We start from the raw sequence: 109,162 nt of genomic DNA on the forward strand, positions 1-109,162 counted from the left end.
TGAGTGCCTCCAGAGTGCATGGAAATAAAATGAGGCCTGGCTCTCTGGTTCTGGGGCTCTCTCCAGCTCTCTCTTCTTCCTGAGGATGCTTGGACAATTGTGCTGCAGCTGCCTGCATTTCCCAATGGACAGTATTTTAGGTGGGAAGGAACTCCCTGTGCAGCCTAGGATTGCGCTGACCTGGCAGAGAGTGGCAGGTTTATTTTTCTTTGGGTGTTCTATGGGGATGAGCTGTGAAACAGAAGCCTGCTATTCTTCCAAAATGTGTAGCTTCTGTATCTTACGTTGTTTTAGTCTGTGAACTAATCCTATAGAATAAGTAAAAACTAGCGTGAAATGCTAGAACTCAGGTGTTAGAGTTTAGCCTTAACTGATAGACCTAAGTGGCTAATTCATGTAGAAAACTGTTATTACAAAATTGTGAAGCTTTTGAATAAAGACTCCTTTCCTTTATCACCACAGCTTTGCCTCTGGAATTTTGCCTAGAGGGTGGCAGCAGACAGCAGGACTCAATTGCTGTCGGGTAACATTACCCCTCTGCTCCAACCTCAGGAATGTTTGTGTGGGGCTGACCTGGGCTTGGCAAGAAACAGAACAGTTTATCTCCATAGAAACCACAACTTCAAGCAGCCACTTCAGAGGGACAGGAAAAGATGTGGGGGCGTAGCCTCAACGCTCTGGTATTGCGGAAGACAAACTGCAACTCCTGGGATAGCGCGAGATCAGACCAGAGCGAAAAGACTCGTTGACGCAGGTGGGGCCGGCTGGGAACCACCCTGTTAGCCTCTGGAAGGGGCGTGGCCTTGCAGGCGGCAGGAAGAAGTTACCTGTTGGATGGTTCTATCCATTCTCTTCCCAGCTCTTGCAGTTACCCCTAAACGGGAAGCCGCAGACCGTAAGCCTTTTCCGAAAAAGTGGTAAGGGGAGGTAGACAAGGGACGGGCGGAGGAGACTGGCTATTGCATTCCGTAGGAGGGGCCCAACAGCTACTTTCCACCTGCTGAGTCAGGTGAACCGGTCCATGGGGGCGGAGACCAGAATATGAGAAAGGGCAAGGACGAAGATAGAGGAGGTATTTATTTGTTCGTTTTCAAGACTAAACTTACAGCCCTCTATCTGCAGACCCGTTGGCGTACTTGTCAAGGGCACTCTCTTGGCCTCGGGAAAAGAGAACGGAGGCGACCTTTCAGCAGCAAACGAAAGGCCGGTTTAGGCTCATCCTTGTTTTCCCTAGCTCAAAACGATAGAGCCGTATGGCTTCCGCGGTCTGGGGGAGTGCCCCCTGGTGGGGCCCGCCGCCCCCAGCCCCGGCCCGCCCGCTCACGGACATCGACTTCTGCTCTGGAGCGCAGCTGCAGGAACTAACCCAGCTTATCCAGGAGCTGGGTGTGCAGGAGAGCTGGAGTGACGGGCCCAAGACCGGACGAGACCTTCTCCAAGCCAAAGACTTTGTTTTCTCTTTACTCGGTAAGTAACCCTCCCAGCCTTCAGAAATTTCCAGCACTCAGCCCCGCCCCGCGGTCGCCTCACGCTCTCACAATGCCTTTTCTTCCCTCAGGTCTTGTTCACCGCCGCGATCCCCGCCTTCCTCCCCAAGCGGAGCTCTTGTTGCTTCGTGGTGGGATTCGCGAGGGCTCTGTGGATCTAGGGCCTTCACCACTAGGTCCCTACGCTCGGGGACCTCACTACGACGCCGGCTTCACACTTCTGGTGCCCGTGTTTTCTCTAGATGGCACTGGGCAGGAGCTGCAACTGGACATGGAATCCTGTTACGCCTGGCTCTGCCTCCCAGCACTGATGCACGGAACCTCAGTCCGAAAGGCATGGCAGGGTTGCCTAGGACCCCCAGTCCCAGGCAGACGTGATTTGACCTACCAAACCGACAGCGAAGAAAATCCCAAGGACCAGCAAACCTCCGTGGACCAACCTCACGGTTACGTCACTGAGATTGAGCTATGTGTGTCTTCGGAAAAATCACCTAGTAACGACTCGGGGCCTGAGTCGCCTCAGCAAGAGGTAATCGATCTTGGCTTTCCTGCACCACTGAATGGTGACGTCACCAAAGCAGCCTCGGAGAGTTCCGTCCCGCCGCCGTCGGAGGCTCCGGAGGCGTGGCCTACATTGTGCCCTGCCAAGGTGGCTGCGTGGTTCTTCGCTGTGCTGGCTGAGGTCGCCCAGTCCCTGATCCCGGTCCCGGGTGCCCCGCGCTTGGTTCACGCAGCGCGCCACGCGGGGTTCACAACCATCCTCTTGGCTACACCGGGGCCCCCACGCCGCCTCCTGCTTTTCGACCTGATCCCTGTGGTGTCTGTGGCTGGCTGGCCCGAGGGGGCTCGGAGCCATTCGTGGGCCGGGCCGCTGGCCTCTGAGTCGTCCTCTTTCTATCTGGTGCCGAGCGGCGACAAAGAGCGGCCGGGCGCTTCCGGCTGGCAGCTGTGCTTCGCCCGCCAGGAGCTGGCGCTCAAGGCACTCATACCTGCCCCGCTGCTGCAAGCGCACGCGGCTGCCCAGGCGCTGCTGCGCCCACTGGTGGCCGGGACCCGGGCCGCGGCGCCCTACCTTCTGCGGACGCTGGTCTACTGGGCTTGCGAGCGACTGCCCGCACTCTATTTGGCGCGGCCGGAGAACGCAGGTGCCTGCTGCCTAGGGCTGCTGGATGAGCTGGGCCGTGTGCTCGAGGCCGGGCTGCTACCCCACTATTTTCTGAGCGGTCGAAAGCTCCGGGCAGGAGACAGTGCTACTGCGCTGCTCGCAGCATTGGCCCGGCTTCGTGGGGACCCTGTCCGGGCCCTGTCTGCCACGGTGGAGGAGGCCAAGGCTGCGCGCAAGGGGGGTGGTTTAGCTGGCGTGGGAGGCGGGGCCCATTAAAGACTACACCTACCAATAAAGAAAGTGCTTCTGTTAACTAGAGGGATGTGGAGGGCACTACTGGGCCCTCACTTGGGGGACAGACTGAGCACCCTGGAGCCCAAATATCCCGTTCTAGAAGACGTCCTTGTGGGTTCCTCCCCATCATTCCACTCATCTGCCGCTCCATCCCTGGTACAGGTCGTCCTAGCCTGCCATCTCTGTGGCCAGCCAGCATCGTTTGTGTCCTGTTACAGCCTCTGGCAACCGCCTTCCCCCAATTCTCGTGGCCTTTTCCCTCAGGATAGAGATGGGGGGGCGACAAATTTGCTGACAAAACGTGGGAAGGAGGCATGGAGACCAGAGCAGATCCATTTGGCTCACACAAAATCAGACTTATTAAGGAAGTCGCATTTCTTCCCAGGCTAGATTTCAACCCCCACCTCAATCCCTTCGGTTATTACCCCTACTTTCCTCATTCAGCTCTGTCCCCCCATACAGGGCAGTAGGGTCTCTTTCTCCACCTTCGGGGTATCTGCTGTTCCATTTATCTGAAGCCCAACCTCTACCCAGTCAGTGGAAACACCTCCTGGTCCCTCCTCCAAACTGCGAGACATCCGGCCTTGCCTCGGCTCCGCCAGCCGCTAAGACCGTCCCCACTCCCTGCCTCCAAGGAACCCCGGGGTTCCGCCCGCCCAGCTTCTTCCCCATTTTCCGGCGTCTCCGCCCCCTGCCCCGCCCCCGGGCCGGCTTGGAGAAGGGGGAGCTGCGGTTGCCGCTGCCGCCTCAGCTTCCCACTGGCGCTGCTGCTGCTGCTTTCGCCACCGCCGCTGCTATCGCTGCTGCACTTGGTCCAGCCGCCAGGCCCAGTGCTCTGACTTTACCGGACCAGGGCGTTCTGCGGAGGCACCCTTACTCTTTTGGGGGCCCGGGCGCCTAGCCAGGCGAGGAGGGGGAGCTCCGTTTGCGGGAGACAGGGAGGGAGGAGCCTGGAACCTGGGCCAGCACCCGTCGCGGGATCAAGAAGAGGACAGGTTGAGGGGCGTCGGGGAAGGGGGGTTGCTATAGGTAGTCCTCGGGAGGAGGAGGACGCCCTGTCGCAGAAAGCTCCGATGCACTGACTTCTAGAGGGCCTGTTCACATTTGGGAACTGGTGACAGCATGGGTGCACTCCTCCTGGGGGGCTGGTTGGAACAGAGGACGTAGGATCTAAATAGCAGCAGCAGTCCCCAAAGGAAATTAAGGGGCAGCCAGAAGGAAAAAAACAAACAAACCCAGATGGTTCTTATTTTGAGGTGACAGCCCTTCAGACAATCACCTGGTGTAGCCAACAGGAACGGTGGATTTGGAGGTGACTTCAGAGTGGAGGGTAATAAGGTGAGGAAAGGGGCTCAGCAACTAGAACCCTGTGCCACTAGAAATGGGGGTGACTTGGTGAAAAAAGGCATTGTCCAGAGACAGAGTCTGGGAAACCGTTCTCACTGAACAGGGACAGCCTGGATATTCAGAGACACAGTTTGGGGGATTTCGGTGAAAAAAGTAGGGGATCGTCCTCACTTAGAGGATGGCAAAGAGAGCAAGGTGGGGCTCTTCTCTGACATTGGCAGTGCCCCAGTAGGGGTGGGATGAGCTAATATCCTCAAAGCTAAGGATCCACAATCTATATTTTACAAGAGTGGATTTGGCAGGAGTACAGAGGCCACCAAAATAGGGTGAAAATTGGAACCACATACTGGACATTTTAAGGGTTTTGACTTTGGGATAGGGGAAGTGGGACTGGGTACGAAGAGCAGGGGAGGGGTAGTTCAGTAGGGGTCAAAAGTTGAGGGTGGGATTAACTGAGAGGTACATAGGTTGCTGGGTTCAGTGGAGCTAGCCCCAGGGTTCAAGGTGGGAGCTAAAGGTTGGAGGGGGTTGCTGAGGCTTATCCTAAGGTCCTGTGGGTGGGGCAGAGAGTCTGGGAAGAGAGTCGAGAGCATGCCGTGGTGGTGAGCGGCTTCTCTGGGGAGTCCAGCACGCTCCCAGTGCCTGCTGGTTTGGGGGTGTCTCCTCCCGGGGCGCCATGGCGGCGCTGGCCAGTAGCCTGATCCGGCAGAAGCGGGAGGTCCGAGAGCCCGGGGGCAGCCGGCCGGTGTCGGCGCAGCGACGCGTGTGTCCCCGCGGCACCAAGTCCCTTTGCCAGAAACAGCTCCTCATCCTGCTGTCCAAGGTGCGACTGTGCGGGGGGCGGCCCGGACGGCCAGACCACGGCCCGGGTGAGTGGCTGAAGCGGGGTCTCCGGAATTGGGGTCTCTCTGCCTGGGAGGTTGAGATGAGGGGCTCCGAAGAATGGGGCCCGACTGAGGGAGGCCCCCGGAGAGTGAAAGGGATGGGCTAAGACAACAAAGTCTCTGCCAGTCCATGTCTCAGTTTCCCTTCTCTTTTGCCCGTAACCCCGAGCCCACCTGCTTTCGAGAACAAGGGAAAGATTTGAGAGGTTAAATCGGGCTCCCCAAGCCTCGCAGCTCCCACTTGCTCCCATCCCCACCCCAGAGTCCCCATCCCCACCGCCCTTCGCCTACGTGCTGCCTCTCGCGCTTCTTTTCATCCAGAGCCGAGGGGCCTGGGGGTTTCGGACGCCTGGGTCACCCCGAGGGTTTCTGCGGTTCCAGCAGCCCCGCCCCCGCCCCGGCTCTCCCTATCCTCCACGCCTTGGCTAGGTTCCTCCTGGCCGAGCTTGCCTGGCTTGGTGCCAATCTCCCCAGCTCTCCCCTGGGTGTCCTTGCAGCTACCTCGCCAGTTCGCCCCCCTTGTGCGCCCTCCTTCCGTGACCTGAGCTTCAAGAGAGAAACTGGGTACCCCCACCCCCGCCCCAACCCAGCACCACTACCCTCCACGCCACTCCGAAATCGGGTACCACGAGCTCAGGGGACTTTTTGCGGAGGAACTCATAGTACAAGGCTAATGGGAAACCAGCAACGAGATTGGGGGTCGTACCACCTACAACGGGGTACACTGAAGTCCGCTGAGAGCAAACAACCAGCAAGGAGAGTTTTGAGGGTTAGCGTGTGGTCCCCGTCCAGCTACCACAGGCAGAGAGTCCCTCTGGCTCCCTCCTGCCTGTTCCCAGCCGCCCTAGCGTTAGCCCCCTCGAGCCCTGCTCCTCCAGCCCCGCCGCCGCAGGTCCGCCGCATTGGTACGGTCCGCAACCCACCATTTGAGTAGTGGGTCCCGGCTCCCACGTGACTCAGCCTGCCTGGTCGCCTCCCCTGCCCTTCCTCTTTGGTTTGGTACTGAACGTCCCCCACCCTAAGCAGGTTACCTGGCTGAAGGGGAAAGGCTGAGCCTCTAAAAGGCTTGGGCCCCCGGGCCAGCGGACTGACAGATACAGACAGATGGGTCAGTGTCAGACTGGCCGGCGCTGGGCCAAGGCGAGGCCCGCGCCAAGCAAGCGACAGCTGCAGCAGCAGGTGCTGAGTCAGCGTCAGGCCCAGTCCCACCCCCATTCTGGAGGGGGCGCCCCTACCCTGTGGTCCCTTGCTGCCCCCGACAGTCACAAACACACTGCCCCTTTAGCAGCCCTGCCTGTCTCCCTCTGTCTTTGGATGTATCTCTTCCCTTCCTCTTCCGCGCCTCCCCCCCACCCACCCCGCTCTTTGTGGTTAAGCTGTAGAGTACAAATTAAACCATTTAAATAAATTTCAATAAATTAAACCGAAAGCTGGTGATTAGAAGAAGCAAAAGGGACCCACATCCCAGCGTCCTCAGGAATGGAGAGGAGGGAGAGAGCTTTCTTGGAGGGTGAGAAAGTTCAGGCCATAGGACCCTATTCCTTCCCTCCACTCTCCTTTTTTCCCTCTGATCCCAAGTGTAGGAATGTTTCTGGGAACAGAGATGTCATTTTCAAAGATTAATGTCTCTCTCTCTAGAGCCTCAGCTCAAAGGCATCGTCACCAAACTGTTCTGCCGCCAGGGTTTCTACCTCCAGGCAAATCCCGACGGGAGCATCCAGGGCACCCCAGAGGACACCAGCTCTTTCAGTGAGAGGGGGAAGCTGGCCCCTGGGTGGGAAGGGGGATAGTGGGGCTAGGAGACTAGGACAGTCCTATTCCTGCTTTAGGTTCTGTTGTTTCCAGTCTACCTCTTTGACTCCCAAGGGAGGAAATGAAGCTGGGGTGGAGGGAGCCCAGATGGGTGGCCTGGGGTACTGATGCCCCCTCTGTCCATCCTCAGCACACTTCAATCTGATCCCTGTGGGGCTCCGTGTGGTCACCATCCAGAGTGCCAAGCTGGGTCACTACATGGCCATGAATGCAGAGGGACTGCTCTACAGCTCGGTGAGAAAATGAGGCTGAGTGGCTTGGGGTTTGGAGATTCCCCAACTGTGACTTTTTCAACTACAGAGTATTTTACAGTTCAGGACTCCCTCTCACTCCAGCTCTTGCTGATATTCAGTCATTACTGCCCACTCCAGAGCACCTCCTCCAGGGTCCCTCTAATCCTACTATTACACAGCCCTCCAGATCCCCCCAGGCTTTTTGAATATCCAACTCTTTCTGTCTTTTAGGGCCCATGTTTCTCATCCTACCTCCTCCAGACTTCATCATTACTCATTTCCCCAGAGTCACTCAGGATAGGGGATGGTGAGAGTTTGGGAATAGAGTGGAGAGAAGGTTTTGTTTTTGTTTTTGTTTTAAGATTTTATTTATTTATTTTCAGAGAGAGGGAAGGGAGGGAGAAAGAGAGGGAGAGAAACATCCATGTGTGGTTGCCTCTCACATACCCCCAGTTGGAGACCTGGCCTGGAATCGAACCAGTGACCTTTCTGTTTGCAGTATGATGCCCAACCCACTGAGCTACACTAGTCAGGTTGAGACAATGTCTTCTTATTCCAAGCCCCCAAAGTCTAGTTCATCACCCTCAGCAGACTACCAGACTCTCCCTTGTCCTCCTTTTTCCCATTTCCCACTTGGACGTAGAATTTGGCCTCCCAGCCTAAAATATGTGGATTATGTCCTGGCTTGTTCTTCTCAGGGCTCCCTTCTGTCCAGTGATGTGTCTATTTGTCTCTTTGTGTGTGCCTTCCTGGGTCTTTGTCTCCTCAGCAACATTTCACAGCTGAGTGTCGCTTTAAGGAGTGTGTCTTTGAGAATTACTATGTGCTGTACGCCTCTGCTCTCTACCGTCAGCGCCGTTCTGGCCGGGCCTGGTATCTAGGCTTAGACAAGGAGGGCCGAGTCATGAAGGGAAATCGAGTCAAGAAGACCAAGGCAGCTGCTCACTTTGTGCCCAAGCTCCTGGAGGGTGAGTATGGGCTGAAGGAAATGGGGGCCACATGGGAGGGTATTGACCTTGACATGGACATTTAAGTGATACACAGCTTAGGGGCAACAAGTGTGAAGAGCACACCTGTTATGACAGGTCAAGCCAGGAAGGCTTTGGCCTTTGGGGGTTTGGAGAGTTCTCCTGTGGGTTGGGGTTCCCAGAGGATGAGTGTAGGGGAGGGGAGCCCTGTCAGAGCTCCAGTTCTCCTAGGTCTCTCTGTGCCTAACTCTCCTTTCTGCTCCTCTCTCTCCCCTTCACAGTGGCCATGTACCGGGAGCCTTCTCTCCACAGTGTCCCTGAGACCTCCCCTTCCAGTCCACCTGCCCTCTGAAATGTAGACCTTGGACTGGAGGCTCCTGCACTTGCACTGATCTAGCCACCGCCACAGCCTGTCTCCCAGCCCTGCTGCTGGCCCTACTCCCACCCCAGCTGCCATACTCATGCCCTGAGCAGCCAGGTCCCACCAGGTGCTCTACCCTGAGGGGGCCTAGGAATTGCTGAAACCCTTCAATTCTTGGACCCAGGAGGGGGTCATAGAGGTGGATGTTTGAAAATGGTCCTGGTTGATTGCTCCTTCTCTTTCACACTTGCATACCCCCGAGGCCTTTTCCCGAGATGGCACTGGGGGGTTCCAAACTGATGGAACCAGGACACAAATACTCCCCACCCCAGGCTCAGCCATTTCCTGGAGCCCTTTTCATTGCCACTGAGCCATAGATTTATATGTCTACTGGAGCTCAGGATTAGTTTTTTTTCCCTACTCCACCTTCTGCCTTGTTCTGGACAGATTCTGGAACACCATGAATCCCAGCCAGGGCCATTTCTGTACTAAGGCTCTATGCTGGAATGCAGGCATGCTGCCAGGCTCTGTTCTGGATCCATCAGGCTTCCTTGACCCAGATAGACCCCTGGTTTCCAAGTAGAGAGAGGCTGGATTTGAGCCCGTTCTTGGCTTTGGCCTGAACTGGGGCCAGTCTCAGATCACCCTAGGTTTAACCTTTTTTATCCCAGTGACGCCCAATTCTAGAGCATGGTGTTCTAGACACATATGGAGCCATACTTCCTTCTGAATCTCAGCTCTAGGATATAGACCATGGCTTTCCACCCTTCCCTTCGGGATGGAACTGGGGCCTAGATAGCCATATTATTGCTCTAGAGTAAGTTCTAGACTCATTCTTCCACCTTCTGTAGTGATATCTATTAAGGATGCACTCTGGAAAGGACCCAGCTATGATTCATAAAGAACTGAGTCCTGGATGAATTAAGAACTACTTCTTGTTTTTCCTAGATAATTTTTTTAAAATCTTATTCTTCCTATAGAATGCTAACCTTATTTTTACATACAGTTTCTAATTCCTGCAACTCAGCTGTGGTCCAGGGAAATAAAGTCTGAAGAAGAGCAGAGGAGTTTTGGAAGGAACCCTTGGCTCATAGTGTGGAAGCTAGGATGGAAAAGGGGCCAAAACCATGACATAATTGGACCTGCACCTGGGTTGGGGGCACATGAACACTTAGCTACCTCAGCAGGAATTTCTTCCAGATCCCCTTTAAAGCTGAGGTCTTTAGGGTAATGGGTCCAGAATAAAAAGGACAAATACAACATAGCCTTTGACTCCCCCAGTGAGGAGACTCCAACTCAGCAATAAGTCCCAACACTCTCCTCTAGGTCAGGCCACGGAGGGTGAGGGCCTCTTGGATTCCAGACCTCATGTACCCCCAGAGCTTCTAACTGAACAGAACTTGCTTTACTTTACAGCTTATAGCCTCAGCTGTGTTTTAGGTACCCAAAAAGGGCCTGACTAGATTTTCTTGAAAAACGTGGAGAGTTAAGTGCAGGCTTGGAAAAAGAACAGGAACCCATTAGTGAACTAGGAGGTAGACTGAGTAGCGCCAGACCCGGACAGGGTAGACTGAGGATGCCCTAAAGGAAGGGGCTAGGACTCCGGAGGCAGGTCACTTTCCCTCAGGCTCTTTCTACTTCTAGCTTATTGCAAGAGGGGTTGATATTTCTCTCATCCACGTAGACCCTACCCAGGCTCCATCACTCCCCTGACTTGACTCCCAGGGGACCTGGTTTCCACTCCATGCATTCTCAATTAAAGAAGGTTTATACAGCTGATGCTTTGTCTGTCATCTGTGGGTGGCGGGCCTTGGCAGTTGTTCGGGGCGGGACCAAGTCCCAGGGGCGGGGCGGGTGGGCTGGCGGCTGCCCCCCAACAACAGGTGCACATTCTTGGGCGCCTCGTCACTTCCCCTGCCCTCGCTGTCCCGGCGGTTCACCGAGCTAACTCACTGGATGCGGCCGGACTATGACCCCAGGGGCGCTGCTGCTGCTGTTGCTGGGGGCACTGGGGGCGTCGCTCGCCCCAGGTAAGTCTGGGCCTCGAAGGGGAAGTGACAGGACCAGGGGTCGTGGCCCGGCACCATGGCTTCACTTAGTGCTCTCCTCCAGGCGCCCGCGGCTCGGAGGCGGAAAGCCGGCTTCGCGAGAAACTTTTCTCGGGCTACGATAGCTCGGTGCGGCCTGCGCGGGAGGTGGGAGACCGCGTCAGGGTCAGCATTGGTCTCAGACTGGCGCAACTCATCAGCCTGGTGAGGGCGCACACGGGCGGTTGAGGTCAGGCTCACTGGCGGGTTGGGGGGGCGTGGCTTTGGGTGAGGCAGCACAGAGGGACGGCTGGGGCGGGTCGAGGCTAAGGGACAGACCAGCCCGCTGCTGGACAGGCCAGGGGTAGAGCGGGGTACAGAGGTGAACTTGCCTGTGGACGGATCATGAAGTGTAACTGGGGCTGATGGACTGACTGGAAGGCGGGACTTGAGGCGGGGTCACAGGCTGGGGCGGAGCTCGGTGCTGGGCAGCGTCAATCAAGAACAACAGGCGGAGATTCAGGGTTGGGTGAATTATGAGCTGTGGGTGGAGCCCGCCTGGGGCGGGACTTGTGGAGGAATTGGCTGACACACTAGACCGCAGGAAGTTTCGGAGGTAAAGGCGGGGCTTGGGCCCAAGAGGGTGGGACTCAGAAAAAGCCGGGAGTTTCCATGTAGAACCTGACCCGTTGAACCCCTTCATTTATTTCCACTTACATAACCTCTACCTTTTAAACCTCTACCTTTTCCCTTTTAGAACGAGAAGGATGAGGAGATGAGCACAAAGGTGTACTTAGACCTGGTACGGAGACCCCACGGGCTGGGAAAGGGCATCCTGCTGCTTTTACTGTTTCCTCGAATGTACGGCCCAGTCAAAAATATGTTTGCATCACAAACTCAAACAACACGGTTATAGCTACATCAGAATCTTCAGGAAACATTACCTATCTTTACTACGGGAGTTGCACTTCATGCATTTTTAATTCTGATTTTTTAAAAATATTTCTTTATAGAGAGGGGAAGGGAAAGAGAAAGAGGGAGAGAAACATCAATGTGTGGTTGCCTCTTGTGCGCCCCCTACTGGGGACCTGGCCCACAATCAAGGCAGGTACCCTGACTGGGAATCAACCCAGCAATCCTTTGTTTCGCAGGCCCGCATTCAATCCACTGAGCCACACCAGCCAGGGCTCACTCTAATTTTTTTAAATGTTATTTCACTTTTATTATATGTATATTACAATCCCATTGTTAAATTTTTTAATTTTAATCATTGTTCAAGTACAGTTTTCTCCCTTTTACTCCCAATCCAGCCCACCCACCCCATTCTAATTTTTTGAAACACTGATTGTGGCCCCTAATTTGGTTCTTGAGCCACTAAAGGGTCCCGGAACTGCAGTTTGAAAACCACTGTTTTGGAGGATAGCGAGTGCAACGTCTTCGTTGTTATAAACCAAAAATTAGGGCCTGTTGCGCGGGAAGGGGAAATTAGCTTGATGGAGGCTGAGCGAGTACAAGTGAAACCGGGCTCAGAACCCCGGGCCTCCAGAATTACAGCCCATTCCTGCGCTGTTCCCCACCCTTGCACTTGCTGCTCTCTTCCTTCAGACATTACAAGTATCCTTCCCGCCTCCAGCCCCTAACAGTCCCCTTTAGCCTCTGCTTCTCTAGGAGTGGACTGACTACAGGCTGAGCTGGGACCCCGCAGAGTATGAGGGCATCGATTTGCTCCGAGTCAAGGATCAATCCGTGTGGCTACCAGACGTGGTGCTACTGAACAAGTAGGATCTTTCCAAAACTGGGGGTGGGAGAGGCCTCTGCAAGGGCGGGGCATGTGGAGGGTGGGGCCTGATTCCAGATGAGAAGATTCTTTCCCTGCAGCAATGACGGAAACTTTGGAGTTGCTCTGGGTATTAATGTCGTGGTAGCCTCCGACGGCTCTGTGCGCTGGCAGCCCCCGGGCATCTATCGCAGCAGCTGCAGCATCCAGGTCTCTGGGCTCCACTTGGGAAACTCAAGGCGCTCTTAGAAACCCTCCTTCTCCTCAGATGTCCTGACTCCCATCCCTCCTCCATTATCTCCCAAGCTGACCTTCTTTCTAACAAGCTGACCTTCACATCTCTCTTGCCCTCCTGATTTTCCATTGTTTCCATCTTCTCTGCTCACTTGCATTCAATTCCAGTCTTCCTCAGTAACTCCCCTTCATTGCCCATGGCCTCACCTAATAACCTTCCAATTCCTTTGTGACCCCCACTTCCCTGTGACCTCTCCTGGTGTCCCCTGTATCCTCTGACCCCTATCTGCCCTGTGACCTCCCTAACACCCCCCAACAAGTTCTCTGTTAACTCTAGTGACTCCTCCTTCCATCCAGGTCACCTACTTTCCCTTTGACTGGCAGAACTGCACCATGGTGTTCAGTTCCTATAGCTATGACAGCTCAGAGGTCAGCCTGCACACTGGCTTGGGTCCAGATGGGCAGGAGCGGCAGGAAGTGCACATTCATGAAGGGACCTTCATTGGTGAGTGGGCATGGCTCCCACATCCATGGGTTTTATGACTTCCAGTTTCTAACAAGCTGATAAATATACTCCATTAGTGATGCCCAAAACAACCTTTTGGTGTCAAGATAGGTATGACTCTCTATATTTGGCAAATATAGAAATTGAGACTTATTTAAGTTTATTAGAGGTGAGCTGTCCAGCCTAGTGTCCACAGCTAGCCCCTTAACACATCAGCTTCCTCTGCTGTAGAATGTGGCTGAGCAAGCCATATCCGGCACCAAGGATCAGGTCCCAAATCTGTGTACCCTTCTTCTGTTTTCCCTCCTGCCCCCAAGAAAATGGCCAGTGGGAGATTATCCACAAGCCTTCTCGACTAATCCAGCCTTCGGTGGATCCTAGAAAAGGGGGAGAAGGACAACGTGAAGAAGTCACCTTCTACCTTATCATTCGTCGGAAGCCACTCTTCTACCTAGTCAACGTCATTGCCCCATGCGTCCTCATCACTGTCCTGGCCATCTTTGTCTTCTACCTACCACCAGATGCAGGTAGGTGGGGGAAAGGCCCCAGCCCTTCTTCATACCAATAGCTCAGCTTCTTTCTCTCCACCCTTAATCCAGGCAAGGTTTTTCTGCTAAATCAAGCCATCATAGATTATGTTTCATCAATCTCACTCAAGTTTTCTCTTTAACCAGAGCTTTTTCATCTGGATCCAGATTTTCCTTCCAACCTCAGGCCCTGCCTCTCCTCTGATGCCCACTTATTTCTATCTAGTAATTTCTGAACTCTTTCCTTCAGAATTCTAGTATCTCATCCTTGAAACCACCACTCCTCTGACCAACAAATTTCAGGGTTTATACTATACTCCTTTTACCTGTCCTCATTCCTGACATCCTAGTCTCTTACCCCTCCACCTGCCTTAGAAATAACAGCCAATATTTCTCTAGGAGGCAGCATAATGTAGTAAGCGTAACCTTTGGCAAAATCCTTAATCTCTATGTGTCTCAGTTTCCTAATCTGGAAATGAGGATAATTACTGTTCCCACGGAATAGTATTATTTTGAGGATCAACTGAGTTCATAGAACTATGCCTGGTACCCAATAAATTCCATGTAAGTGGTGATGTTGTCTTTGCTACTTTTGAGCACTTGATGTAAGGTAATACAATTAACATGTCACACAGATTAACTCAATTATAACCTTTACAACAACTCTGTGAGTTAAATACTGATTTATCTTCCCATTTTACAGAGCAGGATAAAGAAACTGAAAGAGTTTGTCATTTGCCTGCCATTACACAGTTAGAGAGAGGCAGTGTTGCTTTTCCAACCCTGGTTAGTGCCAGTCTGATTCAAAAACTGGTATCTTTAACTCTGGTATTCAACACATACTTTCCTTCCCTTTGAAATCAAGTCCTCTTTCTACCTAGGGAAGGAGAGTATTGCAGCTCTAGAACATGCTTCCAAATGTAACTTTTACTTCCTCCTAGAGCAAGGCAAATCTTGGAACCCAATATTACAGGACTAAAGTAGAGCAGACCATACAAGTTATTTATTCCAATCTCTTCCATGAAGTTTGCAGTGCCTGTTGAATGCCAGAGGAATAATCTACCACCTGGCAGACATATCCTTATATGTTTTGTTTCACTTTTAGTGATAAGATCTGATTTACACTTTAACAGGATCAATTTTGTTGCTCGGTTGAGAACAGAGGTGGGTAAGGGCAAGCAGGAGGCCTTTATAATAACTCAGATCTGAGGAAATGGTGGTTTATATCAGGGTGGTAGGGGTAGATGTGATAAGTCATCAGTTTCAGGATATATTTTGAAGGTAGAGCTGTTAGGGTTTGCTATGAATTGGATATTGGATATGAGAGAGAGAGAGAGAGAGGAGAGCTAAGAATGATTCAAAGGCTTTTGCCCTGTGCCCACAGGAAAGATGTTGTTTATGAAATGAGGAAGACAATGGGAGGAGTTGGTGATGAAGGAATTAAGTTTTAGACATGTTAAGTTTGAGATGTCTCTAGGACACGCAAGTGGAGAGGTTAAGTTGGCAGGTGAATATGGGTCTGGAGTTTAAGGGAATAAGTCCAAGTTGGAGATATAAATGTAGGAGTCACTTGCATGCCCTTGGGCCTTCCAAAAACCTGTCCTTGAGTGGGCTGATTGCCAGTTATGCCATGTAGATTGTCTTCTGACAAAACCTAATCATTCTGCCTTCCCCTCTGCCCCCCAAGGAGAGAAAATGGGGCTCTCAATCTTCGCCCTGCTGACTCTTACTGTGTTCCTGCTGCTGTTGGCAGGCAAAGTGCCTGAGACCTCTCTGTCTGTCCCCATCATTGTCAAGTATCTCATGTTTACCATGGTCCTCGTCACCGTCTCAGTCATCCTTAGCGTCGTTGTTCTCAACCTGCACCATCGTTCACCTCACACCCACCAAATGCCCCTTTGGGTTCGTCAGGTAAGAAAAATCTCCTGTAGCTTCTGTTGACTCTTAATCTTAGTATTTGGCTTTTTGTCCAGGTATTTGGCTTAGTTTTTGGCTTACTATTTGGCTTTTTCTCCTCCCTCCTACCACTTGAACCTTCCTTTCACAGACCTGAGGGAGAACTACAACTTTCTGTGGAGTGTTGAAGTACCAAGTCCTATTGGGTGTCCAAACGATGCACAATTAAATTTACCCTCTCATCACTGCCATTTTGTAGGTCCTACACTCTTTTAATCATACTGTCTATCCAGATCCCAGGGAAACATTCTCAGGATTAGGTACTATCAGGGTAGAAGCCCTCAGAATTTTCCTTTCCAGTCAGGATGCCTCCCAACCCAAATATGAGCTCTGAGGGCTGTGTGGTTGCATTTTCTTGTCTGTGTAGCTCAGTGGGACATATGCACACAGGCTCAGCAGAGGGTATGTGGCGTGGGGGTGGTTGGCTACTTCCCTTCAGGTCTAAAAACATGAGAGCACTCTCTGACACACCTCTTTTTCTACTCTGCAGATCTTCATCCACAAACTCTCACTGTACCTGGGTCTGAAGAGACCCAAACCTGAGAGGGACCAGATGCCAGAGCCACCTTCTGTAGCCCTCAGGGATTCTCCAGGAAGTGGCTGGGGTCGGGGAACAGATGAATATTTCATCCGGAAGCCACCGAGTGATTTTCTCTTTCCCAAACCCAAGAGGTAGTACCTAGTCAGGAATTGCAGAACTACAATTCCCAGAAGACTGTGCGGAGGCAGGCGGCCTACGCTCCAGAAGATGCTGTGATTGAGCATCAGGGGAGTTGTAGTATCCTTTCTGCTGCCCACTTTGCTGAAAGGTGGTAACTAAACCACAGTGGGAATGCTAGGGAGGCCACCACTATTGGCGGGCAGAGCCTTAAAAGTTTTGAAAAGGGGCAAGATGTTGGGGCGGGGTCTGCAGCCCAAGCACAGGCTGTGTCTTTGCACCCTAGGTGTGACCAAACGATCCCGCCCTTTCCAGGTTCCAGCCTGAAATGTCTGCCCTGGATCTACGGCGATTTATCGATGGTCCAAACCGGGTTGTTAGCCTGGCCCCCGAGCTACGGGAGGTCGTTTCCTCCATCAGTTACATCGCTGGACACCTGCAGGAACAGGAGGACCACGACGCGGTAAGTCCATTGAGAGTGGAGCAGGGCAGAGCCTTGGTAGCCTTGGCTCCACCCTCAAACTCAGGCTCCGCCCCTAGCACTCTTTGTTTCTGTTTTGAGTTTTTTTGTTTGTTTTTGTTTCTGTTTCTGTTTTGTTTTCATTGGAAGTTTGCCTCATTTGGTCCTGCCCCCTGCTTTCCAGCTGGTTCTTACTCTCACCAGTCACCCGTAGTTTCAGGCTCCGCTTTTCGCAGCCTTCTTGGTCTGAGTTCAAAGCGGTGGTAGGATGGTCCTCCTACCACCCTAGTCCGGGCAGGGTACCTGGGCTTGCGGGTAGCCTTCCCTGATGTCTGGAGCTCAGAAACAGTTTCCTCTGCCTATCCCCAGTTGAAGGAAGACTGGCAATTTGTGGCCATGGTAGTGGACCGCCTCTTCCTGTGGACCTTCATCATCTTCACGAGTGTTGGGACCCTCGTCATCTTCTTGGATGCTACATACCACTTGCCCCCTGCCGACCCCTTTCCTTAGGACCTAGGGCCAGCACCCAAGTCCTCTGCCTGCTGAACTGATAGTTGGGCAGCACTTTAGAGCCCTATTCCTTTCTGCATATTAACTCTGGCACAAGGGATCCAGTTATCTCCTTTGTTTCTAGGAAGAGAGCCCAAGTGGGACTGGGAATACTTGGGCCCACCAGAAATGCTGTCAGCTTATTTACTCTTTGGCTTCTTAAAGAAGCTTCTAACACCAAGTTTCCCAGTAAAATGGAGCAAAGAACTAGACTGTAAGCCTTATGGAGGATGGGAACTGTGCCTTATTCACTGTAATGTCCCCAGCACCTAACACATCCTGCTTAACATTAGTTGAATAAATAGGGACATTTTTGCTGGAAGGAAAAAAAATTAGCACTTATGTTTTGCATGTTGGTAATAGTGGTCATTTTTCCTTTGTTTATATGTTTCTGTAACTTACTATGTTTTGAAATAAGTATTATGTTTAGAATTAAAAAAAGGTTATTTATAAAAGGATGTATTTGCAATGAGTAGAAAAAATAGCACTTTAATATACCCAAGTCCCAGCTTCGGAGTTAATGATGCAGCTGCCCCCTACTCTGAGGATCATACGAGAAGATGGGAACAAGAGCATTATGCAACATGTATCAGAGGCTGTAAACTTGTGTGTGTTGTTTGGCCCATGACATCAGCCTGCATAATTTTAAAGTTGAATCAGTTTACTACTTTTAAGTTTTGGGTATTTCATAGGGAAATTTGGTTTCTGGCTTGTCTGGAAAATTACTTTAAAACTACACTAACAGGACTGATTCCCCTGTTGGCAGTGACCTGCCAGAGCTGATGAGTGGCTGCCCACTCTGGTCAGTTCCACAAAGTCTCCATCCACCTGACAAGCCTCCCTCATTTTACTTACCCATTTCTACATAGCACTAGACAAAATACAGGGGAGGGCGGGGGGCGGGGGGGATAAAGAGTTGAAGCCAGTGGGAAGCTAGTAGAAAAAGAAAGGTTGTCTCTCTTAAACAGCTATCACATATTTTTTCTTTTGCCTTACCTTTCCTTTCAATTTGGAGAAAGGGTTGTATCTAGTCTACAGCAAGGCCTTTCTGGGACATGGAGATCTTGTGCCCAGCAGGCTGTGTGAACTGAACTGAGTTTAATGTTTCTGCCTAGAGGTCAGACCAAAGTCAGCTTGAACCTAGTAGCTAAAGTGATTACAATGAAGTACCTAGGGTCAGCGAGGCCCCAGACCTACTCAATTACTGGAAGTTGTTGTCCTAAAAGGGAGAATAGGGCTACAACTCCCCAGGATCCCTGTGGGACAAGGTCAGCATGTCCTTGTCCAGCCAGACCCACCAGACACGCAAATAATTTGCACCTGGCATCCCACTGCGGAGCACAGTTCATTCATTTGTCTCGTTGGTTTATTGGCCTAGAGAGTTGGACACACACACAAATGCGGAGATAAATATTGGTCAGTTTCTCTAAATCTGGGTCCTCACTACATATAGAGCTAGAGTCTGCAGAATTCTAAATCTTGCGTGCTGTGGCACAGAACCAGTGGCCTTCCCCTCCACCATCACCATTCTTCCCAGGGAACATGGGGAAAGAGGGCGCAAACTGACAAGAGTTGGTAGTTTTCAAAAGATGAAATTGCAAAACCCCAAATTTCCAACATCTGAAATTCACAATATTCAAGTTCCCCATATCTTTTAATGTCCATTTCATCACAATCTCATGTGTTGCACAGAACTACCAAATTCTGGAAACTTACTTTTCCTAAATGATATTTTCAAAAAAATAAATGTCTACAATCTGTTCTCCCAAAATAGTTTTAGAACTTCGACCTGTCCTGAAATTCAAATTCCCTGGTCCATCCTCATCCCCTTCCATTTCCTGTGCCTTTTTGCCTCAGAGGAGTTCAGGTTAAGGATATAAGGGGACTATCATCCCATCTGCCCCCTGCCTCCAAGGCCTTCCTCAGTCTCTCTTGTGGTTCCGCTGTGTGTATATATATACTTTGTGTGTAGATATATATATATATGTATCCTTTATTATGTACTTTTTCCGCAGTTTTTCTAAAGTGCCAGGAACAAGATTTGTGGGAACATTTTAGTGATTTTTTTTTTGCATTTTTCCCTGTTTAAAATTGTTTTTTTCCTCCCATAAAAATTGGAACTTGGTACATTCAGTAGGAAAACTCTCCACTCGGATTGTGGCCAAGACCAAGAAAAGTGCAAAGAGACAGAGGAGTAGCGAAGGAGTGACACTCCTCCATGGTTAACATTCAGGGAGCCTGTCAAAAACCTCCCCTTTTGTATAGTCTGGGAGGCTAAGAGGAGGCAGGAGGATGCTCCTGTCCCTCCCCACAAGTTCACCTCCCTCTAACAGCCATGATCTTGCCCTTTCAACATCTGTTGAGAGGGCAGCCATCTTGGCCCCAGAAAACAGTAGCTGGGAAAAAGGCTGACATTTTGATGACAGCTACTTTTCCCTTTTTGAACTGCACTCCTCTAATTCCCATTTATCAAATTCGCTCCCCAAAACTGGCTCTCCCCTTGTGAGCTGGGTGTTTTTTTGTGGGGAAGGGAGGTGGGTGGGATGGGAAATGTTTCATCCGATCACAGAGTGGGGAGGCCCAGTTACCAGAGAATTAGAAGCAAACATTTCTTCAACTCCCCCCTGGAAGGAAACATAGGGACCCTGACCAGGGTTAACTAGTGCAAATTAGGGATTAGAGACTATTTAAGGTCCCTGCACCCCATTCCTAGGCTGGGATCTTTGGGTATGGGGAACTGAATCAAAGATGGGGTATAAGGTGCTATTCTGGAGGGAAAGTTGGTGGGGGATACCCCAGAGCCCACCAAGGGAATAGTATGGTTTCCCCAAAACCATCTGGGGTGATTGGTGAGGGAAGTGACACTGGGGAAGAAGGGGGTAAAGGTAAGGATGGGAGGTCATGTGCAAATCTTGGGCTTACCCACCCATCCAACCCCCATTATTTTTCTGGCTATTTGGTCTAATCTGGGAGAAACCATCAGGAGAAAACAGGGAGAAAGTAGATTCCCTTCCCCATCCCAAAAGGAGCTCCTACCTCCTAGCCCCCAAACCTGATTTAGCCCAGAAGAGGCCATATATAGAGGCAAAAAGAGGTATGATATACTCACCTCTTTTGCCTTGGAAGAATCTAGGGCTCACTGGATTTGGGGGTCAAGATAGAGCCAAGATTGGTGCTGCCCTGGGCTGGGGAAGAAACAAATGGGTAGCCCTCCTCCCCAACACCTCCTTGACCTGGACTGGGAGAGGCCATCTCCAGAGTGTAGGAGTGTGAGGAGGAATATGGAAGATCCAAAGGCATGGAAGCCAAGGAAGGCATGGCATCTTAACTTGAAGGAAAGGGACACAGAAATCCACCATCGGAAGAATAGAATCCAAAGCCAAGCTCCAAGGTGGCTCCAAGGTGGGTGTCAGGTATCACAATGGTCTGGTCCAGGCCCTGGGCCATGAAGAATGGAATGTGCTAGGAAGCATCTGGGCTAGGTCTTAGAGAAAGCTTCAGAATGAGGGGGGATCATTAGGTGAGAGAGATGGTTTCCCCCTAGGTATACAAATCAGGGGAGTGGATTAGACATTCAGAGCTGGTGGGGGCCATGAGTAGAGATTCATATAAGTATATTGCTCAGTTGCCCCAAGGGCTGGAGAAGGGGATGGGAGCTGGCCCTGCCCCTCATGGAGGCCATTCCCTGGAGGAGAACTGAGAGGGGAACCACCAAAGATCCCTTCCCAAGAGATAGGAAAACTACAATCTCACACAAAGCAGCCTGACTCCTGAGCTCCAAGGGCCCCAAAGTTCCTGCACAAGAGTGTGAAGGAGTTCCCAAGGGGTAGGGAGGCCAGGGAGCTGGTAGTGGCAGGGGGTTCAGGGAGGGTGGCATCTGGTGAAAGGGGAGATCCAGGCACAGAGCTCACCCAACATCTCCCTTCTGGGTTCCCTCAACCCCTGCCCATTCACCTTCTCCCTTAGGGGGGACTGGTGGAGGAAGAGTTTGGGGGGGGTGGAGTTGGGGGGAGTAGGGGGGTACTGCTTGAGGATTAACTGCGTAGCCAAAGACCCCTGGTAGGAAAGGAAGGGCCCCCCCACCCTTCTCATCAGGTAGGACCATGTTAAGAGCAACAGGGAGAGCAGCCAAGTTGCTGAAGTTATAAGGGTAGGCAGCAAGGAGCTGGGGGCCATAGACAAGTGGGTAGGGCTCGGGGTAGAATGTGACTTTGGCAGCTCCTATCCCTTCCCTCCGGTCCCCCTCCCCAGCCCCCACTTGCCCCTCACTCCCAGGTTTTCCCCTACCACCACCAGGTTCCCGGCCACTTCCAATCAGAGCCAGTGGAAATTCCTGCACAGGGGGGTATGCATAGGTGGCCCCTCCTGCCACCACTGGGGGCTCCTCACCCCCTGAGATGACAGGGTCCTGAAGTGATGCAGTCTCAGAAGCTTCCTCAGCAGCAGCACTCCCACCACCTGCCTCCCCGCTGGATGAAGAGACTTGCATCTCTTGGGGGGCCTCCTCCTTGACATCCCCAGGTCTGGTACTAGTGCTGCCTTTGGAGTAGGCAATGACAGGTGTGGGGGTGCCCCCAGGCCTCTCAGCAGCATGCCTCTGTCCATGGCGGCTCAGAGCAGCTGCCGTCTTGCACACCTTGGCACAATGAGGGCAGGTGAAGCGGGTGGAAGGTCTCCGTCCAGCCCGGGAGGTGTGGGAGCCCCCACTGTGGGCCTCCTGGTGCTTTCGCAGCTTCCTCAGGGTGGCAAACGTTTGGGCACAGTCCCCACAGTGGTGCCTCCGCTCACCACAGGCACGCCCTGCAGGGCCATCAGCTGTTGGGGTCTCCTCCCAGCTCCTCTGTTCCAGCTTCTGTCTCCAGCGTGGTGGCCTGCGGCCTCTGGGCATCCCACTGCCCCCACTGCTGCCTGAGCCTGTAGCTCCAACCTTGCGCTTGGGCTTGTATGAGTAGTAGGGCCTCCAGAGTTGGTCCTCTCCGCCAGCCTTCGATTCCTCCTCCTCCTCCTCTTCATCCTCCTCCTCACTGTCCTCCATATCCTCTCCACTCAGCTCCCCAGGACGCAGGTCAGTCTCTGAGATGCGGCGCTTCACAATGGCCTCCTCGCCTATTCGCACAGTTATCTGACACAGTGGAGGTGGCACCTGTAGCTGAGGACCCCGGCCAGGCCCTGCAGGAGGACCTCCATCCCCACCAATCCCACCAGCTGGCTTGGCCACGTAGGTCAGAGTCCTTCCGGCCCGCAGGCTGCGGCCTTTGGCCTCCTCCGTGGCCATGGCGGGCCCTGCAGCTGTTGCTGGGCTGCCTGCTGTGGCTGGGCTGGTTGGTGTGGGTGCAGGCACTGGGGGAGGAGGTGGGTACTCACGTTTCTTGGGGGGTCTTGGTGGAGCAGTGTAAGTGATGACCGAGGCGGCTTGGGCACCCCCTGTGCTGGCCAGCCCAGCCCCTGCTGCACCACCACTACTGCCCCCGTGAACAATGACAGACGGACCTGGGTGGGCAAAAGTGATGACAGAGGGCGGGGGCCCAGGCTCTGGGGCAGGTGGGGGTCCAGGGGGTGAGCTGGCTGGCATTGCTTTAGGGGCCGGTGTGTTGAGGCTTGGAGAAAGAGGGGCCTCAGGGGCTCCTTGGCTATAGGTCTTGTAGGGTCGCTTGGCTGCCCGCATGGGGAGCAGACGGTACAGCTTGAGGGTATTGAGCTTGGGCTTATAGCCTCCATTGGGTGTCTTCTCACTGGCTAGGAGGCCTGGGCTAATGCCATGAAAGGCTCGCTGGTGGGTCTTCAGGTTATAGTAAGTGACAAAGGTCTCCCAGCAGAAGATGCACTGATACCTGGGCCAGGACAGAGGGAACAGGGCAAGGACAGAGCCAGTTGAGTCAGGGGCCCTAAAGCCAGAGTCACAGCTTCCCACACCCTCTACTGCCCTCCACTCAGACCTAGAACTCCCTCAGCCACTTGCTCACCCTCCTTTCACACTGCTTAACCCACCCTGCCAGCCTCAGGAGAAACACCAGTCCTAGCTCAGTGGCCCCCAAACCAGCTATGAGACGCTGGGCCTCAGCTGTTCCTCTGTGAATTGGGAATAATTACACATCTTGCCTAACTCACAAAACCTTCTTTTGAAGCTCAAATGACAATGCAGGAATGTCTTATGAATAGGGACACATTATAGGAATACGTATTATAACTACTCGTGGGCATGCCTGCATTCCCCATAGTTTTTTCCTGTGAAGGCAACATTCTACTTCCTCCTCTGTCTTCTCCATAGCACCTAGAGGTGCTAATGAGCATCAGCAGAAGGAGCTGGTGCTGAAGGGAGACAGTGGGTAAGTGAGGAGGGGCAGGTGAGCAGGACCAGTGGTGAGCAGGGGTCTCAGGATGACTGCCCAGGCTCCACACTCTGCCCGCTCCCTCCTTGTCCATGTGGTGCCCAAGTGCTGATTGTTGATTCCACTGCCCTCACCCACCCCCCAGGACACTTACCTGCGCTCCCCGGTGTGCCACACCTCATGCTTGGTGCGGTACTCAGCCAGGGCGAACACCTTCTCACAGTAGCGGCAGGGGTACTTCCTCCGCCAGGAGTGTACATTGCTGTGCCGCTTCAGGCTGGACAGGGTCACGTAGGAACGCTCACAGGCCGCGCACACATACAGCACATGGCCGCCCACCACCTTCACCAGGTGCTCTGGGCCACCTCTGAAGCCCACTGTGGGGGGCAGGGCTGAGGCATCCACTCCTGTGGGGCCACTAGGGCCAGAGCTCCCGGCTCCCAGCCCTGCAGAACCCCTAGTGCTGCTGCCCCTACGACACTGTGCTTCATGGGTCTGCAGCCTCTTGGGATGGATGAAGCTTTTTCCACATCGGGGACAGGGGAGAGGCCGTCGTGGCAGGGAGGGCTGCAAGTCAGGGGCCTGGGCCTCAGCCCTGTCCCTCTCCCACTCCCCGGCTGGCTTAGGCCCAGACCCAAAGCTGTCCTCTTCAGGCTGTGAGGTGGCCATGGGGGCTGGGGCAGGAGGTACCCAGGCATCACCTCCCTCCCCAAGGCCCTGTAGGCGAGAGATGCCCAGACGCCGCCCCAGAGCTCCGATCTCTGCCACAGCTGCCCCATCCCCTCCACCGTCAGGTAGTGCAAGCCGGGCACTATAGATGAAGTTGAGGACATCAGAGAAGGCAGCTGCTGGGACCCCTGGCAGCTCTAGGACCCGGGGTGGGGATGAAGCCACGGGTGAGGCTGGAGGGGGAGAAGAGGAGGAGGAGGAGGAGGAGGAAGAGGAAGAGGAAGAAGAGGAGGCAGCTGTGGTGGCAGCAGGGTTTGGGGCTGAGCCCCCAATAACTGGTGGGAGGGGCAGTGGAGCTGAAGCAAGCAGGGCCTCTCTGAAGAAGGGACTAGAAGCAGCCAGGACGCTGCGGTGAGCAGGGAACTTGGTATCTCCGGCTATGAGGGTGACGTCACAGAAGAGGCCACGGAGCCGCTGCTCATTGAGCTGGCGCAGGACAGCGGGGGCATGGGATGGGTCCGTCACCTCTGCTGGGGGGGGCATGGCGCCAGCCTAGACAGAGGAGAAGAGGCCAGGGGAGGATCTCAGAGGCTGGGCAGAGGGCAGGGCCCTCTAAAATCAGGGAGGTGTTGGTCAGAATCCAGTGGAAGGCTAACATCTGATCACAGAAGTCAGGGGTTCACCTTAGCCACCCACGTCTGGCCAGCATCCAACACCAGTACGTCAAACATTTGGGGCTGGAAGATGCCAGGGATACCTCAGGTCTTGATGAAGGTCCAAGGTTAAAATGTCCAAAGTCACAGACTAAGAAGAGGGTAATGGACACTGTCTCCCACTGGGAGAAGGAAGCACCATTACTGATGGCCTTTTCACAAGACTCTCCAGGCTGGACAAACTGGCTGCCCTTGCTGGCCTGCTGCCTCAGGTCCAGTTTTACCTAGCTAAAGACCTCTCACCATCTCACCTGAGAGCACAGCCAACATGGAGCAGAAGGGGGGTGGCTCAGCAAGTCCCTTCTGCCGGGCCTCTTCCCTCTGTAAAGAAACAGAAACCATGTCCTCAGTAAGGGAGCTGGGGTGGAAGGGACCCTGGGGGCTATGGTGTGATATGGAGCTCAAGGTCAAAGAGCGCACTTGGGCTGCCCTGCAGACCCTGGTCTTCCCAGGAGCCTCTGCCAGGTTATTTGCTTAGCCACATCCACTTGGACCTAGGAGGTCACACACATTATTATTATTGCATTATTGCAGCCTTGTCCTGCTGGCCCCCAGAAGCAGAGGAACAAGATAATTTGTGTATTCCCAATTCACCTCAAAACATACAGCAGGTTAGTTCAGTCCTATAGGTCCAGGGAAGTCCCTCGGATCACTCTTAAGTCCCTTTGGCCCAGTCTTGGAGCTCAAAGGAAATCAAACATTTGTGTATTGTCTTTTTTATAATGGTCTCATTTACATATCAAAATAGATTTGCTTGAGATTTTTTATTGCACTGAGCTGCTAGATATTCAAATTAGGAGAGGACTTCCTCTCACAGGTGCTAGGGGATAAATCTTTCAGGGTGTTTCTGGCCCAGGTACCAGGAGACCACCAAAGACCACAATTCATACACAAGGCCACCAGACCCCAGGGTGAAGAAACTTGGGTGTCACTCCTTACTCTGAGATCTGGGGGCTTTCGGGTTTAAAAATGGGGGTGAAACACAACCCCATCTCACCTCTTCCTGGGAGGCTCTTCCAAAAGGAACAGGAGGCAACCCAAACTCGGGCTGTGGCCGTCACCACGCAGGAGGCCCCTCACTGCCGCTCTCCCCCTCAGGCACAGCCAGGGCTGTGGGGTCGCATTTTTCAGTTGAAGATCTGAGTTCAAGAGTCATATGCTGACTTAGCCAAAGTCACATTGAGTTGATAATAACAGGTGGGGCCTGTTCACAGAGCCAGGCCTGCTGACCTGAGAGCAGAGCTCTTGGCCCCTCTTGTCCACCCCCCACGAAGCCCAGAAGTGCTCTCCTGAATGATCTGGGTCACACATGTTCTCTGAGGTGTCTGGCATTAGGCGTTCCTCATACAGTTCCCCCACCCAAGAAACCTTTTCCTATTTAGTAATTATACTATCTAGATTAAAAGACCTTTCCTCCACAGTCCATTTCAATTTCCCAGAAGACTACTCTGACTCCTCTCCTGGAAAAGCAGGGAAGTGATAAACAGGGGTGCTATGCAAAAGTTCAACAGTCCTGGGGCCAGGCACATACGCAGGTCTGTGCTGCCCCATCATTTGCTGGATTGCAGGTGGGTCTGCTTGTAAAGTGAGAAAACAGCGCTCCCTTCCGCGGCAGCCGCCGGCCCACTGGGACCCCCACGAATCAGTGCTTTACTTGCATTACCTCATTTACTCCTTTCTTCTTCACTGCCCTAAAAGGTAGCAGTTCACTTCCCCGTTTTACTTTAAAGATTTTATTTATTTTTAGAGAGGGGAAGGGAGGGAGAGGGGGAGAGAAACATCAATCGATTGCCCTCCACACACACCCCAACCAGGGATCCATCCCACAACCCAGGCACATGCCCTGACCAGGTATGTGCCCTTCACTTTGCCAGACAATACCCAACCAACTGAGCCACACCACGTCAGGGCAGCTTCCCCATTTTAAAGTCACTGACTGAGGCTCAGAGGTGCTAGGTTGCTCATCCAAGAATATGTGACCAGTTAGTACCAGGGCCAGATTCTGATCCCAGGATCATCAAAGTGAAGGGCTTGTTTACAGCTATAAGATGATATAATAGGAATATGTATATTTATATTTGGTCTTCATCTCCAGAATAGACACAGAGCTCCTAAAACTCTTAAAATTTGCTAAGTGATAAGAGTATTAAGAGCATCTTTTGTTCTAATAGTTGGTCTTTGAGCCTGGTTCCTAACATCAAGCTCAGACATAAATCTCTTGGAATTTCCTGGGAGAAAGGAGCATCTTTTGTTCTACTGAGGTAACTGCCGGTGGACTCCTGGATAGGGGCTGGTCACGAGGCCAAGCCATGATCAGAAACTTAGAACTTCTAGCCCCACCCACCCCCAACTCGGGCAGGGGAGAGGGACTAGGGACTGGGTTAATGATTGATCATGCCTACCTGACGAAGCCTCCATAAAAATCCCTAAACTATGCGGTCGACAGAGCTTCCAGGTTGACAAACACATCCACATGCTGGGAAGATGGTGCACCCCAACTCTGTGGAGACAGAAGCTCCTATACTCAGGACCCTTCTAGACCTTCTTGTCCTATGTACCTCTTCATTGGCTATGTTTGTATTGTCGTATTTTTTGTTATATAATCAGTAAACATAAGTGTTTCCCTCTGTTCTGTGAGCCATTCCAGCAAATTATCAAATCTGAGGGAGGGGTCATGGTCAGCCCCAATTTATAGCTGGTCAATCAGAATTGTAGAAAGCTTGGATTTGCAACTGGCATCTGAACTGGGGGGCAGTCTTGTGGGACTAAGCCCTTAACCTGTGGGATGTGACATTGTCTTCAGGTGGTGACAGAACTGAATTGAATTATGGGACACCCAACTAGTGTCAGAGAATTGGTATGAATAGAGTATGTAGAAAAACAGGTGTTTTTCTTTCAACAGCACCAATGAGTACCCCCACTAGCCCATAGGTTAAAAATACAGGAAGGGAGCTTCTTCTAGGAAGTAGTAGCCCTGCACAGGTGGGCAAAACAAAGGTTCGATTCCAGTCCCGCACACCCTCTCGGCCAGGCCTGCCCACCTGCACAACCATACAGGCATGGCACCTCCTGAGGGATGGCTGTGTGCTGACTACCAAGAGCCTCGGACAAGGCCTACTGAGGCTTCTTAGAAGCAAAGAAGTCCAAAGCTGGCCTGGCCCTTAGATATCACCTAGAATCATCATAATCACTTATAGCTGCCATTTATGAAATACTTACGATGTACCCAGTACAGAGCTAAGCATTTTGTCTGCATGATCTCATTTCAATACTCAAAAAGGACCATTGTGCCCTGGCCGGTGTGGCTCAGTGGATTGAGACGTGGCCTGTGAACGGAAAGGTCAACAGTTTCAGTTCCCAGTCAGGGCACGTGCCTGGGTTTCGGGCCAGGCCCCCAGCTGGGGGTGTATGAAAGGCACCTGATTGATCTGTTTCTCACACATGGATGTTTCTCCCCTCTTTCTCCTTTCCTTCCACTCTCTCTAAAAATAATAAATAAAATCTTAAAAAAAAAAGAGAGACCAGAGTGAGGCAGGGTCTATCATCGACCCATTGGACAGATGAGATAAGTGAGGCTTTAAATACTCTAAACTCTTCACTTTCAGTATAGAGGACACAGTGGCAGGGTAATTTGCCCCTGGTCTCATTGCTAAGCAAGTAGGGTTTGAACCCAAGTCTCCTGAGTTCAACTGCCCCACCACTGGTCACTACCCTACAAGGGCTTATAAGAGATGGAGAAGACACTAGCTATGTGTCCCTGGGCAAGTTGCTTAACTTCTCTGTACCTTAGTTTCACTGTCTATGAGGGGGAGATAATGAAAAGTTCCCGCTTTGCAGGGTTATTCTGAAGAATAAGTGAGCTCATAACTGGTGGGAACTGGGAGTGCCTGGCACACAGTAAATGCTCAGTAAGTGCTAGCTCTTATTATCATCTTGGAACTCAGTCCCGGAAAATGGTGGGGGGAAGTGGTGAAGAAAAAGAGGCAGAAATCAGGCTTCATGGTAGATTTGGTGGCTCTGTGGTTTTTAGTTTTTTATTTGTTTTTACTGTTTCCCTACTCTTGACTGGCCATGTGATCTGAAAGGTGTTACTGAGGTGGAGATCTGAGCACTGCCACCAGACACACAGAACCTCTTGCTGTTCCCTCTGCCTGGAATGTTCTTTTCTGATAGCTTCATGCCTTGCTGCTCCACCTCCTCTAAGCCTAGACTCCAAAGTCACCTGCCCCCACCCCAGGCCTGCCCTGGCCATCACCCATCTCCCCAAACTTCCTATTCTTCTCCCCTGCTTTATTTTTCTCCTTGGCACTTAGTAAAACATATTGTTCATTTATCTCTAGAATGTAACCTCCATGGGAGGGAGAGATTTTTGTCTGCTTTGTTCACTGCTATCCCCAGTGCTTAGAACAGTGCCTGATACGTAATGGGAGACTTCTTTTCTTTTATTTTTTTAATTGGGTGAATGCTTGAACCTTCCCTATTCAAAGTCTGCCTGTAGTCTGCCTGCCCTCAGAGCTGGCCAGGAGCTGGAATGATGAGTGTAACTCGACCACTTCTGGAGCGCTCATACCTTGCCTGTCATACTTCCATGGCTTTACATGCATTGCCTCATTTAATGATTTCCCCCAAAGGGCCACCCAAAGTTAGTATTTGTATTATCCCAATTTTTCCAATAAGGAAACTGAGGCTCACAGAGGGGTGGGTATACCTTGCTCAAGGTCACACAGTTTGTGAGCAGCAGAGTCAAAATTCAAATCCGGGCCTGTGTGAATCCAGATGCTGAGTCTTTCCCTCTGCCGTACTGCTGGATCCTGCCCCGAAGGGGCCTAGGGCCAGCCAGCGGGTTGCAGAAATCACCACACCAGGTCTCACGTGCTAAATGCTAACTGCGTCATGTCTGACTCTCCTTTCCCTCCCTCCCAACATCCAGCAGTCACCAAGTCCAGTCAAATCTGCAGCCCAGCTTGGGAATGGCTCTGGAAGCCTTCCCTTCGACCCACCTCTGGCCCCCAAACTAGCGCAGGGCCTTGTTAACACTCACACGGTCTAAGGCCACAGCCTCCCAACTATTTTCCTGCCTCATGCTTACCATCCAGCCTTCCTCTCACTGAAGGTCAATGTCCCCAGTGCAGCTCAGGTGGTTTTACTCCTAGTCTCAGAATCCTTCACTGGTCCCCACTCACTCCCAAATAAAGTTCAAATTCCTCAGCCAGGCATTCAAGGGTCTAGTTCCAATCTGCCTTTCTAATCTTGCCTGTTAGTCTCCCTTCAAGCACCCAGTGCTCTATCCAAACTCAGTGCATCCCGTATCTCCATTCCCTTGCCTATGCTGGTCCCCCTGTCAGAAATACAACCTGTCCCAGCCTCTTTCCCAAAGCCCTCTGAAGTGTTAAGATCAAACTCAAATGCCATCTCCTTCTTGGCCCTCTTTGACCCACAGGACAAAGTCAATCTTTCCTTCATCTGGTTCATCAGCATTTTTTGCCTCTGTGGCCAGCAACCAGCAGCAGATATTAGTTCATTCCCCAGGCTAAGATTCCCTGAGTTACTAGGCACACAGGTCTTCTAAAATGGAATGGTGCAGGTGTTAAGTTACACAAAAATTAGGGAGAAATGTGTGTACAGAGTGGCCCACAGAAGACTTCAGAAGGGCAGCAGAGGACAGCGTAGAAGAGCACAGGATCTGGAACCTGACTGCCTAAGTTCAAATCTAGCTTTACCTTTTACCGAGTGGCATTAGGCAAATCACTTCTCTGGGCCTCAGCTGTCTCATCTGAAGAAGAGAGTTAATTAGAATACCTACTTCCATGGGGCACTGCGAAGACTAAATGAGCGATCATACGTAAAAGCTGAGAACAGTGCCTGGGTACACAGTAAGTGTTAAGTAAGTGTTTACTGCTCTTGTTATTAGCCCAGCACCGACATGGGCTCAGCGCTGGCAGATGGCTGATGGTTGCTGGCGCAGGCATAGTCCCTGAACTGTAGCAACTTTCCAGGTGTATTTCCCAGGTACTACTTACTTATAACCCTGTTGGAAGATAGGCAGGGCAGGCAATTCACCCCATTTTACAGATCAAGAACTGAGGCTCATTCAGGGAAAGTTCCAGTGAGGAAGCAGTAGGGCCAGAACCACTCAGTTCTAGTCTAGGCCCCTTTCCCTTCAGCCAGGCAGGGGTACACCTGTTGTACAGGCCTTTCACAGCACCTAGCAACCCCTCCCCGCAGGAGGCCCAGCCATAGTGCCTTCCCACCATCCATGCATGTCCACCATCCTGGCCAGGCTAGGGGCAGTACCCAGTGGTGTGCACGTTTGGAATGCACACACACCATTCACCCACCCCACTCACACACACGTCTACAGAAGCGCCCAGGCCCCAAAGGTACGGAAAACCTGCTCTGAGGAATCTGCCTAGTGAGCGAATTCAGACCCTTCCACAGTCACAGGAGCTGCCCAGTGTGCGTCACAGAAGAGATGGAAAAGCAGAGATACCGGCAAGGGGGGCCGAGAAAGGGTGAAGCAGGAGGAGGAGGCTGAAAACTTCGTGTTTCTTTTTTCCATTTCAGTGACAAGAGTCACACCCGACCTTTACGTAAACATGACCAAGGAGTCACTCTGTCCAAGCTCAGTTTCCTTGCAGCCGCCAGGCCTCTCCTCCCAGTGACCCTGAACTCGCTGGGCAGGCCAGTGAGAGGCAAGCTCATAGACCCTGCACAAAGACTAGCTGGGCCACCCAGACGACACCCAAGCCTCCCGCCTGCTGCCCTTGCTCTGCCCCATATTTATCTCCCTGCCTCCTTCCTAACATAGCCCCACAGCAGCCCCACAAGGCCATTTAAACACACAAAAGGCAGGCACGCACACACAGCCTGCGGCTGATCTCTCGACGCTGAGGCCCACATGTCCTTGTCACGCCACCTCCCTCCCCACAGTGTTTTCTGAGCAGCTCGCCTCCGAGCCCAACAGCATGGACAGGCTCCCCACAAACAATGTCACAAAAGAATTCCCTAGAGAATGTTGCACACACACAGCCTTCCCTTCACTAGGCTGCCCACGATCCCATAAACACGACCTGCATATCCCACCCAGAGCCCGTCACACCAGTACCAGCGGCTCCACAGGTACCTGTGGTTTTTCACATCCTACGGTTTTTCAAGTCCCTCCTGATAGGTGATACCTGAGTTCTAGACATGTACACACCCCCCGCCCCATGCAACTCACTCATCACATAGACACAGGAACCCTTCCAGCGGGGCCATCCTCACCAAGACTGGGCCACATCTCAGAAGCACAGAAATGGGACCCAGAAGTGACACCTTCCAACTCGAAGGTAAATAACCGCCCCTTCCAAACAGGCACATACACCCTACACTCTGGTGCCGTCCAGAGCACTTACACCAGCTAGCTATGCAGAAAACAACAGTTCATAAATAGTTCATATGTACAGTCGGTAGAAGAAAACACATACTGGTATAAAACATGCCTAAAACCCCACATCTAACAAACTCTGCATATATTGTACCTTGCTTGGAATGTGGACCTGTCACCCAAAGCCACAGGGCCACATGTTGTAATTCTGCCCCGCAACACTGGGCACACCACCACCTGGCTTTCTGTCCCCATGGCCCAGTGAGGGCCCTACGCAGACCCCTGTCTGCCAGACCAGCAAGCAGTGCTGCCCAGGAGAGGTTTACCTTGTCCCACAACACAGCAGAAGACACACAATCTCCAGGACTCACAGCCACAACCCTACCCCGACGGCGCAATGGCTCCGGGGCCCCTGCTGCTCCTGCGCACCCCGTACACCCTAACTCTGGGGCGCTCACCGGCCCACCCCTCCCCCTCTCTGCCTGGCTTCTACGCCATCGCCCTCCCAGCAGCTAGCAGCGCCGGCAGGGCCTCTCACCCGCCCAACCCTACCCCCAACCTGCCCCAGAAGAGGAGGGGGACCTTCGGCTGCAGAATTAACCTTTCAAAAGGGGAGTGAGGAGGCCCCTTCCCCGGCCCCCTGCGATCGCACCTCCCCCGGCCGCCGCTGGGTCGGACGCGGTACCGGGGCCCCTTAGTCTCCCCGCAGCGCCGTGCGCGCTTGGGGGCGGAGCCAGGCTCAGCCCACGACCCTGGAGCCCCCAGGTCAACCCCAAAGGGTAGCGGTCGGGCGCGGGACGCGACCCTGGCCCCCGCGGCACCGGGCAGCGGGGAGGGGGCCCGGCTGTTGGCTCCGGTCCGCCCTGGCCCTGCCGGGTTCGCCCGGGGCCCACCTGACTGCGATGGCGCCGCGTCCGCCAGGCCCGGCTCATCACCGTGGCCGCCCCCGGCCGCTCCTGTTTCGCCCGCCTCCAGCTCCGGCTCCGGCTCCGGCTCCGGCCCCCCCAGCGCCCGGCCCCGGCCCGGCCCCGCAGCCGCCGCCGCCGCTGACATCATCGGCTCCCCCCCCACCCCCGGTCCTACCCCCCACCCCCACCCCCGGAAACAGGCCCCCCCAGCGCCGCCGCCGCGGAGAGAAGGCCGGCGTAGCGCAACCGACACCGACACAAGGCTCCAGGCTCGGGTTGGGGCGAGCGCACCCGACGGCCTTCGCCCGGACGGATCTCGGGAAGCGAACGGCTGCGCGCAGGGCCGCCGTACGAGTGGGCATCCAGCGGGGCGCGGGCCTGGCAGCAGCTCTCCCGCATGAAAGCACGACCACCCACTCCCTTGGAAGGGACAGCCTCCCCCCTACACACACACCGAATGCCCTTCACTCAGAGTTGCACACCACCTAGAGCCAGCACAACCTCTCAAGACACAGACCCACAACATGGCAGGCTCGCAATCAGGCAATCAGGCCCTATGGGACGTGCAGAGTCAGGGTCAAAACATTCACAGGGCCAACACACACACACACACACACACACACACACACACACGCACGCACCAGAAATTCACCGGACCCCCATCAGGCCCACCGCCAGGTATGCCCCAGCCTTACAGAACAGGCACACAGAAATGACTGTTAGCGCAGATGAACACGCATCTAGGTACTTTGTCACCGCTGGAGGAAATATCCAATTCTATCTACTTGTCCGTAAATGCAGATGCCTTGGTGTGGGCCTCCTGGGACAGCACCAAGAAAACACCAGGTGGAAACACACACAGAAGCAGCACATTCCTGAAACTCCAGAGGGACAGTCCCAGAATCTCCTCCCTGCTGTTCAAAAATTCAAAAATCAGGAAACAGGAGCCAGTTCTCAGAGATCCTTTCTGAAAAACCTTTCCAAAACAGGGCAAGACAAACTAATTTAAAACCAAAGAAGTCTCATCAGAGAGCTAGTCCTAAAGGGAAAAAAAGGATCAGAAAAACTTTGGAGTAACAAAGACATTTATACATAAAGCAAGCAGAGTTGAACACAATGAGAAAATAAGTCCGCCCCCACCTCAGGGAGTATCCTGGGAAGAACACCACCTCCACTCCAACCAAGTCACAATGGCTGGAGCTCTGAAGTGGCCCAGGGCAGGAGGAAGTCCAGGGAAAATCGGGGAGAGTCAGGGCTAAGGGTGCATAGCCTCTGTCCCTATAACTCCTGGCTGCTCCCTTTCTCTTCCTTCCCTAAAACTTCCCAGCTGTCCTAGAGATACCCACAAATGATATTCACAATGGTGTACCCAGATTTCCCTAGAACCTGTGATATCACATAAACATATAGCATCTGAGGCCACCTCCCCTTCCTCAAACCAACAGAACATCCCTGGGTCTCCTCCCAGGAACAATTTACCCAGAGAAACACAATGCTCCAGGACTGCTTACTCCCTGCTTTCTGCTTTAGAGGCTCAAGGCCCACACTGTACCACCTCATTGGTCTTTCAGGCCCTTCCTAGCTCCCAAGTTCCTCAACAAGACAGCCTGCCTCTCTACTGTCCCACAGGGTCCCAGACCCCAAGACTGGCATTTGCCCTACCCCTGGTCCCCTGGACTATGACTATTTAATGTTCAAGCTCCTATCTCCCTAACAGGCTGGCACAAGTCACCCCCTACTTCAATCTGCCTGACTTTGCCCAGTCATTGCCACCCTCCACACCCCGCCCCCACTCTTCTCAGCTGTAACCAAACACAGGTCCGGTTGCCTGCCACTTCGAAAGCCAATACTCAAGAGGCAGGTGCTGATGTAAAGGAAAGTGGTTTATTCAGGTGCTGCCATCTGGAAGATGGGGACTCATGTCTCAAAGCCCATCTCTAACATCTCAGTGCAGGCAGAGGTTTTTATAAGAAAGGAAAGGGAACAGAACAGAAATCAAGGGAGGGGTTGAAAATTTACCTACATGAAGAGAAACACAGTCCATTGTGATAAGGCAAGTGATGGTCTGGTGTGCATCATCCTGGTTTAGTCGTTCTGGCTTCACATCATCCTGGCTTTACATTTTCCTGGCTCCACAGCAGAAGGTCAGCAAATCTCCTGGAGCTGGGATGCTTGAAGGTCAGAGTCTTTATCTTTTGAATTTAGTCTGGATCCTTATAAAAACATACTGTTTATCTACCAGCTACATATTAGTCAGAGTCAGCATTTATAGAAGAAATGTCAAGAGAATGGTGGGGTGGGTTACAATTCCCCACTGTCAATTTTTCTTCCATTTCCATGGAAGTTAGACAGTTGTAGCCAAAACATTTAAGAAAACTAGAAAAATTCAGGATCCAGTCCTATTTATAGGTGAAAAATAAAATTTTACAGTTTACTGAATTAGAGTCTAATATCCACAATTGTGTTATAGATTTTATTGAAACAGAATTTTTATCCTAAAAGTACCCTCATTTTCATCAAAGAGCCAAATCAAGACCAATTCATTTATATTAAATCTAATTTCCATTAAACCTGATTATTTGCAAAAACACAAGAATAGCAATTGATTATATACCTTTAAATAAGGTTTGTATTGCATTTTTTTTTTTGCCATTACCATTTAGTCCCCTTATACTCCCCTACCCCCTATATAAGGCTTTCTTAAATCTACTTTGCTGGAATGTGACAAGGAATTTTCAAAGTTCAAAGAATGAACTTTAATTAGCCCCTCAGGGCCAGGAAGTGAAGCCACACGGTTGCCATTATGCTTTGCTCGCAATATCTACAGGTTTGGGTAAATTCCTCAAGTTCTCGACATCCCCAAAATGTCCCGAGATTCTTCCTTGCCATCTCACAGGAAAGCAACCTTCACTCCTTACCTGGAAAGACTGCTGTGAACCATGTAAACAAGGAAGGTATCAGGCCATTTCTCCAACGGGCTTTTATCAGCTTCAAAATCAATTTTTATTTTTTAAAGCTTTTTGGTGATATCCAGAGCCTAGGTATGTCTCTCTTAAACATGACATTCCAGTCAAAGTCTTGGTTAATAAAACCACAATTGGAAACTGGAAAAAATGATTCCTACTGGATTCATGAAAACAAATGTGTTGCCATGAAAAGAATAATACTCATTGTTTTTAAATTCTGGAGAGATCAAGTAGGGAGAACAATAGAAATGCTCCAGTATTGTTACAATTTACCAAATTGCTCTGACAAACACGTTTTTTTTTTTTTAAGTCAGCTCTCACTGGTGTGGCTCAATGGATTGAGCACCAGCCTGCATACCAAAAGTTTAATACCCAGGTTGCCAGTTCAATACCCAGTCAGAGCAGATGCTAGGGTTGCACTCCAGGTCCCTAGTTGTGGCATGTGATATTTAACCAATCCCTGTATCTCTAGCACACTAATGCTTCTCTTCCTCTCTTTCTCCCTCTCTTCCCCTATCTCTAAAAGTAAATAAATGAAATCTAAAACAGCAATATTTTTAAAAGAATTTTTAAAACTGCCCTGCCTGGCGTAGCTCAGTGGATTGAGCGCGGGCTGCAAACCAAAGCATCGCAGGTTCGATTCCCAGTCAGGGCACATGTCTGGGTTGCAGGCCATGTCCCCAGTGGGGGCCATGTAAGAGGCAACCACACATTAATTCTCTCTCTCTCTTTCTCCCTCCCTTCCCCTCTCTAAAAATAAATAAACAAAATCTTAAAAAAAAAAGAAAGGGCCAAATTTTTTTTAAAAAAGAATTTTTAAAACTTACTTTTAGAGAGAGGAAGAGGGAGGGAGAGAGGGAAACATCAATGTGTGGTTGCCTCTTGCACAGCCCCACTGGAGACCTGGCCCACAACCCAGGTATGTGTCCTGACTGGGAATTGAACCAGCCACCCTTTGGTTCCCAGGCTGGCATGCAATCCACTGAGCCACACTATCCAGAGCAAAACAGCAATACTTTGAAACAAGTCATAAGAACAATTATTATCCTCAGTTCATTCAATTCTACAATCAATTCTTGCTTATCCCAATTATCCACCAGTATTTCCATGAATCCAGTCATTCACCAGAGACCCACAAATCCCCATTTATTTCAAAAGTATAATCTTAAAATTTATTCTCATAAATTAATATTTTAGAGTAAGTCAGAGTCCTTTCCATGGATCTTTGAAGATCTAACATTTTTTCTTTTTTAAAAGACTGTATTTATTTATAGTTAGAGAGAGGGGAGGGAGGGAGAGAGAGAGAAGCATCCATCGGTTACCTCTTGCACATGCCCCAACTAGGGACAGCCGCAACCCAGGCATGTGCCCTGACTGGGAATTGAACCAGTGATCCTTTGGTTCACAGGTTGGCACTCATTCCACTGAAGCCACCCCAGCCAGGGCAAGATGTAACATTTTTGCAAATGCACCAGAGTAAAATATTGATGGTCTCTAAATGACAAAAAATATTTAAAATGATATAGTTGTATATCAGATTATAATGTAATTGACAAAGAAATTTACTTTTTTGTAACAACATTTCAAGATAACAGAATTACAAATGAAAGTACATTCGACTAAGAAATCAGTTAATTTGTTCTTTCCTGTCAATTGTACCTGGGGTTTCTGTAAGGAAATAACAATTGGTTTTGGAAAGTCAAAGGGAGCTTTTGGCTTTTTCATTTGCCATTGAAATTATGACTTTGCTTTATCATCTATCTATATGCCTTTCTTTTTTCTTAATAGATTTTTATTTCTTTATTTTTAGAGAAGGGAAGGGAGGGAGAAAAAGAGGGAGAGAAACATTGATGTGCAAGAAAAACACCCATCAGTTGCCTGTCACAGGCCCCCAATCAGGGATCTGGTGCACAACCTGGGAATGTGCTCTGACCAGGAATCAAACTGGCAACCTTTCAGTTTGCAGAACGATGCCCAAACTACTGAGCCACACCAGTCAGGGCTCTTTCTTATTTCTTTTTTTCCATTTCTGTCAGTTCTCCAGAATTCCTTCCCCAATGTCCTTCCTTTCTATAATATGTATATAGCTTTCCTGTAATCTTTCTCACCCTTTTCTCACTTCCTCAATTCTTTCTCATTTGGCTCCTTCTAACACAATCCTTCTTCAACTTGTACAGACTGACTTCAACTTACACAGACCCTCTGTCATTTACACAATCCTTCTACAATGTACACAGTCTTTCTGCAACTTCCCTAGTCCCTTTTGATTTGCTTCTTCTTAACTCATTCAGAAATAACTGACTTCATGCACCAGCTGGTGTACCTCAGTGGACTGGGTATTGTTCTGCAGACCAAAAGGTCATTGGTTTGATTGCTAGTCAGGGCACATGCCTGGGTTGTGGGCCAGGTTCCCGGTTGGGGGCATGTGAGAGGCAACTGATCAGTGTTTTTCTCACATAAATAAAAATAGATATTTATTTTAATTTTTGAAAAGATGTTATTTATTTATATGTTTAGAGAGAGGTGAAAGGAGTGAAAAAGAGGGAGAGAAACATCAACGTATGTTTGCCTCTCATGCACCCCCTACTGGGGACCTGGCCCTCAACCCAGGCATATGCCCTAACTGGGAATCGAACCGGCGACCTTCTGGTTTGCAGGCCAGCACTCAATCCTCTGAGCCACATCAGCCAGGGAAAAATAAATACAATCTTTTAAAAAGATAGAAATAACCAACTTTATTTTATTTATTTATTTATTTATTCTTTTTTAAAAAGTTGTTCAATTCATTTATTTATTTTTAGAGAGAAGGGAAGGGAGGGAGAAAGGGAGAGAAACATCAATATATGGTTGCCCCCAGTGTGCCCCCTACTGCGGACCTGACCTGGCCTGCAACTCAGGCATATGCCCTGACCAGGAATTGAACCAGCAACTCTCTGGCTCACAGGCCAGCGTTCAGTCCACTGAGCCACACCAGCCAGGTAGAAATAACCAATTTTAGAACAACCCGCTTTCAATTCTATTTTCTTAAAAAAATATTGCCATGACTTACACCTTTTATTACTAAAACCATATCTTCTTCCCCAACTTAATTAGAATTTTCAATTTTTAGTGAAAACTAAAAGTAATTAGCATTCTTTAGACTGGAAAATTTATGAATATATTTTATAATTTCAGAAACAGTTTTTTCCCTGTTTCTGAAATGCATTTACATTTTCAAAGGCATAATAGAGATAACATGAACTTTTTTGTAAACCCAGGGAAAAAACAAATATATTTTATGTTAATAACTTTAAAAGATGTCAATTAAACAAATTACCCATTTGGATCCTTGGTAATTATTGCATTCCTTTAGCATGCTCAAAAGTGAGTGGTTTCATTATCTAGTGACCTTGACAACTTTTTGGAGACTGAAAAAGAGGTAGGGGTAATATCAAGCTTGGCACAGCTTCAATTTTTTTTAAATGCCAGTTTTTTCCTTTACATTGAGGTGGGGCAGTTGCCCCTGCTATTCCCACAGCCTGAACAGGTTTTGAGGGTGGCATTAATTTCCCCATTATTCCCTGGACTGCCGCAGCTTCCGGACTTCCAGGAGAAGGATTTAGGATGTTCAAAAGACTCATTGTCTCATTTTTTTTTTCTCTCTCTGGGTTTTACTGTCTGGAAGGGGAGTGAGATCTTTACTCCCTCTTTGAACCATAAGTTTAAATCCTTTCTGAGTAGAATCCTTATAACATACCAATATGAAGGCTTGCATGTAAAAGATCTTATCCTATTTACCAGAACTTTGGCAAAACAATTTTAGTATAAAATGTGATTTGCCCTGGCTGGTGTGGCTCAGTGGATTGAGCGCCAGCCTGTGAACCAAAGGGTCGCCAATTCAATTCCCAGACATGTCTGGGTTGGGGGCTAGGTCAGGTCCCCAGTGGGGGCACATGAGGGGCAACCACACATTGGTGTTTCTCTCCTTCCCTTTCTCCCCTCCTTTATCTAAAAATAAATAAATAAAATATTTTTTTAGAAGTGACCTAATGGACTTGCTGATGGGATTGAGACTGAGCCCCTCCCTTCCTTCCCTCCCTTCCCTCCCTTTCCTTCCTCCCTTCCTTCCTTCCTTCTTTCCCTTCTAAGATTTTATTTATTTATTTTTAGAGAGAGGGAAAGGGAGGGAGAAATAGAAGGAGGGAAACATCAATGTGCCAGAAAAACAATGGGTTGCCTCTCACATGCCCCCAACTGAGGACCTGGCCTGAAACTTAGTCATGTGCCCTGACTGGGAACCAAAGTGGTGACTTTTTGTTTCTCAGGCGAGTGCTCAATCCACTGAGCTACACCAGCCAGGGCCTGAGCAACATCTTTCAAAACACAAACAAAACAAAATCTAAAGCAAAGACAAAGTTCTAACAAGTACTCTCAAACTAAGGGAGTGAGACTAGCCTTAGAATCTTATCTCACACTAACTGATACCACAAATGTCCTCGACAAGGTCCAAAATGGCACAAAGTCCAAACAGAGGAGACAGAGGATTCCCAGTGTGTACAAAATAGCAAAGATTGAACCAAGTCCCCAGATGATAAGGAAGCAAGCAAAGAACAACTGTAATCAAAGTTTTCATTTCAGACAGATGAGAGAACCAAAGTGTCATTTCATATAGACAAGAGCCATCTGAAACAGAAACTGACTTCCTCCCACGGAAGAACAGAGAAACAAAACTAACGGACAATTAATAAGCAGTACACTGCCAAGATATGGAAGCGCCCAAGTGTCCATCAGTAGATGAGTGGATAAAACAACTATGGGACATTTCTACAGTGGAGTACTACTCAGCCATAAAAGAGAAAATGTTATCATTTGTAACAGCATGGGTAGATCTAGAGAATATTATGTTATGTGAAATAAGCCAATCAGAGAAAGACAAATACCATATGATTTCATTCATGTGTGGAATCTAATGAACAAACTGAACTAAAAAGCAAAACAGAAACAGGCTCATAGAGAGCAGGATGACAGCTGTGGGGGTGGCAGATAGAGGGTGGACAGATTGAACAAAAGGAAAACATGCTCATGGATATGGACAACAGGGTGGTGATTGCTGGGGGAGGGGGTATAAGGAGGATAAATGGTAATGGGAAAGATACAATAAAATACTTTTAACTGCCCTGGCTGGTGTGGCTCAGTGGACTAAGTGCCAGCTTGCAAACGAAAGGGTCACTGGTTTGATTCCCATCAGGTCACATGCCTGGGTTGCAGGCTAGGTCCCCCATGCCCCCATGCTGCACAAGAGGCAACTGCACATTGATGTTTCTCTCTCTCTTCTCCTTCTTTCCCCCTTCTCTAAAAATAAATAAACGTCTTCAACTTAGGAAAATTATTTATAAAAAATTTAAAAATACTTTTAATCATTCAAAAAATAAAGAAAAAAGAAAAAGCACAAAAAACAAACAAAACAGCAGTATACAACAAAAAAGGCAAACAATACCCAGAAGTCCATGTACCAAAACCAAAAGAGCACTCCAACCAAATCCCACATAGGGGAACTGTGATTTTTCTCGTCACTGATCTGTGTCTAGCACCCAGTGGCAACTATTAATTCCCACGGAATCCCAAATGGTTCAAAGAACCCAAGTGGTGGGGCAGGGGCTCCTGGCTGTGCACACCAGGGACTTACCCAGTTTGGAGTCTGTCAACTCCCCACATACCTGCTTCCTTTCACCAGCAAAGCGTTTCAAGGTAGTTGATGCCTTGAGAGGGAGAGCAGAGAGAATCCTAAGAGCTGGGATGCCTGAAGGTCAGAGTCTGTATCTTTTGAAGTTAGTTTCTAGGATTCTTTTTTTTTAAGATTTTATTTATTTATTTTTAGAGAGAGAAGGGAGGGAAATAGAGAGAGAGAGAGAAACATCAATGTGCGGTTGCTGGGGGTTATGGCCTGCAACCCAGGCATGTACCCTAGCTGGGAATCGAACCTGCAACACTTTGGTTCGCAGCCTGTGCTCAATCCACTGAGCTACGCCAGCCAGGGCAGTTTCTAGGATTCTTATACAAACATGCTGTTCATCTAAAAGCTACATATTAGTCAGCACTTACAGAAACAATGTAAAAAAATGCTGGAGTAGGTTACAATTCCCACTGTTAACACAGCCTCCTCTGGCACCAGCACTGCCACCAAGGGTCTGCTTGTAGCCCTGCTGGGTGGGCGCCCACCCGGTGGCTTCATGGGCCCCTTCTCCTAGCTAGTTTACCAGACTTCCCACCTACCCTTGCTGGAGCTGCTTATCAGTTAATGCCTCTTGCACCTCCCTATTGCCTTACTACTTAAACTGCATGGTGACTCACTGTTGGAACCTCTGGATGTCCAGGGCTGGGCCTGACTCCATGCCCTCTTTACTGTGTCTTCAGCACTGAACGTGCCTATAGTGCAGTTCAGGTGATGCCTGCTGGCAATGCTGCCATTGTCCCAAAGGTTCTTTCGCCATCTGCTCTGTTCTCCTTGCCCTCTGTCTCAAGGGCCAGGTCTCAGTCACTAAGACTGGTGTGGCCTATTGAACAGCGCTATGGGACTAATCATCATCGTGGGACCTGGACTAGGGATACTACAGAAGGGGACCAAGGACCTCTACACTGCCCAGGGCTATGTGCTCACTTTCCTGGATGGCCAGACGTTGCTCTTGGCTTCTGGTATATCTTTCCTTGGACCTCCCCTTCTGCCTACTAACAGTGGCTTTCCTGTTTGACTTGGTGGGGGGCTGGTGGGCTCTATACCAGGCTTCTTTCTGCTGCAGATCCCCATGCTGCCCAATGAGCCTCTGAGTTGGAGCTGTGTGGGGGCAGTGGTGATCTCCCTCTGGTCTCCTTGTTGTGTGTGAGTTATGTGGTCAACAAGGTCCATCTTGCTCTGGGGTGTGTCGTCCTGGACTCTGAAGTGGTGGTCGCTCTGATGCTGTAGAATTACGTGCTCTCTGAGATTGTGGCACCTTGTGACATTATCGGGGCAGTGGTTGTGTTGGGCAACATTGGCATCATCACCACCCACAATCTCAGCTATGAGAGGGCAGGGCAGGTGGAGGAGTGAGATTGACTTGAGAGGCTGGGGGTTGGAGTTGGGGGATACCAGGAGAAATAGAGACTGGAATAAAAACATGGGAGAACAAATGATTTGAAAAGAACTGGTGTGGGAGAGGGATGCCCCTTGGAGCCAAGGGTAACATGAGGACTTGGTAGAAAGGGACTGCCTGGAAAACCTGGAACAAACCTGGGGACCAAGAGATGTGGAATCTAGGCAGCAGCTAGAGGATCAGGGCATAACTAAAGAGTAAGGTCTGAGGAGCAGATGAAAGCGGCAAAGCAGGCAGGCCAGGAGCCATGGGAAGATTTTTTCCCTCTGCAACAAGGAAAAGATCATTGGGACTGAAATGTTTGGGGATTTCAGGCTAACAGACACGGCAAACTGCTGCGCTGGGGGAAGGGAGTGTGCCTTTTTGCCCTGACTGAGGTTTCCCTTCCTGGTGGCTGTGCCTCGCCCACAACTTGGGGTGGTGACGTGACATTGACGTCAAACAAGGATCACTGTGAATGTGGCTGTGCAGTTTGTGTTCATTTCCGCTTTGGAAAGATATTAGAAGTCCATCCCCCCACCCCAATATTTTTTTCTGAAATATTCTAGGAGGAGGAGGATTCCCTGAAGTTCAGATGCCTTGACCCTGAATCCCCCAGGGCCTGTGTCCCGCCCCGGTCCCGTGATCTCTCTCCCAGACAGCTGCCGGCCTCGTTCCGGCTGAAGTCTGGGAGAGAGATCCTTCCTTTCTTCTGAGCTGAGATCTGTTTGAGCAGCTCAAGCCGGTGATCCAGAACCTGAGTTCCGTACTGGGATTCATTAGAGGCCAGAGGATGCCCAACCGTTCTAGGAGGCCTCTCTTCCGGACAAGTAATTGGTCTCGCCATCTTGATTCACTCATGTATATTCAGCGATATTACTGCATATTCATGACCAAGGACGGTCCCAGCACTGCCCCCTCAGGGGACCTACTCGGGAGGACCTGACTCGCCCCGCCTTCTTCATTACCGATTCTCAGAACAGACCATTTTCCAGAGGGGGGAGAACAGTAATGACAAACTTTTGCTGAAGATGAAAACACACTCCAAACTGGAGTAAAAGCGGCCTATATTTACTCTCGATCCTCCAAACCTTGAATCTCAGTGCGGGAATGAGCAGCTTGAGGAGGTGGAGAGATAAAACTTCCCCTCCCCTCTGTCATTTCAAAAGGTCGCTGAACCGGGGAGTCGGGAAGGGAGGAGCAACGACTGGAGCGCGCGTCCCGTGCAGGCCAGCGCAAGCAACCCCGTAGCGCAAGGGAGGGCGGGAAAGGAAGGGGCGGAGATGCAGGGGCGAATCTATAAAAGGCGTCATTCGGTCAGTTCGCTTCTCAGAAGCGCCGAGAGCGCGGCCGGGACGGTTGGAGAAGAAGGTGGCTCCCGGGCGGGGGAGAGACAAACTGCCGTAACCTCTGCCGTTCAGGATCCCGGTTAATTATTTATTCGCTACCCCTTTTCTTCCCCCCCCCAAGCCTTTTCCTTCCCCCTCCTCTTTTTTTTTTCTTTCTGAGAGACGAAAAATCTCCGGAAAGGGGGAGGAAAATTCCTTTCGCTCTTTTTTATTTCCCCGCCTCCTTCCCTCCCCCACCTTTCCTTCCTCCGGCTTTTCCCTCCCAACTTAGGGAAGGTCCTTCCCGGTGGCCGCCCCGACGGGGTCTGAGCTCTTAGGCGGAGGCGGCGCAGGCTTTTTGTACTGAGGTTTGCGCCTGCGCAGCGCCTGCCTCCGCGATGCACGGGGGTGGCCCCCCCTCCGGGGACAGCGCATGCCCGCTGCGCACCATCAGGAGAGTGCAGTTCGGAATTCTGAGTCCGGATGAACTGGTAAGCGGCTCTGTCCTCGCACTCTTCCTCTTTCTCGCGCAGCGCGCGGGGTTTGACGTTGGCTGCGGAAACTTGGTGCTTCTCTCTGCCTCTAGTGACAGGCAGTGGGGATGGGTTAGCAGCTCCAAGGCAATGCGGGGCCCAGCTTCGCGGCTTCCCAGAGTTAAATTTGCTAGGGTGTGAGCCTGGCCACAGGTGAAGCTGGAGAGTGAGAAGAAAGGAGAGAAGGGTGCCTGGCAGCACATCGCAGATACCGACGTTAAACGAAGCCAGACGAGTCCTAGGGGCCTTTCACAAGTTTAGATAAGAAGCCGACCCCCAGATAGTCTCTCCTGTCTACAAATATTAATTGAGCACCTACCATGTGACAGACACAACAGACGTTGGAATAAAGAGCTGAACAAGGACAAGGATCCTACCTTTTAGAGCACTTTCAATGGGAAGGGGCAGGGGAAACGCACAAAAAACATACAAGTAAATGAACAAGATAATTTAGTCAATGGCAATTGTCTTGAATAAAGGGAAACTAATGCGACGGAGAGTCACTGAGGTGAAGCTGCTTTAGATGAGGTGTATCAGGGTTTGGGAAGGCCTGCCTGAGGAGATGGCATTATCTGAATTATAAGAAGCAGCTAGTCATCAAGGCCTAAGGAGTGAATGAACTTGTGTCCCAGGAGCTGAAGTAAGGCCATTGTGTCTGGGATTGGTGCGTGAGAAGGAGAATATTATCCAAATGGGCTGGCTAAGCATGAGGTGGGGCAGACCAGGTGGGGTACTGTAAAAAATGCTAAGGATCTGGATTTAACTTTATTTCTTTAGGAAACCATTGGAAATTGTAAGCAGAAGAGTGACATCAATTTTACGTTAAAAAAACACATAACAAAAACTGCTTTTGTTGCCCTGTGAAGAACCAGTTGGGGAGCACTCTAACCATGGAAGCGGGAGAGACCAGGGAGGGAGATAGTTCTAGTGGAGAGCCGTTGGTGACTTGAACTCCTTTTGTGGAGTGAAGTGGAGGAAGCCAGTTAGCTGGAGAGAATGGAGTTTAATGGCTGTTTGTGGATGGAGACCATTGTGCTGGAGAAGAAGGCTCAGCTCTGTGAAATTTGTGTCTGGAGTTAGAACTTCCTCAATTTACACCATAGCACAGAATAAATTCCAGATAGAATTAAGGTTTAAATCTAAAAATAAAACTATAAAGCACTCAAAGAAATACAGAAGGCTTTTGGGGGCTGATACTAGGGATAGAAACCCTTAATAGTAATGAATTAATTATAGGTACATTTTATTGAGTGCCTATGTAAAAATAAGAGCCACTTCTCTTTATCAGAGACACCATTGGTAGCTAAGAAACATTTGCAATATGACAGACAAGATTAGACTTCTTAATATACAAGGGACATTTAAATATTAGTAAGGAAGGCACACATCTATCTACTAGAAAAATAGGTAAAAGATATGAGTAGGCATTTCACAAAAGTAGTACAAATGGCCAATAAAAACATTACCCTGGCTGAGCAGTTGGTGTCTCAGTTGGTTTGAGCATCGTCCAGTACACCAAAAGGCTGAGGGTTTGATTCTCTGTCAAGGCACATTCATTCCTAGGTTGTGGGTTTTATTCCTGGTGGGTTTTATACCCGGGGTGGGTAAGGGAGGCAGTCAGTCATTGTCTCTCTAAAATCAATAAACATATCCTCAGGTGAGGATTTAAAAGCAATTCAGTTTACTAATAAAAACATGCAAATTAAAAATAATTTTTTCCCTGATGGCAAAAATACTGGGATATAGGCCCTGGGCTGGGTAGTCCAGTTGGTTAAAGTGTCGTCCCCATACACCATGGTTGCAGGTTTCAATCCCTGGTCAAGTGACATAGAAGAATCAACCAGTGAATGCATGAATAATTGGAACAACAAATCGATGCCTCCCTTCCCCTCCTCCTTCCTCCCTTTCTTTCTAAGAATCAATGAATAAAGTAAAAAAATATATATATATATTGGAGTATAGTCCTAGCAGATGTGGGTCAGTGGATTGAGCACTGGCCTGTGAACCAAGGGGGCACAGGTTCGATTCTGGCTCAGGGCACATGCCTGGGCTGTGGGCCAGGTTCCCAGTTAGGGGCATGCAAGGGGCAGCTAATCAGTGTCTGTCTTGCACATTGATGTTTCTCTCCCTCCCTCCCTTCCCCTCCATAGAAATAAATAACATCTTTTTTTTTTCAACTTTTTTTTAAAGATTTTATTTATTTATTTTTAGAGAGGGAACGGGGGGGAGATAGAGAGGGGGGGAAACATCAATTTGCGGTTGCTGGGGGTTATGGCCTGCAACCCAGGCATGTACCCTAGCTGAGAATCGAACCTGTGACACTTTGGTTCACAGCCCACACTCAATCCACTGAGCTACGCCAGCCAGGGCTTAAATAAAATCTTTTTAAAAATGTTAGGATATAGGCATGCTTATACATTGTTGGTAAGAGGATAAATTGATATGACCTTTTTGGAGAGCAGTGACAATTTTACGAGTAGTTTAATGTGCATATTCATTTTCAAAAAACTCAATTTCTCCCCTTGAACATGCCCCTCCTCCAGTCTTGCCTTCAGCAAACAAGCAATGGCTCCAGTATTCATCCAGTTGCTTAAGCCAAAAGCCATCTTTGATTCTTCTCTTACAACCTTTACTCAGTCTGCCAGCCTGTCATTTCTGCCTTTCAAAACATGCCTGGAATCCAGCCATTTATGCTACTGCAACCACCATGGTATACCCCACTATCATCTTTCTCAGAGTATTGCAGTTGCCCTAGCCCCAGTTCTGCAGAGCAGCTAGAGAGATCTCTTCATGTTGCCCTCTTCAAAGGATCCAAACCACTCACTGTGACCTATGAAATCCTGTATTTGGCCCCTGCTTAAGTGCTTCACCATCTCATTACCAATCTTCTCTTTGCTCTTTTTTAACCACATTGATCTGCTTGTTCTTTCAACATTACAAGCTTATTACTACCTCAAGGATTTTGTTATTCACTGTTCCTGGTGCTCAGGACAGCATTGCCCAGACTTCCTCAGGTCTGCTCTTTCACATCATCAGTAAGTTTTTTATCAGATGTCATAAAAAGGGAGCTCTTCCCTGACCACCCTATTTAAATGGCATCCTCCTGCTATCTCCAACTTCATAGCCTGTCACTGACAGGATTAGTTTTTGTTTTGTTAATAGAATGTAAATTTCATAAGAGACTTTGTATTCAGTCTCAGCATCTCAAATAGTGCCTAGTACATAATAGGCATGTAATTAAGTTTGTGAAATAAGTGAGTGAATGAAATAATTGAACAAGTACACAGATACATGTAGAAGTATTTTATTGCAACACTTTGAAAATGACGTTTTAAATTATAAGTTGCCTAAATATTAACTTACTAATAGGAATCCTATTGAATACCTCAGGGTCTATTCACCTTCCCGGTAGGTTAAATCCCAAACTGCTGAGGTAGTACAGCATACTCACGAGCCCAGTGAGAGATTCTAAATTTTCTAGAAGTGCCAGAAGCATGCCCTGGGAACTACTAGTTCCAAGTAGTTCCTTTTCAACATCAGATGGCACCAAATCCCCTCCAATGATGTCATAGTGTCTTGAAACTTGGTTTTTTACAGTTGCTAAAGTCTGGGCAAAATGACTGTAGAACAAGAAATAAGGGTGCAGCTGTCCAGTCAGATTCCAAGATTTCAGAAGTTGTGCAGTGCCCAGCAGGTATCATAGCTAAGTAATTGTGGTTATTTGGGAAATACTTTAATATATTTACAATGTTTTTCTCAATTTATGTGTTGTTTTGTTTTGCAAATGGCTATTAAGTTGGTAGGACATAGATATTCAAGTTGTTTGGATCTAGGTACTTAGTGGATCCCTTTTGGCCTAGGGAGTGCTGCGAAAATTACTGAGACACGAGGGGTACTGTGAACTAATAAAAGTTTAGGAATCTGGATAAGTGAACAAGTTACTGAACAGTATGCAGAATGAGGCCCTATTTATGCAAAAATGGGAACATATTTTTACTTTTAGAAATGTGAAAAGCTGTTCATAAAAATTACAGGGGTCATAGCTTGCAGTTTATATAATATAGTACACCTGTATTTTGAGATAATAACATTTCCACTTTTGGTAGGAGGATGGATGGGTAAGGGCCCTCTTGTGGAACTGATAGTATTTAAAGGTAGAATATTTTTCATATCAAGGTACTGAGGGATCTGAGAATCAGCTGCAAGATAGCTGTTGTCTTTGCTGTTAAAAGATACGTTTGGATGTTGCCTGGTAAGGGGAAAGAAGCCAGGAAGTTTGATGCTAGGGTTTTATAAAAAGCTGTGCAAAGTTGGAGGAAATGGGTGCTTAATTACATTTGAAGGAGTTGACTCCTATTCATTAAAAGCAACTGTCTTCCAGGGAAAGCTTAATTTATTTATACCCCAGCTTACTCCAATAAGGATTTAGGACAAGGGCTCAGTGAGAGGTTTAAAACTTTCATTTTAGGTGATGTAGTCTACATTGGTAAATCAGGAAATTATTCTCTTCTTCAAATTATTTATAATCTAATGAGGGATTTCCCATACAACAAATATTGTCTGAATCCTTACCATGTGCTAGTGACTGTGCTAGGTGCTAAGGATGTAAAGATGAATGACACATGATCCTTGCCTTCCAAGGTTACAATCCAGTGGGAGAGACACGTGTGTAAACAGGTAATTACAGCTGGGCTGGAGACCTTGCTAGGGTGTGGATAAGGCTAGGAAGAGTCAGAGAAGACTGAAGAGGTGACATCTGAATTGGGTCTTAGAAACCAAAAAGGAGTTTACTGGAAAGGAGGTGGCATGTGAAGAAAAGGAATTTTGAAAAATCTATTGCAGTTGGAGCATAAATGGAGTGGGGAGGTTCCAATTAAGCTGAGAGCATTGAAGCCAAGGTGTAAGGAACTTGTGTACTTGCTAAAGGCAGGGGAAAGAGATAAAGTTTTTACTAACAATCTATGGTACACCTTTTGTTCTGTGACCTCAGGGGCACTTGGGACCAGCCACTCCTCAGGAGTCTTAACATTTATCATGTGGGTAGTGAGACCTAGTGTTTGGATGAATGGTTGGGGGCTAAAATAGTTTGTTTATAATTCAAAATGACAGTTTGTTTATTGAGGTGGAGGCATAGTCCAGAACATTGCTGGACAGCCCCTGGCCCTGTCTCCATGCCTGGAAGCAGAATTAGTCCTTAGAAGGTGGCTGGCTTGGTGAGCATAAACTTGGAGCAGGGGGAGGTGGAAAGTATTGAATGGGGTTTTCCATGGGTCCTTTTCTAGTAACTAACTCTTTTGGCAGCCAGGTTCAGGCCTGCTTCCACTTTGTTGTATTTCTCATAGGACACAGTGCAGCTGATGAGGTTCCAACTTTGTGAAATCCATCACTCACGAGGCCTGTCTCTGAGATTTCATCAGGTCATCTTGGATGAGCATCATGGTTGCTCAGAACCTCTTTAGCCTTGCGTCTGTAAACCATTTTGGTTTCTATTTGGCAGTGGCCAATCAGATGCATTACGAGGGAATTACTGGTTTGACTGGCAGGAGACAGCTTTCTCTCGATATTTCCAAGTTCTTTGAGGGCACTTCCCTGCTGTGAAGGGTCCTAAGCAGTTCAGTTCAGTTTAACAAACATTTATTGGGAGCCATGGGGTCCAGGATGATAGAAAAATTCTGTTTGCCTGAAAGATGCTTAAAATCTATGGGGAAGACAGACCTCAGTAGATGATTTCATTGCATATGAGATGCATGGTGATAGAGGGGTTACAGAAGCACAGAGGGGTGCCAGTCAGTCTTGTGGGGCTGTGGAAAGGCTTTGAAGAAATAATGTCTGAGCTGAGTCTTTAAATAACAGTTTGTCCTGTGGGGAAGGGCATTCCAAGCATGTGTAAGACCCAGGGGGTACAGCACAGAGCTAGGAGGTAGGGGATCCACAGGGGACTCGGTTACTGATGTGGAAAAAGAGAGGAGATTGGAAATGCCATGAGATCCTTTTTGTAAGTTGTCCTGCTGGTTTGGGGCATCATTCTGAGGACAAGAGGGTATGAAGATTCGATTTCCATTCTAGAGGGAGCACCCCAGTTGTGTGGGTGGATTGGAGAGAGACAGGTTGGTGACATATGGAATGCTCTGATGTAGACCACAAAGAAAAGGCCTGATCCAAGGCAGTGGTAGTAGGGATGGGCAAGAGGGGCAGGATTCAAGAAACATCTAGGAGGTACAAATGACCATAACTTGGTGAATGATTGGATAGTTACATCGTGGGTTTAAGCAGACTAATTAAGTCATTTAAAAACAAAAAACAAAAAACAAGATTGAGCCCTGGGTGGCGTAGCTCAGTGGATTGAGCACGGCTGCAAACCAAAGTGTGGCAGGTTCAATTCCCAGTCAGGGTACATGCCTGGGTTGCAGGCCATGACCCCTAGCAACTGCACATTGATGTTTCTCTCTCTCTTTCTCCCTCCCTTCCCTCTCTAAAAATAAATAAATACAATCTTTTAAAAATTTAAAAAATGATTGTATTTATTTTTAGACAGAGGGGAAGGGAGATAGAAAGAAAGGGAAAGAAACATCAATGTGTGGTTGCCTCTGGCACGCCCCCCACTGGGGACCTGGCCCACAACCCAAGTGTGTACCCTGACTGGGAATCAAACTGGCAACTCTTTGGTTTGCAGGCTGGCACTCAATCCACTGAGTCACACCAGCCAGGGCTTTAGTCCGTAACGTTTATATAGTTCATGATTGATAGGGACAAAATTCCAAACCAGGAGTCTCTGGCCCCAGTTCATACTCTTTCTACTGTTTTTTGCTTGAGGGTAAGAAGGGGTAAGTATTGGTTTGGGGCATGAGTGCTACCATCTTAGATGGGCACTAAAGGAAAAGGAGTGATTTTTTTGGAAAAGGGGGTTTGATTTGTTAATAGGATATCTACAGAGGGTTCAGTAGATAGTTTCATATGTGATTCCAAAGTCCGGAAGAAAGGTGACGCATGGAGGTAGAAGGGTGGGCATCATCAGTATTAGGGAAAATCACAGGGTAGCATATAGGGTGCTATGAGAAGTGTGAATGAACTGAAACCTGGGAAGTAGCAGGGTTTAAGGAGCAGACCAAGGCAGAGGAGCCTGGAACCAGACTATGAGGCAGTACTGCCAGAGAGGTAGGAAGAAAGAATGGTCCCTCTGTAGTGTCTCACAGGCCAACAAGCCAGGGCTGAGGAGAATCTGTCGGGTTCCACAGAGTGGAGCGCATCAGGAGTCGTACAGATGTGGTGGTAGTGGAAGGAGATGCGGTCTTTAGGCAGATAGCTGTGTATAAGCATTCACAATCGCTGCAGTTTGCTGATTTGAAGTTACCCATCTGTTTTTCCAGCATAATGCAGTGGAAAGAATGCACAGGCAAATCCTGGCTCTAACACTTTCTAGTTGCATGACCTTGGGCCTCTCAGATTTATAATCTGTAAAATGGAGACAGTGATGCATAGTTTATAAGTTAGTTACAAAGATAAGAATGAATCAGCTAGCACTGCTCTTAGCATCAAAAAGATGTATCCTACAGGTTAAATAATCATTTTTGCTGCAACATTGTAGAATGGGATGAGCATGTGTTTGGGGACCAGAGAGGGATGGGTTTGACTTCTGCTGGCTCCTTGAGCAAGTCACTTCATGGCCTCAGGTTTTTCATGTCTGAAGGAACAGGAGCTCATTCCTAGATCTGTGGTTAGGGTTAGAGAAACAAGGCACATTAAATATGGTTGGTGCCTGGCATGAAATTGACACTCAGGTTGAAGCTTTTATTACATTCTTCTAAGTTCTTTCTTCTGGAAGTTCAGTGGATCAAAAAGCCTAGCTAATTTTAAGGGGCTTGGTTGTCAGTATATGAAAACTAAAGGTTTCCTCGACCAGCCTCTTAGGCCAGGGCAGAAATTTCTTCTTTAACTCATACACATTTCTTCCATCTCAGCCTTTCTTTCACCAGATTGAGCCAGTGAGTCCTGGCCCCACCCTTCTCAGAATTCTGGCCCTTGCCTCTGCCTTCATCCCATGAGGTTTACTTCTGCTCCAAATAATTTCCACCAGCTTTTCATTCTGGCTCCTGGCTCTCCTGTCTTAGCATCAAATCTCCATCTGAACATGGAAAGTCTCAAGCTGGCCAGGCCCTTGAAGAGGAGGCGGTTACGAGGATAGGGGCAAAGAATACCTAACTTCCCAGAATTGGCAAGGTGCACCTTGAGGCAGGACACCAGTGCTGTTCCGGCAGGAACAGAGGCTCCTCCTACCCACGACTCAGATTCTGAGCTTGATTTCAGCTTTGGGGAAGAAACAAGGCGTTGATTTTTTTTTTTTTGTTAATGTTTCTCAAAACAACTTTAATTTTGCTATTAAAATCCTGTGTATGTTAGCGACGTAGAATTAATCTGGAGAGATGTCTGGTGTCTAGAGGTAGGCGACTACATGGTCTGCCCACCTTACCCCAACTCAGACAGTGACTAAGACGGGCTTTTGACTTGTGATATTCAACTTTGGTATCTCTAGAAGCATACATACACTGACACCCCCCGTCACTGCCCTCACCCCGGGTTAAACCTGGTCAACTTCCTGTAAATAGTTTGTGGTTCTTTAAACGGTTAGTATGTGAAAACTGAAAACTAGGAATCCTATTTAGTTGTTATTGGCCTTTTTTTTTTCTTGCAGAAGCGAATGTCTGTAACAGAGGGTGGTATTAAGTACCCTGAGACAACTGAGGGAGGTCGCCCCAAGCTTGGGGGCCTTATGGATCCGAGGCAGGGGGTGATTGAGCGGACTGGCCGCTGCCAAACATGCGCAGGTGAGATTGGGGGGTTGTTGGTGTGGAATCATGAAGGGGAGGAGAGAGGCTTCAGTCCTTAAAGGAAATCAGGCCTGAGGGGGGGGGACACCTGGAGACCTGGTCTCTAAGGTGTGAGAGCTGGGAGGAAAGTATTAGGTATATGTTCCCACAGGAAACATGACAGAGTGTCCTGGCCACTTTGGCCACATTGAGCTGGCCAAACCTGTGTTTCATGTGGGTTTCCTGGTGAAGACGATGAAAGTTTTGCGCTGTGTCTGCTTCTTCTGCTCCAAATTGCTTGTGGACTCTGTGAGTGGGGGATGGGCCCTGCTTGGGGCGGGGGTACATGGTGGGGGTGCAGAGGAGCATGCCCAACTTACACTGTTCTTCCGTATCTCCAGAACAACCCAAAGATCAAGGACATTTTGGCCAAGTCCAAGGGGCAGCCCAAGAAGCGACTCACACATGTCTATGACCTCTGCAAGGGCAAAAACATCTGTGAGGGTGGGGAGGAGATGGACAACAAGTTTGGTGTGGAGCAGCCTGAAGGCGATGAGGATTTGACCAAAGAAAAGGTAACGGGCTGGCACAGACTATTGGGAGGGAGGGGTCATGAGGTGTCCAGAGGCTGGCCTGGCGTGGAGGAGGTGGCTCGATCTCTGGATTCTAAAGGCCCCTCGCTCTCCTTGGAAGGGCCATGGTGGCTGTGGGCGGTACCAGCCCAGGATCCGGCGCTCAGGCCTGGAGCTGTATGCAGAGTGGAAGCATGTCAACGAGGACTCTCAGGAGAAGAAGATCCTGCTGAGTCCTGAGCGAGTGCACGAGATCTTCAAACGTATCTCAGATGAGGAGTGTTTTGTGCTGGGCATGGAGCCACGCTATGCCCGACCCGAGTGGATGATTGTCACAGTGCTGCCTGTTCCGCCCCTCTCAGTGCGACCCGCTGTTGTGATGCAGGGTTCTGCCCGCAACCAGGTCAGTGGCTTCTGGACTCTGCTTCTCAGCTGAATGGCTAAATGTCTGAAGGGAGGGAGCCCTGGAGTAGGGCAGGGTGAAGGAGCTGGTGGTGAAATGCGGTGTGCATGGATGATGGACAGATCATCGGGCTCTGAAAATACCCTGCCACTTGTCAGCTGTATAACCTTTAACAAGGCCCCTAAGGTGGTTAAAGTTCATGAAGATGCTTCTGTATCTGAAATGAGAGAGCAGACTTGCATCCCAGGGTGACGTGTGGGTGACAGAGGTGCGGTGTGCTGGCATGCCCATGCTGAGAGCTCAGTAGTAGCTGGATCGTGACCACGCTCACTTCCTACTTCAGGATGACCTGACTCACAAACTGGCTGACATCGTGAAGATCAACAATCAGCTTCGGCGAAATGAGCAGAACGGTGCAGCAGCCCATGTCATTGCAGAGGACGTGAAGCTCCTCCAGTTCCATGTGGCCACCATGGTGGACAATGAGCTGCCTGGCTTGCCTCGAGTAAGTCAGCACACTCTGCATGCCCTGTGCACAAGAGGGACAGGGATCGGGGCAAGGGCAGGGGGCCAGCATGAGGCCTCTGAGCTCTGGATGAGGGGCCAGTGCTGACTGCTGGGCTGCCCCCACCCTGTGTTTGCTCACAGGCCATGCAGAAGTCTGGGCGTCCCCTCAAGTCCCTGAAGCAGCGGTTAAAGGGCAAGGAAGGCAGGGTGCGAGGGAATCTGATGGGCAAGCGAGTGGACTTCTCAGCCCGCACTGTCATCACTCCCGACCCCAACCTCTCCATTGACCAGGTTGGCGTGCCTCGCTCCATTGCCGCCAACATGACCTTTGCAGAGATTGTCACCCCCTTCAACATTGACAGGTGTGCTCAATTCAGAAGTCCTGTCTGCAGTTGCGGGAGAGACATGAGGGGAATGGGCTTGGAGTGAATAGAAGGGAGCGTTGAAGTTTAGAAGCCGGACTCCCACTTGGGGCTCTGGGATGAGGAGTGCCAGGAATGGCTTTCTGGGAAGTATTTTTGTTTATTTCACCTCTTTCCTTCCTAGACTTCAGGAACTAGTGCGCAGGGGTAATAGCCAGTACCCAGGGGCCAAGTACATCATCCGAGACAACGGCGATCGCATTGACCTGCGTTTTCACCCTAAGCCCAGTGACCTTCACCTACAGACTGGTTATAAGGCATGTAACAGGCTGGGACCTCTCACCTGAGCAGGAAGCTGTGTAGAATGGGGACCGCTGTGATGGGCCAGCTGAGGCTGTCCTGTTACTAGGATCCAGGCTCCCTGACTCTTTTCAAGAGACTGCTACCCTAGGGTAGCTTGTGGCTGTCAGCCACTGGCATTCTGGGTGGGGATCACATAAACCTGAGGGCAGCATGAGGGACATAGAGGGCAGGGAAGAGAGATCCAGGGAGGAACAGAGCAGAGGCTTCTTGTTTAGAATCTTTTGGTTTTCTCCCCAGAATGAGAACCTTGAGGTTGGTGGGTACTCTCCTTAGACACCCTCAGGACCTGGCCCAGAGAGGGTGGTTGATAAGTGTTTCAAGTGAAGCCATACCACAGTGTCATACGTTTCCATCTACAAAGTATTTTAGGTCCATCATCATTTCATTCTTGGCACACCCCCTTTGCTGAGACTTTCCCACACTTCACCTTCCTAGGTGGAACGGCACATGTGCGATGGAGACATTGTTATCTTCAACCGGCAGCCAACTTTGCATAAAATGTCCATGATGGGACATCGGGTCCGCATCCTCCCCTGGTCTACTTTTCGCTTGAACCTCAGGTCAGTGCCTTGGCTGGGGGAGGCAGACTGGGGCCAGGCTGCTCCCTGAGCTTGCACTGCAGGCGTCTGCCCAGGTATGACTTCTCTCTTCCACTGCAGTGTGACAACCCCATACAATGCCGACTTTGATGGTGATGAGATGAACTTGCACCTGCCACAGTCTCTCGAGACACGGGCGGAGATCCAGGAGCTTGCCATGGTGCCACGCATGATTGTCACTCCCCAGAGCAATCGCCCTGTCATGGGAATTGTGCAGGACACGCTCACTGCAGTGCGCAAATTCACTAAGAGAGATGTCTTCTTAGAACGGGTGTGTGGTCCTAGAGAGGGAACCTGGCTTGGGCAGGCAGGGGGGCCACTGGGCAGTGAGGCCTGTGACTTTTGCCCTGTACTGAGCTGTGAGGCAGAAGGAAAGGGGGTTTGAAAAGATCAGAGGCCAAAAAATGTATATGGCTTTAGCTCCCCATTTAATTCCTCAAAATGTCATGTAATTTCAGCTGTTGTCTGGGGTAGAAAAGGTGAAAGAAAAATAAGTGGCTATGTTGAAATTCTCTTTTTTTATCTACTTCTTTTTTACTTTCACTTATTTCCCAAATTGTTGTAAGTAATGTGTATTTACTGTTTTTAAAAGTCTCATTATGACAATGAATTTTTTAATGAAAATTTCAGAAAACATTCACTTTGCATCTCTGCCTCCAGAAATCTGGCTTCCCCTTGGGCAGGGTAGTCTCTGATGTTTCCAAGCATCGGGGCCAGCAGCTCTCAGTTTCCCTCTTTCTTGCTCTCTGTCTCACAGGGCGAAGTGATGAACCTGCTGATGTTCCTGTCCACGTGGGACGGGAAGGTCCCGCAGCCAGCCATCCTGAAGCCCCGGCCCCTGTGGACAGGCAAACAGATCTTCTCCCTTATCATACCAGGTCACATCAACTGTATCCGTACCCACAGCACCCATCCCGATGATGAGGACAGTGGCCCTTATAAGCACATCTCTCCTGGGGACACTAAAGTAAGGCCTGCCTTCTGGATGTGTGGGGACAGGACTTGGACATGGAAGCCTCAGCAGGGGCTGAGTGGGTGCTTTGTCTGCAGGTGGTGGTGGAGAACGGGGAGTTGATCATGGGCATTCTGTGTAAGAAGTCTTTGGGCACATCAGCCGGCTCCCTGGTCCACATTTCTTACCTAGAGATGGGTCATGACATCACTCGCCTCTTCTATTCCAACATTCAGACTGTCATTAACAATTGGCTCCTCATCGAGGGTAAGTGTAGGGCTCTACCAGGCCCTCCGTTTGATTCTCTCTCCCACTGTTTAGTGTTCTTTCATTCCTTTCTCTTTCCTCTTTAGATTTGGTGTTCCTCCATTCGCTCACTTGGCTGTGATTCAGTCCCATGTTTCTTGGGAGTCCAAAGAAGGTGTTGCTGATGCTTCTCCTTATCTCTAGGTCATACCATTGGCATTGGGGACTCCATTGCTGATTCTAAGACTTACCAGGACATTCAGAACACTATTAAGAAGGCCAAGCAGGATGTAATAGAGGTGAGAGAGGAGGCTGGGCAAAGACTGAGTAAGAATATTTCATGGACTTTGAACTTAATAAGAGTAAAGAGAGTGTCAGGATTAGAGAGAAGGGGGATAAAACAGGGATTGATGTTTCACTGAGAACTCTGCCTCCTCCTTTGCACCCAGGTCATCGAGAAGGCCCATAACAATGAGCTGGAGCCCACCCCCGGGAACACTCTGCGGCAGACGTTTGAGAACCAGGTGAACCGTATTCTCAACGACGCCCGAGACAAGACTGGCTCCTCTGCTCAGAAATCTCTGTCTGAATACAACAACTTTAAGTCTATGGTTGTGTCTGGAGCTAAAGGTTCCAAGATCAACATCTCCCAGGTGGGGAGCCTTGTCTTTCCAGATAGGGGGCCACACTGAAGGTTGGGAGCGGGAGGGAAGGTATGTGTTGCTGGGGGGCAGGGCAGTTGGGGAGAAATACTGGGGACTCGTTTTTAAGGCAAAGGGAGTCAGCCGTGCCCATCTTATCTGTCCCAGGTCATTGCTGTCGTCGGGCAGCAGAACGTGGAAGGTAAGCGGATCCCGTTCGGGTTCAAGCACCGGACTCTGCCGCACTTCATCAAGGATGACTATGGGCCTGAGAGCCGTGGCTTTGTGGAGAACTCCTACCTGGCCGGCCTCACACCCACCGAGTTCTTTTTCCATGCCATGGGGGGCCGTGAAGGGCTCATCGACACTGCCGTCAAGACTGCTGAGACGGGTGAGGCCTTCTGACCCAGGGCCCTCCATGTGCTGGGGCCACGGTAGCACAGGCAGAGAAGCCCCTGGGAGTGGGGGTTCTTGGGCTAAAGTCTTCTGTTCCCAGAGATGTAATTTTGGCGTTTGTGGAAAGAATAGAGACTAAAACTCAAGAGTTAGGCAGATGTTCTTGTCTGATTGTTATAGAGCATTTCAGGATGGCGGATGGAGCCTCGGGGTCTCTGCGTGGGGCTGGTTCCATCTGGGAGTGGACATGGCTCTTAGTGAGAGACCTTAGGGTTGAGAGGCCTACTAGCTGGCTCTTCTGAGGATCAGGTTGCTTAAGGCTCCAGAGTGCTCTTTGGCCTTTGTCATCCTCTTCTTTGCCTTGGGTCCAATAGTTGATTACCTACCCCCCAGGATATATCCAGCGGCGGCTGATCAAGTCCATGGAGTCGGTGATGGTGAAGTATGACGCCACTGTGCGGAACTCCATCAACCAGGTGGTACAGCTGCGCTATGGCGAGGACGGCCTGGCAGGCGAGAGCGTGGAGTTCCAGAACCTGGCTACCCTTAAGCCTTCCAACAAGGCTTTTGAGAAGAAGTAAGGAGGTGGCAGGCGGGTGGTTCTCACTCCTGTGGCTCAGGCCAGAGTTGGAGGATTCCCCTTCCCACACATAGAGGTCACCTGGAATGTGTCTTGTAGTGGGCCTTCCCATGTACAGCCCTTTCCCACCACCCTGACAGCAGCTGTGCTCTGGGGAAGGGTGGATGGAGGGCAGAGTTGAGACCCGTCACCACTTTGTGTCTGGTGATGGAACAAAGCCAGCTTAGAGGGCCTGGCACAGGCTCAGGTCCCACTGGCAGTCCCTGGGCCTAGATCTTCTATTTCCCTGCTCATTATCCTTGTCTCCAAAGCCCTGTTCCTGCAGAATGCGCCCCTTTCCCGGAACCAGGCCCCAGAGCCACCTGGTCCTAGACTCTGCTCTGTTCTCTGCAGGTTCCGCTTTGATTATACCAATGAGAGGGCACTGCGGCGCACTCTGCAGGAGGATCTGGTGAAGGATGTGCTGAGCAACGCACACATTCAGAATGAGCTGGAGCGAGAATTTGAAAGGATGCGTGAGGATCGGGAGGTGCTCAGGGTCATCTTCCCAACTGGGGACAGCAAGGTGCGTGTGAGCAGGAAGGGCTGGGCTGGAGAAGTGCTATTCCTGTGTGACTGTCCCCAGCTTGTGATCCGTCCTCCCTTACCTCCTGCCTCAGGTTGTCCTCCCCTGTAACCTGCTGCGCATGATCTGGAATGCTCAGAAAATCTTCCATATCAACCCTCGCCTTCCCTCCGACCTGCACCCCATCAAGGTGGTAGAGGGTGAGTACCTGCTTTGAGGTGAAACTAGGGGTCAGGAATCTGCTGGGCCATGGTCAACAAACTCGACTCCTCATTTGCCCCCTAGGAGTCAAGGAATTGAGCAAGAAGCTGGTGATCGTGAATGGGGATGACCCACTGAGCCGGCAGGCTCAGGAGAACGCCACACTGCTCTTCAACATTCACCTTCGATCTACGCTGTGTTCCCGCCGCATGGCTGAGGAATTTCGGCTCAGTGGAGAGGCCTTCGACTGGCTGCTTGGAGAGATTGAGTCCAAGTTCAACCAAGCCATTGTGAGTGTTGTCATCACCTCAGGCTTGTTTTTCTCTTTGACCTATTGACTTCTCTGGGCTCTGAAAACAGCCCACCTCTGCCCACAATCACTTAATTATAGCTCTCATTCATTGAGAGTCTGCTGTGTACAAAGACCTGTGTTTGAGGCTTTATGTCTTCGTTCTTCAGTAGTCTTAAAGTTGATCCTGGTAGGGGGGAGGTTTGTTAACACCATGTTGCAGAGATAGGACTGAGCCTTGGGGGAGAGTGTGACTGTGTTTGAGTGATGATCATACAGGAAGTAAGTGGCATAGCTGGGATATGAAATGGGAGTGTTGTTCTTTGTTTTCTTAAAATGCTTGTGGTGTGTAGAATTCTAAGTTAATCGGAGGTAGGGAATTGCAGTAAGCAGAAAAGAGATTTATTGATACTAAAATACATTACCACTGTCTTTAAGGATTTTACAGGGTAATTGAAGGTGAGAAGCATTATAATTATAGGCATGCTTCTGAATTCATTTGATCTAATCCAGTTTTAAAAATGAAGTACTTAAAATACTTTAGAAAATACCACAAAACATGGTTGAAAGAAATTTTAAAAGATTTATATAAATGGAAAGACACTTCATGTTCATGAATTAGAAAACTTGATATATTGTTACATGGCAGTAATCCCCACTGTGATCTACATTCAGTACAATTCCTATCAAATTGCAGTTGCCTTTTTTGCAGAAATGTATAAGCTGATCTTCTAATTAATATGAAAATGTAAGGGACTCATAATAGGCAAAACTGTTTTGAAAAGAACAAAATTGGAGGACTCATACTTCCTGATTTCAACTTCCTACAGAGCTGCAGTAGTCGTGACAGTGTGCTAGTGACATAAAGATATGTGCACAGACCAGTGGAAAACAACCGAGAGTCCTCGTGTTTATGGTCCCCTGGTTTTTGACAAGGGTGCCCAGTCAATGAAATGGCGGAAAGAATAGTCTTTTCAACAAATAGTGCTGGAACAACTGGATAACCACATGCAAAGGAATAAAGTTGAATCCTTACCTCATACCATATACAAAATTTATCTAAAACTATATAAAGGACCTAGATATAAGATCTAAAACAATAAAAAAACTTTTAGCAGAAAACACTGGGGTAAATCTTCATGCCCTTAGATTAGGCAATGGGTTCTTAGGTATGGCACCAAAAGCATGAGCAGCAGCAACAACAAAAATATATAATTGGGAATTCAGTCAAGATTAAAAAGTTATGCGCTTCAGAGAACACCATCAAGAAAATTTAAAGAAAAAAACAATATGGGAGGGGAAATATGTGCAAATCATATATCTGATTTAAGGGCCATCAGAGGACTGTTTCAAGTCAACAGCAAAAAGAAAAAAATGCTGAAGGATTTGAATAGATGTTTCCTCCAAAGGAGAGAGAGAAATGACCAGTAAACACATGAAAAGATGCTCTTTATCATTAGCCATCAGGGAAATGCAAATGAAAAACCCAGGGAACTGCCATTTCATGCCCACTGGAATGGCCAAGATAAAATATAAGGAGACGAGTGTTGGCCAGGACTTGGGCGGAACTCTTACACTGCTGGTGAGAGGGGTGCAGCCACCTTGGAAAATATGGCAGCTCCTCAAAAGTTTAAACACAGCGTTACCACATGACCCAGCAAGTCCCTTCCTGGGAATATACCCAAGAGACTTGAAAGTGTATGTTCTCACAAAATTGTGCATGCAAATGCAGCAGCATTTATAGTAGCTAATGCTGTAGAAACAACGTAAATGTTTGTCCATTGTTGAATGGATAAATCAAACTGGTATGTCCATACAAGGGAATATTATCCCATACTAAAAAGTAATAGGCTATCAAACCATAAAAAGACAGTGAAGAACCTTAAATACGTATGACTACATGAAGAACAGCCAGTCTGAAAAGACCATCTATATTGTATAACTCCAATTAAAAGGTTATATTTCATGGTAAGTGATTATATGTCAATTAAAATAATGCATTGGGGAGCTTCCCATTTAGAAGACTATTACCAAATTAATACTTTAGCACACTTTTAGAAATTTTGGATTTAGGTGATGTGGTGCAAAAACGATGTGTATAAATTGAAACGCTGTCTGAGGGAAGGGGATGATCATATATGACTGATTTTTTTTTTCTTTAAGTCTCTGCGTTTTCCAGGTGCCTCTGTCCCATGTCCTTTAAGAGGAGAAGATAGTCCCAGCTGATTGCGTCTCGCTTTCATTTACCAGAAGAGAGGGGCTTTTTCTGATGCTCTCTTTTCTTACTCCACAGGCCCATCCTGGGGAAATGGTGGGCGCGCTGGCTGCACAGTCCCTTGGAGAACCCGCAACCCAGATGACCTTGAACACCTTCCACTATGCTGGTGTGTCTGCCAAGAACGTGACTCTGGGTGTGCCCCGACTTAAGGAGCTCATCAACATTTCCAAGAAGCCAAAGACCCCCTCACTTACTGTCTTCCTGCTGGGCCAGTCTGCTCGAGATGCTGAGAGAGCCAAGGTAGAACTTGGGGTGGATGGGCTTCCCAGCAGAAAGAAAAGGAGGTGAACACTCTTCCCTTGACTAAAAAGTTTGGGATTCCCTCTATAGGAGGATTTGAAGAGGCGTTCAGGTAGCCCAAATGTGTCATGAATTCCTCTTCTTTTCCAGGACATTCTGTGCCGTCTGGAACATACAACATTGAGGAAGGTGACTGCCAACACAGCCATCTACTATGACCCCAACCCCCAGAGCACGGTGGTGGCAGAGGATCAGGAATGGGTGAATGTCTACTATGAGATGCCTGACTTTGACGTAGCCCGAATCTCTCCTTGGCTTTTGCGAGTGGAGCTGGACCGGAAGCACATGACTGACCGGAAGCTGACAATGGAGCAGATTGCTGAAAAGATCAATGCTGGTAAGGCTGGGAGGGCCAGCCCAACTCAGGTTTGCCTGGGATCCCCCCTCTGTCATGTCACTGCACTCTAGTCTCCAACAAGCCACCTGCCGTCACGACCTTTCATCCACTGGTTCTGCTCCTCCAAGGCATCTTTTCTCCAGTTCCTCTCTGCATTCCCTTTTCTTCTCAGCATTTCCCCTCCCTCTATCCAGAAAAGTGCTATGAGGAGGAGGGGGGAGCTGCAGGTGAACAGCGACCGAGAAGCAAGTCCTATAGATGTGACCTTTCTCATGGCTCCTCCCCACCAGGTTTTGGTGATGATTTGAATTGCATCTTTAACGATGATAATGCAGAAAAGCTGGTGCTCCGTATCCGCATCATGAACAGTGATGAAAACAAGATGCAAGAGGTAAATGGGGCCCAGGAAGAAGTAATGGCTTCCCATGTCACACATGTCAGACATAGGAAGCCTTTAAATCTTGTTCATGATCAAAGAAGTTAAAATGAAAGCATCATTGATGTGCCAGTTACAGCACCTGATGTAGGAGTGGGTAATGGTGGTTAGCAATGATTTTAAAAACTTGTAGCAGCGAAATCTCTGAAATCTGAAGTAGCAGTCACATAGATAAGAGCCGATAGTGTTGAAGTGGGCTCATCTTCATAGCCCTGTCATTGGCTCTCTCCTCCCCTGGTGCTCCTGCGTGAGGGCAGGGACTAGAGCGGGGGGCAGGGCAGACAGAAGTTGACATGCCCTGGGTAGAGTGGTGTGAGAGCAGGTATAACAAGACTCAAGAAAATGTTTGACCTGTGACTTCACTCTTGGGCATGGCTCCTAGAAAATTGTTTAGCAGGTGTGGGTGGCTGGTGGTTTAATGTAAACTCAACATTTCTACTATGGAAATGTTGGAGAATAGTTCACTGGAACTGGAGAGGGTGGAGTTTGGGGCCTTTACTTGACTGTTAGGTCCCCGAGGAGGCTATATTTTGGGGTGAGCCTGGGAAGGGACCAGAAAATTCCAGGAGTGCTCACCTCACTCTTGTTGTAGGAAGAAGAGGTGGTGGACAAGATGGATGACGATGTTTTCCTGCGCTGCATTGAGTCCAACATGCTGACAGATATGACCCTGCAGGGTATCGAGCAGATCAGCAAGGTCAGCCATTCCCTCCCCAGCATCCCTCCCACCTCCCACTTCTCTCCCTCCCACCTCAGCCCCGCCCTACCTGAACTCACTGTGCCCCCTCCAGGTGTACATGCACTTGCCACAGACAGACAATAAGAAGAAGATCATAATCACCGAGGATGGGGAATTCAAGGCCCTGCAAGAGTGGATTCTGGAGACCGACGGCGTGAGCTTGATGCGGGTGCTGAGTGAGAAGGACGTGGACCCTGTGCGCACCACGTCCAATGATATTGTGGAAATCTTTACGGTGAGCCCCTTGCAGCCCCACTGCCCAGCAATCTGTCCTGGGTCTCTGGCTCAAGGCCCCTCCCTGGATGCCCTGGCAACTGTTGCATTCTCTTCTCTCCGCTCAGGAGATTACCCTTGCTCAGTTTTTTATGCCTGCCACCACTTTGATTCTGGGCTTCACCAACTGCCCCTCTGGATCTGTGTGATGGCAGGAGCTGGAAGCAGAGTACTCTGTCTTGACCCTTCACCCCTAACCCTCACGTCAGGTATTGGGTATTGAAGCCGTACGGAAGGCCTTGGAGCGGGAGCTGTACCACGTCATCTCCTTTGATGGTTCCTACGTTAATTACCGGCATTTGGCTCTCTTGTGTGATACCATGACCTGTCGTGGCCACTTGATGGCTATCACGCGACATGGAGTCAACCGCCAGGATACTGGACCTCTCATGAAATGCTCCTTTGAGGAAACGGTAATGGCAGAACTTCTGAATGGGGGGGGAAGGAGAGAGCTAAAGAAAGGAGTGCTGTGGGAAGCAGGGCGTCCACCAAAGTGATGGATGTGGGCATTGGTGCTGGTCTTGCCTCTGTTGGGTGGGTGGGCTGTACGAGGGTGGAATAGCTCTGGAGTGCTGTGTGGAGGGATCTAATGGGGTCACCCCCTCTTCCGGTTGTTCAGGTGGATGTGCTCATGGAAGCAGCTGCCCATGGAGAGAGCGACCCCATGAAGGGGGTATCTGAGAATATCATGCTGGGCCAGCTAGCTCCAGCTGGCACTGGCTGCTTTGACCTCCTACTCGATGCAGAGAAGTGCAAATATGGCATGGAGATCCCCACCAATATCCCCGGGTTGGGTGCTGCTGGACGTGAGTATGAGTCTCAGCTGTATGCGACCTGGCTGGGTCTCCGAAGGGGAGGCAGGTCATGGATGGGAGGGTATCCGGTCCCTAGGTGCTATTATTCAGAAGTCACTGTGTGTATTTTTGCAGCCACTGGCATGTTCTTCGGCTCAGCACCCAGTCCCATGGGAGGAATTTCTCCGGCCATGACACCCTGGAATCAGGGTGCAACACCAGCCTACGGCGCCTGGTCCCCCAGTGTTGGTGAGTGACCCAGCCCAGGAAGAGAGCCCTTTAGGTGGTTCAAATGGCTTATGGAGAATTACCATGTTGGAATACTGGAAGTCGTGGGGCTCTGGGGAAGGTGTTGGATGGACTCCAACTCTGGTTTTAACTTAACATTTTCTCTTACCTCACAGGGAGTGGAATGACTCCTGGGGCAGCTGGCTTCTCTCCCAGTGCTGCTTCAGATGCTAGTGGCTTCAGCCCAGGTTATTCTCCTGCCTGGTCTCCCACACCTGGCTCCCCAGGCTCACCAGGCCCCTCAAGCCCATACATCCCCTCACCAGGTGAGCTGTCCCTGTCTATCAGTGCCAAATTAATTTCCTTCCTGATCTTTTCTTCTGGGCTAGTCTCTCCATCGCTTAACTCCTTTTGTCTTCTTTCCTACAGGTGGTGCCATGTCCCCCAGCTACTCACCAACATCGCCTGCCTATGAGCCCCGCTCCCCTGGGGGCTACACACCCCAGAGTCCTTCTTATTCCCCCACTTCACCCTCCTACTCACCTACCTCTCCATCCTATTCTCCAACCAGTCCCAATTATAGTCCCACGTCACCCAGCTACTCCCCAACCTCTCCCAGCTACTCCCCCACCTCTCCCAGCTATTCTCCCACCTCTCCCAGTTATTCTCCCACCTCTCCCAGCTACTCTCCAACTTCCCCAAGCTACTCACCCACATCACCTAGCTACTCACCAACCTCTCCCAGCTACTCGCCAACATCTCCCAGCTACTCACCAACCTCTCCCAGTTACTCACCAACCTCTCCCAGCTATTCTCCCACCTCTCCCAGCTACTCACCAACGTCACCCAGCTATTCTCCCACCTCTCCCAGCTACTCACCAACTTCCCCAAGTTATTCACCCACCAGCCCTAACTATTCTCCAACCAGTCCCAATTACACCCCGACATCACCCAGCTATAGCCCAACATCGCCCAGCTACTCACCTACTAGTCCCAACTACACACCAACAAGCCCTAACTACAGCCCAACCTCTCCAAGCTACTCTCCAACTTCCCCCAGCTACTCCCCAACCTCACCAAGCTATTCCCCTTCAAGTCCACGGTATACACCACAGTCTCCAACCTATACCCCGAGTTCTCCCAGCTACAGTCCCAGCTCGCCCAGCTACAGCCCTACCTCACCAAAGTATACCCCAACCAGCCCTTCCTACAGTCCCAGCTCACCAGAGTACACCCCAACCTCTCCCAAGTACTCACCTACCAGCCCGAAATACTCACCCACCTCCCCCAAGTACTCACCTACCAGCCCTACCTATTCACCCACCACCCCAAAATACTCACCAACATCTCCTACTTACTCACCAACCTCTCCAGTCTATACTCCAACCTCCCCCAAGTACTCACCTACTAGCCCTACTTACTCACCCACCTCTCCCAAGTACTCACCCACCAGTCCCACCTATTCACCCACCTCCCCCAAAGGCTCTACCTACTCACCCACTTCCCCTGGCTACTCGCCCACCAGCCCCACCTATAGTCTCACCAGCCCGGCCATCAGCCCTGATGACAGTGATGAGGAGAACTGAGGACGAGCAGGCCCCAGCAGCAGCCGGCTAGGCTGAAGGACAGCCTGGTGGTGCTTGGCAGTCCTCTCACCTCCCTCGGGGGTGCAGGCCCCCAGCCTGGCTCCTTTGTACATAGCTCCTTGTGTCAAAGTTCCCCGTTGAAGTTTTGGTTGTCTCCAGTGAGGCTTTTGTCTTGTTCTCCCCTTGTGCTGTCTCAGAACCCACTCACCTGACTGTGGTGTTCTTCCTGCCCCACCCACCCAGGCCTGTCCCCAGATTGAGGGTTCCTCCTTGCCTGTGGCTTGATTGGGGGTAAAGGGTATTTTAACTTAGGGGGTAGTTCCTGCTCTGGGTCGTTACATCTTATCCTCAAGAACAAAGCTAAAGCTGCCTTTCTGTTTTATTTTTTGAAAGTTAAATAAAGTTTACTAATTTTGACCAAAAGCGTCTATGTCGAGTGTTTAAATTGCTACACAAAAATACCCAGGCCCCTGCTTCCTGCCTGGGCTGCTGTGCCATTTTGTGGGTTTTAGTCACTCTCTGCTAAGGTGGGGAGAGCAGATGGGGTACTCACGCACTGAGCAAACACCTACTATGTGCCAGGCATTGCTCTGTCCTGGGCTTGTGGTCAAACAGATACAACCCTTGTCCTACATTAAAGCAATATTGAACAGAACAGCTTTTTAATACATTTGATGATTATAATACATAATTTGGAAAAGTGTGGGAAGATGTGGTGGTTTCAGGAGCAGAAAAGTTACAACCCTGAACACTACCACCAGGAGGCAGGTTTTCTTTTGGTATTTTTCCTACATGTTTCTCAAGGCACTTCTAACCAGTTTTTGTTATGTCCTCGAACAAACAACAAGAAGATTATGGGTACTGGAGTATGTTTCAAAGCTGAAGTTAAAGGGTTTGGGAGCCAATTTGCTGTATTTAGTTGGGCATTTCATAATGTCTTTCATTAGCACTTAATTCAGATACCAGCTTTCTATATGTCCTCTGCAAGTTATTTCTGGTTTACGTTATTTTTAGTTTGTTTTTTTAAACTAAAATATTTCAAAGAATAGAAAGTGATATGGCCATTTTGTCATGTTTAATTCAGATCTTAAATTGTTTTGAAGAAAATGACTATAAAACAGATACATGTTTATTATAAAAGATCTCCAAACACTATAGAAAGAAATCTCCCCAAGTCCCATTAGCAAGAAACTAGTATTGGTGGTTGGTGAACATAATTCCAGACATTCCTTTATCATATAGAAAGATAGGAATTGTTTAATAAGAATGGGGTTATTTACACACTGTCGAGTTCGGGCTGCTATAACAATGGCCTAGACTGGCTTATAAACAAACGTACTCACAGCTCTGGAGGCTGGGAAGTCCAAAATAAAGGTACTGGCAGATTTGGTGCCTGATTGATAGATGGTCATCTTCCCACTGTGTCCTCATATAGCAGAGGCAAGGGAGCTTTCTGGAGTCTCTTATAGGGACACTAATTCCATTCATGAAGACTCTACCCTCATGACCCAAGCACCTCCAAAAGCCTCATGTCCAAATACTATCATATGGGGGTTAAGTTTTAGCATAAAGATTTGTGGGACCTATTCAGTCTACAGCACATACTATTTAATAGATTCAATAATTTTTTAGGAGAAAAAAAGTAAAATTTGCTGGATGTCATATCACTGCTATGTCTCCTTCATAAGAAATATTCCTAAAAGGTCCCTATAACATTAAAAATAATAATAATAAAAAGTAAAAGCCCAACCAGGGCAAGATGGAGGAATAGGTGGACGCACCGTACCTCCTCGCACAACCAAGATTAGAACAACAATAAAATACGGTCAGCATAACACCCAGAACCGACAGGGGATTCATCTGAATGGAAGTCGGACAGCCAAGAAGTTGAAGTAGACCCGTACATCCAGACCGGTAGGAGACAACGAGCCGAGCGGGCGCGGGGCTGGCGCGGGTTGGCAGCGCACGGAGGTCGGGGGAAATTTGGCGCGGAATTGGCGCGACAGCCATCCGGGGCGCAGGAACGCAGCAGTGGACCCTGAGTACGCAAGCTGCGGCTGCCGGACCCAGTGGGGCAGCGATTGTGGACCAGGGCAGAGCTCGCAGCCCAGAAGCCCGGGGAAAGGTCTGGGCCCAGGAGAACTGAACTGCCGCCATTGATTCCCTCCCGCCCCCGCCCCCACATATAACGTCACAATCTAGCGACTGGGGCGCCCAGCCCCGGTGAACACCTAAGGCTCCGCCCCCCACCTTAACAAGAGCGACCAGACCGGGGGAAAAAAAAAAAAAAGGAGAGACAGGGAAAGACATAAGACATGTGTGCAACAGAGCAGATCAGTCCCCCCAGGACTCATCCTTTTGAGCGACCAAGAAATAGCCAATCTATCAGATGCACAGTTCAAAACGCTGGTGATTAGAAAGCTCACGGAATTGGTTGATTTTGGGCGCAATTTAGATGAAAGGATGCAGGTTACCATAAAAGAGATGCAGGAAGATACGCGGAGGAGAGCCAATAGAGAAAGGAAGGAATCTGAGTCTCAAAACAATACAGTGGACCAGAAGGAAGATAGAATCAACCAAGCAGGAAAGCATGATGAAATAAGAATTAAAAAAAATCGAGGAGAGCCTTGGGAACATCCAGGACACCTTTAAACGTTCCAACATTCGAATTATAGGGGTACCAGAAGGGGAGGAGCAACAAGTGGAAACATTATTTGAATAAATAATAAAGGAGAACTTCCCCAATCTGGCAAAGGAAATAGACTTCCAGGAAATCCAGGAAGCTCAGAGAGTCCCACAGAAGTTGGACCCAAGAAGAAACACACCAAGGCACATCATAATTACATTAGCCAAGGTAAAAACGAAGGAGAGAATCCTAGAAGCAGCAAGAGATAAGGGGACAGTAACCTACAAAGGAGTTCCCATCAGACTGTCAGCTGATTTCTCCAAAGAGACCTTACAGGCAAGAAGGGGCTGGAAAGAAATATTCCAAGTCATGAAAGACAAGGACCTACATCCCAGATTGCTCTATCCAGCAAAGCTGTCATTTAGAATGGAAGGGAAGATAAAGTGCTTCTCAGATAAGGTCAAATTAAAGGAGTTCATCATCACCAAGCCCTTATTTTATGAAATGCTAAAGGGACTTATCTAAGAAAAGAAGATAAAGAAAAGACATGTATAGTAAAAGGACAGCAAACTCACAATTATTAACAACCACACCTAAAGCAAAACCAAAAGAAACTAAGCAAACAACTAGAACAGGAACAGAACCACAGAAATGGAGGGCACATGGAGGGCTAGCAACAGGGGGGTGAGAGGAGGGGAGCGGGGGAAAGGTATAGAGAATAAGTAGTATAGAATGTAGGCTGAAAATAGATGGGGGAGGGCAAGAATAGTACGGGAAAGGTAGAAGCTAAAGAACTCATAAGAATTGCACATGGAAGTGAACTAAAGGGGGGGGAACGTGGGTTGGAGAGGGGGTACAGGGTGGAGGGGAGGGAAGGGGGGAAAAGGGACAAATGTAATAGCATAATCAATAAATTTTTAAAAAAAAGAAAAAAAAAAGTAAAAGCCCCTGTTGGGTAGTTTAGTTGGTTAGATCTAGATCTTCGTCCCAACGTGCCAAGATTATTGGCTCCGTTCCTGATCAGGGGCCTGAGATCACATACAACCAATGAATGAACAAATTAAGTGGAACAACAAATCTGTCTCTTCTTTCTAAAAAATCAATTTAAAATACATTATAACCCTGGCTGGTGTGGCTCAGTGGACTGAGTGCCAGCCTGCAAACCATAGGGTCACGGGTTTGATTCCCAGTCAGGGCACATGTCTGGGTTTCTGACCAGGTCCCCAGTAGGGGGCATGAGACAGGCAGCCTTTCGATGTTTCTCTCCCTCTCTTCCTCCCTTACCCTCTCTCTAAAAATAACTAAATAAAACCTTTTAAAAACTAAAAATAGCCCTGGCTGGTGTAGCTCAGTGGATTGAGCGGGGATTGCAAACCAAAGGGTCGCCATTTCGATTCCCAGTCAGGGCACGTGCCTGGGTTGCAGGCCAGGTCCCCAGTGGGACCCACTTGAGAGGTGGCCACACATTGATGTTTCTCTCTCTCTTTCTCCTTCCCTTCCCCTCTCTAAAAATAAATAAAATCTTTTAATAAAATAAAATAAAATAAGCCCTGGCTGGCGTAGCTCAGTGGATTGAGCACGGGCTGGGAACCAAAGTGTCCCAGGTTCGATTCCCAGCCAGGGTACATTCCTGGGTTGCAGGCCAGAACCCCCAGCAACCGCACATTGATGTTTCTCTCTCTCTCTCTCTCTCTCCCTCCCTCCCTCCCTTCCCTCTCTAAAAATAAATAAATAAAATCTTTTAAATAAATAAATAAATAAAATACATTATAAAAATTGCTGAGAAGTTGGTAATGTTAGGCTATATATATATATATATACTTTTTAAAGATTTTATTTAGTTATTGTTAGAAAGAGGGGAAGGGAGGAAGAGAAATATTGATGTTCAAGAAAAACATTGACCGGTTGTCTCTTGCATGCCCCAGCTGGGGGTCTGGCCTGCAACCCAGGCATGTGCCCTGACTGAGATCTGACCTTTCTGCCTGCAGGACGACGCCCCAACATACTGAGCCACCAGTCAAGGCATGTTAGGCTATTCTTAAAAACATAAGTGCGGGGGGTATGGAGTGATTGCCTACAGTATTCTTATGTGTTCCATTTTCATGTGTGTGTTTTTTAAGATTTTTATTTATTTTTAGAGAGGGGAAGGGAGGGAGAAAGACAAGGAGAGAAACATCAACCTGTCGTTGCCTCTCATGCACCCCCTACTGGGGACCTGGCCAGCAACCCAGGCATGTGCCCTGACTGGGAGTCAAACTAGCGACCCTTTGATTTGCAGGCCGGCAGTCAATCTACTGAGCCAAACCAGCCAGGGCTCTTTTTTATTTCTTAAAAATGTTATGTGCTTTAAAAGAAAATAAAATGGAATACCTGTATATTCCTGCCCAGTCTAAAATACTGAACCTTAGTGCCCCTTATATGCTCCTGCCATAGCATGGCCTTCCTCAGAGGTAACCACTATTTTGAACTTTTTGAGTTATTGTTCTTTTGTTTTTCTTTATAGACCATCATACCTACATCCTTATATTGTTTATTATTTTTGAACTTCATATAAATGAAATCATGTTATATATGTACTTCGTGACATGCTTCTTTTTGTCATCATTAAGTTTTAGAAATTCACCCATGTTACAATTTATAGCTATCCATTAATTTTTACTATCTAGAAGACTATTACATTTTTTAAAATATACAATTTGCCCTAGCTCGTCTGGGTCAGTGGAATGAGTGCCAGCCTGCAAACTAAAGGGTCATCAGTTTGGTAAACAGTCAGGGCACATGTCTGGGTTGTGGACCAGGTCCTCAGTGGGGGGTGTGTGAGAGACAACCAATCAATGTTTCCTATACTGAGATTTATTGTCCTAAAATACAGTACATTTCCTTTTACTTTTTCCCTTATGTCTTTTAATAAAATTGTATAGCTTTTATTCATAGAGTTTACACTTCCTTTGTAGATTTGTTCCTAGATTCTTTATATATTATTGATACAGCATTTTAATACCTCAGTTTTTAGTATCTTGATGTACAGAAATACATTTTTTGAATATTGATTTTTAAAAAATCATTATTTATTTATGGTTAAGATTTTGCTTATTTTTGGAGTGAAAGGTGGGAAAAAGAGAGGGAGGGAAACATCAATGTATGGTTGCCTGTTGCCTGCCCCCAGCTGGGTCCCAGGTTCAGGAACTGAACTGGTGACTCTTTGGTTCACAGGCCAGCACTCAATCCTCTGAGCCACACCAGCCAGGGCTCTGTATTGATTTTATATCCAGCCAAGTCCATAATTGCTCTTAATAATCTATTAATTTTTATAGTTTTTGTTTTACACAGAGACAATCACATCATATACACTAATGCCATTTCTTCTTTTTTAAAGTGTTGTAGTTTTTTAAGAGTCTGTTTATTCATTTTCAGAAAGAGGGAAAGGGAGGGAGAAAGCGAGAAACATCAGTGTGTGGTTGCCTATCACATGCCCTCAGCTGGGGACCAAGCCCACAACCCAGACATGTGCACTGACTGGGAATTGAACCAGCAACCTATTGATTCCCAGACCAATACTCACTCTACCAAATCACACCAGCCAGGGCATTTCTTCTCTTTTAATTATTAAAACTTTCATCTCCTGTGTTACTGTACTCTGTACAGATTTTAAGTAAGTTATTGATTAAGAGAATACCTCATCTTTGCTCTTGATCCTAAAAAAACAATGCTTTCATTGTTTTACCACAAAGTATGGTGTGTGCTGTAGCTCTTCCTTCACCCCTTCCACCCAATGCCTCTCTGTAAGCCACACCAGGAGCCAGCAGCCTCCCACCTCCCACCCAAATCCTCCCTTGTGCTATTGTGTTAAAATAAACTTTTATCAAGTGAAGGAAGTACCCTTCTATATAGTTTGCTGAAACATCTTATTATAAATTAATATTACATTTTATGAAACTTTTTTCTCCAAGTGTTTGCTAGGCTCAAAAAGTATTTGAGATTATTCTTTTTTTTTTCTCCCCCAGAGAATGGGATTATCTAGTCAAATATTTGGTAACACTCAACCGAACTGGTCAAGGCCAGTTGCTAGGTGTTTTCTTTGTGGGAAGATAGCTATGTATTGATTCAATTCCTTAATTAATTATAGGACTAACCATATTTTCTATTTTTAAAAAAATATTTTATTATTTATTTTTGGAGAGAGGGGAAGGGAGGGAGAAAAGAGGGGGAGAAACAGGGATGTGTGAAACATTGACTGGTTGGTTACCTCTCAACCAGGGACCGGTTCTTTGTATGTAAAATAATTTTGGATTGTATGTGGATGTTGTTAAGGTTATGTTATTGTGACTCTGGATTCTGTAATATTAAAGACTGTATGCTTTTGTTTTATTAGGTAATTAACTTTGTTAGGATCAAACAGCAAATACTGTCCCATCTGTGGTGAATGGTAGGGAAATTTTTGAGGCCAATCATTTCAGCTTTGTTCTCACCCCAACAGAGCTCTTACCTGTCCTCCCCCTCCCCCTCCTCTCTGGTGAACTAACTGGCCTATGGCTTACTTAATGCTCTGAAGATCAACTACCAACCTCCTCTTATTTACTTACCACCAAAATCTCAATTGTTTTAGAGAGTGCCCTCACACTTGAACTTCTCTGCATTCTTGTCACAGGTGGGCATAGGTAACCAGGTTCTTAGTGATCGGGACAAAGAATTGAAGCAAACACCCAGAGTTTATAGTAGAGAACATGGGAACAGGCCAGCTCTAAGCAGAGATTGACTTCACAGGCTGGAGGGACTCTATTCTTATAGGGAGGATCCTTCCTGGCTAGTTTTGGTGGGCTTTTACTGAGTATGTACAAGTAGTTGTATTACTTTAAAGCTACTGTGCATGTGGTTTCCCATGATCCTCCCCGATTGGCCACCAGGGAAGAGGGTCCCACAATGCTACAGAATTAATCCCCATTTTCCTGGGGTCCCCCTGTACTAGGTTCACCTTTCTCTAAGCCAGAGAATTATTGCTCTCCATGCTAGAGATTGGTGAAAAAGAAAAGAGTTATGTATTCAAGTTATATAGACTAAAAGTAATGACTTAATGTCTTTGTCAAAATCCCAAAGTCCCTTGAAACACCCACAAACACACACAGTCCTTCCTTCCCACCTTTGCCCAGTCTGGGGTACCGTATCTCAGGGAAAGAAATAGAAGTCTGTGGCTTAGGCAGCTCCTGGTACTTCCCAGTAATTTGTGCTCAGCTGGCAGGACTTCCTTAGTTCCCAGCACCATTGGTTGTGTTGCCAGGATCTCCAGCTAAAGCCTCGTGGTAACTCTTCTCATGGCTGTGGGGGTGGGGTGGGGGTGTTCCCCCTTTCTGGAAGAGTGATGGCAGCAGCGGCAGCACTGAGAGGGCTAGCGAGGAGCTCTTTGCGTCCAGGCCAGAGCAGGTGGCTGCAAGGTTGGCTGAGCCCGAGCGGTGAGAGCGCAGGTGCAGTGTGTGGAGCCCTGGCGGTGGCTATGGCGGCTGGGCAGTGGCCCAGTGCTCCCAACTCACTTACTAGTGGCCCCTTCTCGTGGCCAAGGCTGCAGAGCCGGCTGTGGCTCGGAGCCGGGCGGTAGAGGAGCCATAGGCAGCTGCATCGTGGAAGGTTTCTGCACGGCTGCAGGAGTGCCCACTCTGCTAAAGCCGCATGGTTCTCTCCTCAATGGCTGCCGCACCTGCGTTTAAATGCCCGTGCTAATCTTCCTCTGCCGCCCATTTCCAACTCCTCCCACACTTGGCGTCACATGCCAGAACTCTCAAAGCCTTCCAGCTTTACTGGGCTGCCATCATGAGTCTGGGCAGGCGTGGCCCCATGTCATGGAGCCAATCTTCTCTGAGCTCCCACGCAGGGGTTGTAACTCGGAGGACCTGCCCCCCAGTTACATCTTGGTGGGGAAGTTACTTCCATTCCCCCCACCCCAGATCTGGTCACAGCTATTTAACATATCTATGCAACCAGTTAAAGGTTATAGATATGCTAAATGACCACGCCAGAGGGTAGCTGCAAGGCTGTTGCTATGCGAAACAGCTCTCAATGCTCCATTTGTCCCTTCCCCTGGGGTGGAGGGTGAGGACATTCTATATATTTTTCTAATATTTCCTGGACACCTTGAGTTCTGAACTCCATTACAAATCCTTCTTTTGGGCACCCTTTGGCTGCACCCTCCTACAAGTCTATTCTGTTTATTTCATCCACTGAATTAATTTTAATTTTTATACTTTTACTTTCTAGAAGTTTTACATGTTTCTCTTTTATTCAAATCTGCTTGGTCATTCTTTATACATTCTTATCTCTTTCTCAAATTTCCAAGTATTTTTTTATTACTGTAAACACATCAGCAGGTTAAGCTAGGTTATGCTGTAGTAACAAACAACCTGAACACTTCATTGGCTTAAAACAACGAAGATTTTTTTCCACAGCAGGCTGTCTGGGCCTGTGTTTTATGTCATTGTCATTACTCTGGGGCTTAGGCTGGTGAGGCTGCCCTGTCTGGAATTTTGTGGTTGTATGGTAGAGGAAGAAAGAAACTGATAATGTACACCCTGGTTTTAACAGCTTCTGCCAAGCCCTGACTGGTGTGGCTCAGTGGGTTGGGCGTCGTCCTGCAAAACAAAAGTTCAGTGGTTCAATTCTTGGTCGGGGCACATGTGAGAGGCAACCAATTGATGTTTCTCTCCCTCTCTTCCTCCCTCCCTTCCCATCTCTCTAAAAATAAATAAATAAATAATCTAAAAAAAGAAAAGCAGCTCCTGTCAAAATGTGACACCTCTCACTTTCAATCACATTTCATTGTAAGTCCTGACTGAGTTTCAGGGGGTGGCACAGTGTAATTGTTTTGCAGGGAGAAAAACAGATATCAGTAAATAGTAAAAATATCACTTTTTCTAAAAAGTGTTAACTGATATGGCAATTACAATAAGTGGAGTCTTTGCCAGGGCTAGGCCTAAGTTGAGGCAAGCAAGACACAGGCACAAAAACACCTAATTAAAAAGATAAATACTATCTTAAAGCAATATTTTGAAAGGCAAAATTAATGTACAAATCCATGATGAATGAAATATCAACATTTTAAATGTCAAAAGGATCAATATTAGTAATTCCTTTTTTAAAAAGATTTTATTTATTTATTTGTAGAGAGAGGGGCAGGGAGGGAGAGAGGGAGAGAAACACCAATGTGTGGTTGCCTCTCATGCACCCCCCACTAGGGATCTGGCCTGCAACCCAGGCATGTGCCCTGACCGGGAATCAAACTGGTGGCCTTTTGGTTCATCCAAAAGGACTCATCCACTGAGCCACACCATGCAGGAAAATATAAGTAATTATTTTCCCTTTGCCTCTAGCCCCACTGTGGTCCTGCATGACACTTGTCTCTGTTGGTGCAATCCTGCAACAGTCTCCTGTTTCTCCCAGTCCTTTCATGGCACCTCATTTGCTTGTGTATTTTATAGCTTTTACTTATGAGTTGCTCTTTTCCCTTGGGACTTTATCTGTGGGAGTGTTACAGGATACAGCCAAGAGGGGGACCCCAAATAGGGATTTGGAATGGAGTCCAGAACTCAAGGTGTCCAGGAAATATTAGGATGTCTTCACTCCCCACCCGACAGGCGTGGGTTGGGAGAAGGGACAAATGGAGCAGGGCCATTGAGAGCTGTTTTGCATAGCAACAGCTCTGCAGCTAACCTCTAGTATGGTCACTTAACATATCTATAACCTTTAACTGGTTGCATAGATATGTTAAATAGCTGTGGCCATGCTCTGAGCCAGGGGAATGGAAGTAACTTCCCCACCAAGATGTAACTGGGGGGCAGGTCCCCTTGGTTATAGCACCTGTGTGGGAGCTCAGAGAAGATTGGCTTCATGACATAAGGCCATGCCTGCCCAGACCCATGATGGCAGCCCAGTGAAGCTGGAAGGATATGGGAGTGCTGGCAAGTGTGGCCAATTGTGGGAGGAGTCGGAAATGGGGCTACAGAGGAGGACTGGTGCAGGGATTTAAAACCCAGATGCAACAGCCATTGAGGAGAGAACCATTCAGTCTTTGGCAGAGTGGGGACTCCTGCAGCCCTGCAAGAGAGAATCACCATGCGGCTTTAGCAGAGAACCACCACTCAGCTTTGGTAGAGTGGCGACCCCCACTCCTTGCAGCCATTGAGGAGGGTGAACCACATGGTTTTAGCTGAGTGGGGACTCCTGTGGCCCTGGGAGAGAAAACCATGCGGCTTTGCCAGAGTGGAGACCCCTGCAGCTTTAGAAGGGGGAACCACCACCCGGTCTTAGCAGAGATCCCGACGACACAGATGGCGGTGCCAAGAACCCGGGGAGGACTACCAGCCCAGATGGATTACTGGGAAGAACTGGGGGCTGCCTGAGCCTCGGACTTCTATTTCTTTTCCTGAGATACGGTACCGCAGACTGGGCAAAGGAGGGAAGGAAGGACTGTGTGTGTTTGTGGGTGTTTTAAGGGACTTTGGGATTTTAATGAAGACATTAGGGTAATGTTCCTTTCGGGTAATGGTATATTGGCCCCTCTAGACCCCCCCCCCTTGTTGTTCTGTAATAGGAGAACTTCGAGTCCTTCACTGAGGTGGCTTACCTCTAGAAAGAATCTGTGTTTGCTTTTGCTGGGCACCTGGGTGCACTACCAACACAGAAACCTTTTGCATTCTGTTGTTAAGGTTTTCTTGGGCTCCTAAGGCAGTGGGAATTTTAGTACAGACCATGGAAAAGATGGGCTGAGTTTTCGGGGTCTCAAGAGAAATTACTTTTTTCTTATGTTTCAAGTGAAGAGAGGCAAGTTCCCTGGCTCCTTCCTTCCCTGAAGGAGCTTTTTGCTTTTATTTACTTGTGCCTTTATACTGAGGTTGTAGGAAGTCCCAACCACATGCAGAAATTTCCCACTGTCTTGGTAGGGAAAGCCCTAAGCTTTATCTCCTGGTTCCCTGCATTCCAGAAAACAATCTGTGCAAAATTCAAGGTCTCTGGTTCACAGAAGCCTTTGGGAGAAAAGCGAACTTTGTAACTCCCTGATCTCTTAGGCTTCCTGATTTAACTTCATTTTCAGCCTCTGTAGGGATACTTCTATTTATGCCAGCTCAGCAGTGGTGTTTTTTGTTTTTGTTTGTTTTTTACAAAATGCTTTACCCTGGATTTTATTTTATTATTATTTTTAAATATTTTAGTGTTTTAAAAACAATCCTCACCCGAGGATATGTTTATTGATTTTAGAGAGAGAGGGAGAAACATTGATCAGTTGCCTTCCCTACGTGCTCTGACCAGGGATCCACCAGAGACTGAACCTACAACCTAAGTCTATGCCCTGACCATGAACCAAACCCGAAACTGTCACAGGTGGGCAGAGGTAACCAGGTTCTTGATGATCACGGACAAAGAATTGAGCCGAACACACAGAGAATGTATAGCAGAAAGAGAGAGCAGATTTATTACACTCCACAGAACATGGGAATGGGCCAACTCTGAGCAGAGTTTGACTTCAGGGGCTGGAAGGATTCTGTTCTTATAGGGCAGATATTTCCTGGCTGGTATTTGGCAGGCTTTTACTGCACATGTACAAGTAGTTGTATTACTTTAAAGCTACTGCACATATGGTCTCCCATGATTTCCCTTGATTGGCCACTGGGGAAGGGGGCTGCACAATGTTAATTTACTATAATGCTATTATAGCGAAGCAGGGGTCATGTAGCATCTTCTGTGCAGGTGCATTCATGATTCTCCATGGTTCAGCACTTTTCCAGAAAGCAGGAACAACTGGTCTTAGAACACAGTCTCTGTCCTGTATCGACATCCTTTATCTTAGCCCTGGGGCACCTCCGGAGTTTCCTCCTTCCTGACTATCTCTTGCCTCACAACCTTTCCGTGGACAGGACAGCGCCCAAACCAACTGATTCACCCAGCCGGGGCTGTCCTGGATTTCAGTTTTTTCAATTAGGAGAGCTATTTAGAATATCTAGTCAGCTGTATAGTATTCTACCTCCTGGCTGTGGCTTTTAATCTTTCTATTTTGCCAGGTTTTATAATATTTTACTTTGTTTTGTGAATATAACTCTTCCACTTAAATAGTCTTCCTTATGTATTTAAATGACTCATCTGTATATAGCCTTCTTACCAAGGCTTCTCCATGGTCATCTTTTTTATTCATCTCTCTAGTACATTTTTTTAGAAAGGTTTCATAACTGCTTTGCTATATTCCCCAAATTCTTTTATTTTTGAGACTATCTTCCTGTAGCCTTTAAAATTAAAGCATACCCTGGCTAATTTTTTTCTTCTTTCAGGATTTTGTAGACAATGCTTGATTTTGTATTAGGATTCTCCAGAGAAACAGAACAAGTAGGACATATAAATAAATAAAAGGAAATTTACTCTAGGGAGTTGAAACATGGGATTATGGAGGTGAGAAACCCCAAATCTGAATCTGCCATCTGCAAGCTGGAGATGGAAGAAAGTCAGTGGCATAATTCAACTCAAGTCTGAAGGCCAGAGAACCAAGGAGCTGATGGTGTAAATCCCAGTCTGAAAGCCAAAGGAGATAAGATGTCCAAATTCAAGCAGTAAGGCAGGAAAGAAGAAGGATAAATTACCCCTTCTAGTTTTTGTTCTATTCAGGCTCTCAGTAGGTTGTATGAGATAGCAATCTGCTTTACTGAGTCCACCAATTGAAATGCTAATCTAGCCTTGGCCTGTAGCTCAATTGGTTACAGCATCATCCAGATTCACCAAGGTTGTACGTGGGTTCAATCCCTGGTCAGGGCACATACAAGAAGCAACCAGTGAATGTATAAATAAGTGGAACAAATCTCTCTCTCTCTCTCTCTCTCTCTCTCTCTCTATATATATATATATATATATATATATATATATATATATATATATAAAATCAAAAGAAAAACAAAATGTTTCAAATGCTAATCTCATTCAGAAACATCCTCACAGACATACCCAGAAATAAAGTTTAATCTGGGCACCTCACAGCCAGTCTTTGTCATCTTGGCACCCATATGCATCTCCTTAAACCAGTTAACCTCCAAATAAAGACAATAAGGTCATAATTCTACCTAATATGACACAACTGTCCTGACTACAACCAAACAGGAGATAAAGTCCTCAAGTGATGTTTACTTCTCTCCTTGATATCCCATACCCTAAATACTATGATGTAAAACCAATACCTAAATACTTTAATAAGGAAACATGAGAGGAAAGAAAACATATATACACATACAAACATTTATTACAAGGAGGACGTATTCATAACAGATACAGTCCTCATTATTTCTAACTGCTTTCTTCTACTACCCATTCTGTATTCCCTTTGTTTCCAGCAAATACATCGCTGGTGGTGATTCTTTATCTGGGGAAGTGACCCAACCCTTTATTCCTGAAGGGTCTAGGCTATTACTAATCCTTCTTGGATTAGATTGTTTTCCATTTACTTTAATTACATGGCATGGTAATACTAAGAGATGCCCTGTATTCCAGACTTGTTTTTCCTTACCTCCATTGTGGATAGTAGTCAGATCAATCACCCCACACAGCCAATATCAACTCCCTTCTTTGTCTGCTGATACAGAGGCATGAGGAGCCCAGAGAGTTTGGGTGGCAGTCTTAATTACCATTTCAATGGAATCGTTGTGTCTCCTGATGGTGTCTTTCCCTCTGGAGCTAAGACCTCTGGTCAGGAAGGCATAAAGTCACAGGAACAGGAAGGAAAAAATTTGCTAATGGTCATTACCCTTAATTGTCATTAAGGGCAATAATAGTCAATGGTGCCACTTCCATTCCCACTCCTTGATTCCTTGACCCCAGAGTCCTAGCTATCAGTGAAACAGCACTACATATTAAACACTCATTCAGAGCATGCACAGCCTCCGGGAGAGCCTTGTCCTAGCCCTGCAAAAGAGCGCCACCTACCCGGCACTGTAACTGAGTCTTCAGAAGGCCATTCCACTGTTCTAAACCATCTGCTTCTAAATGTGGGGTACATGGTGAGACCAGTGAATTCCATAAGCATGGAACCATACCTACACTTCTTTTGCTGTCAAGCGGGTTCTGTTGAGGCAGGTCAGTAAGAAGCTAGAAAAGCAGCTGGCAAATGGAATGGGGAAACAGAGACAAAGTAGTTAAACCAATGGCCAAGCAATTAATAGCCACCTCATAAATCACCAGACCCTATCCTGCCCAACGAAAAATATTAGGAACTGATGGTTTACATCTCTCCTCTCCAACTAGAGACTGGTTAAATCACCCTAGCCAGGGAGAGAGATAACAGAGATCCACTTAATGCCATTAGTGCCAGCTAAACCCCGAAATGGATAAGGTCAGGGGAATAACAAAAAACCCCTTAGAGCCAGACAAATCCAGCTAGAGGTGAACCTAATAAGAGAATGATCCCAAACCCTTCTATGCACTCATTTTGATACAGCAGCATATTGAAAGACACACCTGGGAAACCGATGAATATTTTAATTGAGACATCCTTTAAAATTCCCACCTATAGAAAACAGATAAAAACCCTCAGGACAAAGGACCCAGTGTACCCTCTCCCTGGAGCACACCTGTGCCTCTCTTTCCTCAGATGTCTACTTTTACCTTTTCTTTCTTTTAAGCTTTTTGTTTACTTTTTTCTTTTAAGTTAGGCAAGAGCCCTCCACTTGCCTAGTTTTTCAAAGGGCCAAAGCAGCTCCACCTAGGCTCAATTCTTTTTAGTTTTTTAACTGAATTTATTGGGATTACATTGGTTAATCAAGTCATAAAAGTTTAAGGTGTACCTATAATACATCACCTGTATATTGTATTGTGTTTACCACCCCAAGTCACGTCTCTTTCCATCACCATTTATCTTTCCTTTACCTCCCTCCCCCCACCCCCATTTCTCTCTCGTAATGACCACACTGTTGTCTGTCTATGAGGTTCTTTCTTAATCCCTTCAACTTTTTCACCCAGCCTCCCTACCCCCTCCCCTCTGACAGTTATGAGTCTGTTTCTACTTTGTTAGTTTATTTTGTTCATCCGATTCCACATATAAGTGAGAATCTGATTCCATACATTTGTCCTTCTCTGACTTGCTTATAATACTCTCCAGGTCCATCCATGCTGTTGCAAAATGTAAGATTTCCTTCTTTTTTGTGGCTGAATAGTATTCCATCATGTAAAAGTACCACAGCTTTTTTACCCACTTGCCTACTAATGGGCACTTGCGCTGCTTCCAAATCTTGGCTATTATAGATAATGCTGCAGTGAACATATATTCTCTTGAGTTAGTGTTTCAGGATTCTTCAGATAAATTCCCAGAAGTAGAGTTGCTGGGAATCGCAGTTTCATTTTTAATTTTTTGAGGTAACCCATATTGCTTTCTATAGTGGCTGCGCCAATCTGCATTCCCACCAACAGTGGATGCAGGTCCCTTTCTTCCACATCCTTGCCAGCACTCATTTGTTGATTTATTGATGATAGCCATTCTGACAGGTGTGAGGTGATACCTCATTGTGGTTTTACCTAAAAGATAAATCATTAGGTAATTAGTGGACTCAACACCAAAAATACAAACAATCAAATTAAAAAATGGGTAAAGGACCTGAGTAGACATTTCTCCAAAGAGGACACACACGGCCAATAGACATATGAAGAGATGCTCAACATCACTAATCATCAGGGCAAGGCTCGATTCTTTTCCTCACATATCTAAAGGTCCAAAATAGCTCCATGTAGGCTCTCTCTTGTTGCTGTGATCCTTCTTCTTCTATCCTAAGCCCTTTGTTTCACTGTTCCAAGCTTTAATAAATGTCCTCTCAAAATCATCTAGACCTGCACTGGCCAGGTAGCTCATTTGGTTAGAGCGTAGTCCTGATATGCCAAGGTTGTGGGTCTGATCCCCTTTCAGGGCACATACAAGAATCAACCAATAAATGCATAAGTAAGTGGAACAACAGATCAATGTTTCTCTCTCTCAAAAAAAAAAAAAACAAACAAACATTGCCTGGAATTGTGTTTTGAATTCCTGTGTGATGTCAAGAACCTACCCAAACTATAATAGAATAACAAAAAATGATTTAATAATAATAATTTTTTAAAGATTTTATTTATTTTTAGAGAGGGAAGGGAGGGAGATAGAGAGAGAGAGAAACATCAATATGCAGTTGCTGGGGGTTATGGCCTGCAACCCAGGCATGTACCCTGGCTGGGAATCGAACCTGTGACACTTTGGTTCGCAGCCCACACTCAATCCACTGAGCTATGCCAGCCAGTAATAATAATAAATTTTAAAAATAGTAATAGAAAACAATAAAAATACATAAAAAATAAAAGGAAAGGAAAAAAAAAGAACCCACCCATTCTAAACCATTCCAGGACAGACCTGCTTCGGCTCAGTCCCTTCCTGGTGACACTTCAATCAGAAATGATGTGGTATGGAACACCAAGATGTACGGATAAGCCATTCTGGAAGTCCACAATGGTAGCTGGGGCAGAAGCATTACATGCAGGAAAGGCAAATACATATCCAGAGTGTCTGTTCCAGTAAGAATAAACCCCTCTCCCTTCCATAATGAAAGCTGTCCAGTGTAACCAACCTGGCAGCATTTCTATCACTGACACTCCAGACACCATTGTGTCTACTGGATCATATGGCCCATGTGGCAGGGCAGCTTGCACAGAAGCCTGGACCTGTTGCACAGCCTTCTTCTTATTCTGAGCCCCCCTCAAAACAGCTTTTTGGGTCATTCACTAAATGCACCAAAGTAACACAAATGAGGAATATGTTGCCTCCAAAATCCAGAAGCCCACGAGGTATTGTCTCTTTCTTGGTTATAGAAAGGAACCAGATGCAACAACTTACTCTTCATTTTAGAAGGATATCTCAATATATTCCACACCACAGCACTCCCAACAAGGCCCCTGAATTCTAGTCAAATTTATTTCTCACCTCTGACACAAATATACAGGGTCTGACAGAAGAGTGTGGTTGGTAGGTTATGTGAATGTCTCACATGAGATGGACAGCAATTTGAACATTCACCTAAAATGTCAGATGGTGTGCTTGAGTGTGATATTGTTATGTTGCAGAATTACATGCTTATGATTTTGTAATAAAAAAGGGGCATTACCCCTGGTAGGTGCAGCCCAGTGGATTGAGTGCCAGTCTATGAACTTAAAGGTTGCCAGTTCGATTCCCAGTCAGGGCACAAGCCTGGGTTGCAGGTTGGGTCCCTGATTGGGGGAATGTGAGAGGCAGCCGATTGATGTGTCTCTCACATGTAGATGTTTCTCTCCCTCCCTTCTCTCTAAAAATAAATAAATAAAATCTTTAAAAAAATATCAGCCATCATTACCTAAAAGATAAATCATAAGGAAGGATACAAAATAATAGCAATAATAATAATAAGCCCTGGCAGAGTAGCTCAGTTGGTTAGAGCATCCTCACAATATGCCAAGGTTGTAGGTTCGATCCCTGGTCAGAGCATATACAACAATCAACCAATGAATGAACAAATAAGTGGAACAACAAATCAATGTTTCTTTCTCATTTTTTTTCTCTCTCCCCTCCCCACCATGCTTCCTCTAAGGATCAATAAATTTTTAAAAATTTTAACAATAAGAAGACAAATAATATAAATAAATAACACAATAATTAATAAATAATAATATAAGAATAAACTCTGTTTCATATACTTACAGCTGTAAACCTACTCTTGCCCATGTCTGAGATATAGGGTTCAGTTCTACCTGTGATTTCAGGCATCCACAGGTGGCTCTTGGGACCTATCCCATATCCCTAGTGTTAAATGGGGACCACTGTACATGGGAGAAATCCAGGAAGACTGAATAGCTCTTTAAAACAGTCAAAGCCATCACCTTAAACTTCATCTTCAACTAAAGACAAAAGATGTTGGGGAGTCAGTAATGGGAGGGTTACCAGAAAAAACACAGTAAACAAAGGTAAATTGTTATGCAGTTGTAAATTCTTGCCTTTTCTTTTGCTAAGAGTTTCTAGAGACTGAATCATTATTTGAGGTACAGAGAGGGAAACACCCTTACAGGTGGAGATTTCCCTTGTATACGTATATAAATATCTCTTACAAAGGGAATTCTATGGTTTGCAGAGCTTCTCCCAGATCTGCTGTTTCTTTAAAATGACAAATTTAGCCCTGGTTGGTGTGGCTCAGTGGATTGAGTGCTGGCCTGCAAGCCCAAAGGTCACCGGTTCAATTCCAGTCTAGGGCATATGCCTGGGCTGCAAGACAGGTCCCCAGCTGGGGGTATGCGACAGGCAACCGATTGATGTATCTCACATAGCAACAATGTATCTCTAGCACATCAATGTTTCTCTTCCTCTCTTTTTCCCTTGCATCCTTCTCTCTAAAAATAAAAAAATTTTTTTTTTAATTTAAAAAAAGCCCTGGCGGGTTTGGCTCAGTGGATTGAGCACCCACCTGCAAACCAAAGGGCTAGTGCTTCAATTCCCTGTTAGGGTACATGCCTGAGTTGCAAGCCAGGTCCCCAGTAGGGGGCATGTGAGAGGCAACCATACTTTGATATTTCCCTTTCTCCCTTCTTTCCCCTCTCTAAAAATAAATAAATAAAATCTTTAAAAATAAAAAATAAAATAAAATAATCAACTTACAACAATCCTTATGCCAGAGACACAAAGATATCCCCTACAATATTTCTGTGGGAGTCTGGGAGTCCGGGAGTCCAAGAGTCCAGTGGAGAAGTTCCAGCATACTTTTGAAGAAAAAAAAATCCAAGAATAAATACAATAAAGAGGAAGGAACAGTTTTACTGGTCCCTCCACATCCCCCATCACTCCCCACCTCTTCCACCTGTTTGTGGTTTTTCCCAGTGGAGGTGACTATCTGGCTTCCTCGGCTGTGCAGGACACAGCCCCAGAGGCCCACCACGTTCTCGCCCCACCCAGAACACTTAAGTGATCAGTGGTGCTGAGAGGTTGGGAGAAACTGGGAGCACAGTAACTGTTGGGGGAAACGAAAGTTGGAAAAGTTTAGTTCAAGTAATAGCTAATAAGCTTAGTAATCAATACGAGTAAAAGTTATTGTATAAGCAGTTCCACCTTTGTGCCTCAGGAGGACTGCAGGCAATTCAAGATGGTATCTGAGCCATTGTGCTCCAGTGTCAGATGACCACCGCCTGGGGCACAGCTAGACTGGCGCCTAGGATGTGAGGGCTGCAGTCTGTTAATCCAGTTAACTTTTCCCTGAATTCCAAACCCCTTACCTATACTTTGTTCTCCTTATAAAAAAGGCCATTTTAAAATGGAATTTAAGACACAGACTGTTAGGGTACAAACCCACTATCTTGTCAGATCGATGACCATCTGAATGAAGCGCCCATAACAATTCAACCCTTGTCTCTGCCGACTGGGTTGGTAGGTGAGAGGTGGCGGGAACACTGGCTTTTCCAGCTACACAACCAGGACTCAGAGCTCATCACTTATCAAGGACCTTATCAGGAAGGTGGCCCAAAGCCCCTCTGATCACCAGGAAAATGCAAAGCAAAACCACAATGAGACACATTTTATACTTGTTAGGATGGCTGTTATCAAAATATTTAAAGACAGTAAATGTTGGCACTGGTGGTGGGAATGTAAATTGTTGCAGCCGCTATTGAAAACTGTGTGGAGTTTCCATAACAAGTTAAAAATAAAACTGTTACTGGACAGGGGCCTGATCCAGAGCAGAAATGCCCAGGGCCAGCTGTAGTGTGTGGGTTCTTGACTTTGGGTAGGAAAGATTTCACAGCACGAGTCCCAGTGACTAGGACGGTACTTTTCTTAAGGTTGAGGAAAGTGAAACAAGGAAGGGCTCAGCATAAAAGAAGCAACAGGAGACCTAGGCCAGGCTGCCTAAGCTCACTGGGAGGTCAGAGAAGAGGGGCCTTGGGGATAGGGGAAGGGGATTAGCCTGGACCAGTTGCCCCTGCTTATTGCTTCCTTGAATGCAAGACCTTTTGATAGGGGACTTAAGAGTTGGAAAATTTTATTTTAAGTAATAGCTAATAAGCTTAGTAATCAATGCACATAAAACCTTTTGTTCCAGGAGCTGAACAAAAGGTATGACCCACTCTGACTCCAGGAGACTATAAGCAGTTCTACCTTTGTTCCTCAGAAGGACTGCAAGCAACTCAAGATCATATCTGAGCCATTGTACTTCAGGGTGAGATGACCACTGCCCAGGACACAGCTTAAGACCGCCACCCAGGGTGAAAATGCTAGAGTTGTTTTTTTTTTAATCCAATTAACTCCTCCAGGAATTTCAAAGCCCCTCACCACATCTTGTTTATTCCCTGCTATAAAAACCTTGGCCTGGAAAGAAAAGACAAGATGGTCTGTTAAGGTATGAACCCGTCATCTTCTCAGATCGCCGGCCATCTGAATAAAGCGCTGGTAAAGATTCAATCCCTGTCTCTGCTTATTGGGTTTGGTAGTGACAGATAGCCTGAACTCCCGGTGTCTTTTCTGGTTTCACTTTAAGTTTAGGAGATGCTTGCCTGTTGGGGAAGAAGAGAAGGAAGAACAGGGGTAAGGGAATGCCAAGGATGCTCCTCAGGGCGGAGCACTCCTGGCCTGGGTCCTTTGTGTTGAAGGTTTTATCTATCTCTTGAAGGTGGGATCCTTATGGGAAGTCTCAGGGAAGGGTTTCAGCACAATATTCAACAGTTTTCCAGGTGTGGTCTCTCAGGGTCATTGTCTCCACTGATTGGTCAGTGACAGGGCAGGGGGTCTTTAGTCACTGCAGCTGGTCCTACCCACATGGTTTTGCTGCTTTTCTGGGCCTGGAGCTGAAATACAACTGAGGCCTAGATGCTATCCCTAGGGAGGTGACCTTCTGCATCTGGCTGTCAGTTGCTCAGCCAGTTTGTCCAGCTGTCTGTCTCAGTCTCCCTATTCTACTTGCCAAGCAATTTTTCTAGCTTCTTACTATCCTGTCTCAGAATTACCACAGGATCCAGCAATTCCACTTTTGGGTATATATCCAATGGAAATAAAATCACTCTCTGGAAGAGATATCTGCAGCATTATTAATAATAGCCAAGATACAGAAACTATGGTAGATAGACAGACAGGAGCAGAGTAAGGACAATGTGCCAGGTATAGAAGGTCACAGGGCAGAAAGCCCTGGTGTCTAGTAATGCCAAGGGTGACCTTTCCTCCCCCAGCCTATCACTGATTACTCACTTTAGAGCTCCTGACCTTTCATACCACTCATCTTGTAGTTGGGGCCCTCCCTTGGCATGTCAGACAATAGACCCCCTTGGAGGAGGAGCAAAGGGCCAAAGGGTGGCCTTGTAGGAGGGTGCAGCTGGAGGGGGCTCCAAATAGAGATTTGGAATGGGGTTCAGAACTCAAGGTGTCCAGGAAATATTAGAAAAATATATAGAATGTCCTCACCCTCCACCCCAGGTGTGGGTTGGGGGAAGGGACAAATGGTTCAGTGCCATCAAGAGCTGTTTCCCATAGCAACAGCCTTGCAGCTGGCGTGGCTTTCAGCATATCTATGGCCTTTGGCTGGTTACATAGATATGTTAAATAGCTCTGGCCAAGTTCTAAGCCAGGGAAGTGGAAATAACTTTCCCTAGTTATGGAGCCTGGGAGGCAACTCCCCCTGGTTACAGCACCTGTACCTGCATAAGAACTTGGAGATGATCGGTTCCATGACATGGGGCCACACCTGCCCAGACCCACAATGGCAGTCCTCTAAAGCTGGAAAGGCTTTGAGAGTTCTGGCATGTGAAGCCGAGTGTGGGAGGAGTCGGAAATGGGGCTGCAGAGGAAGATTGGCGAGGGGATTTAAAACCCATACTTGGCCGCCATTGAGCTGGGACACATGCAGTTGTGGCAGTGCAGAGAGGACAACAGCCACTGAGAAGAGAACCACGCAGCTTTAGCAGAGTGGGGACTCCCGCAGCCGTGCAGAAACCGTCTGTGATGCAGCCGCCTGCGGCCCCTCTACCACCTGCCTCTGAGCCCCAGCCGGCTCGGCAGCCACGGCCACTTGAAGGGGCCACCAGTAAGTGACTTGGGAGCACCGGGTCACCGCCCTGTCGCCACAGCCACCACCAGGCCTCGGTGCGCTGTGCCCACGCTCACCACTCGGGCTCACCGCTCAGGCTCTTGGAGCCTCAGGCCAACTTCGCAGCCACTTGCTCTGGACCTGGGGCCAGGACACGATAAGCTCTGCGCTAGCCCTCTGGGCGCTGCTGCTGCTGCTGCTGCTGCCGCCGCCGCCACCGCCACCACCACCACCACCACCACCACCACCACCACCACCACCGCCGCTGCTTTCCCAGAAAGGGGGAACACCCCCACCTCGCCCCCACAGCCATGAGAAGAGTCACCACGAGGCTTTAGCTGGAGATCCTGGCAACACAACCAATGGTGCTGGGAACTAAGGAAGTCCTGCCAGCTGAGCACAAATTACTAGGAAGTACCAAGAGCTGCCTAAGCCACAGACTTCTATTTCTTTCCCTGAGATACGGTACCCCAGACTGGGCAAAGGGGGGAAGGAAGGACTGTGTGTATTTGTGGGTGTTTCAAGGGACTTTGGGATTTTGACAAAGACATTAAGTCATTACTTTTAGTCTATATAACTTGAATACATAACTCTTTTCTTTTTCACCAATCTCTAGCATGGAGAGCTATAATTCCCTGGCTTAGAGAAAGGTGAACCTAGTACAGGGAGACCCCAGGAGAAACAGGGATTAATTCCATAGCATTATGGGGCCCTCTTCCCTGGTGGCCAATCGGGGAGGATCATGGGAAACCACATGCACAGTAGCTTTAAAGTAATACAACTACTTGTACATGTGCAGTAAAGCCTACCAAAACTAGCCAGGAAGGATCCTCCCTATAAGAATAGAGTCCCTCCAGCCCATGAGGTCAATCTCTGCTTGGAGTTGGCCTGTTCCCATGTTCTCTGCTATAAACTCTGGGTGTTCGGTTCAATTCTTTGTCCCGATCACCAAGAACCTGGTTACCTGTGCCCACCTGTGACAGCCACAAGCAACTCCTGTACAGGCCAGGGCATGACTGCTCCCTTGAGCATTGACCCCTAGGGATAGCATCTAGGCCTCAGTTGTCTTTCAGCTCCAGGCCCAGAAAAGCAGCAAAATCAGGTAAGAGACCTCATGGCTGACCTCAGGACCTGGTGCAATGACTAATGAGTCCCTGTCCTCAGTCAGTGGAGGCCAGGACACTGAAAAAATGTACCTGGACAGCTGATGAATATTCTACTGAAATCATCCCCTGGGGCCTCCCCTGAAGTCCCCGCCCTTAAGAGCCCTTAGGACTGAGGACCCAGCAGGCTCTCCCCACTGGGAGCTGCCTGCACCTCTCTCCTCCCCTCTGTACTCCCCTAGATGCGTTACCTTCACCCTTCTATCTCCTAAGTCCAAGGCCTTTCTTTTGCCTCTGTAAATTGTTTTCTGTCAACATAAGAAACATTTACACCTCCAGAAAATTTTTGGTAAGCTTATTTGAGTCAAACTGACAATGGCAGGGAAGCAGTATCTCAACGGGTTGAGAAATGCTCTGGAGAGTGGCAGTTTAGCACCTTATTGTATACATTACAGTCAAAGGAGGAGCCATGAGGTGGTTCCACTGGTGATAGATTAGGGAGGCAAGAGAAGGCAAATTGGGGAAACCTCTGGCTTGGATAAAAGGTAAAATGATAGGCACATACTTCTTTTACACAGGTGGGTAAAGGATAGTTATCGGTCAACAATTAACATGATAACAGTAACAATGACAGGATTTGTGGCCTCAGTTTATGCCCAAGGAGGTTGGGAAAAAGGAAAGTTACTTTGACATTCCAAAGGCATGTTATCATAGAGGCAAAAAGACAATAGGCTCAGTTAAGGTAAAGACTGACCTTTGTTACAGGAAAGTACTGGCCTAGGACATGACTACACACCATGAACTGCTTTTAGTTAATGAGTTTTCATTTTAGACTGTCCTTTGGTCTCTGAGTGTATCGGGCTGCCTGGAAGGCCTCCCCTGAGCTTGTCAGGTTCATATGTGGTCCCTTTTCGTCCACACCTGAAACCATTTCTTCTACAGCTCACTTATTCTATTCCTGGGACTTTCTAAATGAATTTTGTTATAGTTTGAGTTTTGGATCTGAATTCTTTTGAAGCCAGAGCTCAAGTGCTGAGGTTGCTGAACCATCTGGTCTGACCCCACTGGTCCGACACCTGGTGCTGCTCTCACCACCACCAACAAAACAAGCTAGGCATCCATCAGTGGAGGAATGGATAAAGAAAATGTGATAAATATAAATATATTTATGTGAATATATAAATATATATACATACACAATGGAATATTATTCAATCTTAAAACAAGAAAAAGCTGCCATTTGCAACAGCATGGATGAACCTGGAGGCCATTATGATCAGTGAAACATACCAGACATAGAAAGATAAAATGGCACGGTCTCACTTTTATGTGGAGTCTAAAACAGTGAACTCATAGAAATAGAATAGAACGGTGTTTGCCAGGGGCTGGGGAGTAGGTGAAATGAGGAAATGTCAGCCAAAGGGCACAAATTTTCAGTTAGAAGATGAGAAAGTTCTGGAGATCTACTGTAACCTGAAAAGACACATGCGTTTGGGCTGCCTGTCACAACCAAATCCAATAAGCAATGACTGCGATTGAATCTCTTATGGGCACTTTATTCAGATGGCTGGCGATCTGAGAAGATGGCAGGTTCATACCCTAACAAACCATCTTCCCTTCTCTTTCCTGGCCAGATCTTTTATAAGGAGATTGGGGGAGGGCAAACAAGAGTCAGTGAGAGTCTTTGAAGTTCAACAGCTGTTTTTAAGGGGGATGGGTAGTCGCCTGCTTCTTCCTGATACGGATGTCTCCAGGTGGTAATCTCTAGCCAGTGCCCCAGGAGGTCAGCTGCTTTTTCTCAGGCTCTAGGATGGGCCTTATCTGTAGTTTCTGAAACAAAAGCTTAACATACACATTACTTGCTAGATTTATGGCTATTTACCTTAAACTAAAATTTTCCAAGTCTTAAGCTCTCTATCACTACTGTATATCATGGAGAGTAAAGTTAATAATGTATGCTTAAAAGTTGCTAAGAGAACAACTGTTCTCACCACACACATGAAAATGGTAACTATGTGAGGTGATAGACATGCTAATTAGCTTTGTTGTGGTCATTTCACAATGTATACGCATACCAAATTATCATGTTGTGTACCTTAAATATATATGTGGGCCCTGGCTGGTGTAGCTCAGTGGATTGAGCGTGGGCTGTGAACCAAAGCATCGCAGGTTCGATTCCCAGTCAGGGCACATTATTGTGTTGCAGGCCACGGCCCCCAGCAACCACACATTGATGTTTCTCTCTCTCTTTCACCCTCCCGTCCCTCTCTAAAAATAAATAAATAAAATCTTTAAATAAATATATATATGTGGGTGGGAAAAACAGGGATTGATGGGGGACTCAAGATTTAGAAAATTTTGGTTTAAAGTAATAGTTAATAAGCCTAGTAGAAATGCAGGTATGGGGGGCCCCCTGACTCCAGGAGACCACCAGAGATTGACCTTTGTGCTCCAGAAGAGACCAGGAGCAGTCAAGGTGGTATCAGAGCCCTTGTGTTCCAGGGAGATGGCCCCGCCTAGGCCACAGATAAAGAAAATCCCCAGTCAGTGGCTGGAAAGGGTGTTAGGGAAATTGCACGACTGCAGCTTTTACCTGGTTAACCTCTTTCCTCAATTCCAAATCCCTTACCTACACTTGTTTGCCCCTGTGAAAAGGCTGGCTTGAAAGGAAATGTAAGACGGTCCGTTAAGGTACAAACCCACCATCTTCTCAGATCTCCAGCCATCCGAATAAAGCGCCCCACAAGATTCAATCTCTGTCTCTGCTTATGGGTCTGGTAGGTGACAGGCCGCACAAATGCAGTTTCAGGGTCACATAGTAAACCTGACAAGCTCAGGGAGGCCTGCTTGGCAGCCTGACAAACTCAGACCTAAGTAACCACAGAGGATGGCCTGAAATTAAAACTATCTAACTGAAAGTGAGTCATGGCAGGTAGTCAGGTTCTAGGTCGGTCGGTATCTTCCCTGACAAAGGTCAGTCTTTACCTTAACTGAGCCTATTATCTTTTTGCTTCTAAGGTAACATGCCTTTGGAATGTCAGGGTAATTTCCTTTCTCCAGGCCCCTCAGGGCACAGTCGCTGCACCAGGGCAGAGACCACAAACCCCTCACTGTCATTGTCATCATGTTAAGGTTAACTGCTAACTTCTTGTACCCATCAATGTAAAAGAAGTATGTGTCTACCCATTTCACGTTTTATCCAGTCCCAGAGATTTCCCTCACTTTGCTTTGCTTTCCTGGCTGACTAATCCACCACTGATGGATTTCACGCACGGGTGTCCAACCCGTGGCCTGCAGGCCTCATTCAGCCCAGGATGGCTATGAATGTGCCCCAACACATAATTGCAAATTTACTGAAAACATTATGAGATTTTTTTGTTGTTTCATTAGTGTGTTAGTGTTTGTGTACTTAATGTGTGGCCCAAGACACCTCTTCTTTCAGTGTGGCCCAGAGATGCCAAAAGGTTGGACACTCCTGACTGTAACCCCTTATCATCCGCCTTTGATTGTAATGGATAAAATAAGGTGCAAACTGCCATTCTCCAGAGCATTTTCTCAATCGGCTGAGATTTTGCTTCCTGGCAGTTGTCATCAGTTTGACTAATAATAAAGTCATAAAAAGATTCTCAGCAGGTTTGAACATTTCTTACATTGGCATACAATTTTTACTTGTCAATTATACTTCAGTTTAACAAGTTTAACGAGAGCTGGGGGATAAGAAAACAAGATTCCAAATAGCAGCCGACTTATGTTCGGGCCATCAGGGGCACCAGCTGGGTGAGGAGTGCACAGGTAGATGTGGAAGGAAAGGGGCCACAGGGTAACCTGACAAGCTCAGGGGAGGCCTGTGTGGTGGCCATGCAAACCTAGAGACCTAAAGTTACCACAAGGGATGGTCTGAAATTACTCTATTTTGCTGTGTATAATGCGCACCGTTTTGTGGCCCAAACCTTCAGGGGAAAAAATCTTTTGTTTTAATTTTTTAATTCAATGTTTTACTTATTTATATTTAGAAACAAAACTGATGATTGTATTCCAGGGTATTATTTTGCGTACGGTTATTGTTATTGCTTTCTAGAGTTACACTTTTAATGCATAAGCATAAATAAAATAATTAAAAACATGTATATGGATACAGAATCAGTACATGTGCATCCTTATTTTTCCCTCAAAAACTTGGGCACAAAAGTACACATTATACAAGACAAACTACAGGTAAAACCTTTCTGACAAAAAGCAGGTCAGGGAGGTATTTGCAGTAGGCTGATATTTTTCCCTAACAAAGGTCAATCTTCACCTTATCTGAGCCTGTCTAGTGTCTTTTTGCATCTATAATAACATACCTTTGGAATGTCAGGTAACTTCCCTTTTTATGAACCCCTTGGGCACAACCACAGCACCAGAGGCAGACCACAAATCCTCACTGTTATTGTTATCATGTTAATTGTTGACTGGTAACTCTCTTTTACCCACCTGTGTAAAAGAGGTATGCGTCTATCGTTTCACCTTTTATCCAATCTCAGAATTCCCCCACCCGGCTTTGCTTTCTCCCACCTCCCTAATCTGTCACCAATGATTTCATGGACCCGCTGTGTCTCCTCCTTTGACTGCCACAGTAAAGTAAGGTGCTAAACTGCCATTCTCCAGAGCACTCTCCCAATTCACTGAGGTTTTGCTTCCTGGCGATGGCCGTCAGTTTGCTCAAATAAACTCACAGAAATCTTCTACAGGTTCTGATGCTTCTTACGTTGACATAGACATAGCCCTTTTTTTGGTTTGGGTAGTGGGTTGATGAATACTATAAAAATAACTTTTAAAAATAAAACAAAGTAGAGTCATGCATGAAACAATAGAAAGGAGTCATGAACCGAGAAATACAAAGAATCCAATGCTGCGTGTCCCCACTTACAAAAATTAAGTTTTAAAAATGTAATTCATTAACTTGAGATTAAAGTAGGAAAACCAAATGATCATATCAGTAAATTCAGTAAGGACGTTTGATGCACATCAATAATTCATTCATGACTTTTTTTGAAATCTTAAATTGCTAAACAAAAGTCTTATCAACTAGAATAAAAGGATATTTCCTTAGTCTGACACAGAGAGCCTACCGAAAACATATAGGAAACCTTATCCTTTATGGGGAAGCATTCAGATGATGCAGTAAGAATGAAACATTCCTTGTAAGATCTGTAATGAGAAGACTGGGACCTCTATCACCACTTCTATTCATCTTGTCCAAGAAAGGGAGTGTGATCATACTCCTTAAGGACTCTTTGGGCTGCATAACAGACACAACAGAACACACAACTCTCATAAATTTTAAATGCTTCAGCTTCTTGAAAGTTCTAAAAAAAAAATCTATTTGTGAATCACATGAAATGTGGATAGTCAGTGTCCCAGCCCAATTGGTAGAAAACACTGCTCTGTCATTCTGTCATTTATTTATTTATTTATTTTATTTTGAGAGGACATTTATTAAAGCTGTGTTGGAGGCCGTCCAACAACCAACCCTTGACACAGTCGGGATGGATGAGACGCATCTGCACAGCAGCAGTGGCTGTGGTCAGGTCTCCTGTCTATCTCCTCCCGTATGCTTGTCCCTATTAGTTAGCATCAGGTGGTGAGATTTTTGGACACCTGTGTTTTATAACAAAAAACTCTGCACGATGCCTCTGATTCTGCGTGAAATGACTTGTTGACCACAGAATAGAGACCCCTAGCAACCCTAATGTTGCCTGTTTCCCTCACCTGGGAAGTTAAGGACAAAATTAAACTATGGACAGACCAACTGCCAGAACGCTGAAGGAAGCTGTTGCTAGGAATGTTTCTTAGGGAGTCACCACCTAAGAGCTTAAGATTTATTAGAGCCACTACCCCTCCCATACCCTGGACAGGAGTGTATAGAAACAAGGAGTTTTAGTTGAGAATAATAATCTCAATACATGGAAACAAACACAAAACATGCCCCCCCAAGATGTATAAATCAAAAAACCTAGGCAAAAATCCAGTTACCTAATTGAGATAAATTTAATCTCAATGGATAATAGTTGATTTTTATATACCTACAAATCACCCCTTGCACCCTTTTAAGTTAGACCAATTCCTAGAATTTTAATAGATACCTAGTTATTAATTGGCACCTGAAAGTTTGTGCTTGTATAGCTTCGTTGGCTAACTGATTAATGATCTTGGTCAAAATAACCTTTGTTTAATATGGTTGATCTGTGGGACTTCCTGTACTTTTCGGTTATTTCTTTGTTTAACATGATTAATCTAAAATCTTCTGTGTTTTTGAAATTATTTCTGTGGTAACCATTTCTGTTTTAATAATCATACTATGCATTGAATGTTGTATAACCTCCCCTATAAAAATAAAGATTGATTTTTCTCGGTGAGTCAGTCAGGTCTAGAGAGCCTGGCTGTCCTCCAGTACCTCACCCGGTGTCTCATTTCGCCTGAGCCGTTCCTCCTTCTGGGACCCGGAGACCCGCCGAGGCTGGACCCCGGCAAAGCTGGGGATAGTGAAACAAGGAAGGGCCTAGGCTCCAAGCAGCAACAGGAGAGAGCCCAGGCGGGGCTGCTTTGACTCACTACAAACATGTGGGAAAGAAGTGAGACAAGGCAGGGCTGCTGTCAGCTCACTGGAGAGTCAGAGAAAAATGGGGCCTTGGAGACAAGTTCAAGGGTTAGCCCAGGATGAGTTGCCGTTGCCCATTGCCGTGCTGGTTGCAAGTCTCTTTGGTTCCCTTAGACTCTGGAGTTTAAGAGATGCACACCTGTGAGGAAAGAAGAGGGAGAAGGGAAAGGCTCAGGTGTGGTCCTGGGAGAGAGAGCACCTCTTTCCCCTATTTAATTGACTTGGTACCATTGTCAAAAATTTGTTGACCAGAGGCCCTGGCCAGGTAGCTCAGTTGGTTAGAGTCGTCCTGATACATTAAGGCTGTGGGTCTGATCCCCATTCAGGGCGCGTACAAGAAGCAACCAATGAATGCACAGGTAAGTGGAACAACAAATCCCGATGTTCATTCTCTCTCTCTCATCCTCCCTCTCTCCCCCTTCCTCTTTCTCTTCTCACTGTTAAGAAACATCCAAACCTGTAAGAATTTTTATGAGTTTATTTGAGCCAAATTGATGACAATTGTTGGGAAGCAAAACCTCAACAGATTGAGGAAACGCTCCAGGGAATGGTAGTTCTGTACCCTGCTTTATACCTGCAACCCAGGCATATGCCATGACTGGGAATCGAACCAGCAACACTTTGGTTCACAAGCCAGCACTCAATCCATTGACCATACCAGCCAGGGCTATACCTTACAATTAAAAGAGAAGATACACCATAAGGGGGTTACATGAAATCCACTGATGATAGATTAGGGAGGCAAGAGAAAGCAAAGCAGGGAAACTTCTGGGATTGGATAAAAAGTAAAATCTTTTCTTTGGTGCTCTGGTGGTATCTGTGCTTCGAGGGGTCTGGAAAGAGGAAATTACTTTGACATTCCAAAGGTATGTTATTGTAGATGCAAAAAGACAGTAGACAGGCTTAGTTAAGGTAAAGACTGACTTTTGTCAGGGAAGATTCTAGTCTAAGACATGACTACTTGCCATAAACTGCTTTTAGTTAGAAAGGTTTTAATTTCAGACCACCCTCTGTGGTTACTTGAGGTCTCTGTGTTTGTAAAGCCACCACACCGGCCTCCCCTGAGTTTGTCAGGTTTAACATGTGGCCCCTTTTCATCCACACTCTCTAAAATCAATTTAAGCTCTGGCTGGCGTAGCTCAGTGGATTGAGCGCGGGCTGCGAACCAAAGCATCGCAGGTTCAATTCCCAGTCAGGACACATGCCTGGGTTGCAGGCCACATCCCCAGTGGGGGCCAGGTGAGAGGTAACCACACATTAATGTTTCTCTCTCTCTCTTTCTCCCTCCTTTCCCCTCTCTAAAAATAAATAAAATCTTTAAAAAAACATTAAAAAATAAAATAAAATAAAATAAAATAAATTAAAAAAAGAAAAGAAAAAATTGGTTGACCAGAAATGTAAGAATTTACCCCCTGCTAAATCTTACTCATCCTTCACATGTAGAATCAAACTATCCTTCCTCAATGATGTCTTCTCTGCCAGCACCCCCCGCACTCAATACCCAATTAGATGCAGCTTTTGCAAGGTAATCCCCAAACCCCCATTCCTCTGCAGACATGCAGAATTATTTACCTACTTATTTGCTCCATGTCTGTCTCTGCAGGTTCAAAGTCCCTGCAGCTGCCACAGGGCTTGGGCCCCCACTGCTGGGCTCCCTGGAGCCCTTTTGAAGGAGGTTGCCTTGGTGGTGTTGGTTTTGCCTGCATGAGCTCCTTTGTAGGGTGACTTGGTGGTGTTGGTTTTGCCTGCATGAGCTCCTTTGTAGGGTGACTTGGTGGTGTTGGTTTTGCCTGCATGAGCTCCTTTGTAGGGTGACTCTGTTTACCTGGGACTGAAAGTCCAGGGTCCGATAAAACACCTTGGTCCTAGGCAACCTGGATGGCTGATCACCCTGCCATTGGTGCTGTAGGACAGACCTGTGGCAGGGGTTCTTTCTCCTGAGTCTTCATCACGCCCCTCACTTTCCCCAAAGTCAGTGAACCTCATTCCTCCCTTTTGTCTGTAGGTAGCTGAGTCTGGGCTCTGCCAACTATAGGAGCTTCCTGATGGGGCCATCTCACTGCCACCCACCAGGCTCTAAGCTCTGTGAGAAGAACTTGGTCTGGGAGGCAGGACTTCTTGCTCAGCCCCTCTGAAGACTCTTGCTCTCCTAAGATAAAGCCTGGGCCAAGCTGCAGAAGCAGAGAGCTTCGTTAGAGGTCAGAACTTACCGCAAACCTCCAGAGCTGCTTTTACCAGAGTGTGCCCCCAGGGATGCTGCAACTGCGTGGAAGGGCCTGCTCCCTGACTAGCTTTTGTGAGGAGGTCATTCCTTACCCGCCCTTGTAGGAGGGTCACAGGAGAAAATGCCTCCTTGGAATTGATCTTAATACCAAGATTTGGAGTTTTCTTGAGCAATTTACTTTGTTGTTTATCTCAGGGACTCTTGAAACTGTGTTACGGACTGAGTCGCCCTTGGTACATTAACCGCTGGGACATTCAGAGCAGATTGTGCCTCCCACACAGAACAAACAGGGCACCACTTGTCTATATTTTATGTGTTTCTGGTTTGTGATGGCCCAACCTTGCTTTTTCATCTTCTTTCTCCTTCTTTTCTTTATTCAGCAAAAATACATCTGGTCAAATGCACAGATCTGAACTACACAAGTGGATGAGTCTGGATAACACAAATGTTGACACCCAGGTATCTGTCGAACAGGCTCCAGAGGCTTTGGCTAGAAATAAATGATTAAGATTCGTTACAGGGTCTTGGGGTTTGCAAACCAGAAACACAACTAGGCAACACCCAAAATATTCCAAAACAGAGAGAAAAGCTAAGAGTTCTTATAGTGAAAACTACATTTTTAAAAAGATTTTATTTATTTATTTTTAGAGAGAGGGGAAGGGAAGGGGAAAGAGAGGGAGAGAAACATCAATATGTGGTTTTCTCTCACAGGCCCACAACTGGGGACCTGGCCTGCAAACCAGGCATGTGCCATGACTGGGAATTGAACCTATGACCCTTTGGTTTGCAGGCCGGTGCTCAATCCACTTAGCCACAGCAGCCAGGGCAAAAAAGTCCCTACATTTTTGTAAAGAATTTCTCCTGCATTCTTGCCTCTGGATTGGTCCAAGATATCAACCATCTAGATGCCCAGTCATCTGCATAATGGATGTCAGGTGGTCTGGATCCATACACATTTTTCCTCACCCCTTCGGGGTTGAGGGTTATTTGGAGGGTCCATGTGTATCCAGGCATTGTGGAAGGACTGGAAAGTTCAAAAGCTTATGTTTTCAGGCTAGTTAAAATAAGAATAAAATTGTTTCCTCATACCTCAGCCTGCTTGATTTTAGTACATCAGCAGCTTGATTATAGTGACTCCAATTTATTCCTTCACTCTGTTCCTCATACCTTACACCTAAATCAAAAGAAAGCACATATCTGCCACCCAGAAAGCTCCCTCATATTCCTTTACGGTCAGCCTCACACCCAGAAACCATGCTTTCCCTGCTTTTAATGTATTCTCTTATTGTTTTTCATGTATTCTTTCAAATATCTTAAATCCTCTCTTGGAATGAAGAAGGACGTAAATAATTAGGATATTAAAATTCTGGCACAGCCCCAGCTCTGGCTCATTCCCTTGTGCAGCTTACCTCCCAATGGCAAGAATGATGCCCACAGAGCAGGGAGTGCTGAGGAGGCTCAGGGGGGCTGGTGCCACCATCTCTGGCCTTCTGACTGGGCCATCCTCCCCGCATCCTGTCTGGAAACCTCTCTCACATGTCACTTTCCGGCCTGAGGTGCTTCCCAAGACAACTTCTTATGGACAACTCTTTGTTCCATCTGCCCCTTTCCATCTCTAATGATCTTGGACCATCCACCTCCTTCGACCCACCCCAAACTCAGTTTCACAGGTCATCCAACAAATCGTCTTCGCTATGTGCCTATCCCTGAGCCAGGCAAGGGGGTGGGCCACAAGGATGAAGCCAGGATGGTTCTGGCTGTCTGGTTAAATGAGGGGCTTTTTCATCTACATGAGTAAAGGTCACCTCTCACAAGGCAATATGTGACTTCAGAAGACAAGTAGCACCCTAAACTTATGCACAACGGCCTCAACTGGGCCTCCCTAGCACCCAGCAATCTATGGTTCTCTAATTTATTAAGCCACTCAAAAATACTTATTTTATGTTTACTAGGTACCAAGTACAGTTCCAGACACTTGGGGTACATCAGTAAACAAAGCCATAAGGCTCCCTGCCCTTGAGGAGCGCACATTCTAATGGGACAAGACACATAATAATCGTAATAAGTAAATCATGCAGTAGGTGAGAATGTAACAATTGCTATGGCAAAAAGAAAAAGAACAGGATCAGGGGATTGGGAGGTCAGGGCTGAGGGCAGCGTGCAGGATTAAATGAGGTGGTCCGGGTAGGCCTCACTGGACAGGTGATATTGGAGCAAAGACTTGAAGGCTGTAAGGGAGAAATCCCAGCGGGTACCTAGGGAAAGCTAACTCTAGGCCAGGGTTTCTCAGTCATTGGTGATTCCTGCCTCTTAACCAGGGGACTTCTGCCAGTGTCTGGAGGCATTTTTACTTGTCACAATTGTGTGTGTGTGTGTTGGGGGGCATGCTACTGACATCTAGTAGGGAAAGTCTGTAAATACCCTACAATGCACCGGGCAGCCCCCACGACAAATCACCAGGTCCAGACAGTCAGTCAGTGGTGCTGGGGCTGAGAAACTCTGGTCTAGTGGAGGGAAAAGCCAGTGCAAGGCCCTGCAGCAGATGTGTGCTGGGTGCTCACAGAACTGCTAGGAGCCACGTGGCTGCAAGGCAGGACTAGGAGCCAGGGTAGGAGGGGAAGGCACTGAGGACTTTGGCCTCACTCCAGGGATGTGAGGTGAGGAGCCACTGCAGCATTTGAAGAGGAGGAGTGACGTCATCTCACGGAATGTCCTAGAGGCTCTGTGGGGCTGCTGCACTGGGAGCAGCAGGCGGAGGGATGGGAGTGGCAGAGTAGAAGCTGGAGCCACAGGGGACCAATGCAGTGATCCCAGGAGCCAGTCTGGCCTCCTGTTCAGACTTTCTCCTCTCCCCTTAGAGCTCTGACCCTGTTCTTCTCCTTCGCTCTAGGCTGGTGACTGTATATCAGACTTTGGAGCAAAAGCAGCAGCTGTCAGACAGGGCTCTCACTTCACACCACCACCTCCTGAGCCTTCCTTTCCTGGCACAGGCTGAGCCAATGGTGAGGGCCCAGGACCCCCAATTCTGGCCCTTCCCTTCTACACTCAGGTGTGCTCTGGCAGCTCCCATGTGAAAAACAAACAAATCAAATAGACAAAACTGTCCCACAACATAGGAAACTTAGGATGGGGGTCACCATTGAGTGCCAACCACCGGGACTATTGAATCCTTTTATTATGAAAAATCCTAGGGGTTCTCATCACCTTGATGTGTGAATTCTTATAATGAGCGTGCACTTTTTTCAAGTAAAAGAGAAAGGGAAAATTTAAAACATTTAACAAAAGTGACATCCTAGCCCCGGCTGGCGTAGCTCAGTGGATTGACCGTGGACTGGGAACCAGAGTGTCCCAGGTTTGATTCCCAGCCAGGGTACATGCCTGGGTTGCAGGCCATAACCCCCAGCAACCGCACATTGATGTTTCTCTCTCTCTGTCTATCTCCCTCCCTTCCCCTCTAAAAATAAACAAATAAAAAAAAACAAAAAAAAGTGACATCTTGACTGCTGTGGCTCAGTTGGTTGGACGTTGTCCCACAAAGTGAAAGGTTGTGGGTTCGATTCCCTGTCAGGGCACGTGCCTGGGTTGTGGGCTTGGTCCCCAATTGAGGCGCTTTCAAGAGGCAGAGAGGCAACCAATTGATGTTTCTCTCCCTGTCCTTTTCCCTCCTTTACCCTCCCTCTAAAAATAAATAACAAAAATATATTTTTTAAAAAGATTAAACGCTGTCATGGAGGGGGAGAATTCCCCCCTCTGCTCTTCTTTAGTTCTTATGGTGGGGCTGATAATAAAATAATAAAATTGACACAAGACTAGATTATGAGGAGAGCACCAACTTCATACGTGCACACGGGAGAGTCACAAGGTGTTCAGGTCACAAAATGAGACAAAGAAATGATGAAACTAGGCACCTTTTTATACTTTTTAGACAAAGAAAATACATTTGTGAGAAACTGACAGAACAAAGTTAGTGCTCACTTGAAAGGAATCTAAGCAAGGTTTAGGCTTCAGTAGTAAATAGTAAAGGCCATACAAAGTTTGTTTATATAGGCTTTTCAACTCGGATTTTATAACTCTTGTGAAAATAAGCTGTCTCTCTCAGTGCTCAGGAGCAGGGAAGGCACTATCACATGGATGTTTATTTCCTGAGTGCAGAGACAAACGAGAGCTAGAGAGCTGGTGCTCTTCTCAAGTGAGTTTAGTCTGAAAGAACCACTGTGCCAGTGTGAGATGTCCTAGGGTGGCCTGCCCTGGGACCAGACTATGCCTTCCCACATCCCTGCGGTCCCCCTGCGACTGACCCCCACACACTCACACGTCCCTCACGGCCAAACTTCGCCTTACCTGCTACAGTCTGGTTTCTGCTCCCCCATGCCCAGGGAAACTGTGCTAATCTCCTTGTTAATTCAGAACAGCTGGCTCCTCCCTGCTCCCTGACACAAAGCGGGGAAACCTCTGGGATTGGATAAAAAGTAAAATGATAGACACATACTTCTTTTATATAGGTGGGTACAGGATAGTTAATAGTCAACAATTAACTCAATAACAACGAGGGGTTTTGTGGTCTTCACTTTGCTGCTCTTGTGCGGTGTCTGTGCTTTGAGGGGTCTGGAAGGAGGAAGTTCCTTGGACGTTCCAAAGGTTGTCATTGTAGATGCACAGAGACAATAGACAGGCTCAGTTAAGGGAAAGGCTGATTTCTCAAGGAAGATTCTAGCCTAGGACGTGGCTACCTGCCGTACACTGTTTTTAGTTACTAAGTTTTTATTTCAGACCATCCTCTGTGGTTGGTTACTTTGGGTCTCTGAGTTTGTAAGGCCACCACCACACAGACCTCCCTGAGCTTTTCAGGTTTAGCATGTGGCCCCTTTCATCCACAATATGTATATTGGTGTGTGTGTGTGTGTGTGTGTGTGTGTATTTATGTTATGGGAGAAATTCCCAGAAACTTGGTTCTTCTCACAGACACAGTAAAAAATATATAGATCAGTGAATTTATTAGCGTGCAAGCACTAAATTAGGGTTTATTGGTGATCCGTTCTTATGAAAGAGAAGAGGCCTTCTCAAGGTGGGGTGTGAAAGGCATAGGTTCAGGGCAAAGCAGGGTAAAGGCAGCGAAAGTAAGGGTGGCCAAAGGCCGGGGTGGCAGCATGCACCCAGGTGGCCTGAGAGCCAAGAGCAAGGGTCCTTTGTTCTGAGGATTTATATCATTGGTGGGGTGGGGGTGAAGAAGTTACATATTGATTGACAGATAAAGGAGGTGCCAGCTTTCCTGGGGAGGTAGATGTAACTACCCAAACTAGGTATGTGTGGGGGTCTGTTACCTAGATCCTTATCTTGCTCTAGACTCCATTTGTTCATCTTGTAAGACAGACCGTGGCAGGAGGCAGTTAATTAAAGTTGGGTAGTTACCCAAAGTTATTTATGGGCTCTTCCTGTAAGCATTAGGGACGCCCTTGTAAAACAGATAGTGACCAGAGGTAGGCAATTAACCAAAGCTGTTTTATGGGCCTCTTCCTCTGGGCACTGTGGTCCCCCTCCTCTTCCCCCTTCCAGGCCTTGGGATGAAACACAATTTCAAAGGCCTTCTTTCCCAGATAGTGGGTATGATACTTAGAATTTCAAGGCCTGCCCTCCTCCCTTGTTAGCACGATGCTTCCTGTGGTGTTGGAACACTTGGAAATATCATCGGACTGAGCTCAGGGCTGCTGAGTTAGTGGGTGAGACATGTCTCCCTCCTCCTCCCTGCCTTGGTTTTGCTACCTGTCCTACCTAACCTGTGTGTGTGTGTGTGTGTGTGTGTGTGTGTGTGTGTGTGTGTTACATGTATATGTGAAGAGAAAGATAAAGGAAATGTGGAAAAATGTTTAACCATTGGTGAGTATGAGGGAAAGGTCTTACAATACTCACTGTACTATACTGGCAACTTTTCTGCAGTTTTAAAATTGTTCAGAATGAAAGCCGTAAACGTTCTCAACGTAAAATATGTTGGAGTGAATTCAATGATCAATTATGGAATTTCTATTTAGACTTTATGTGTGATACTGAGTTTGGTAAAATAACAAATGAACCAACTTAAAGATAGTACATTATCTTCCTAAAATAATTAATGAAGGAAACTAGGAGCCAGCGTGGTAAGAGGCCAAGAAAAGAAGGTTTCAAAATAAGAGTGGGCAGCGGCAGAGATTCCGCACAGAAGTCTGAGGAGGGCTGAGGGTCACCGGCCGGGGGGAAGGAAAAGCGAGGCCTTTGGGGGAGCAGGGCCTAACAACGTTCAGTGGAGAGTGGGAAATGAGGACGGAAGAGTCACTGGTGGATGGACGGTTGTGAAAGCCTGGGGAAGGGTGGGGACAGTGGGGAAGGGTGGAGAGAAAGGGGCCGAAGCTTTGAGGAATTCAGATGTTTAATAATTGATTGAAGTTAAATAGATCTGACAAATTTTGATCAAGAGTGTGTGTGGTGATGGCTTGGTACCAGCTCAGGTGCTTTGCCTGAGGCTGTCCAGGTTTTAGCATTCAAAGTATCTCATCCTGGGAACTTCCTCAGTCCCTGGTGAACCATTAACTGTTTACTGGTCACTGCTGGCTAGGAAGTTAAATTATATTTATTCATTCAACAGACTTTTGCTGGCACTGGAAATGTGATGGCCAGAAAAGTGTGCACTGACCCTGCCCTTGCAGACCGTGCCAAACACCTTCTCTGCATGTAAGTGATACTGATAAAGCTGGGTGTCTAAACACAGCCTCAAAGACCTTCACTTCCCTCATTGTAATGGTAGAAAGTTTGAGAAGAAAAGCACAATAAGGCAGAGAAAAAAAATCACACTGGCAGATTTCCTTTCAGTATTTTTCCTACACATTTCCTAAGTCACTTCCGATCAGTGTCCAAAAAATGCAAGTTAAATTTAATTTTGGCTGCAAACCAAGAACACACACACAAAAGGTTAAGTGTATTGAATTAAATTTTCAAGCCAAATTTAAAGATTCTGGGGATTATCTGCTGTCTCCAAGGGTCCAATCCCTGTTTTTTGCCATTAGCAGGTGTGAGCACAGGCCAGGCCTAGGCGGGTAACGGTTTTCCCTCTCCTCAGCAAGGCTTCTTGCTTTGCAATTTCCCCCCACCAATTTAAAATACTGGATTCAGTTGATAACACATCAAGTAGAAAAGAGGAGATTATGATGAAAAACAACAGTACCTCACCCCTTCGCATGCTGTTCCACCCACCCTTCCCCCACAACCTAGAGGCAACCCCCTTTAACTGTTTCTGTTTTTAGTTCTGGAAATTACTTCCAAAATCCTAGCTAAAATGCTCATACTTCTATTCCTTTATATATCAGCTTTAGTGAACACTGGCTTCCCAACATAAAATGTGAGGCATTTAACATATACTTCCTCTTCCTCTCCTCTTCCCGATGATGACTATTTATATAAGTACTTTTGTTTTTATATTCATTGTTTGGGTTATGTAAGTAAACCTCTATTGTTCTGTGTAGTTTTGTCAGTGTCTCTGGGGACAGAGGCCAGTTCGTAACCTCTTTTTCTCCACATTTCCACATGCAGCTCAACCTCACATTTACAAAGATTTTGAGTATTTACAAACTCTTCTGCAAAGTCCTCAGGATTTCTCTACAGATTGATTCTAAAAGTTGAAACCCAGTGAACAGTGCATACATTATGATAGCAAATTGGGTATTGGGCAAGATCAGATAAAACAATGAGCAGGGTCACAGTTTCTTTTCTTTTTAAAAATAATTTATTTACTTATTTTTAGAGAGGGGGGAAGGGAAGGAGATAGAGAAGGAGAGAAGCATCAATGTGTTGTTGCCTTTCAAACGCCCCTTACTAGGGACCTAGTGCACAACCCCGGCATGTGCCCTGATTGGGAATCGAACCATTGACTGTTTGGTTTGCAGCCTGCGCTCAGTCTACTGAGCTACACTGGCCAGCGCTCTTTTCTATGTACTCAGTCTCACCAACCAGGAGAATGTTTCAAGCACTGAGGTCATTAATTGATACTGTATCAATTAAATACAATCATGTGGCATAATACCTGCACTTTCATTTAAACCAAGAGTTACTTCTTCAGTTTTGGAATTTTCCTAGACATTCGAATTGCTTTCCTTTCTTCTTGTACTCCTTACTTATATCTTCATTTTTTCAAGTTATCATTCATACCATTTATGAATTATAAGCCCCGTTTTGCCTCTGTCTCCAATCAGAATTCTTTACTTCCTAAGCTTGCTTCACTGCTGTCATCCTGACAACCCCTTCAATGGTCTGAGTTAGAGCAGCTGTTTCCTGTATATTAGTTTGACGTCATTCTTGTTTCTTCCCATATTTTCTGGAATGCATCTCACTTTTCTAGAAAGAAAGGGTGTGTGTAGGCCAGCTTTGTATTTCAGGACATATCTTTAACCTGCCCTTTCACTTTGGGATAGTTTTACTAGATATAGAATTCTAGGTGGAAATTCTTTTTTCTCAAGACTATGTAGGCATTTTTTTCTGTCATCTAAGATTCGGTGTTATTTTTTTAATATATTTTATTGATTATGCTATTACAGTTGTCCCATTTTCCCCCCTTCACTCCCCTCTACCCTGTACACCCTCTCCCACCCATATCCTTCCCTTTAGTCATGTCCATGTGTCATACTTATAAGTTCTTTAGCTTCTACATTTCCCATACTATTCTTACCCTCCCCCTATCTATTTTCTACCTACAATCTATGCTACTTATTCTCTGTACCTTTTCCCCCTCTCTCCTCCTCCCACTCCCCTGTTGCTAACCTTCCATGTGATCTCCATTTCTGTGCTTCTGTTCCTGTTCTAGTTGTTTGCTTAGTTTTTTTTTGGTTTTGCTTTAGGTGTGGTTGTTAATAATTGTGAGTTTGCTGTCCTTTTACTATACATGTTTTTTTTAATCTTCTTTTCTTAGATAAGTCCCTTTAACATTTCATAAAATAAGGGCTTGGTGATGATGAACTCC

General features: G+C 47.5%; 6 protein-coding genes across 17 annotated transcripts; 5 read left to right on the forward strand and 1 right to left on the reverse strand.

Annotated features, from left to right (window-relative positions):
- The first annotated feature begins 732 nt into the window (after positions 1-732).
- TMEM102 (transmembrane protein 102) lies at positions 733-2,905 on the forward strand. Of its 2 annotated transcripts, none has more exons than XM_045824269.1 (3): positions 733-895; positions 1,123-1,467; positions 1,559-2,905. In XM_045824269.1, the coding sequence occupies exons 2-3, from the start codon at positions 1,254-1,256 to the stop codon at positions 2,866-2,868; spliced, it is 1,524 nt and encodes a 507-aa protein (XP_045680225.1). In that variant the 5' UTR covers positions 733-895; positions 1,123-1,253; the 3' UTR covers positions 2,869-2,905. The 2 variants fall into 2 exon arrangements, with proteins under 2 accessions (XP_045680225.1, XP_045680226.1); XM_045824270.1 differs by having other exon boundaries at positions 1,235-1,467.
- Positions 2,906-3,034: 129 nt separating this feature from the next.
- On the forward strand, positions 3,035-10,262 carry FGF11 (fibroblast growth factor 11). Of its 3 annotated transcripts, none has more exons than XM_045824271.1 (5): positions 3,035-5,102; positions 6,756-6,866; positions 7,060-7,163; positions 7,932-8,130; positions 8,412-10,262. In XM_045824271.1, the coding sequence occupies exons 1-5, from the start codon at positions 4,910-4,912 to the stop codon at positions 8,480-8,482; spliced, it is 678 nt and encodes a 225-aa protein (XP_045680227.1). In that variant the 5' UTR covers positions 3,035-4,909; the 3' UTR covers positions 8,483-10,262. The 3 variants fall into 3 exon arrangements, with proteins under 3 accessions (XP_045680227.1, XP_045680229.1, XP_045680230.1); XM_045824273.1 differs by having other exon boundaries at positions 8,016-8,130; XM_045824274.1 differs by lacking the exon at positions 6,756-6,866.
- Positions 10,263-10,384: 122 nt separating this feature from the next.
- Positions 10,385-17,642, forward strand: CHRNB1 (cholinergic receptor nicotinic beta 1 subunit). Of its 4 annotated transcripts, none has more exons than XM_045824576.1 (11): positions 10,385-10,521; positions 10,604-10,743; positions 11,276-11,320; positions 12,187-12,296; positions 12,382-12,505; positions 12,887-13,034; positions 13,352-13,561; positions 15,249-15,472; positions 16,008-16,189; positions 16,491-16,638; positions 17,005-17,642. In XM_045824576.1, exons 1-11 carry the CDS (start codon positions 10,461-10,463, stop codon positions 17,143-17,145), a joined length of 1,533 nt encoding a protein of 510 aa, XP_045680532.1. In that variant the 5' UTR covers positions 10,385-10,460; the 3' UTR covers positions 17,146-17,642. The 4 variants fall into 4 exon arrangements, with proteins under 4 accessions (XP_045680532.1, XP_045680534.1, XP_045680533.1 ...); XM_045824578.1 differs by having other exon boundaries at positions 15,315-15,472; XM_045824577.1 differs by having other exon boundaries at positions 12,397-12,505.
- Positions 17,643-18,532: 890 nt separating this feature from the next.
- Positions 18,533-33,315, reverse strand: ZBTB4 (zinc finger and BTB domain containing 4). 6 transcript variants are annotated; one of them, XM_045824571.1, is made up of 7 exons: positions 33,155-33,280; positions 28,115-28,221; positions 27,298-27,395; positions 25,893-26,034; positions 25,147-25,216; positions 23,668-24,734; positions 18,533-23,015 (listed from the first exon to the last, which is right to left on the reverse strand). In XM_045824571.1, the coding sequence occupies exons 2-7, from the start codon at positions 28,138-28,140 to the stop codon at positions 21,092-21,094; spliced, it is 3,327 nt and encodes a 1,108-aa protein (XP_045680527.1). In that variant the 5' UTR covers positions 28,141-28,221; positions 33,155-33,280; the 3' UTR covers positions 18,533-21,091. The 6 variants fall into 6 exon arrangements, with proteins under 6 accessions (XP_045680527.1, XP_045680528.1, XP_045680526.1 ...); XM_045824572.1 differs by lacking the exon at positions 27,298-27,395; XM_045824570.1 differs by lacking the exons at positions 27,298-27,395; positions 28,115-28,221 and having other exon boundaries at positions 33,155-33,315.
- Positions 33,316-39,488: 6,173 nt separating this feature from the next.
- SLC35G6 (solute carrier family 35 member G6) lies at positions 39,489-43,201 on the forward strand. Its single transcript, XM_045824700.1, is given in 8 exon segments — positions 39,489-39,498; positions 42,271-42,518; positions 42,521-42,584; positions 42,587-42,637; positions 42,640-42,799; positions 42,801-42,870; positions 42,873-42,957; positions 42,960-43,201. Coding segments are annotated over 8 exon segments (930 nt in total).
- Positions 43,202-44,568: 1,367 nt separating this feature from the next.
- On the forward strand, positions 44,569-67,958 carry POLR2A (RNA polymerase II subunit A). The gene is made up of 29 exons (XM_045824265.1): positions 44,569-45,042; positions 53,774-53,906; positions 54,061-54,197; positions 54,290-54,463; positions 54,582-54,863; positions 55,207-55,368; positions 55,512-55,732; positions 55,917-56,049; positions 56,531-56,655; positions 56,755-56,965; positions 57,452-57,661; positions 57,745-57,913; positions 58,097-58,191; positions 58,342-58,545; positions 58,702-58,924; positions 59,323-59,506; positions 59,903-60,074; positions 60,169-60,274; positions 60,360-60,565; positions 62,858-63,082; positions 63,233-63,479; positions 63,770-63,870; positions 64,508-64,612; positions 64,707-64,889; positions 65,137-65,340; positions 65,547-65,733; positions 65,857-65,970; positions 66,126-66,275; positions 66,379-67,958. The coding sequence occupies exons 1-29, from the start codon at positions 44,950-44,952 to the stop codon at positions 67,533-67,535; spliced, it is 5,913 nt and encodes a 1,970-aa protein (XP_045680221.1). The 5' UTR covers positions 44,569-44,949; the 3' UTR covers positions 67,536-67,958.
- Positions 67,959-109,162: the final 41,204 nt, after the last annotated feature.

This window comes from Phyllostomus hastatus, unplaced genomic scaffold (genome assembly GCF_019186645.2).
Source record: "Phyllostomus hastatus isolate PE091 unplaced genomic scaffold, TTU_PhHast_1.1 phas_scaffold_55, whole genome shotgun sequence".
Classification (NCBI taxonomy): Eukaryota; Metazoa; Chordata; class Mammalia; order Chiroptera; family Phyllostomidae; genus Phyllostomus; species Phyllostomus hastatus.

Coding starts and splice junctions, on each gene's coding strand:
- TMEM102 (XM_045824269.1), top strand. CDS start 1,254: ATGGCTTCCGCGGTCTGGGGGAGTGCCCCCTGGTGGGGCCCGCCGCCC. Junction 1,468..1,558: donor CTTTGTTTTCTCTTTACTCG/GTAAGTAACCCT, acceptor TTCTTCCCTCAG/GTCTTGTTCACCGCCGCGAT.
- FGF11 (XM_045824271.1), top strand. CDS start 4,910: ATGGCGGCGCTGGCCAGTAGCCTGATCCGGCAGAAGCGGGAGGTCCGA. Junction 5,103..6,755: donor ACGGCCAGACCACGGCCCGG/GTGAGTGGCTGA, acceptor CTCTCTCTCTAG/AGCCTCAGCTCAAAGGCATC. Junction 8,131..8,411: donor TGTGCCCAAGCTCCTGGAGG/GTGAGTATGGGC, acceptor TCCCCTTCACAG/TGGCCATGTACCGGGAGCCT.
- CHRNB1 (XM_045824576.1), top strand. CDS start 10,461: ATGACCCCAGGGGCGCTGCTGCTGCTGTTGCTGGGGGCACTGGGGGCG. Junction 12,297..12,381: donor GACGTGGTGCTACTGAACAA/GTAGGATCTTTC, acceptor CCAGATGAGAAG/ATTCTTTCCCTGCAGCAATG. Junction 13,035..13,351: donor TCATGAAGGGACCTTCATTG/GTGAGTGGGCAT, acceptor CCTGCCCCCAAG/AAAATGGCCAGTGGGAGATT.
- ZBTB4 (XM_045824570.1), bottom strand. CDS start 33,314: ATGTCAGCGGCGGCGGCGGCTGCGGGGCCGGGCCGGGGCCGGGCGCTG. Junction 26,035..33,154: donor CGCGGCGCCATCGCAGTCAG/GTGGGCCCCGGG, acceptor TCTTGAACTCAG/ATCTTCAACTGAAAAATGCG. Junction 24,735..25,146: donor CATGTTGGCTGTGCTCTCAG/GTGAGATGGTGA, acceptor TCCTCTGTCTAG/GCTGGCGCCATGCCCCCCCC.
- POLR2A (XM_045824265.1), top strand. CDS start 44,950: ATGCACGGGGGTGGCCCCCCCTCCGGGGACAGCGCATGCCCGCTGCGC. Junction 57,662..57,744: donor TCTCTCCTGGGGACACTAAA/GTAAGGCCTGCC, acceptor CTTTGTCTGCAG/GTGGTGGTGGAGAACGGGGA. Junction 64,613..64,706: donor GTATCGAGCAGATCAGCAAG/GTCAGCCATTCC, acceptor TGCCCCCTCCAG/GTGTACATGCACTTGCCACA.